The sequence below is a fragment of the Zootoca vivipara genome, chromosome 13 (assembly GCF_963506605.1).
Source record: "Zootoca vivipara chromosome 13, rZooViv1.1, whole genome shotgun sequence".
NCBI classification, from domain to species: Eukaryota; Metazoa; Chordata; class Lepidosauria; order Squamata; family Lacertidae; genus Zootoca; species Zootoca vivipara.
This window is the reverse complement of record NC_083288.1, coordinates 499,976-617,255: the sequence shown is the minus strand read 5'-3', so window position 1 is coordinate 617,255 and position 117,280 is coordinate 499,976. Positions and strand designations below refer to the sequence as shown.

Sequence of the window (117,280 nt, the reverse complement as noted above, 5' to 3'; positions counted from 1 at the left end):
GGATGCTGAGCGACCCCTGCTAGTGCTCCCACCCCTGTTCATTGTTATATGAAAAAAACAGAAAATAGATGGTGAATTCTTCAATGATAGATGTCTCTCTACCACAGTTTTACCACACCAAGGAAAATTTTACAATGGCGGAATCATTACAAAACAGCTTTCTCCCCCCCCCTTGTGGTGTTATTTCCCTGTAGAAAATGATCCCCCAAACCCCTTTTTTCTGGTGACTTTGGGATATAGGGGGGGGGGCTTTTATTTATCTTCTGAAAGGATTAAGAGTCCAGGGCATTTCCTTGGCAACCGCAAAGGTCAGTAGATAATTTATATGATGCATAAGAAGTGGAGCTTTTTGCCAAACAGCAGGGCTCTCTATGCCGGCTCTTGAAGTGGGTTTTCAGATCCAGCTGGTGGTCTGGATATGCCCCCCCCCAAGACACACAGCCATGCCGTCCTCTTAAAAAACCCTTGTGCTCCTTTTCTTAAGACAAAGACCACAAGCTTCCTCCCCACACTTTCTCTCTGAGGTGAATTTATCTCCTGTCAGGAAAAGCTGTGATGGAGGAATGTTATTTTTTTGGTCTTTTTGGGGAGGGGGGGATTGGCCAGCCAGCAGGCTCCTTCCTTCATGCATCCCTGCAGGGCCTGTCCTCTGGGGTTCCCAGGCAGCTGAAGCAGCGCCTTCTCTTCTCCCTGCCATGACCCCATCCGCTGTGCGCGAGGGGGCAGATTACTGCCCCAAACAATGAGCTCCTTGCATTGGGGATAATAGTATTAAATGCCAAAGAGGTTTCGGTGCAGGGCTGCTATCACTCACGCCCTTGTCTTCCCCCTGATGCGGCAGATGGTGCGTCATTATGTGGGCCTCTGGCCTCGCAGGAAGAGGCTGGCAGGACTTTCCCATACTGCCTCTCGCTTTTTCACCCAGAGAGGAAGAAAACGGCACCTCTTCCAAATAAAGACCTCAGATGGAAATGTGGCAGCACCTAAAAAAAAGAGGGGGGCTTCATGGGCTTTTAAACTGAAAAAATGGGCCCCTGGCTGAAATGATGCACAAAAGCCCCAGAGGTAATTTTGTTGAATCAGGGCTTCTGTGGCTGACCCTTGAGGAGGAGGTCTGGTGCACTCTATTCATTTCTGTTTACTTGTTTTTATGCCATGGCCTTGAAGGGGAGAGACCAGGCAGGGATGAAAATATGTGCTTGTTCCCATGAGAGGTGGGTTGGTGTGATGTCTTCTCCTCTCCCCACATGAGCCTCCCAATTCCCAAGCGCTTCCCTTTCTTGGAAGAGGCGTGGCGCTGCTGGCAGTTTGACGGCTCACACGAAGGTTATTCTATATCTGGGCAACGGCTGCGCCTGTGGGATGCTCCTCAAAATTGCCTCCATTTGTCTCTTCTTGCACACACAACGACCTGTCTTCACATTTCATGCTCTGCATGGAGAGGGGAAGGCAGATGAGCCAGGAATCCTGAGAAAGGTAGCGTCTGGGTGTCCCTCTGCTGGCAGAAAACAGCTTCAGACTTCTTGGAAAGAGGGCCAGAACACGGCCCAGGAAAACAGTGCATGCATATGGGCGCCACTTGGCTGCAGTCGGAGTTGCCAGGGCAGCTTTTCACAGGCATCTAGTTAGATGCTGTAAGAGCATCATGTGTACTTACCATAGAATCATAGAGTTGGAAGAGACCACAAAGGCCATCCAGTCCAACCCCCTGCCAAGCAGGAAACACCATCAAAGCATTCTTGACATATGGCTGTCAAGCCTCTGCTTAAAGACCTCCAAAGAAGGAGACTCCACCACACTCCTTGGGAGCAAATTCCACTGCCGAACAGCTCTTACTGTCAGGGGTCTGGTCAGTGCCTGGGTGGGAACTGCTTCGGGTTCCATGACAGAAGGAAGGTGGGCTATAAATGTAAAAGATGATTGATGGATAAGAGAGAGAGGGGAAAGCAGCAGAGAGATGTCCATTTCAACAGTCACACAGGACGGCATGTCTCTCCTACCAGGATAATCTGCCCTGGCTATTGCCAACTTCCCCACTGGAGATGGCAGAGGTAATTGCAGGAGGAGCACAGGAAAGTGCCTTGCGCCAAGTCAGACCCTGGCTCTGTGGAACCTGGTTTTAGAAAGCCCTGCCTGGAGATGCTGCAGGGGGTGGAGGCAGGGACCTTTTGCATGCAGAGCAGATGTGTGGCCCTTCCCAACTATACAAAGGATGGGTGCTGAAAGTACCAGTTAGCAGTGGTTCAGGCCAAAGGTCTATCTAGTTCAGCCTTTCTCAACCTTTGCCAGATGCGGTTGGACTACAGCTCCCATCATTCTTAGCCAGCATGGCCATTGGCCAGGGATGATGGGAGCTGTAGTTGAAGAACATCAGGCAACCCAAGGTTGAGACAGGCTGATCTAGTCCCATATGATCTTTTTCACAGTGGCCAACCAGATTTTTCAACTCTATTTTGATAAATCTGTATATTTTATGTAGGTTTTGTTCGGGCAATAGTCTTATCATGATGCCCAATGACAGGCATTCAGAGGCTGATGCTAGAGGCATAGAGCCATCACGGCTCATTGACATTGGTAGCCTTGCCCTTTGCGAATCTGTCTTACCCTCTATGCACCGTGCACTGTGCAGTTTGGGCATGTAGAATACAGACCATGCATGCCAGAAGCCTGATGTGACACTTGCTCTTGGGTGCATGCTGAGTACAGTCCACATGCACACCATCCCAGCAGTGGCAGACCTTACCCCCCCCCCCCCGGCTCTTTGCCCAGTGGACTGAACTCTGCTAAATCCACCTCTGATCCCAGGGTTAAGGGAAGGTTTTCCATTGCCGTGATTAACCCTTGCCTCCACTATGGGAAATGCCCCTGGATCCCAGGGCTGCAATTTGGCCAGACTTCCTATCCTCTAGAAGAGGGTCCCCTCCAAGGACAATCTCTCAGCAGGGAAATCTGATTCTCTTCCTGCCCTTGTTCCTCCCGGATGCATCAAGCAGCCCAGTTCCTCCTCCCCCTTACTAAGTAACAACATTTCAAGGCCAGCTTGGGGGAAATGGCTAAGCCTTGTTGGAGGGCCTGCGGATCTCACTAGCAGGGGTGCAATGGGGAAGTCTCTCATTTCAGCAGCTGCTTTTCATGCGGCCCATAGGGGGGCCAAAGGCTTCCTCCCTCACACCGGGAGGACACAGGACCCCTTCCATTCCCCCTCTTGCAGCCTAAACATGGAAGAAAGGTCAGCCCTTTCCTTTAACTGCTGCACTTGGATGCCAGGCCAAGAGTTGTGGCAGGGAAAGGTTTGTTCCTGCTGTGGTGGCTGAGTTGAGAAGCAGCATGGACATCCAGCAAAGGACACCCAATGAAGCAAGCGCACCACCTTGCCCCTGCAATTGTGGGGTCGCTGCCAGGCGACATGGGCATGCCATGTGCGCACATCATGCAACATGCTGATGTCACACGTGCTCTGACTTTGCTTGTAGAGTGGAGAATTTGCCCATGACTTTCCCACATCTCTGCATTCAGTTCCCCAGCTTCTTTTACTTTCTTATTCGCTGTGATTCCTGCCTTGCAGGGGGTTGGACCAGATGACCTTAAGGTTCCTTCCAACTCCATGCAAGACGTGGCGTGTTCAGGTGGCCCAGCAGAAGGCGGGTGGGAATGCTCCCCAGGTGAGGAGGAGGAGGAGGTGTGGGACCCGGGCTAGCCCTTCTGTTGGGGACAAGGGAGGACGCAGGAGACAGATGGATTATTGCCTCTCTTCCCCCCCCACCCGCCTCCTGTAACTCCGGCTCCCAGTGTTTCTCTGGATATTTATGGCAAGCTGGGAAGGAAGCGCTCGCTCAATGGCACTGTAACCACCATGACAGCCAATCAAGGGAACAAAGAAGGATTGGCACAAAGGAGGGAATTTCACTGAGGCTCCTGCGTACCGGGGAGGAGGGGGCTGGGGAAGAGAAATGAGCGCAAGAGATCTGACTGCCTCGTGGCACGTTCAAATTAAATTGTCTTCAGGAAAAATATTTGCTTAGATCTTTTAAAAAAAATGTCAGTGGGAGAAAGGCGAATAAAAGACACGTGGAGGTGCTGAATTCTACGGAGGAAATGGAGGCTGGAGGAGTTTCTCACGGCAAGAGACAACCACTCGGTTCAGCGTTGCCACATCAAGCGCTGCAAGCCAAAGCCGCGCTCGCTTGGCCCAAGCTGGAAAGACGGCACAATTGGGCAGTAAGAACAGCTGGCCGGGGGGGGGGCTGCTGCTGGGCATGCAAAGAGCCCTCCACCCCCTTCAGTCCCAGGTGTCTCCAAGTAGAGCTGGGAAAGGCTCTTTGTCTGCAGTCCTGGAGAGCCGCTGCCAGTCCGTGAAGACACTGCGGAGCTGCATAAGGCAACTCCTTTGGGGGAACAGCTGCTTCGCATGCAGAAGGTCCCCCGGTCGACGAAGTCGATCCTCAGCATTTCCAGGTAGCGCTGCGAGAGACCCCTGTCTGCAATCCTGGAAAGCCACTGCCAATCAGTGAAGACAATACTGAGCTACACGGACCAATGGTGCATTGCAGGAGGTTGGACTAGATGACCCTTAGGACCCCTTCCAGCTCTACAATTCCGTTATTCTATGAACTTCCCAATTTCATTTTTTAAATGGAAATATTTATATACCTCTGTATCATAAGAATATAGCAGAGCTATTTGCAACAGTATAAAAGCATAAAATCAAACAATAAAATCACAAAAAGTTAAAAAGAAGTTAAAAGCAAACTTCAGTAGACCATTGTGGGGAATGTACTCTTAATAGCCTGCATCGGAGAAATAAGAAAGTTTTACAGCCTCTCCTGATTCAGATGTTATGGACAAGCAAAGCTGCCTCAACATCGGCATCCTGGTGTCACATTGCTCCCAAACGCCTGGTGCCCTATATAGCATCATAGAACATTCCAGCAGCAAGTCCCTATGTCTCTGCGTCCAGTATTCCCTGTGTCCCTGGGTTTGCGCTAATGCACATGTGCCCCATGGACACAGGGACTGGAAGAAGAGGCGGGACGTAGACGCGCGCACTCTCCCCCCCCCAACCCTCTGCCTCCCGTTCCCCTGCGGCGGCGGACCAAGATGGCAACATCGGGCTTTGGGACGGCGGCGGCAGCGGGAGCCCGGTCCGGCTCCCCCCACCGCCGCGGCCCCGGCGCCCGATGCCGCCCTCTTGGTCCGCCGCCGTCTCCCCCTGACAACCCTACCTGGCCCGTGGGAGGAGCGGCAGGGCCGCGGCCTTCCCTCCCTCTCTGCGCTCGGCCGCGGGACACGACGGGAGAGCGCTTTGTTTAATTGCGTTCCCGGCGTGCCCCGTGGCCGAGCGCAGAAAGGGAGGGAAGGCCGCATCCCCGTCGCACCTCTAGCGCCTGTTTTCTTAACGGGCTGGATGAGACTAGTAATAATAATAATAAGGCACAAATACAGGATGGGAGACACCTGGCTTGAGAGCAGTACATGTGAAAAGGATCTATAAGTCTTGGTAGACCACAAACTTGACATGAGTCAACAGCGTGATGCAGCAGCTAAAAAAGCCAATGCAATTCTGGGCTGCATCAATAGGAGTATAGCATCTAGATCAAGGGAAGTAATAGTACCACTGTATTCTGCTCTGGTCAGACCTCACCTGGAGTACTGTGTCCAGTTCTGGGCACCACAGTTCAAGAAGGATACAGACAAGCTGGAACGTGTCCAGAGGAGGGCAACCAAAATGGTCAAAGGCCTGGAAACGATGCCTTATGCGAAATATATATGGCAGGGGAAACCGCCTAGAATAAGACATAAACTCCTAATTGACAAAAAAGAACGAGGCGGTTTCGCATTACCAGATCTCCAAATGTATTATGAGGCATCCTGTATTACATGGTTGAAAGAATGGGTGACACTTAAAGATACCGACCTCCTGGACCTCGAGGGGTTTAACAACGTGTTTGGTTGGCACAGTTACCTCTGGTATGAGAAAAAAATGGGACATAAAGGGTTTATAACCCATGTAATTAGGAAACCACTATATGAGGTTTGGGTTAGAAACAAACATCTCCTAGAAAGGAAAACTACAAGGTGGCTGTCGCCAACAGAGGTCCTAAGTATAAAAAAGACAAACATGGAGGCAAATTGGTTACGGTATGATGATATCCTCATAGACTCAAAAGAAGGCTGGAAAATTAAGCCATACGAACAACTAAAAGAAATAGGAATAGGATGGCTGCAGTATCATCAAATTAATGCCCTGTTCATGAAAGATAGGAAGAACCACGGATTTGAAAACAAAAAATCTAAATTCCAATCAGAATTAGTGGAAGGTAACGAGAAACTACTGTCCAAAATGTACGATCTTTTACTTGAATGGCACACGAAAGACGAGGCGACAAAAGAATGTATGATTAAGTGGGCAGTGGACCTAGGCCATAATATAAATATAGATCAATGGCAAAAGTTGTGGAACCACCAGATCAAGTTCACTGCCTGTATAATATTGAAGGAAAACATCATGAAAATGATGTACAGGTGGCATCTCACGCCCGTCAAACTGGCTAAAATATATAAAACAAATAATAAGAAATGTTGGAAATGTGATATAAAAGATGGGGATTTCTACCATCTTTGGTGGACGTGCAACAAGGTAAAGATCTATTGGGAATTAATCTACAATGAATTAAAAAGATTATTGTGTTACACTTTCCCAAAGAAACCTGAAGAAATGCTGTTGGGTATACTGGGGAGGGAGATTAAGAAGGAAGACCAAAACCTCTTCATGTACGCTACTACGGCAGCGAGAATCGTCTTAGCCCAAAAGTGGAAGACACCAGAGGTCCCAAGTGTAGACGAGTGGAGAGAGAAAATGACAGAATATTTAGAGTTGGCAAAAATGACAGGAAGTCTAAGAGACCAAAAAGAACAAAGGTACCGAAAAGAGTGGAATAAGTTTAGGAAATATTTGAAGGATTATGTCAAATGATCAAAAACACTAGTAGAATTACATTTAAAATACAACAAATAATTATAAAGCCATTGTCCACAAAAAATATAAGTAAAACTATGTGTTAAACACAGATGAGAATAAATGGAAAGAATATATATATATATATATATATATATATATATATATATATATATATAAGGGAAATGGACAGGCAAGAAAGAGTATGGCACCGAAAACGGTGAAATTATAAATAAAACCAAGAAAGAAAACAGGAGGAAGTCCAGTTCGAAAGAACAAGTGGAGAAGATGAACGCTATAAGAGAAGTAAAGATAAATATGACACAACCAAAGTTTGATTGTACAAATGTAAGTTTATTGGAGAGGTACACAGATTTGTATGTTTGTTTTTATTTCTGTATATATATTAATTTTATTGCTGTATGTACCTAACTTAGAAACGTTTAAATAAAATAAAAAATGATGGGAAAAAAAAAAGAAACGATGCCTTATGAGGAACGGCTTAGGGAGCTGGGTATGTTTAGCCTGGAGAAGAGAAGGTTGAGGGGTGATATGATAGCCATGTTCAAATATATAAAAGGATGTCATATGGAAGAGGGTGAAAGGTTGTTTTCTGCTGCTCCAGAGAAGCGGACACGGAGCAATGGATTCAAACGACAAGAAAGAAGATTCCACCTAAACTTTAGGAAGAACTTCATGACAGTAAGAGCTGTTCGGCAGTGGAATTTGCTACCAAGGAGTGTGGTGGAGTCTCCTTTGGAGGTCTTTAAGCAGAGGCTTGACAGGCATATGTCAAGAATGCTTTGATGGTGTTTCCTGCTTGGCAGGGGGTTGGACTGGATGGCCCTTGTGGTCTCTTCCAACTCTATGATTCTATTATTATTATTATTATTGTTATTATTATTATTATTATTATTTGTACCCCACCTATCTAACTGGGTTGCCCCAGCCACTCTGGGCGGCTGTTTCGTTATTTACGTTGTTGAAAAATAAACTGTATCCTTATGCATTTCTGAACAATATCTGGTGCTAGCAATGCCCCCCCCCCCCCGCCCCCGGTCTTGCTAAATGCTTCTTCCCACAGCTTCCCAACAGATGGCCAAGTGCAGAGAATGGGGCTTCCAATTTTGCCTCATACAGGCAGCAGAATTACACTGTTCCTCCAGTCAGCAGGCTGCAAGCAAAGCACTATCCCCGATTGACTCCACGGGGTGCAAATAAATGCTCTCTTCCGGTGAACCTGCATGGTGCAAACCAAGAAAGGAACAGGCTCGGTACACCCACCTGTCACACTAAGAGAAAAAGGATTTTGCAAGGGGCCCTTCCTTCAAGTGGTGTTTATCTGGTTCTGAGACAGAAGGAAGCAGCAGCCATTCTCTAAGGCGACTCTGGGCTCTTAAGGGTTTGGCCAGCCCACGAGCCCAGCTCTGTGAATGAAAGGCCTTTTCTCTTTCTCATACAGGAAAGCAGGTCTGCCCCTGCAATGGGAAGACTGGGCTTTTCTGATCCTACAGAAAATAAAACAGAAAACACTTTTCTGCAGTTACATTTGCAGAATGACATCTGATTTACTGTGGGATCAGCCTCTGAGCTGGGTCCATTCCTTTGGTGCCTTGGTCTGGAGGGGGCCCTGGGGACATACGGCTGTGATGAATCTCCTTAGAAGAGGCAACGGAGGTCAGGTATGATGGACTGTCCTCTGACCCTATACTGTAAATTCTGCCAGGCACTGCGTTTCATCCTTCTGGCAAGAAAAACTAAAGAGGGAGGGAGGGGGGGAGGGAGGGAGGGAGGAAGGAAGGAAGGAAGGAAGGAAGGAAGGAAGGAAGGAAGGAAGGAAGGAAGGAAGGAGGGCATGCCTGTCTGGATCCAGGTTAATGCTGCGTGCACAAGGTCTTAGCCTTGGGCTTTTAGGTTAATTAATCTACAAGAGCAGAGTCACCTGCACAGATTAGCCTCTCTTTCCTGCTCCCCTGTCTCTCCTCACCACAGTCTGTAAGCACATGAGCCAGTGCTTGTAGTGGTTAGTAGTGTCAGACTAGAACCTGGCAGGGACCAGGGTTCAAATCCTCCCTCGGCCATGAAGCTCCCTGGGTGACCTCGGGTGCCAGTCACTGCCTATCACCCTGAGTTACTTGCACAGGGTTGTTGTGGGGATTAAATGGGGGGGGGGAGCCACACATGCCACCTTGAGCTCCTTGAAGGAAAAGGTAGGATGTAAATGCAATAAAATAAAATAAAAATAATCAAACAAAAACCCAACCTTTGGGTACCTTTTCGAATTGCACTGGTCATGCACAGGGCTAGCAATCAAAGGAACAGGCTGAGCAACTTGTTTGCATGCTAACAACTTCCAGAAGGGGGACAGCATTGGTCTGTTGCAGCAAAAGCAGCAGAGTCCTGCTGTGGCACCTTAACCAACTTTATTGCATACCCTCCAAGTGTCCCTATTTCTCAGGGACAGTCCAGCAATTACAAAATCCATCCCAGATTCTGAATTGATCCTGGAATGTCCCTATTTCCCCTGCCAGTGCCGCTGCCAAGCTTGGGGAGGAGGATGAGCTGGTGCTTGTCCTCAGCATCCTGGTGCCTCTCCCTGGTCGCCACTGCCAGCCTCCTTCCTGGGCAGCTGATAGCAGCCAATGGAGAGCAAGCGAGGAGGAGGAGGAGAGGCTGCCCTGCCAAGACCCAGCCTTGCATGATGTGGCAGCTCTGAGGGGCAGGCAGAGGGCAGGGCTGCCCTGGATGGGAAGAAATGGAGAAGGCTTGGTTCTGAAGAAAGAAAAAAGCATTGTGCATCTACCGGTACATCTAATCTTATCCCTTTATAAAGTGCATTTATTGGAGTGTGTTTTTATTTTTGCAAATCTACCAAAGAATAAAATAAAATCAGAATTAAGATGTTTTCTCAGGATGGCGGAGAGCAGGTTGGTGCCGTGGTGCTGACACTCGCCCTTCTTTTTGATAGGAAATGCCAGGGGGGCAAAAATGAGGGGGTCAAGGAGGGTCAGTTGCGGGGGAGTGAGCAATGTCCCTATTTTGGAAGGTATGTCATTGTGGGCTGGGCTCCACTTTGCCACTCATCCTCAGTGCACCCAAACATTAACTCCCCCTTGCCTTGTCCAACCCCACAGTGACTGCAGGGGACGCGCCTCTTTTTTGGGAAGGCCACCAGAGGGCAGCCCTGTCTTTGAAGGGCTGTCCAGCCCAATGAGGAACCCTGAAGAAAAGGAGGCATGTAAATTGCCATATGCCCTTTTTACGCCACCCCAATGTTTTGATGATGCAAACCACGCCTCCCTCCTCTGAATCCCTTTGTGCCCCGTTGTGCTTGGGTCCTGCTTGCGGGCTTCCCAGAAGAAGCCTCTGGTTGGCCACTGGGGACTAGATGGGCTCCTTTGGTCTGATCCTACCTGGAATCCTAGACGGGTAGTAGAGCTGGAAGGATCCAACTCCCTGCAATGCTCTGCGCGCTTCTTTGGTTCTTAGAAATAACAGTGACAATGACGGACCAGGCAAATCCTTCCCTCCGGAAAGAAGAGGAGGAGTCGTTGTTTTGTATTTTACAAACTTTAAAGACAATTGCCGGAAGAATATCAACAACCTCAGATATGCAGATGACACAACCTTGATGGCAGAAAGTGAGGAGGAATTAAAGAACCTTTTAATGAGGGTGAAAGAGGAGAGTGCAAAATATGGTCTGAAGCTCAACATCAAAAAAACCAAGATCATGGCCACTGGTCCCATCACCTCCTGGCAAATAGAAGGGGAAGAAATGGAGGCAGTGAGAGGTTTTACTTTCTTGGGCTCCTTGATCACTGCAGATGGTGACAGCAGTCACGAAATTAAAAGACGCCTGCTTCTTGGGAGAAAAGCAATGACAAACCTAAACAGCATCTTAAAAAGCAGAGACATCACCTTGCCGACAAAGGTCCTTATAGTTAAAGCTATGGTTTTCCCAGTAGTGATGTATGGAAGTGAGAGCTGGACCATAAAGAAGGCTGATCGCCGAAGAATTGATGCTTTTGAATTATGGTGCTGGAGGAGACTCTTGAGAGTCCCATGGACTGCAAGAAGATCAAACCTATCCATTCTGAAGGAAATCAGCCCTGAGTGCTCCCTGGAAGGACAGATCGTGAAGCTGAGGCTCCAATACTTTGGCCACCTCATGAGAAGAGAAGAATCCTTGGAAAAGACCCTGATGTTGGGAAAGATGGAGGGCACAAGGAAAAGGGGACGACAGAGGACGAGATGGTTGGACAGTGTTCTCGAAGCTATGAACATGAGTCTGACCAAACTGCGGGAGGCAGTGGAAGACAGGAGTGCCTGGCATGCTCTTGTCCATGGGGTCATGAAGAGTCGGACACGACTAAACGACTAAACAACAAAGACAATTATGTTTTGTCTACCAAGACAAGCAGAACCAGTGCCGGAAGTGGGTGGGCCAGCTCCGTCAAGTGCTCTGTGCGGGAGAAGCACTTGACTCCTGCCTTGACTTGCCTTGGGTTGCCCCCCCCCCCCCAGAGTACAAGATGGTTTGCAGATTTTGCTTCATAACTGGAGACTTACTTTTCTTTTTAAAAACTAATGGTTCAAATCTGAGGGTCTTCCTTGCATATAAACCCACCTCTGTTGGGATCCCAGGATTTCCTATTATTGCCTGGTCAATTCTTTACCTACAGCAGGCAGGCAGAATGTTTGGCCCTCCAGGTATCTGCTGAACTGCAGCTCCCTTCAGCCCCAGCAGGCATGGCCAGTGGCCAGGAATTGTGGGAACTGTAGTTCAGCAGCATCTGGAATCCCACAGGCCAGCTTGCTCTTCAGATGTCAGGGCTTCTGGTGTGGCTTACATATGAACACACACAAGGCAGTCCCTGCCCACAGACCTGCAACCTCAGAGACACAAAAGGAAAAGCGGAGAAGGAGGGAAGATGAAGCAAGCAAACTCAGGCACCAGTTCTAACAAGTGAACTAGTCGCTCTGCTGATGGTCAGCTGTTATGGAGGCTGTTCTGGGCCTGGATGAAGCTGGTCTTCCGGCAGAGCGGGTGAGATGCCCCCTGCTTTCTGCCTCTCCCACTACTGCTACCATGGCCTCCTTCCCCACCTTTCCAGGCAGCTTCTGATGACATTCGACATATCCCCCCCCCCCCGAGCTGCGCAAACATGCCCTCCTTCCTAAGCACATTATGCTGCAAATCCTGTTAAACTAACGTCACCCCGCTTAGATGCCTGCTGCTCACGGGGCATTTCAGCCCAAGCCCTGAAACTCGCCCTACCTCTCCTGCTTGCCAGCCAGCCAGTGGAGAAGTGTGTCTGGGTGTGTCTTTACTGGCATTACGTTCCCTGGCATTCACGAGATGCTGGTGCTCTCCTCTTGCACACCCAGGGCAGGGGCAAAGGCAGCGGGTGGGGGGCTGCCCTCCCTCCTTGCCCTTGGCCCCACAGATGGGACTCTACTCCTCTGCCAGAGTTGAGGCCTTTAGGCTGCATTGCATACGCAGAAATCTCATTACCTGCATTAGGAGAGTTACTGGCAGGAAAGCTATAAGCAAGCTGGCTTTGCAGACTCCTTTGAACTTTGCAGAGCTGCTGGCCTATATCTCAGAGCCACTCTGGTGGGGGGGGGGGCAGAGCAAGGATTGTGCCCCCACTGGCTGCAGCTGAGGCGCTGCATCAGGAACACAGCTGCTCTCCTTTGGTTTGCAGGGTTATAACTTTATTGGGGAGGGCCGTAGCTCAACAGCAGAGCACCTGCTTGGCATGCAGAAGGTCCCACTTTCAACCCCTGCTGGGAGTGACTGGAAGCCCTGGAGAGCTGTTCCACTCAGTGTTGACAATACTGAGCCAGATGGGACAATGGGTCTGACTCGGCATGAGGCAGCTCCTGAGACTCCTATTATGTATATTTATTTTGACCAAAAATCAAAATTGTTTGGCCTTATCTTTGCGGTGACAGGTGGAAATTCAGCAGGTGACTTCCTAGGGCTCTACCATATGCACCATTCCAGCCTGGTTGGCAGTGGGAAGGGCAGCCTGGTTCCTGCCAGGCCAGGCCAGGCCAGGGCTACAAGCTCTTTCTACACAGCTGAATCCCTGGCCTGAAAGGTATGACCGGATATTGGAAGGAGTCGGATGCCGGAGGAGCCCCCGAGCTTGGGCTAGCTTGACTTCTCCCTGCCTGTGTGTCTAATGCCAATTCTCTTTGATCTCTCCCCAGTCCCAGCCCCAGCTGACGGTTTCATCTCAGAGTCTCTTCCTCCATTAATCTGCCCCTTTGAAGTGGGGAGCAACCAATGGGAATTCTCAGAGCATCTCCCGGCATATGGCACAGCTCTGGAAAAGACATGTGAGTTTGCTGGCTGTGTTTAAAAAGTTCCCTCCTTTGGAAAATGGATGGGACATCTCACTTTCCCCACATGGGCCATTGAGCTCTGCTCCCCCCTGCCCGCCTTTGGTGGCACCAACCCCAAGCAGGCCAGGCTGCCTCCTGTGCTGACGAGGAGCAGCCCAAAGAGTCCTGGAACTGCAGTTTCTCCATCAGGGAGGCTGGGAGGAGAGCCAAGGGGGGGGCAAGCTGCAAGGGCCAGGGGAAGGACAAAACACCCACATTCCCTCCCAGAGAGGATTAATAGAACTGTAGAGTTGGAAGGGACTATCAAGGGTCATCTACTCCAGCCCCCTGCGATGCAGGAATCACAGCTAAAGAATCCCTGGCATCCAGCCTCTGTTTAGAAACCTCAAGAGGTTTAGAAACTTACGCAGCAGAATAGGCAGAAATGTTGATGGTGTCAATGCCTGCGAAAACTGTGTCTAGGCTCCTTGCCTGACTCCAAAATACACTCGGCAGGAAGTAGCACAGAAGGCTTTATCTCCCAAGCATCCAAGAGTTATGAGGCTTTATAACAGGGGTCAGCAACCTTTTTCAGCTGTGAGCCAGTCCACCGTCCCTTAGACCATGTGGGGGGCCAGACTATATTTTTGGGGGGTGAACAAATTCCTATGCCCCACAAATAACCCAGAAATGCATTTTAAATAAAAGGACACATTCTACTCATGTAAAAACACACTGATTCCCAGACCATCCGTGGGCCGGATTGAGAAGGCGATTGGGCCGCATCCAGCCCACGGGCCTTAGGTTGCCTACCCTCATGGGCATACCCAGCGCAGGGCAGGGGGCAGCTGCCCCCCCCTAGAAGCAAGGCCAGTGCAGCCGTGGGTGAGAGCGGCGCTGCCAGCAGGGCTGGTGGGCAGAGCCGGAGGCAGAGCACAGCCTGGCAGAGCGCAAGTTCAGTGTTCCCGCCCACCGCACCGCGCCCTCCCTCCAGCTCCCCGTCGCTCCCTCCGGCAAGGCCAAGCACGGCAGGGAACCAGAGAGAGCGACGGGAAGCTGGAGGGTGCGGCACGGCGGGCAGGAACGCCGAACTCGCGCTCCGCTGGGCTGTGCTCCTCCTCTGCCCATCAGCCCCGCCGGCAGCGCCGCTCTCGCCCACAGCTGCGCGCTCCGCCGGGGTCCTGGCCATAGTGCACCGGGGGCAGCCCGGCAGGCCAGAGTGAGCGCCCTGGCTGTGTGCTGTCAGCGGAGCCCCGGTGCCTCCGACTGCAAAAAGCTTCGCGGCGCCTAGGTGAGACCGGAGTCAGTTTCACCTGGGCTCTGTAGCCCCGCCCATGTTCCCACTTTGTGGCCCCTCCCCTCCCGTGCCTTGGCCCCGCCCCTTGCCCCCCCTAGTTTTGATCCTGGGTACGCCCCTGCCTACCCTGCTTTATAACATGTCAGGGGATAGCAGCATTTCCCCCCTGCAGACCTGGCCTGATCAAAATACAGTCAGGAGGATAAAAATAATTTCAAGGGAAGCAGGTCTCAGGAGGCAGCTACTGTAAAACTGCACAGCTCAGAAAAGAATTTAAACGGGGAGGGGGGAGCCTCCGTTCATCTCTCACTTTGATTGAATGTTCCTTTCCAAAATTAACCTTCAAATTTATCTAATTTGCTCAACTGCCTGCTGCCTCCGACTCCTCCTTTGTTTGTCGTGAGCAGGTCTGTCAGAGCTGGCTGGGGGCTGCAGGTCTTTTGAATTGGGGGTTTCAGGGGGGGGGAGTTGTAATCCAAAACATTGGTAGTGTGCCAGGTGGGTGAAGATGGGTTGACTCAGTTTAAGGCAACATCATGTGATCTTGTGCATCAGGCCATGTAGCTGAAGCGCTAGGATACTATTTTAAACAGGCATGACTTTTCCCAAAGAAACTTGGGAGCTTGGTTTGTTAAGAGTGCTGAGAGTCGCTCAGAGCCGCCTGTTCCCTTCAAAGAGCTACAATTCCCAGAGTTCCCTTGGAAGAGGAATTGATTGTTAGACCACCCTGGGAATTGTAACTCTGGGAGGATAACAGGAGCCCCCTAATAATTCTCAGCTCCCAGAATTCCTTGACGGAAGCCGTGGCAGTTAAAGTGTTATTGCAGTGCTTTTAATCCATGGGGCGATGCCGTCATTCAGTATTCAAGTACTTTCTCATAACAAGCAGAACCTGCATTTTTTTTAATAAAAAAAACCACTCTTCTATATTCCTGTTAAAGTTTCCAGTCCCCTTGCTCTCTCCTCCTGCTGGTGTGTGTGTGTGTGTGTGTGTGTGTGTGTGTTTGTGCTGGCTTTTGCTGTGTGTCAGTTTAGCATGGGCTGCAAAGGTCAGTTCACTCCTGCATTGACTATAGAAGATGTCAATACTTGTTTATCACCCAGAACTGTTAATGCAGCGCCATGTTTGTGGCTTTGGGGCAATATATCGGCACGTCATATTGACTGTGGCCTGGAATGTGCTTTGTGACCTCCTCCCAGGCCAGGGGGGGGGGAGCAATGCTTGAGGCCCCGGGGGGACATCACATCACCAGGGCAACACTTTTCACCTGTCAGGTGTGGTGCTGCCCACAAATCCCAGGAACTTGCAAGAACTGGCCAAAATAAACCCCCATTGCAGTCCCAGAGGCTTTGTGGTGTTTCATGGGCTTCAGGGTTCACTACATTGAGTCCCCAGACCTGTTTTCACAGGCTCAGACTTGTGTCGCATGAAGGCTTTATCTCACAACCTGACACAGCGGGTGCTCTTCACACACACACCCCTGTGGGCTCCCCAGTGCAAAAGCATTGCAAGAGTTAGGGCTGCTGCTCTATTAAATAAATCTTGCCCCTCCCCCAAGTCAACTGATACTCCTAATGAAGGGACTTGGGCCCCATCTGGCCCACACCTTTAAAGCAGTCACAGTAGCTTATTCCCCTTGCAGAGTTGCAATTTTCCATCTTCCCATAGAGAACTCTGGGAATTGTAGCTGTGGGAGGGGGAGATGGGGAGAGGGGGCCGCCTCACAACTCTCAGCCTCTTGAAGAAACTACAGTTCCTGGGATTCCTTGTTTCTCATTAAAGTGGTATGATACTGCTTTAAACAGGTTGCAGGTGGGGCTCAAGCCCCTTAATTAAGAGTTTCAGTTGACTAGCTGACTAATCTACATCTGCGTAAATCTACGTATGAGTAAGCCAACAGTTCTGAAGCAAAAAAAGTACTTTTTGGATTTTACTCTAATGCTACGTACACACTCCTGTTTACTCTGCATCTGTCTTGTAATAAAACACTTAAACAAACAAATCTGACCATTTTATTGGAAGGGGAGCTTTTTGTCCAAAAGTTGTGTGCATCAGTGGAGCCAATGAATCAATTAAACACGGCAGCCCTAATTTAAGTTGGGGGAGCAAAATCAGGGGAAGACCCCCCCTCCCTTTCCTTTCAGAGTTTTGCAGAAGTGAGAATGTGGGTGGCAGCAACTTCTCTGGGCCCCATCCCTCCTCCTTTCTCTCCTCCTGTCTTTGGCTTCTTCTTCCCTCTGATGTTCCTGCCTCCCCCTCCCCCACCAGTCTGTCTCGCTTTGTTATGCCAGGGGAGGGGAAATGGGAGGGATCTGATGATAATAAAAATGATTGTGTGTTGCCTTGACAGGAGGGGCTTTAAAATCCCTTCTTGACGTTCCTAAATTACAATAGGAGAATAAAGAGCTGGAGAGGGGGAGTGAATATAGGACTTTGGTAATGTGTTAATCTTAATTGAACAATTACCTACACTCCTGAAGCGTTCATTACTTACTGCAGCGCTTATTGTCAGCTGTTTTTATTGTCTTGCAATGAATGCTGGAGAATCCATTTCTTGAAAAATGGAAAGCAGCTTCAAAAACCAAGCTGCTCTCTGCTCTCTTCACTGCTGTCCCCACCCCCATTTCTCTCAACTTTTACAAGAAGAGGCTGCTGAATGAGGCGGGGGGGGGGGGGCATGTCGTCCAGCATCTGGTTCTTGCAGTGGCCGCCCAGGTGCCTCAAGGAGAAGCCTGCAAGCAGGACAGGAGCGCAAGAGCCTCCTCCCCTCCCAGCAGCAGAGGCCGGGGGGGGGGGGGGGAGGCAGAGCCCAGTCTCCTTCCTGGCTAGCTATCATCCATAGCCCTCTCCTCTAGGAATTGGTCCCGTCCTCTTCCACAGCCACTCAAGCTGTGGCAGCAAGTGCCGCGCTTTATGTGGCACATGAAGAAATCCTGTCTTTCATCTGTCCTGTCTTCCCACATTCCCTTTCATTGGACGTCCTCCAGTTCTAGCATGACAAGGGAGGAAAGCTTCTCTCGGCAAAACGATCCAGTCCTTGGCCTTCATTAGCAGGAGGGACCTGTTGCATCTGCACTCTGTGTGCTTGTGACTGAGCGTGCAATAAATCTCCCTGCCATCTTTCTCTCTATCCTAGAAATTAAATACATTGTTTTCCCATGTCTTGCTCTTTCCCCCAAGGGATTGTTGGGCTGAGGCCTCCTTGGAACAGATGCTCAAGTCCTGCCTGGGTTGATGGACAACCCAAAGTGGGCAAAGAAAGACGTGCTTCGCATCCTCTGGAAGCCCCCTGTGTTCTCAATTACGGGGCAATTAGGCCACGCATAACCAAACTGGAGACAACTTGTTTGGGCAGCAGAAGCAGTAGCTACAGAGGCCATCAAATTCCAGGAGAGGCGATCAGGCTTGTTAATGAATCCCCTGCAATCTGTTCCTGTGCTGCAGCAGAATGGGCTGGATGGCCCCTGAGGTCCCTTCCAATTCTAGGATTCTAATCTCAGGTGCCCCCTGAAGCAGTTTTATTTTACATTTTCAGGTTTCTGAGTGCAGGGGGGTAAAAGTGGCTGCTCAGCTTGTTGTGTATTGAGTCAAAGGATTTTATATCTGTATTACTATTGTCTGTATCTGCATTAGGGTAAAGTAACTGCCTTTTGGTTCCAGAAGGTACAGCTACTATTGGTTCATTTAAGCTGCTGTATTTGGATCCTCTGTCTTATTGGTTTCCTCCAAAAGGCAGCACTGTGATTGGCTGATGTTGTTCCCTCCAAAATGTGTCCCTTCTAGCTAGTCCCCCGTCCCTATAAATGTAGCTTTCCTCTCCTCAGAGCTCAGTCTTGTTTGCTTTAATAAAGAAGTGTTCCTAGAAAACCGTCTCCAGCATATTATGTCAAGAGAGCTGAAATCACAAACCCCACGTCACAACACAGCTGCTGGGGTGGAGCATGTTGCTCTGACCAGAGTCAAATGTGTCCAATACTGTACTAATGCATCACCTATGTATTTATTTTTATTGCAGCAGTTTGGCTGGTGGAATAATGTGCAACCTTTTGCGTCTCACTGCTTTGTTCAGCAGGCCAGGCTGTTAAGCCCCAGATAGAGCTCTGTTTTAGAACTCTTCCAACAGCCAGCGCTCCCTTCAAAAACCAACCCCGAGCCTTGTTAGAAACAGGCTGTCAGTCTCTTCCCAGGTCTCCTTTAAGAGAGCAGCTGAGAAAATCCTCATCAGTGTCAAAAATGAGATTAACGTTGGAGCTGTAAAGATGCAACTTGGAGTTTTCCTCTACTGCGCTTTGGGCTAGTCAAGTGCTTACTGAGAAGAGGGAGGGAGGGAGGGAGCCTTCCTTGGAATATTTACTCTGCAATTTCACATCACTTGCTTAGTCCATTGCCGGCAGACTCCCCTGACGTGGGCGATTTATGCTGCGCTCCATCATCGCCCAGGCGCCTGTCATGCCTCAACGTGACAAAGCGCCATGGTGACCCCCAGCAGTAATTGACTTTCGCTGGCAGAAGATGCTCCCTCCGCAGACCTTGGATCTCCCCGCCCGTCTCACTCCTCTTCCTCTCCCATTGCCAAACCACCAGGACACAAACCCAGCGGTGGGGGGGGGGGAGTGGGGGCTTATGGGGGAGCTGACAGGCAAAGCACCGTGGTGGGGATTCCTTTCTGCAGAAGGTGGTGGAAATGCACCCAGGGCTGCCCTACAGCAACTCTCAAAGAAAGCTGCTTGCTGGTTGGGAAAGTTCCCTGGCAGGGGTGGGGAACCCGTGGTCCCTCCAAATGTTCTTGGCGCTGAAGTGTGGAGGGGGCAATGGGAGAGGCAGCCCAAAGCCCACTGCTTGGCTCCCTAGCCCTGCTTTAACAGGTGTTAGCTCCAAGCAGTCATGGGGACACCATACCTGTTGGATGCCTGCCTGCCACAACCTGAGGAAGCACCAGTGGAACTGCTCTCTCTTTAAACGGATCCCAGCAGAGACTGTACCCGGGGCTGCACTGCCCCCTTGTGGCTCAAAGGTGCAGTTGCAGGCTGGCACTGTGTGCTTCTGCCCAAGGCTGTGAGCCATTACTCAAGTATTTTTTTCAGTGGTTAATATATTATTAAGCAACATTTATTAACCATTCTTATAGGCAGCAAACCCCACCTGCTCCATAGCAATGCAGAGGCTTTGTTGTGAGCTGCTAAGGGTACTGTCTTCTTCTACCCTAGATGTGCTTTAAAGACTTCACTGTACTGTACCCCACGGATGCCACACTGTCCTTGCTTGGATGTGGAGTTATTTTTTCCTGCCCATTTGTTGTCCTTTAGCTAAAGCTAGGAGAGGCTCCCTCCACCTGCAAATCCTGTGACAAAACTAAAACTACAATTTTGCCAACCATTGAGGGAGTTGGGTATGTTCAGCCTGGAGAAGGGGGCCATCTTCAAGCACCTGCATGGCTCCCACATGGAAGGGGGAGCAAGCTTGTTTCCCCCTGCTCTGGAGGGGAGGACCCAAACCAATGGAATCCACTTACAAGAAAGGAGATTCTGACTAAGCATTAAGGAAAACTTTCTGAGGGTAAGAAGGTGGAGGACTCTCCTTCCTTGGAGGTTTTTAAGCAGATGTTTGATGGCCATCTGTCAGGGATTCATTAGCTGTGATGTCTTGTATTGCAGGGAGTTGGACTAGATGACCCCTGGGGACCCTTCCAATTCCACAATTATCTGATTCTAGTATTCTAATTCTGGGAATGGCAGCATGCAGCTGAGAGCCCCTCTACCCCATCAGCAGGACCCTGGGGGTGCAGGTCTTGCTAGAATGACCCACCTCAGAACTGCATTGCTTTAGCAGAAGCTTTTTGCCAGGCAGTGGCCCGAAGTGGTGCAGTCCAGAAGGGGGATGAGGAAGCCTGCAGGCCTCCTGATGTTGATGGACTGCAATGTTCACCATCCCTGACCACTGGAGTTGGGAGTCCAACAACATCTGGGGGGCCACAGGCTCCCCACCCCTGGCACACACAACTGTTTCTAAGCACAATGATTGTCCACATAATTGTGCGGGTCACGCAAGTCGGCAGCCGTTGGGATGGGGGTGGGGTGACAGACTAAACAGATCTATTTGGAAGAACAGTGTTGCTGGATAAAAAATGGCACAAAAAACTTTGGGTTTTCTGTGCAAACTGAGCAGCTGAGAGGGAGAAAGAGGCCTCCTTGGGCACCCACATGCCTGTTGAAGGGGCTGAGGGTGCCCAACATGGGATGAGATGCAGCAGTGTGACTTGTTCACAGTGACCCGGCAGACTCCCTGCCTGTTGCACCCTTGCACCCCACTCTCTCCACCACTCTCTCCACTCCAAGACAAAGAGGGGCAGCTGACATACTTTGCTTTTATTACTAAATAAATAATCAGATAAAACCTTGTGCAAAATAAAACTATGTGGAGTAAGAAATGCAGCAGCCCTTGGGCCATTTGCCCCAGCTCATCATCACAGAAGTTAACCCTGAATTGAGAGCCTGCTTGGATGCAAAGAGCCACTCCAGGAGTCACTGGCCACTTCAAACAGCCCCCGCAAGAGTCCCCGTTGCCACCCTGCCTCCTGTAACGTCAGCGTCATGGAGCTCGAAGCCTGACCGCACAGGACGATGTTCCCAGTCACCAGCCTCTGCAGCTTCCACCCACCGGCGCATAATTTGGTATTGTGACAACCCTGTTTTTTGTGTTCAAAAGCAAACCCATAAAGATGTGCCTCTGCGTTGATAACCTGGGGAAGGCTCACCCCCCCTGCACGCTGCTCTGGAGGAGGCAGGTGGGCCACATTCTGCAGACTAGAAGCAGGACCCTCACGGGAAGGTGCAGGAGCAAGAGGAAGCTCCCTCCGCACAGGGTCCAAGCTGGTGCTGTGCCGGCCAAGCACTTGCAGCTTCTTGATCCTAGTCCAGAGTCCAGCTCCCTCTGCTCCTGCTCCTCGCGCATCCATTAGATGTGGGAGTCCTCCTTCCTCCAACTTTGGGGGTAGCTGGGCTTGTGCTCATTTGCTGCAGGGGAGCGCATGCTGTCCAGGGGAACCACCACCTCATCCGGCTGCGAGTTCTTGTTCAGCTCCACCACCCGTGGCACCACGGTGGACCACCGATCTACAGGGAGAGAAAAAGAATCATGGAATCATAACACTGTAGGGTTAGTCCAGCCCCCTGCAATGCAGGAATCGCAGCTGGATCATACCTGACAGGTGGCCATCCAATCTCTGCTTAAAAACCTCCAGGGAAGGAGAGTCCTCTCCCTTCCAGGTTGTCTGTTCCACTGTCCAACAGTTCTCACTGTCAGAAAGTTCTCTCTAATGTTTAGTTGGGATCTCCCACCTTGCCATTTGAGTGCATTGGTTTGGATCCCACCCTCCGGAGCAGGAGAAGACAAGTGGGCTCCATCTTCTAGGTGACGGCTCTTCAGATGATTGAAGGCAGATCTCCTATCCTTCTTTCAGTCTCCTCTTCTCCAGGCTTGGCCTCCACAGTTCCACTTGGGCACTGACGTCGGAGAGAAGCCTGCCCAGCCTCTGCACTCCCTCCAGCACCAAGTGCCTCTGATTTGGGGCAGGACAGCTGCACCTCTGGACTTCATTCCCCCAGCAACACTTTTGCTGTTTCTACCAACCTGGTGCCTTCCAGGTGTTTAGAACTACAACTCCCACCTGCCCAGATCTGCTGCAGGGCTCCAGGATGGCAAAGCAATGGACCCAGCTGCCAGAGATGCTTTTTAAATAAAAGGACACATTCTACTCATGTAAAAACACGCTGATTCCCGAACCATCCGTGGGCCAGATTTAGAAGGCGATTGGGCCGCATCCAGCCCCTGGGCCTTAGTTTGGGGACCCCTGATGTAGACTCTAGAAGCACCCCACTCTCCTGTGAGCAAACTGACAAGTGCCTGCTTCCAGGATGCCCCCCAACCCCTTGACCCATTCCAGCCCCCCATCCCACCCCTCCAGCAATCAACAGCACTTACCTCTGCGGAGGCGGCCCACTGTGTGGGAAAAGCCATAGTACTGGTAAGTGTCGTTCTTGCCAGGGTCCTCATTGATGATGCCCAAGTTCTGGTTCCAGTGAGACCAGTTCACCTCGTCCACTCTAGGAAGGAAGCATTGTGGCATTTGAGGTATTGGCAGGGGGAGGGGGGAGAGAGAGAGCCGTCAGCTGAGGTCATTCTGGGCGGTCCGAAATGTAACTGGTTTAGCAGACCTGGGCAGTGCTATAGAGTGGTTACAGTGCTGGACTAGGACTCCCTGCTCAACTGTGAAACTCACAGTGTGACCTTGGGACTGTCACAGTCTCTTGGCCTCACCTACCTCACAGGGTTGCTGTGAGGATCAAATGGGGAGGAAGAGAGCCACACCTGCCACCTTGAGCATCTTGGAGAACAAGGTGGGGCATCAATGTGATAAGGGCAGGTAGGCAAGGCATGTTCCTTCTTCCTTGAAGGCAGGAGCTCCGAGTTCAATCTCCATCAGCATCTCCAGGGAGGGCTGGGAAAAGCTCCCTCTCTGAAGCCAGTCAGTGTAGACACTACTGAGTTAGATCTGACTCTGCAGAAGGCAATGCCGTGCACTCCTGTGCCAAGAAAGGGCCTGGGACCATCTTCCCTCAAAGCTTCTGACCTGGTTCAGGGTCTAAATCCTCACCCCACCACTCAAATGCCATCCCAAATACCCCCCCCCAACTTCTGGCTCTCCTATATCCCTACATTGCTCTCTCCGCACCATGAAGGGTACTGACAAAAAAAAACCAGCTGGTTTGGGAGTGCTGTCTGATTTAAAACAGGCATTGCCTGCCCTGGTCTTAAAATTATAGGGCAGAATACAAAAAGGAAAAAAGAAAGAAAAAGATTCCTGTTTGGAAAGCACCTTCTAAATGTTGGAAAGATCTCTCTCTGCTGATGTAAGGCTTTCTGCAAAGCGTCAAGAACCTAGCACCATTTGCAGAGGCAAAGAGGAAGGCTGTGTGTGCATGTCAGAATGGGTGCACCCAAGGCTTTTTTCAGCCAGAACTCACCACAACTCAGTTCTGGCACCTCTCTGGTGGGCACCATTGCCATTCTAAGAGAACAAGGGAGACGTTCATGGCAAGTTCTGGCACCTCTTTTTCTAGAAAAATAGCACTGGGTGCAGCTGTGTGCCTGCAGGAGTGCAGAAAATGTAACCCTAATCCAGGATGCAGTTCCCTGAGTATCTCAAGTGCCTAGTCCTCATGGATGTGAAGAGATGGTTGGAAGGGCATGGGCAATGCCTGCTGACACCCCAGGTGTGTGTGTGGGGGGGGCAGGTTTTCCTTGGGGCAAAATTTAGGTTGTCACCCAGACTGGCGCAGAATTTCCAATAGACAACTCTGGCTCAAGGGTCTAATCCAGAAATGGAAAGCATTTAGTCAACGTCTCCCTCTCCCGTGGGAACTCCAGGCCCTTACCTGAAACACCACCTCCGGTCCGGCGTCCCATCCAAGGACTTCCCAACGGTGACCATCTCTCCGGAGCGGAAGGCTTTCCTGACAAACACGGGGAAGAACCTCTCAATATCCAGAATGGTGGTAGCCCACTGCAAGCAGAGGAGTCAGGAGAAGTATAAGAGTCTATTCCTGACAGGGTTTCAGTAGTTCTACGGATCCAGATGTCAGGCTCAGGATGACACCCTCAGGCAAATCCAAGGGCAAATTCAGGCAACCCACTTGATGCAAAGAACTTTTTTTTAAAAAAATGAGTGTTTGAATTATAGCAAGTCAAAACTATGTTTTCGGAAGCGATCTATTGCACAATTGCATGGAGTCAAATCACATGCCAGGGCATGAGAAAGTCCATTTGTTGGAATCAACCTTATAATCATCCGAACTCAATTTCATGCCATTCATGAAAACAGCAAAAAATAAATATCAGCAACAAACCCCCACCAAAATGTTTTCTACAACTTTTGCCTATACTATAAAGCTCCAAATTTCTCAAATCATACTAATTTTTTCCAAGAAATGATAAAGGAATTCCACATTGCAAACCTGTGATTTCTTGTATTGTTTTGCCAGTGCACTGCATTTTACTAAGCCACACCCTTAGAACTGGGTTTTGTCCAGGCTTTAATTTAGATCTGAATGGGGAACCGGCAGCTCTTGTGTGGGAGTTCAAGTCTAGAAGCAACAGAAGAGATGCAAGAGATCCCATCTCTGTGCTATGAAACTTCAATAAAACCTATTACTATCATTATTATCATTTATTAAATTTGTTACCTGCCCTTCACTAGCAGGTTCCCGGGTGGGTTACAGCAGCTTAGAATTCAGAACTGAAGACAGTTAAATTGCATTGCATTCACGAGCACAGGGGCGGTTCCAGAGCATCAAGGTGTGTTCTGGGCCCTTTGCAAGCCCACCGGTTGACTCCACCGCTGCGACTCCCCTACCTGCAACTTCCAGATCTGCTTGCTCTCCTTGGACACCTGCCCCACAGTCTCCCCCATGAGGGCGATCAGCATGTTCAACAAAAGGACGAAGGTGAGGATGATGTAGGTGACAAGGAGGATGACAAAGACCCCAGGGTACTTGGCATTCTCGATCATCTCCAGGTCCCCCATTCCGATGGTCAGCTTGAAGAGGTCCAGGAGGAAATTGCTGAAGGTCTTGCTGTCCCGGCAGGAAGGGTAGGCAGGGGCTGTGCAGTTGGAGTGCTCCTCGTTGCAGGCCTCGCTGCTGGGGCAGGGGTTCAGCAGGGAGACCAGCGCTGCAGAAAAGCCAAGGAGCCGCTGAGCAGTTGCACTAGCCAAGGCAGTCTCCCTGGGAGAGTTGCTAGGCCAGGAGGGGCTCTCTAGGTGCTGCACACTGAGCATTGGCCATTTGGCTGACTGGGGCTGATGGGAGCTGGAGTCTAAATGATCTGGAGGGCACCACGTCGCCTTCCTCTGGATGAGAACGTGGTGTCAAGGCTAAACAGTCCCGAATCCAGTCACACTTCAAAAGCTGGATTCATAGGACAGTTTAGTCCATGTTATTCTTATTGTCATTTCATCCCTGAATTTATATTCCACCTTTTTTCTCCAAGGAGCTCAAGGTACATGGAGCTCCTTCTCCTCTTTTAACTCCCACCACAATCCTGTGAGGTAGGTGAGGATGAGTCACCCAGTGAGCTTCATGACCAAGTGGGGATTCGAACCCTGGTCTCCCAAGTCCAATCCCAACACTCTAACCACTGCGCCACACCTCCTCCCATTTTCCTGAAGTTGTCCTAACTGCTGAATTTCTGCCTCATATTTGGGCTTTCACATGATGTAAAAGCCACTTCCAGAAAACTAATGTGTTATTTGATTCCAGCAAAAAAAAAAACTGCTTGCAGGACTTTAACATGAAAAACCACAGTACAGTGACAAAATCGGGGGGGGGGGGAGGTCTACCAGCTTACAGTTCCTTCCTTCAGTTTTCATGGAGGAATTATTGGGGAGCACAAGCAGGCATGTTCAGAAAGGCTGGCAGAGTAGCAACACTGCCCAATGGTGCCGAATGTCAGGGGACCACCAGAGGTCAGCAGAGAGCCCAGTCAGGAAATGTCATCCATGAGCGACAGGCAGGGACAGAGCCCTGGGAAGGAAGGGGACTCTGATGCTAGAGATCCCGGGCAACATCTGAGCAGCCCGGGGGGGGGGGGAGGTGGTGGCTCCGTCACCCCAACAGCGCAGAGGGCTAAAACGTAAGGAAGAAAGGAGGAGACTAGCAGTTCCCAGACTGATGTGCTGGAGGCCTTCCCGCCGGACGCCACTTCCCGGATCTGAAAGTCACTTAATGGACATGAGAACTTTAGCGCTGTGTTGTACATAGTTGTATAATAAAACGCTGTAAATATGCAGACATGGAGTCGTGAGTCGTTACTTGTGGGAAGCTAGACCTGCTCCATCACACCACCCCACACCACCACCCCAGTGTGAATAAAATTTAGCACACCTTGCTGCTATAATGGTCACAAAGCCATAGTTCACGGCAACAGGCATGCCGTGCAGAAGGCTAATCAGAAAACAGGGCAGGAGTTCTAACCTCAGGAAAATTCACACAATATTCACAATGTCTGAAGGCACCCAAAGTGATGTTGTCCTTGCTTTGAATATTTTTTTACAGCAGTTTTAAATATTGTTGGATTTAGAAGGGTTTTTTTGGGAGGGGGGAGAAACAAGGTTTAAAAATACTAAGTCTGTCATTTTGCTGCTTAATGTCATCAAACTCCAAATGTTTATCTATAGGAATTAAATCTGCCTGCCGACTGAGCGTCAGAAAAATTCCAACCAATTTGAGTGTGAAAATTCACTCTATTGAGCATGCAAAATTCAAATCTCAGCTTTAGGTGGGCAGGAAAGAGCCATCCCACTTCTATTGAACAGAACCATTTAAAAAATGCTCCTCCAAAATGGTTTTAAATATCAACCAAAGTGTGGCAATGTAACACAATCCTGAGGGTGACCAGAGTGCAGAAGAAAAGGGACTCATTTGGGAAAATATGGAAAGTGTTTGTTTACTATACAATTGTAAAGGATAAGTCTGCCCCCCCACCCCTGATATACTCTATCCCAGTGGCTCTCCTCTTGATTCCATAAACCCGCCCCTAGTCCCTATAGAAAGCATTATTCAGTACAGCGGGTTGCATGGCTCACCAAGGAAGATATTAACAAAATAAAACCCCAAACCACCACAATTAGTTGCACCTTTATTCAAAATCCATTTAAAACTATTTTGTTTAATTACATCAATAAATGGATGGACTTGATGCAGTGATAGCCGCTTATGCTTCCAGCTGCCTGTTTGCCTCTTATGTCAGGGACTGGACTGAACAGGAGGAATGGGAATTGAGCCCTCGGTCTGATTGGCTCCTCTCAGAAGAGGAGGAGGAGTGGGAAGTTTCGCCTTCCCTGTCTCCAGCAGTTTCAGGAGGAGAGGAAGACAGGGTTGATATACAGCTGAATGAGAAAATCCCTAGTTACAAGATAGTGGGGGGGGGGAGAGTTAGGGAGCAGACAGCAGAGACCTCCCTGGAGCCTGGGAGACCCTCCTGGTCCAAGTGCTTGCTGGTCCCTCTGCATTCAAGAACAGAGAATGCGGAGGGGATGTGACTCCTGTAGGTTTCCAGGATGTTGTGGGAGATGCAAGAGGAGGGACTCAGAGTAGCCAACGTCTCCTCTGCGTGGAGACATGGATCCTTGGCCTTGCAACTAGATGACTGAATAAAAAAACATAAAATACTGTGTGTTCTTCTTGCCTCTGAGGCTGCCGGGGGAGGAGAGGAATACTCCACACCTAACATCTTAGCACCCCTAGGAAATCCCATGGCCCCCCAGTGGGCAGGAGACCCTTCTTTGGGACCCACTGGACGTGACAATGAACAGTATCTCTCCATCTCAAAACTCCATAAAGAAAATATAGATGAAGGAAGTTATAAGGTTGTCTAGTTATTGAGCTGTCTCAAACTTCTAACATCAATAACTCACCCTTTGCATCTGTCTCATTTCATTTCATTTTTAATTTGTATTTCATAACTATTCAATAAATAAATATTTTTAAAACCAACCAGCATCTGCCTGGGTGAGTAAATTCATTCAGGAAAAGCAGTCAAAACATGGCTGTTCAGGAATGTGGTTGGATGATTGAAATGTTCTTTCTGTTTTGCTGCTCACCAGACTTGTTAGATTTGCTGTTTTGAGTTTTGTGGTTTCCAAATTGCAATTGATTTGTTTTAATTTATGTGCTACTTGATTGCTTGATGTCTAAGTCTCACTAATAAACATTTGGAAGTGCCATACAGCAGCTTATCAGAGTCAGCATCTGTTACACCTTGGAGGCTGATTTTAAAAACCTCAAAATCCAACAGTGTTTGTGTCAAGGAATGTTGCTGCCCAAGAAGAGTCTTGGCAATGCCCGTTTCAAGCTTTGCAGGTATGTGAGGAGCTTGCTCAGCTGAGCAGCAGGACACAGATTTTCAACCAAGGAGCCCAGAAACCAGCACTCCGGAAAGGGCAGCCAACTTACCAGACGCGTAGCCAATCATGAAAAGCACATAGACGAGCAGGAAGCGGAAAAGGTCCTTGAACAGGATCTGCAACCAGAGAGGGAAGGCAGCCACTCAACACACCAGGCAAAGGCTCAAGGCAGCTGCTTCTGGGGTGAGACCCACATTAGTCGTCTAACAGTCTGAAGCCAGAGTGAGGAAATTCAGGGACAAGGGTATCCCTCAGTGCTGCTCCCTTCGGCCCTGATTCACACCCTCCTTCCGTGTTCCTGCCAGGCTGGGATGTGCTCACCTGTTGCAGAGGCAGTAAAGCACACCTGGAAACTGCCTCTTGGCTATGGCCAGAGATGCTGGCAGGCCCTGGGAGCCAAAATCTGGCCCTCTGTGCTTCTCTGTCTGACCCTCAAAACCCTCCCCAGGGCACACCTTTCACTGGCCCCAAATGCCTGCCTGGAATGTGTCTCTGACCTCTGGTCAAGCCTCTTGCTTGCCTCTAGGGAGAGGGGCATGGGAGCATGTGTAGAAACGGAGGATAAAAATTGCATTTGTGTTGCTCTACCCACTTCCGCCTCCAGCCCCACCCATCACTGCCATGCAGCCCTTGGGAGGCTGTCCAGAAGGAAATGTGGCCCCTGGGCTAAAAAGGGTTCCCACTTCTGATCTGAAGGAATGTGTGCAGCAAGGAACCAGAGCGAACCTTGCATGATTGGAGGGGGGGTGGCAACACCCCACATTCCACAAGTGTTCCACAACTTGGGGACCAAAACAGCTTCTTGACACCATCAGCCAAACCAGGGAGTGACCCTCAAGTCCTTAACCTCCAGGAATCAGCAGCTGTATATTTGAACACAGGGCATGTGCAGAGGTTTCTTTGGTCCCTCCTGCCAGGCAAGCACAGGGTGGGGGTGGGGGGCTCCACTGTTGTTCTCCAGCTGGGGGAGCTTCAGGCTCTGAGGATCATGTCAGCCCCTGTGCAGCAGAGTTTAGCACTGCCCAGAGTGAGGAGGGAAAAACCAAGGCTTCACAGTGCCCTTAGAATGAAGTTCTGTTTGAGACTTTGTTTATTAAGGCAAGGCGGTTGCCCCGGAGAAAGACCCCACCAGCCACACACTCTTCTGAGTGGATTGACAGGGTGCTCTGCTGAAGCTTTTAGACGGAGGACAAAGTCAGCACAACCTGGTTCCTAAGAAACCATGAGAAATTGGTTTTGCAAGGACAAGCACACAGGAATGCAGCCTTGCTGGTCAAAACCCTCCAGCCTCCCGTAGTCCCTTCAGCTTTTTGCCCACCTTCAAATGAGCCAGCCCAGACCTCCTCCAGCCCTAGGTCCTCACAGGCCCCGAACACTGCGCTCTGCTTTGCCCACCTTCTGGATCATGATGCTGTAGGTCCCAGTCAGCTTGAGGCCGCGGGTGAAGTAGAGGGCATTCATCCAGCCCAAGACCAGGGCAAAGACCATGACAGCCAGGTAGGCTTCGATGCCCGTCAGGTACAGGGCAGCTGCCACTAACACCAGGACCGAGTAGATGAAGCTGGGGGCAAGAAGCACCAAAGCCCAGTCAGGGGCAGGTGGGGTGGGGTCCAGCGGGTCAGGGGGTGGAGTGGGGGGTGCACTTCAACACTGCAGCCACCAGATAACCTACCTTTGAAGGGGCTACCTTTGAAGGTGACCCGGAAACTGCAATTAATCCAGAATGCGGCATAACACCAGTCCTGAGAGATCTACACTGGCTCCCAGTTCGTTTCTGAGCACAATTCAAAGTGTTGGTACTGACCTTTAAAGCCCTAAACGGCCTCGGTCCTGTATACCTGAAGGAGCGTCTCCACCCCCATCATTCTGCCCAGACACTGAGATCCAGCACCGAGGGCCTTCTGGCGGTTCCCTCATTGCGAGAAGTGAGGTTACAGGGAACCAGACAGAGGGTCTTCTCAGTAGTGGCACCCGTCCTGTGGAACGCCCTCCCAGCAGATGTCAAGGCAATAAGTAACTATTTTACTTTTAGAAGACAACTGAAGGTGGCCCTGTTTAGGAACGTTTTTAATGTTTAATGCTGTACTGTTTTAATATTTGGTTGGAAGCCGCCCAGAGTGGCTGGGGAAACCCAGCCAGATGGGCGGGGTATAAATAATAAATTATTATTATTATTATAACCTCACCTAGGAGGGCTTCCAAAATCTATGGGCCGATTTACACCATAGTTGTAAAGCACATCTAATATGCATTTAAAGCCCATGTTACCCCAAGAATTGTAGGAACAGTAGTTTAACTCCTCGCAGAGCTACAATCTGCCAGTCCCCTTAGCAAACAACCATTCCCAGGATTCTTTGGGAGAAGTCATGTGCTTTAAATGTGCATTGGGTGTCCTTTCTGGCTCCCTCCCCCAAATGAATTGAGGGGGGAGCCAAGAAGCACCCCAGCAGATGCCCTGGAATGTGTGGCAAAGGGGCCCCTACATTCTTAAATGCAGGGGTGGCTAGCCTTTTGGCCTGAGGGCCACATTTGCCCCTGGCTGACCTGTGGGGGGGCCACACATAGGGCGCAAATGTGATCATGTTGCACTCTGGTTTCTCCCCCCCCCACTTACTAGAGCAACTGAAAGGAGCCATCAATGAAGAAGGAATTCACCCCGGGGCACTTCTTCATGAAGAGGTCTTTTATCTGGGGAGGAAGAGAAGACAGAATGTCCACAATGGAGAGGATGCAGAAGCTACTCAAATCCTATGCACACCATGAAGCTAAAGCACTCTGGCAGCCCTGCAAACAGTCATGGCTGAGGAGGGACCCAGGGACCCCTACTCCCCCCTCCCAGAGCTGCTACCATTTCCACAGAGGCTTAACTGTCAATCCTTCTTCCCTGGGATCTCTGGGAATCGTAGGCCTTTGAGGGGGAATAGGGACTTGCTTACCACTCAGCAACCACAGTTCCCAGAATTCTCTGGGAGAAGCCATGACTGTTAAAAGCAGTATCAAAGCACTTTAAAAGTATGATGAGAATGTGGCCTGCAAGCTCTGTAATCAGGCAATGAGGATCTAGAGACACAGAATGGCAGGATGAGCCCACAAAAGGGGAAAAGGAAAACACATCTGCTAAACTGGCGAGGAAGAAGGGGGCAACGGGGGGGAGGAGGAGGAGACCCCTTTGCCAAGTAATGCACGGCTCACACTTACGTTGGTGAAGAAGAAGAGGACACCCGTGAAGAGTGTGACAATCTCCCCGGCAAGACGCAGATAGTCAGTGGTGGTGGTGTACGGGTATGGGGGCTGCAGAGGGGAAGAGACGGTGTTGAGAGGCTGTGCCGAAAGACACCTGCTAAGCACGCAGCAATGGCCACGCTCCAACGGGGTGGCCAGATTCAGCATGTTGCCTTCCCAACAGCAGCTGGGTAAAGAGCACCTCTGGGAAGGTCACAAGGTGATGGAAGGGACTCACAGGGGTCATCTAGTCCAACCCCCTGCAACACAGGAATCTCAGCTAAAGAATCTCTGGCCACCCAACCTCTGCTTAGAAACCTCCAAGGAAGGAGAGTCCACCACCTCCCAAGGAAGTCTGTTCCGCAGCTGAACAGCTCTTACTGTCAGAAAGTTCTTCCTGATGTTTAGTCTCAATCTCCTTTCTTGTAACTTGGAGCTATTGGTTTGAGCCCCCCCCCCCCCAGAGCAGGAGAAAGTGATCTCCCTCCCTCTTCCCTGGGGCAACCCTAGAGATATCGGAAGATGGCTATCATGAAGCTCATGTGATGGAAACAGCTCCCCCTGCCTCACTCTCAATCCCGCATCTAATCAATGGAGGTAGATTGTCTTTGAACCCAGAGATGCCCTTCTTTCCCTATCAATAGATACAATGTCTAATACAGACTTGTTCTAGTTACAGGTAGGTAGTTGTGTTGGTCTGCCATAGTCAAAACAAAATAAACAATTCCTTCCAGTAGCACCTTAGAGACCAACTAAGTTTGTCATTGGTATGAGCTTTTGTGTGCATGCACACTTCTTTCAGATACAGATACAGACTTGTTTTATAAGTCAGAGTTTATTCATGGGTGATTTATTTATCTATGCTGAGCTTGCCCCTCCCCAGGGAACTTACAAACTTACACATACACACCCTCCCCGTCTGTGAGCTTCTTGGCAAAGAGTCCCTTTGAGCCCACGTCTCTCTGTGCTGGAGCTGCTGCAATAAACTAGGGTGTTTAATTAGCAAGGCCAATTAGGAGCCCATTGCTTGCTTACCTTAAGCCTGACTGGCTTCCCCCATTTCACTCAACTCCAATACTTCCCCCGCTCCAAGTTAAAGAAGCATTTCGAGATTATAGACCAGGGGTCCCCAAACTAAGGCCCGGGGGCAGGATGCGGCCTGCACGAGTCAATTGTGCGGCCCCTGCCGATCCCCACCGCCTGCTCTTACAGGCGTGCTGCGGTGCAGTTGCCCATCTCCGGGTCAGCACGGCGCCAGAAATAGCTTGTGCGCATGTGCAGAAGCTATTTCCAGTGCCGTGCCGACCCGGAAGTGCACCGGAAATGATGTCTGCGCATGCGCAAAGCCATTTATGGTGCCACCCCACGCCAGAAAAAGTGAGTGTGTGTGCGCATGGGAGCGCATTTCCCCACCCTCTGGCCCACTGCACGACCAGCCCAAAGTGGGGTAAGTTTGGGGACCCCTGTTATAGACTCATAAAAAGGTAAAGGGACCCCTGACCATTAGGTCCAGTCGTGACCGACTCTGGAGTTGTGGCACTCATCTTGCTTTATTGGCCGAGGGAGCTTCCGGGTCATGTGGCCAGCATGACAAAGCCACTTCTGGAGAACCAGAGCAGCACACGGAAACGCCGTTTACCTTCCCGCTTGGGAACTGCTAGGTTGGCAGGAGCTGGGACCAAGCAATGGGAGCTCACCCCATCACGGGAACTCATAGCATGATGGAATTGTAGACTTGGAAGGAAACCCAAAGGTCCTCTAGTCCATCCTCCTGAAATGCACGGCTGAACAGCTTTTTCACTCCCCACCACTACTTTTCTTGCGGAATTGCCAGACTGAAGTTCTGGGTATAAATAAAGCAAGCTGATAAGTCACGGGTTCCTCATTATTTACCATGTTCAAATGCCTGAGAGGATTAAAGCAAATCACTGCATGTTTACCAATCTCTTACCAGCCCCAGCACAGCACAGCAACATTTTGCTGGGGCATCATGGGAACTGAAAATGGGAGGCTGCACCCCAAACCTCAGAGCCCCAATTTAAATTGCAGCCACTCTGCTCCGCTTGGCAGCCGTTGTGAGCTCCATGGCGGAGTCGGTGCGGTACTCACAGTGCCCTCCAGGGGGCGGTAGTAGGCCACCATGGTGAATATGATCATGGCACAGAGGTAGGAGACCACACTGATGTAGAATGAAACGGCCCCAAACTTCCGCCACTTGTCCCGAAGCAGCTCGTTGATGGGCTCCACGGCCAACATCTCATGGCGGTTCTGCGGGGAGAGGGGCCCAGTGAACAAAGATGGCGGCAGCCCCCGCTTGGCCACATCAAAGGTCCAGCACCGTCAACCCAAGCGGCCTTGATCTGCAGCTTCCTTCTCTGCCTCCCCCCCCCCCGTCCCAGAGCCTCACCTCCATCTTGCTATTGTACACCAGGATCTCCAGCACCGATACCTCCTCCCCACAGGTGTCCAGAGAGGAGAGGTCGTAGAGGGAGGAGTAGACAGGGCCATAGGCCCAGTCCTTGAACTTGCGGGAGAGGTGCCGAGCGTCTTCGTCCTTGATCTCCCGCCGGATGATGTGCTGGAAGGTCTGCAAGACAAGTGGGGAGCAGGGTCAGGCCCTCCCCTCGCAGCGCAGAGCTGAACTGTGGAATTCCCTCCTGCAGGAGGCAGCAATGTCCACCAACATGGAAAGGCACTCTGGACATGCTCAGAAAGGCACCCCAATTGCAGGACATCCTCTGGGACCATGACATCCTGAAACGGAAGATTCAGGACAGTGAAAGAAAGGGCTCCTTGACCTATGCAGTGCATAGTTAAGCTATGGAACTCACTTCTGCAGGAGACCGCAATGGCCACCAACTTGGATGGCTTTGGAAGGGGAGTGGACAAATCCATGGGAGAGAAAGCTATGGATGACAACAGGGCAGTCTCGAGCAGGTCGACCGCCCTGGCGCTGAGGGGCGGAGATCGCTCCGGCACCCCCGCCCTTGCAGGGCGCAGCATGGTTTCCCTGCCTACCGGCCCGGCGCCCTGGCACACCGCGCCACCGGGGGTCTACCTAGAGCCGGCCCTGGATGACAACTAGCTGGGAAAGCCAGTTGGAACAAAAATGTCTTCAGCTGTTTCCAGAAAGGGGAGCATGTTATGCCTTGACAGGAATGCTCTTCCAGAGAACAAGAGCAGCCACACTACAAGTCCTGCCCCAAGTCACATGATGGCTAGGGCTGATGGGAATTGTGTTTGAAGGGCGCCTGGGGGTGGAAGGCGGAGCCTCCCCAGGGTCTCTGGCTCAGAAACTCCTCTTCCCTGGAGATGCTGCTGCCTGGGCAGCCCCCCTGCTCTCTTGTGGAGCCTGACTCCTCCCTACACCCTCCGAGTCGCTCAGGACTTTGGGCATGGCTCCCCCCTGGTTATTTTATTTTATTTATTTCATAAAAGTTATATACCCCATGACTGTCAAAGCAAACCCTCAAAGTGGTTTACAAAAAGAATGAAACCAAAAAATTAGCAGGAAAAGCATTTAAATACAGCAGATTTAAATATTCAAAAAGTAATTAAAATCAGTGATAAGCTAAAAAAAACAAAAACAATCCAGATGTCAACATTCCCCGTATCCAGTGAGACTTGTCTAAACAAAAATATTTTTGTCAGGAGCTGAAAAGAGTGCTGTGAAGATGCCTGCCTGGTATCCAGTGTCAGGCAGTTCCAAAGCTGCCACTTCTTATATTCACAACAACCCTGTGTTGTTGTTCGCCCTGGGGCACCCGGTATGCTGCCTGGCCTTGGGCCAACAGGGCTGGCTTTTTTCCAAGCAGCTCCCTCCCCTTTGGATGCCCATCTCACCCCAATCTTGCCCGCCTTGGCAGCCATCATCAGCGGCGACAGGCCGTCATTGTTCAGCAGGGCCTCCAGGTTGGTCTCCGGGAAGAGCTTGGCGCATTTGATGAGGAGGAGGTCATACATCTTGGTGACAAACTTGGTGTTCTCGCGAGTGTTGTCTGCGATGGCCACCAGGGCGTGGAGCACTGTGTTGCCACGAGAGTCCTGGCGCCGCAGGTCGGCCTGCTTGTGGGTGTTCTCGGTCAGGTAGTGGACAATGTGCGGCTGGTTGGTGCAAGCCGCCAAGGAGAGGGGCAGCTCACCTGGGCAGGAGGGCAGAAGGAAAGAAAGAGGGAAGATGGAAGGCGGAAGATGGAGCAAGCTGGTTTCCTGCTGCTCCAGAGCAGGGGTCCTGAGCCAACAGAATCAAATGACAAGGAAGGAGATTTCGACAAGCCAGTAGGAATAACTTTCTGGTGGTCAGAGCTGTTGCCACAGCGAAACAGACTCCCTCAGAAAGTGGTGGGCCCTCCTTCATTAAAAGCTTTTTAACAGAGGTTGGGTGACTGTTGGTCAGCAATTCTTTAGCTGTGACTCCTGCACTGCAGGGGTTGGGCTAGCTAGACGACCCTCGGGTTCAGCCTTCCAACTCTATAATTTTATGATTCTATGAAAAAGAGAAAGACAACCAAATCAGTCACAGAGCACTCTGCTTCCTCAAATAGGCCTGCTGGGTGGATGCGTCTCCACAAAGCCTGGGTGGAAAGGGGACTCCTGGCCTTTGGGTGTTGCAAGGCACAGAGGCTCTGCCACTCTTGCAAGAGCCAACTGACTTTTTTTGGGGGGGTCTGTTTCTTAAAATTCTCACTCACTGAATGCACCCCCTCCTTGAATGCTTACAAGGGTGCACTGGAGGTCTTTCCCTGACACCCCAGGGGGTGATTTTCCCACTCCTAAACACAAGAGCATCAGCAGAGTCTGCTGGACCAGGCCAACATCCTGTCTCTTCTGAAACGTCCCCAAGCAGGACCCAAGGACAAGATCCCCTTGCCCACTGGTATGGAGAAGCATGGCTGGATCCAGCTGCGGAGGCGGAGCAGAGCCACTATGTCTAGCAGCCATCAAGAGCCATCTCCTCCTCCAAGGATGTGTCTAATCCCCTTTCGCAGCCATCCAAGTCAGTGGCCATCACAGACTCCGATGGCAGGGAGTTCCCTAGTTTATGGATCCAATGGCACTCGCTTAAAATCCAAATGTGCCCATGGCAAAACTTGTCCTACTTGGTGCCCCAGTCTACCTCCAGATCCCATATCTCCATGCACCTAAATCCACCTCCATCTCCAGTTAACCAAACCTACAACATCTGTAGGTGTGGTTTGTTCTCCTCATTCTGCCATGCCTTTCTCTCCTCCTCTGTTGTGTTCTCTGCTAGAAAAAGAATCCTTTTATACGATTTTGCAAAAAGAACAACATTCATGAGGCAGCAGAAGCAGCCACTGACAGAGAATCAGGACAAACCCCACGGGGGGATCTCGAGGCTTCCCTGTCCCGCTCACCGAAATAGAAGTAGCCGCCCTCATCCTTGGGTTGGAAGAAGCGCCCCCGGGCTTGTGCATGGACGTCTGCCCCCTTCTCCACCAGCAGCTCCACGTAGTGCTTGCAGCGCCGCTCAATCGCAATGTGCAGTGCGGTCTGGCCTGCAGGGGGCACACAACCCAAACCACCATTCACCTGCCAGCCAATCTCCCATCTCATCACTGCCAAGCCTGTGGCCCCTCTAATATGTTTCCTTGCGATTCCGCCACAAATCAGACCCGAGTGCCAGCTCACTTGGAATCTCGCCTGCCAGCGGTAGGTGTGGCCAGAGGGGAAAGTGGGTGGAGCATGAGGTGTGACCCCCTGCCTTTGTACTGCATTATATGGCTCAGTACCCCAGAACCTCAAGGACCAGCTCAGCTCATGCAAACCAGCCCAGCCCTGCTCTGTGTGGCAAGACAAGAACGGGGTCTTTTCAGTGGTTGCTCCCTGCTTGCGGAATGCTCTCCCTGGGGAGGCTTGCCTGGCGCCATCATTACAAATCTTAAAAGCAAACGAACAAGTTTCTGACCTTCAGGACTGAGAAACCCAGAAAGAAGTGCCTGGTGGAATCTCAGGGCTGGGCGTTCATCTCTTTGCCACTCTCCTTGGATAACAGAACCAAAGTAAAAAGATGGGGAAATAGGAGCCTGTAGATAACTGGCTTGATCAGGACCCAAGCATGGGATTGAGGCCCCTTGGACAATAATTTCAAGGAGGGATTGAGACCAAGCTCACCACAGTCGCTAGGCACGGTCACTAGTACCCCACCTTGGAGCAGCTGCCCCCCCCCAAACTGCTCCTGCCAGAGTCCCCCTCCCACCTCGGTAGTAGACATCCCGGAAGGGCGAGTTGATGAACTCCCGCATGCTGCCTGTCTTCTCCGCGACGTCCAGCAGGAATGGGATGGTGTCATTCTTGCCATTGTTCAGGTTCAGCAGGGCCTTTGGGAGGCAGGTCTTGCCAGTGGAGGGCTCTGGGGTGGGAGCAGGGAGGGATGGACAGAACAGGATGTTGCACCACAAACAAGGAGCTCAGTATCTTGCTCACTCCCCAAGAAGGCACTTCTCTGGAGTATACTCAGCAATTACTCCTTTACAATGTTCACCTCTCAACTTTTCACCAAGGAGCTCAGGGAAGTGTACATTGTTACCCCCCCCCCACCTTCTATTTTTAACTTCACAACAGACCTGTGAGGTAGTCTGAAAGAGAGTGGCTGGCCCAAGTTCACCTAGCAACCTTTGAGTCTGAGTGGGGGTTTTGAACCCAGGTCTCTCCAACCCTCATCAGGAACTGTAGACACTCTCCAGTCACTTTCTAGAAGTAAGAGCCATTCAACAGTGGAATGGTCTCCCTAGGAGGTTTTCAAACAGAGGTGGGATGCTATCCATCAGGAATTCTTTAGCTGTGATTTCTGCATTGCAGGGGGTCGGACTAGATGACCCTTGGGGCACCTTCCAGCTTTACAATTCTATGGTTCTATATGTGCATTTGCATAACCCTATGCTGACAAACTGAGGTGCATTCCCCACTCTCTTCTGCATGCTCGCCTACACACTGAGCATGTGATGTTCCAGGGCCTTGGCTGCACGTCATCAATATTGCTGTGCAATATTATTTCAAAATTTACCCATATTAGGAAATGCAAAATGCTTCAAATAATGGAGGAAGGATCTGGCAAAATTCGTTTGGAATGGGAAAAAACCCAGAATCAAATATAAAATCCTTACAGATAGAAGGGAGAGAGGAGGTTTTAATTTGCCGAATCTGGAATTATATCATGACGCAGCTGGTTTAGTGTGGTTGAAAGAATGGATGGAATTAAAGAATGCAGATGTATTAGATTTGGAAGGGGTGGGCCTGGCCTTCGGATGGCACAAATATTTAATGGAGGAAAAATTGAAAGAACGCAGCAGTTTCAATAATAACATCGTAAGAAAATCACTATACAAGATTTGGAAGAATGGAGATAATAGTAGTAAAGAGAAAAAATTTAGAGGGGAAACTGGCCAACGTATAAAGTCAAAGGAAATATCAGATTAAAAGAATATAAAGTGGTTAAAAAGTATTTAAGTGTTTGGCTACAATATTTCCAAATTAATCAAAGATTTCAGAAAGATAAAATAATAGGATTCGAAAATAGTTTTTCAAAACTTGATAGAATATTATTAGGAGGGGATAATAAATATATTAAAAATTTATATGATCTATTATTAGAATGGGATACAAAAGATGAATTGACAAAGGAGGTCATGATAAAATGGGGACAAGATTTGGGGAAAGCAATAATGGTAGAGAAATGGGAAAAATTATGGAAGAGAGATATAAAATTCACACCAAATTATGATCTAAGAGAAAACATATTAAAAATGCAATACAGGTGGCATCCGATCCTGGCGAAATTGGCAAAAATATACAAAGGGAGTGATAATTCTTGTTGGAGGTGCTATGAGGAGGTGGGTTCGTACATACATATTTGGTGGCATTGCAAAATAATTAAGAAATTTTGGGAGAAGATCTATGTAGAAATGAAGAAAATATTGAAATACTCTTTTAAGAAAACCCCCGAAACTTTTCTGTTAGGAATACTAAGTGAAGATATTAAGGAAAAAGACAGATGTTTAATATTGTATGCAATCACATCCACCAGATTTCTTATCACCAAAAAATGGATAAGGGGATATTGGAACAGAAAATTGATAAAGACTGGAAAAAATTTAATGATTATCATAGAATCAAAGAATCATAGAATCGTAGAGTTGGAAGAGACCACAAGGGCCATTCAGTCCAACCCCCTGCCAAGCAGGAAACACCATCAAAGCATTCCTGAACACCATCAAAGCATTATAAGGCAGAATTTGTGGAAAATGCTAACCTCTTAGCAGGCAGGTCAAGGGCTCAAGCAAAGCAATCAAAAAGGGAAGGAAATATGTAAAAAGGTATACAGAGGAATTTGGATATAGAAACCGACATAGAGAAAAGGCTGGAAGTCATCACAGGGGGGAGGGGGGAGGGGTTTCTTTTTGTTTCTTTTTTTCTTCTTCTTTCTTTTTTTCTTTTTATATTTTTTTGTTATTTGTATGCTTTTTCATTTTTTTTCATGATGTTGTATATATTTGATCTGTATTTATTTGATTTGGCATTTAATTTTTTTGTAAAACCATTCTTTCTCAAATAAAGAGTATTTTGGGGGGGATCAATATTGCTGTGCACGAGCAATTAAGTGCTTTCTGAGCCATATTTCTGTGTTTTAAACTGCTTTCTACAGCTTATATTTAAAGAGAGAAACCTAAAGCTGGACAGAATCTTGGGCTCAAGACAGACTGTGGCTTTGAAGTGAGCTGATGAGAGCAAGGGATTGAACAGCACGACAAGGTATTTGTCAATCGTTTTGCTTTTTAAGAATTCTGATCCACCTGAGGAAATCTCATTGAAATGCTCTAAGAACATGGAAGCCCTTGCTGGTGCCGCCAATCTCGTCCTGTTCTCACAGTGGCCGCCAGGATGCCCCCAATGGGAAGCCCGCAAGCAGCAGCAGCGGAGCGCAAGAGCATCTCTGCCCTCCTGCGCCTTCCAGCAAGTGGAGGGAGAGCACAGCCAGGGGGCTAGGAGCCATGATCTAGTAGTGTGGAGAGAGAACTCCTAATTGTATTATTGAGCTGGATCTGATCTGATCCTATAGTTTGCATTGCTTGCATTGTATGAATTCTGATTGTATGGCTGTATCCCTAGGATGTCTTGCTTAAAATGCTTTTTTCTTAGAATCATAGAATCATAGAGTTGGAAGAGACCACAAGGGCCATCCAGTCCAACCCCCTGCCAAGCAGGAAACACCATCAAAGCATTCCTGACAGATGGCTGTCAAGCCTCTGCTTAAAGACCTCCAAAGAAGGAGACTCCACCACACTCCTTGGCAGCAAATTCCACTGCCGAACAGCTCTTACTGTCAGGAAGTTCTTCCTAATGTTTAGGTGGAATTTTCTTTCTTGTAGTTTGAATCCGTTGCTCCGTGTCCGCTTCTCTGGAGCAGCAGAAAACAACCTTTCTCCCTCCTCTATATGACATCCTTTTATATATTTGAACATGGTTATCATATCACCCCTTAACCTTCTCTTCTCCAGGCTAAACATACCCAACTCCCTAAGCCGTTCCTCATAAGGCATCGTTTCCAGGCCTTTGACCATTTTGGTTGCCCTCTTCTGGACACGTTCCAGCTTATCAGTATCCTTCTTGAACTGTGGTGCCCAGAACTGGACACAGTACTCCAGGTGAGGTCTGACCAGAGCAGAATACAGTGGTACTATTACTTCCCTTGATCTAGATGCTATACTCCTATTGATGCAGCCCAGAATTGCATTGGCTTTTTTAGCTGCTGCATCACACTGCTGACTCATGTCAAGTTTGTGGTCTACCAAGACTCCTAGATCCTTTTCACATGTACTGCTCTCAAGCCAGGTGTCTCCCATCCTGTATTTGTGCCTTTCATTTTTTTTGCCCAAGTGTAGTACTTTACATTTCTCCTTGTTAAAATTCATCTTGTTTGCTTTGGCCCAGTTGTCTAATCTGTTAAGGTCATTCTGAAGTGTGATCCTGTCCTCTGGGGTGTTAGCCACCCCTCCCAATTTGGTGTCATCTGCAAACTTGCTCAGGATGCCCTCAAGCCCATCATCCAAGTCATTGATAAAGATGTTGAACAAGACTGGGCCCAAGACAGAACCCTGTGGCACCCCACTAGTCACTACTCTCCAGGATGAGGAGGAGCCATTGATGAGCACCCTTTGGGTTCGGTCAGTCAGCCAGTTACAAATCCACTGAATGGTAGCATTGTCTAGCCCACATTTTACCAGCTTCTTTACAAGAATATCATGGGGCACCTTGTCAAAGGCCTTGCTGAAATCAAGATAGGCTACATCCACAGCGTTCCCTTCATCTACCAGGCTTGTAATTCTGTCAAAAAATGAGATCAGATTAGTCTGACATGACTTATTTTTCAGAAACCCATGCTGAATTTTAGTGATCACAGCGTTCCTTTCTAGGTGCTCACAGACCGTTTGCTTAATGATCTGCTCTAGAATCTTTCCTGGTATTGATGTCAGGCTGACTGGGCGGTAATTGTTTGGGTCCTCTCTTTTCCCCTTTTTGAAAATAGGGACAACATTTGCCCTCCTCCAGTCTGCTGGAACTTCGCCTGTTCTCCAGGAATTTTCAAAGATTATTGCCAGTGGTTCTGAAATCACCTCTGCCAGTTCTTTTAATACTCTTGGATGTAGTTCATCTGGCCCTGGAGACTTGAATACATCTAAACTAGCCAAGTATTCTTGTACTACCTCCTTACTTATTCTGGGCTGTGTTTCCCCTGCTGAATCATCTGCTCCATATTCTTCAGGTCGGGCGTTGTTTTCTTTCTTGGAGAAGACTGAGGCAAAGAAGGCATTGAGGAGTTCTGCCCTTTCTCTGTCCCCTGTTTGCATTTCACCATCTTCTCCTCTGAGTGACCCCACTGTTTCCTTGTTTTTCCTTTTGCTACGGACATACCCATAAAAGCCCTTTTTGTTGCTTTTAACCTCTCTAGCGAGCCTGAGTTCATTCTGTGCTTTAGCTTTTCTGACTTTGCCTCTCTCTGTGTGCCAAAGGGGAATATAAGCCAGGACAGAATGCCCTGCTAAGCTATCAAGGAGAGATGACTGTCTTGTCTGATGCTATCAGTCTGACGCACAGAACAGGCAAGCCCCCACTCAAGGCTGCTGGAAGATGCTACTGGGGTAGCATGACTCAGCATGTGTTTATGCACAGGACCGGACACAGGAAGATCCTTATATGTACTTGTGACCCCCTTGCATGCGCACATTTACAGAGGAGGGGGAAATGAGCCCATGAAGTGTATAAGAAGATCTGCAATTTGTGGTTCTTTACTCTTGTCATGGAGCTGACCACCGAGAGTCTCTTATTAATAAGAAATTAAATTATTTCTCTGAATTCAACCCTTGGAGTCTTGTTGACTGTCTCTGTCCTTGCCTGGGCGCAACTTAAAGGACCCTTAGTAGCTGATAAGGCTACAGTAGCACTCTTGGTAGGTGGTGAGGTTTGGTCTCTTTCTTCCCCCCCTGCTGCTGGAGGAAGGTTTTTTAAAAACAAAACAAAAAACCTGCATAAACAGGGAAAGTGTCTTCGCTTCTAAAGGCAGGCACAGTCATCACACAGACACAGACGTCTTCTGCCCCACTGTAGTCTGTGGCCAATCAGATTTTGAAACAATTAGAAAAAAATTAAAAAACCTGCCCACAGGTTTGACTACAGGGACAGAAGCACGAGAAGCCTCCACAACACAATCCACAATTGATATTTGAAACGCCGGCCGTACTCTGGAAAAGCTCCTGTACATCTCGAGCGGAGGAGGAGAACTGAGCAAGACTCCCGGGATCCAGCAGGCGGGAAAGAGCCAGTGAGGTGCCGTGTCAGTCGAGGACCCGGGAGACCCAGGTTCAAAACCTCTGCTCGGTTATGAAGCTCCCTGGGTGACCTTGGGTGCCAGTCACTGCCTCTTGCCTAGACACACCGCAGCACAGGGTTGTTGTGGGGATTAAACGAGGTGGCGGGAGAGCCACACATGCCACCATGAACTCCTTGGTGAAAACAGGGGGATATAAGTCCCTGCCTTGCAGGCAGTTGGAGAAGGGACCCTGGGTGCCTTCCAGCGCTACAATCCTGGGATTCTATGAAATGCAGTGAAATAAACAATCCTGCCATGTGCATCTCAAGGACAAGGACACCCTACTGCCCCCCTTCCCCTTCCCTTGCCTGGGACTGATCAACACTCATGGTTTATAACGTTAAGGAAGGGTTAAGGATTGGTTTTCATAACACAGATGGACACATTACATTCTGCTTTTAACATTCATAATTCGTTATTAAAATGTGACACCAGAGGGCGCTGCAGAGGAACCAAGAAATGACTGTAGGAAAACAGTTTGTGGAGAAAACAAGGTATGAAATGCTTTTAAATTACCAGTATGCCCTGTGACGTCACGTTTTAGAACGATATATCTAATTTCGTCCTAATAACGTTAAATGGGTCAATGTAGATTCAGCCCTTGTCAGGCAAAAGAAGTAAGTCTGCACCCCCTCCTTCACCCATGGGTGCCCCTGTCTCTCGTCCCCCTCACCTCGAAACTCCTCATCTGTCAGGCGTTTCTTGTGGGTCAGCAGGAAGGGCAAGAGCCCGTCCAGGTCGGCGGTGGAGCCCCGGGAGACGATGTCGAAGAGGATGGGCCGGTTGAACACCTTGAGGATGGGCGGCGGGTGGGGGGCAGGCCCCTTGGTGCTGGGGGGTTTCTTCCTGGGGGCGAAGCAAGCAGGTGAGAAAACCTCCATGTGCTCTGGGACCAAACAAGCCTCAGAGGTGGCAGGCGGCAGAGCAGCCAGGAGGAATTGAAGCCCATTATAAAGTTGCCAGGATTTACCACACCTTCCAGTCCTAGATGTGGGAGGGGCGGCTTTGGTAGTTTGAGGCTGCAAAAGGGCACTGTAACCTATATTCCAGGCCTTGCAAATAGGTTTATTGGGCTGATCTCTGGCCTCTGTGTTTGTTTGTATATATATATATACACACACACACACACACACACACACACACACACACCCTGTAGTTATAGTTTGGGAGGCTCAGTCTGGATGATATCTGGGGGTTCCTTCCAAATCCATGGTTCTGTATCCGGTAAGGTTTACAGTCTAGCAGAATAAGCCTCTAAACCAGCCACACAATTTTTGTTGCAAGGTAATGGCCTTGGCTCAACATCAAAAAAACCAGGATCATGGCCACTGGTCCCATCACCTCCTGGCAAATAGAAGGGGAAGAAATGGAGGCAGTGAGAGATTTTACCTTCTTGGGCTCCTTGATCACTGCAGATGGTGACAGCAGTCACGAAATTAAAAGACGCCTGCTTCTTGGGAGAAAAGCAATGACAAACCTAGACAGCATCTTAAAAAGCAGAGACATCACCTTGCCTACAAAGGTCCGTATAGTTAAAGCTATGGTTTTCCCAGTAGTGATGTATGGAAGTGAGAGCTGGACCATCAAGAAGGCTGATCGCCGAAGAATTGATGCTTTTGAATTATGGTGCTGGAGGAGACTCTTGAGAGTCCCATGGACTGCAAGAAGATCAAACCTATCCATTCTTCAGGAAATCAGCCCTGAGTGCTCCCTGGAAGGACAGATCGTGAAGCTGAGGCTCCAATACTTTGGCCACCTCATGAGAAGAGAAGAATCCTTGGAAAAGACCCTGATGTTGGGAAAGATATATATATACACAAGGAGAAGGGGACGACAGAGGACGAGATGGTTGGACAGTGTTCTCGAAGCTACGGACATGAGTTTGACCAAACTGCGGGAGGCAGTGGAAGACAGGAGTGCCTGGCGTGCTCTGGTCCATGGGGTCATGAAGAGTCGGACACGACTAAACGACTAAACAACAACAATAGTAACAATGGCCTTGGCTGGTCAGGATAGTATGCTCATTTACATATTTGAAGGGGTTGCCATAGAGACAAATGGGCAGGCCTTTTTCCCACCTCACTGAGCTGGATGCCTGTAGGATGGGGAATAACAGGCCAAGGAGTTTGTGTGAGAGAGTTTTTGGCTGATGTTTGAAGCTGGAGACTCAGAGGCTGGACTTACTCTGTGCTAGACCCCAAAGCTGTGCCTTGGGGCTTCCCTGAAACCCTAAAGTAGAGGCAAGATCTGCTGGGGTGTTGATGCTCTTGAGTCCCTCCTTTCTCTGTTAAAACACCCCCATCTCTCCATCGGCCTTCATTCCCAGGAAACCAAACCTGGGAAAGGCCAGGAACCCTTGGAGTTTCTTGGCGCTCAGAGATTGTGGGGCACACAATGTTATATAAACACAGAGGAGCAAAAGGTGTATCTCTTGCCTCCCACAATGAATGCCCCCTTTCTCCACCTTATCCATCTTCTGTCTCCAAAGCAGCCTGGAGGAGGGAGAGGGGGGGGTGCAGTGTGCTGCCCACCTCAGGCCTCCTGCCACCTTGTGGCGTTCTTGGCACCCGCGTGCTCCTGTTCCTCAAGCAGCCCGTTCATCAAACTGGTCTAACCCCCCCTCTCCCCCCCTCCAGGCCCATCCAGCCAAGGCAGGAGAGCTCCACAGAGGACTCTTTGACCAGGCGCCACTCCTGCCACACCTGGCCCCAAAGAGCCACGGGAACCAGATGCTCTAGCTGGGGGGACCAAGTCTTGTGGGCTCCAGTAACGCTTCCTAACACCAATTCTCCCTCCCGCTCTTTTTCCTCTGTTACCAAAATGACTTCACGGCAGGGTACATTTTTAGTGTCAGAATTTGAAGGAGGAGGGGGGAATGAAACACCTTTTTTCATCCTGAATTTGATGCCCTGCCAAGTCAATGCTCACACTTCCTTTTGCAATACGTCCCACTAGAGCCTACGCTCTGCTAATCATTTGCTTAGGCGAAAAATGGCCCCTCATGGGAATGTATCCCACCCCCCAAGACATTCATTTGGGGAAACAGTCTTGCAATTTAAATGCCCTTTTGTGGTGAATCCTGCAAAATTCTTGTTTTCTAGTGGTCGTTCCTCACTCCCTTCCCCCCCCCCCCAATTTTCAACTTATTCAGGAAATAAATCACAAAAAGTGGGAAGGTCCAGACACAAATACAGAACTCCAGGGATCTTCCTTAGAAATTATGCACCTCAGACCCAGGATAGACTTTTCAGACATTACAGGTATTCTATTTGTATTTTTATGTTAAGAACCCCCCTGTGATCTTCAGATGGAGGGGTAATAATAATAATAATAATAATAATAATAATAATAATAATAATAATTTAAGAGCCATTCTTCAGCGTAAGCTCCCAAGGGCAGCATATAGTTGCAGCTCAGCAGCCAGATTACTGGCTGGGGTTCCCTTTAGATTTTGTACAACCCCAGTTTGTTTCTGGGCCCAAATCAAGGTGTTTAAAGCTGTAAATGACTCAGGTCAGCCCAGCTCCTTCCCTACAGACCCTCTTTTTAACTCGCCCTGAGACCTGCTGGTGAGGGGTGAATCATCATTACGCTTTTTTCTGACTGCTCCCCTTTTCTGGGTTTTAAAAAATGTTCTTTGGGATATATTCTGCAGATGAAAGGAGATTCTGACTGAACATTAGGAAGAACTAAAGCTAAACATGATGCAGAACATTTTGACTGTAAGAGCTGTTTGACAGTGGAATGGGCTCCCTCAGGAGGTGGTGGGACTCCTTCCTTGGAGGTTTCTAAGCAGAGCTTGGCTGTCCACCGGTCACGGATTCTTTAGCTGTGCCTCCTGTATTGCAGGAATCCTGGACTAGATGACCCTCTGGTTCCCTTCCAACCCTGCAGTTCTACATCCTACATCCTATATTCTGAGGCTGAATGGTTTGCCCTGACCCCAGCACCAGCCCAATGGAGTTCAGCTCCCAGCCCCTTTCCAGCCCAAGAAGATGCCGCCATCCAGCAGGACCAGCCGCCATACTCACTCCAGGGCCTTCTTGCGCCTCCGCTTGTTGTCACTCGGGTGATGGCGGTAAGTGCCGTAGTCAAAGAGGGAGTCCATGGGGGCTTTCTTGGGTCCTGGCACGACCGAAGACTCATAAATGGTGGACTCCAGCAGGTCCATGGGGTTCGGAACACCCTTGCGGAAAGCCCCGTGGAATTTCATCCGGAGGTTCTGCTTTCCATCCCCGGCTCCTGGGGGGCTTCGCACAGCCTCGGCTGAGGGGGCGCCATCCTCACTCTCAAACAGGTTGGCCAGGGAGGAGAGTGGGAAGGAGTCGTTCTGTGGGGAAACCTCCTCACCCGGACTCTCAGCGGACTCACTGGGGCTGGCGTGGGCCGCGTCTTCCACATTTGCCATGAGGGCTGTGGCGAGGGGCAGAGAGGGTCACACCTGGTCTGGAAGAGGGAAAAGGAATGGAATAGAATGCAGAACAGAAGGGAGCATGCCCCAATTTTTACAAATCTTTCTTAACATTGTTAACAACCCAAAAGGGCAGTAGCAGGAGATTATATCATGCGGTATATACAAAGCAAGCAAGCAATAAATAAATAATAAGAGAAAGAAAAGCTGGCATGCCAATATAAATCGAGACATCCATATGTAGAGTATGGAGCATCTAAGTCCAAAGTCTCGTGGGTCCTCCATCCCCCTGGAAATGTGCAGCTTGTGTGCATTTTTTCACAAATTAGCCAGAGCCCATAAGTTATATATATATTTCAAAGCCAAATGCAGATTTCTCAAGCTTTTCGAGGTTCAGAAAAGGGCCCCCAAAAGGATCCTATGAAGAAAGGTTGCAGCATTTGGGACTTTAGAGACAAAGCGAGAAGCTTCACACACACACACACACACACACACCCCGGACATCCAACGAAGCTGAGTGTTGGAAGATTCAGCCAGGACAGATAAAGGAAAGTTAACACCTTCTTCATGCAGTGCATAGTTGAACTGGGGAACTCCCTCCCACAGGAGGCTGGGCTACAAAGGCCTCTGTCTCCTCTTATGTCCCATTGCTAAGCTGTTGAAATCCTAGCTGCATCCTAACATCCATGTCCAAAGCTCTTTCATGTTGTGTGTTCACATATTTAGTAATGACAGTTGGGGTCGGGGGTGGTGGTCTTAATTTATCACCAAAAAATGCTGGACCAGAAGCACCCTTAATCCCCATCCCCTGACAAGCAAAGTCTTGAGAGCCAGTGTGGTGTAGTGGTTAAGAGCGGTAGACTGGTAGACTCGTAATCTGGGGAACCGGGTTCGCGTCTCCGCTCCTCCACCTGCAGCTGCTGGGTGACCTTGGGCTAGACACACTTCTCTGAAGTCTCTCAGCCTCACTCACCTCACAGGGTGTTTGTTGTGGGGGAGGAGGGGAAAGGAGAAAGTTGGCTGCTTTGAGACGCCTTCGGGTAGTGATAAAGCGGGATATCAAATCCAAACTCTTCTTCTTCCTCTTCAGATGTGTTGGGGGTGCTCAAGAGACTACCTTTTGCTTAGGAAGGACTCTGTAAGCTCAGGGAATCCCTCATCTTCATTTTTTGAAGACCTATTCCAGACAAACATACAGTGGTACCTCGGGTTACAGACGTTTCAGGTTACAGACTCCTCTAACCCAGAAATAGTACCTCGGATTAAGAACTTTGCTTCAGGATGAGAACAGAAATCGTGTGGTGGCAGCAGGAGGCCCCATTAGCTAAATTGGTACCTCAGGTTTAGAACAGTTTCAGGTTAAGAACAGACCTCCAGAACGAATTAAGTTCTTAATCCGAGGTACCACTATATTCCTGCCTGTGCCCCAAATGGCAAAATTTGGATACATCAAAAGAGAAACAAAGGGTCAGTTCCTGTGGTCCCTATGGAATCCCTATGGAATTTCTGCCAGTGTCACAAAAATGTCTTGAAATCATTTCTACTAAAAGTTGTACATAGGGTGGTGGGTGAGAGCCTGTAAATCTGCATGGAACTGCAGTGCTAACTGCAGGTAGCCTAATCTGCTTAAATTAAATTTTCATTTTTAAAACTTTCAGCAAATTCCCCCCCCCAGCACCAAGGGCTTGTCAATCAACTTGGAACTCTGCCGGGGGGGGGGAGCAGTTTTAACTCTTACCAAGCCATTAGGGCAAAACAACACCTGTTTGTGCCTCCAGAACATAGAGGACTAGTAACTTGCTGTGTGTTGGGTTCCTTTGGTTGTTTTAAATGAAAGCCAAACATGCAGAGGGCCATAGCTCAGTGGCGCAGCAACTGCCTTGCATGCAGAAGAGTCTGGGTTCAATCCCAGGCATCACCACTGAAAGGGATCAGGAAGTGATGGCAAAGACCACTGGCTGCCTGAAACCCCCGAGAGCTGCTACCACTCAGTGTAGATGTAGACACTACTGAGCTAAGATGGACCAGGGGTTTGACCCAGGAAAAGTCAGCTCCTGTGTTCCTGTGCCAAGAAAGGGTCTGGAATATGCCTGCAAAGGCAAGGACCCCACTCCCCCAGCCTAACTTCAGACCTGGCTCTGGGTGCAAATCCCCACCCCACCTGAAACTCCAATTGCGTTCCAAATACCACCCACCTCGGGCTCTTGAGTGCAAAGAAGCTGGATTTGCCTGGCGCTCGTTCTCCTGGGCTGAAACGGCAACAGTTTCCATGTGCCAGATGTGCTCCCCAGGCACACAGGAGAGTGATGTGGGGAGGAACTGGGGGGGAAGGAGGGAGGCTGGAGGAGCTCCACGCTGCTGCTGCTGCTGCTGCTCTGTCCCATCTGCGCCAGCCACCCCACCAGGGCCTGCTTCAAAGAGCGCTGTGGGGAGGACGGTGGGGCTGGCCACCAGCCCACCCACGCCCAGATGTGGTTGCTCTACGGCACAGACGCCAGCAGGGCAAGGAAACAAGGGCAGCTTTCACCAGCCCAGCCCCACCCAAAGTCCAGCTTCCTCGGGATGTAGACAGGCAGGAGGATTTGAAGTTTCAGGGGGCCCTGAGCTGCTCCGTCACCAAGGCAAAGATTCCCGGAACAGCAAATTGTGTGCTAAGGAAGAAAAGGCTGCTTCTGAGCACATTCTGACAGAGGCAGATTTAGGGGAGCATGACCAGCTCAGTTGCACTGGGCACAGAGTATTGGGGGCACCACAACCACTACGGTATTTAGAATGAAGCATGAGAAGCAGTGTGCAACACATTTGAGGCCCAAGCTCCGGCTCTGGTTCCGAGTCCAGGGATTTGTTTTCAGGACCAGAATGGAACTGATCCTACCATCCTTTCCCATCAGAGTCAACTTCTGGCTTAGCTCTCTTCATTTCACCAGCCTAATCCGGAGCAGGGGAAGTCATTTTGATGCTGATGCCGCTAAATCCTCCCTGCAAGTTGCCCAGAGATCTACCAGGAGTTCCCAATCTACCTGCTGCTCTGAGACTGATAGAGCACCTCTACGCATCTCTGCTCGGGGCTCACTCCCACAGAGCTGAAAGAGGCCAACTCCCAGGCATTGCAGCCGCCGTCACAAACCAGCAAGGCACAAACACCCCGGGCAGCCTCCCCAGCTCAGCAACATGTGACCGATTATACTACTACGGTACTACTACTACTACTAATAGAAATAGTTGTGATTCCTGCATTGCAGGGGGTTGGACTAGATGATGCTTTGGCTCCAGACTTCTGCAAGGGAAGCAGACTAAATAATTCGAACCACAGAATAGCAGGAAGGGATCCCAAGGGGTCATCTAGTCCAACCCCCTGCAGTGCAGGATTCACATCTGAAGAATCCCTGACAGATGGCCATCCAACCTCTGCTTAAAAACCTCCAATGAATTAATAAAGCACTTTCAGAGCATTCAAAACACTTCACTCTAGAGGAAATCCAAGGTAGCGCTTTTCATTTTTACCATTGCTATGATAATGAGGTCTGAATCCTTGCTAAGAAGTTGAAACCTGTTGCAGTGATGTAGTGGTGATGGGAAGGCCCTCTGCACATGCTTCTGATCTAGTAACTAAGCAGCAGGATTGTAAACAAACTTCAGGGCTCAAACCATAAATCCCCACCCCCCGGAGAGTGGTAGGAGAGAGGAGTTTTGCCCTCCAACAGTTGGAGTCACAATAAAAGGTGAAGGAGTTTGCCAAAGGGCCAAGCCTTCTGCCTCTCCTCTTCCTCATGCAATCAAAGCAGATGCAGTTCTGTGCTGCTTTTCCTCCAAGTTCTGGCAGGACAGGGAAGTGAGGCTGGGGGGGCGGGGCGGGGGAGACCTGCAAAAGCCACCATCCCCCTGTGATTTTCTACTTGGCGGCAGCCTTGTCTGACAAGCCCTCCCATGCGAGAGGCATGGCGCTGGCTTTGCATACCTCTCATTACACAGCCTGTCATTACACTTGGTGGCTGCCAAGTCCCATCCTGTCCACTTGCCCAAGGGCTCTGCTCATCTGGGGTGGGGGGGAGCCTGGGATCCCCAAGCCCCTCTGCAGCAAGATCCCCACTCCTCTTCACAGGGTGTTGTTTAAGGGTGCTGCAGCCCCCCACAATGCCCTTTTTGCAACTCCCATCACCCCAATCAGCTGGGGAGCACCAGTTTGGCGAAAAGGCTTCTCTCGCACAGCCCTCCAGTTTTTCTAGGGAAAAATGCACATTTGAGTGTGCCATGAAGCAGTTCTGCAAAAGCAAAGCACCTTTTCCTTTGGGCAGGTGTGATCTTATTCAATACATCTTCTTCACAAGCTTTCCAACAATGAGGGTGCAGGGGGCAAATTCCAGAGGAAAGAAGCAACCTGCCATGCAAGGTTGTTGTAGGAGTGAACCACCTGAGAATAAGCCCTGCATCAGACCCAAGGGGCATCTCCTGCTATGGACAGCCAAGGACCTCTTGGGAAGCCCTCAAGCTTGGTGGGGGGCCGGGGGTGGGGACCTAGAGAGGGGAAAGAGGGACTTGGAATCACAGAATTGTAGAGTTGGAAGGTACTACCAAGGGTCATTTAGTCCAACCCTACTGCAAAGCAGGAATCACAGCTGAAGAATCCCTGAGAGGTGGTCATGCGACCTCTGCTTAAAATCCTCCAATGATTTTAAATGAGAGTGAGAAGCAGGTTCTCTGCAGTGTTTTGGAAATGCAATCTCTTATTGGGGGGGGGTAACCTGGAAATACTCCAGGGCAGCAATGGGGAACCTGTACTCCCCCCCCCCGATGCTGTGGGGGCCACACAGCTCCATCACCAGCAACGTCTAGCCATGCTGACTTGGGTGGAAGGAAATAGTCAAGACAAGACAAGTTTATTTCATGCAGCTAAGATCCTTTACAATATATAAAATAGATTCTCAAAGCAATATGTGAATTGGTCTGGTTGGCCCCTGTGAGAACCGGATGCTGGACTAGATGGGCCATTGGCCTGATCCAGCAGCCTCTTCTGATGCTCTAAACTACAAGATAAATGTGTTGTGGAAAGACACAGGACTTCCTGCTATGTCTGCTGCCCTCCAGGGATAACAAAACACTGACTTAAAACATTATTATAATTCTTGATATGGCAAGAATGCAAAATTATTTACCAAGTGCACATTTGAACCCTGATCTCCCAGGTCCCGGTCCGACTCTCTAACCAATACACCACGCTGGCTCTCCAAATTTAGCAACCTAATGCACAATGGTTTATCAGTTAGAAAGGTTGGGAAACGGAGGCAGCCCCTGGCTTTAGGGAGATGCCAGGCCATGAGCTCAGCCTGAAGGCACACAGAGAACCGTTTATTCCTGTTCCGTTGGCTTGCTGGCCACCGAAGTTTGGGGCCACCCACTGGCCACGCTCCCATTTGCTTTTCAGACACCTGAAGCACCAATGATTCATTTCCCTTCCTGTTGCTCTTTGGCCCTGCCTGACTGGAAGAGGCCTCAAGGATGACGGAGGGTTTGTGATTTCGAGGACAGCGGCAAACATCAAGGCCTCTCCAGCTGCCCAGTCTTATCTATCTATCTATCTATCTATCTATCTATCTATCTATCTATCTATCTATATCTAAATGTAGAAACGGCGGAATTGTGGGCTCCACATTTCTCTGAAACCGCTTGACTGATTGTCTAGAAATACCCGAGTGTTTGCATAACCTCAGATTCTACACACCTCATACCTAACACAGGTAAAAATGTGTTTTTACCCAAACAAAAATTGCGCCCTCCAGTGGCATAATCCCACCTCCTCCTCCTCCACCACCTCCTCCCTCCCCATGGAGACTAGGCTACACCCCACAGACCCCGCCTCCGACACGAGCCATGCTGCCCAGAGAGACCCCTCTGCGGACGGAGTACACGCTCAGAGTGCCATCTCACCCCAGAGACCAGGCCGTCTCAGACCTCCGGGAGACACTACCGTGGACAACCAGCCTGGCAGGCTCCTCCACAAACACACCTGCCTCCTCGGGAACCACCCCGCTCTGGGAACCGCTGCCTCACTGCCCAACAGGCCCCACCACAACTCAGCCGCCTCCACGGGAACCAGCCCACTCCGGGAAACACTACCGCACCACCCACCAGCCCCCGCCAAACACTCAAACACCTCCTTGGGAGCCAGACCAGTCCGGGAACCGCTACCGCGCCAACCAACAGGCCCCGTCAAACATGCAACCGCCTCCTGGAGACCCAGACCGCTCCGGGAGACCCTACCATCGACAGACCCAGACCAACCCTCACCTATCCTAACCTCCATCAACCCTTCCATTCCAAAAAGGCCTTCCCACCTAAGAAAAAACATCTTAGACCCACCATTCTTCCCATGGCAACGCGTGCCCGGGTACAGGTAGTTAAGAATAAAAATGTCACTTCTTTGTCGAGGGCTGAGAAAACGAGGTGCTGTTCAGAAGGCATCAGAGGCCTGGTCCAAACAGGCCAAATTACGATGGAATCTAAGCAACATGGAGTAATTCAAAGGTGGTGGAGGCCACAGCTGTCTGCAAAAGACTGCCTGGAGACGAAACAAAGTTTCCCATAGACCTTCCATGGCCCAGAAATGGAAGACACTAAAGGGATTAAACCTCTCATTGTGGTACCAGAATATGTGGACACTGGCTATGGCAGAGAAATGAACTCACAAATTACACGTCTCTGAGGGTAAGGAAGACATTTCTATGCTGTTTGTTGGAATTTCATTTCTTATGCATCAAATTGTTTTAGCTGAAATTCCTACATTGCAGGGGGTTGCACTGGATGACTTTGGGGGGGGGCTCTCCCAGCTCTGCAAGTCCCTGTGTTTTGAGCTCAGTCCCCGGGGGATCCCCCTTTCTTCTCTGACACAAAGACCGGAGTGGGTGGGGTTCAACACATGCTGCCTTCCTGCACTGCGTCACGGCTTCCCCCACCTCTGTCCCTAAAGCTGGAATGCCCTTTCTACCCTGTGCCCAGGGGGACGGGCGGAGTCCCCCACAGACGCCGGGCAAAAAGCACCCGCCTATTGTGACTTTCAAGATTAATGTCCTGCCAGAAACTTCCAGGCTCACGGTTGTGTTTCCATTCATAAGAGCTTTGTGAACAGTTGTGGACCTGGCTAGATGCCACATGCTCCTAGGACGGAGAATCTGAGGCCGAGTGGGGCTGTGCACGGGAAAGGCCTGCACATTTGGGCTGAGGAAACACAGGCATGACTTCCTCTGCGCTTGACCTCAAAGCTGTCCTTTGGGGCTTCCCTGGAGCCCCACTGAGGAAGCAAGATGTGGGCTGCGGGTGCTGTGAGCCCCTCATGAAGGACAGCTGAGCCAGAGCAGAGTCTGGGGGTGCAGTTCCTCAGAACTCCACCAGAGGGCTGGAGCCTCTCTCTGATTGGCTACCAAGACAGCTAGTCAGAGGGGGTGGACCCAGCACTTTGGGAGGGAGTATAAAAGGAGCCGGTTCTGAGAAAGAGCTCAGAAGGAGAGATGGCATTTTCCAGGACTGCTTCCCAACCTGCCTGACGGAGGCACCTCCTCATACTGTATTTGTCTGGTGAAAAGAGGTACGGAGCCCTCCCCATGCCACCTCTGGGGCCAGGGGTTTGTGACCATTGTTCCAGTGTCAGTTCTGATCTGGTGACAAAGAGTCACATATGTTTGGTGCTGGGTTCTTCTGCTTTCAGTTGGAGCGTTTCTGGGAATCTGTTATATATTCTTGCTCAAAATTTGAGAAGAGGCTTTCTCCTCTTTGTCCAAGAACACACTTTGTCCCTACGACTGCGTAGTTCCTCTCCTGGGTTCCCAGACTAAGTTGCCTTCCTCCCAGTTTTGATCTAATTCCTGCTCTGTTCTTCCACATTTTACTGTTGCCAAGTGTGCATGCACACGAAAGCTCATACCAAAATAAAAACTTAGTTGGTCTTTAAGGTGCTACTGAAGGAATGTTTTTATTTTGCTTCGACTCAGACCAACACAGCTACCTACCTGTTACTGTAATGATATTGAGTTTACATTAAATGGATTTGGGGGACCTCTACCTACCCCAATTTTGTGACTTTTGTTGCAAAAAAATCCACTGAAGAGGTCATACCAGGTGGACCACTTTAGCCTTGGATAGACACATAGTATTTTGGAGAGTGGGCTTCCGTATAACTCAAGAGACGGCCACGTACAGCTAATGTGTTGCCATGAAGGAGTGACAGACACTAATTGGCCGGAGATCCTTCCAGAAGCAGGCATGTCTGGAGAAGAATGGGCTGGCAATCTTGAAAAAACAGGCCAAAATAAGGCAGTGGCCTGACTTGCCCTCTGAAACTTGCTCTCTGCAACAAGTCGTGGTGTTGTGTGTAGAGCAGGATCTATTAGCAGTGTAGATGCTATTGAATCTTCCATCTCAAGCACAGCCTGGAGAGATATGCAAATACTGCCTAATATCACACAAACAACATCAGCCTCCAGTCACCTTCCTTCCAAGGACCCCAAAGTCAAGGCACTTGCTAGCACTGCTCAGAAACCTCACCACTTAGAAACAGGGGTGCATGGTGACCCAATTTTGGTTTGGGCATAGAAACTGTGTAAGAAAGTAAGAAGAGCCTTCTGGATCAGGCCAGTTTGGCACTCTGTTCTCACAGGGCCAGCCAGATGCCCCAATGGAAAGCCCATAAGCAGGATTCGAGCACAAGAGCACACTACCCCCAGAAGCATTGCTGGAGGCAGATCACAGCCATTGTGGCCAGAAGCTACTGAGGGCCCCCAACTCCATGAATCTGTCCAATCTGGTAGCTCATCACTGCTGTGAGTTCCATGGTTAAACTGCCCTATACTGTACACTTTATTTTATCTGCCCTGAATCCTCCAACATTCGACTTCATGGGATGCCCACAAGTTCTAGAGTTAGGAGGGGGGGGACTTCTCTCTCTCAAATCTCTCCAGGGCATGCATCATTTTATAAACTTCTATCAAGGTGGAATGCATAGTTCTCTTCTCCACTTTGTCTAAAAAAAGTGTTTCATTGATTTTTAAGAAGGTATAGTAATTCCAATAAATGCCCCCCTCCCCTCCCCCTTCAGGACAGGAAATTTAGGAAATGGGCCACCCCATATTGCTAGATGTGACTCTGGTGGACGCCCCCCTCCTCCCCAGTTTATACTCACAACAGCCCTGTGAGGTATGTATGCTAGGCTGAGAGGCAATGACTAGCCCAAGGACACTCAGTGAGCTTTGTGGCTGAGTGGGGATTCGAACCCTGGCTCCCAGGTTTTGGTCTGCCACTCCAACCACTGCACCACACAGGCTTTATTGTGGGACAGAGATTTCTGTGCTATTTTTCCTGCTGGTGATATCCTAGAAGCAGGGGGGGGCATGTAATGGCAGCCTGCAGCTGGGCCTCCACCCCGTGTAACTATAGAAAGCAATCAAGAAAATAGACGGGGTTGCCAATGGTCAGATGGGAGGCAGCTCCCTCTGTTTGCCCACAGAACCTCAAGGGGTGGGAGACACATCAGAGGGAGCCCTGCGGTATCAGGAGACAGGCCAGGAGGAGCATTGCTGCTTATTTCCAGCCTGGCTCGCCTCCAGCCTGGCTCTGGGGCTGGGCTGTGGCGTAGCCTAATAACGTAGTACTGCTCACAACATTCTGGACTGGCTGCCCCTCGGTTAGGAGAAGTCGGTGTCCCCATGGTGGGAGGGGACAGTTTTTGTAGGAGGCAATGCCACATATCGGAAGAGAGCGGGTGTCACCCTGCCTCGGGGCTGGTGCTCAGCAGCTCTTTCCGATACTTTGAATTACCGTGACTTTATTGAATTGCATTAACTGTTCCAATGAATGTGCTGTTGTTGCCTGCCTTGTTTTTATGCTACCCTGCTTGCAATGTTTGCTGCTTTTTGCTGCTGCTATTGTGATACCCTGATGATGATGATGATGATGATGATGATACTGTACTTTTATTATTTGTATGGCACCTGTGAGGGACAGGGGATATCGCGAAGTCCCTCCCCTCCTGAGTTCAAGCCCGTCCCCGAGCAAAGGGGAAAGCAGGGAGAGTTCCGATTCCAGTGGGGAAGCAGGAAGTCGTGTCCGAGGCTCAGGCAAGGTAGAGGAGCCAGGGTCCCAGGTGGGACAGGAAGGGGCAAGCAAGGGGGGAAGACCCATCCCTCCAACTCCAGAATTACGCAGGAAGAGGAGGGGCAAGAGGATGGGTCTGCCAAAGCTTTTGTGTTGGAGAAAGACGCGCCAAAAGCCATTAGGAGGTTCTGAAACCGACTGACAACATCGCTCCGTGTAAATAGCAATGACTTGAGCACTGTAAATACGCAGCACCAATAAAAGAATAAAATGCAGAGCTGCGTAGCGTCGTTACTCTGAAGTAGTCCACTCCGGCCACTGTGACAGCAACCTCCTAATCATTTTTGGGCTACTTCGGAGTTGCCGGGATGAGCGTGTCCGAGGCGGAGAAGTGGCGGCAGATCGCTGAGCAAGCCCAGCTAGAACTGCAACAGCTGTCGCTGCAGGCGCAGGGAGAATTGAAGGCAGCTAAAGAGGAGACTAAGAAGGTCCAGGACGACCGGCTACAACTTGCGGAACAGGTGAGAGAGCTCCAGGAAAAAGAGCAGCATTTAAGGGCGGTGGCGGTAGACCTCCAAAACAAGCTGGATGCAGAGAAAAACAAGGCGGGAGGGGCTCCCCAAGTCCAAGTGCTGCCAGGAAGGAGAGCAGGGACCCTTGTAAGCAAGTTCAATGGAGACCCGAAGGAGTTTCAGGGCTTTGAGACTGAGATCGTGTATGCTCTTGAGCTGCACCAGAATGAGTTCCCCGATGATGAGCACAGAGTAGCGTTTATTGTGGAACATCTCACCGGAGCAGCCAGGGAGTGGCTAAGACCATTAATCGCAACCAAGAATCCTTGCATGAAAAATGTCCAACAATTTCTAGAAGGTTTGAGGACGATGTATTCGTCCGATAGTCATTTGGACCAGACTAAGGAGGAACTGCATAATTTACGCCAAGGAAATATGACAGTTCGCGCATATTGGGCGAAATTCACCATGCTGGTGCACAGACTGGGGTGGGTTTTGGATTCGCCTCCCATGCAAGCTGCGTTTTACTTGGGTTTGAGCGAGGAGGTGAAGGATGAACTCTCGAGAGGTCCAAAGCCCAGTACTATGGATCAGCTGAGCAAAGCAGCTCTGGCGGTGGGGGTGAGGCAGGAATCCCGGTGGAACGACAAGCAAGCGACGCGCGCAAAGCGGGCTTGGTTCCCACGGTCGCAGGAGAAGCCACTCCCTCAACAACCCTTTCAGGCCACGCCTGGAGCCAGCCAGGACCAGGAGCCCATGCAGATTGATAGCGCGCGCGCGCGGGCTTTTCAAACCCCAGCGGCGCCAAGACGCAAGGAGGGAAGGGGCGGGAATTGCTTTCTCTGCAACTCACCCCAGCATCTCGTCAGAGACTGCCCACATCGCAGGGAGTGGCAAGGAAAGGCGGGAACGGTGGTGCCCTCCCCCACTGACGCAGCACCACAGCAGGGAAACGGGAAAGCCTGGCTGCAGGAGACAAGGGGCAGCAGCCAGGCACAGTCAGCAGACAACAGCCCCAGCCCGCCCACCCGCACAGAGAGGTGCAGAGCCAGCCCACCCCTCCCAGAGCAGGAGTGGTTCTAGAAGTGACGCTAACGCTCCCAAATGGCTATCCCCTGACGGTCCTCGCCTTGATTGACAGTGGGGCGTCCGCCAACTTCTTCTCGAGAAGCTTTGCAGAAGAGCACCAAATCCAGCTTTTGCAGTTGGATTTTCCTCTGCACGTAGCAACCATTGACGGCAGGGAGCTGCTGGGAGGGGCCATCACACATCAAACCCCCCCCATGAGAATGACGGTGGGAAGGCACTCAGAGACACTGGCGTTCAACGTCACCACCATCTCAGACCCCCCCATCGTCTTGGGCATGAGCTGGCTGGCGCGCCACGACCCCTCCATCAGTTGGCACCAGAGGTGCATCACGTTTGGGTCAGACTTTTGTCTGGAACATTGCATGCAGCACCAACCAGGGGAGGGGCCTCCGATAGCCACGGTGGCCACCATGCATATCAAAGGGGGTGAGGCAATACCCAAGCCGTACTGGGACCTGCAGGAGGTCTTCAGCGAAGCGGAGTCCGACCACCTACCCCCGCACAGGCCTTTTGACTGCCAGATCAACCTGGTGCCAGGGGCGACGATACCCCCAGCCAAGCTGTACGCCATGTCAGACCAGGAGCTGGAGGATCTGCGCGCTTTCATCGACAAGAACCTCAAGCGGGGGTTCATAAGGGAAAGCAAGGCAGCAGGGGGCAGCCCGGTCTTCTGGGTGGACAAGAAAGACACGCAACAGCGCCGTCTTGTGGTGGACTTTAGACGGCTGAATTCGGTGACAGAGCCCGTGGCTTTCCCCATGCCCAGAGTGGATGATCTCCTGACAGCGGCACGCAGGGGCAAGATTTTCACCAAGCTGGACCTAAGGGGGGCGTACAACTTGATCAGGATCCGGGAAGGAGATGAATGGAAAACCACGATGTTCACGCCTCTGGGCTCTTTTGAATATCTGGTGATGCCCTTCGGTTTGCAAGGGGGCTCAGCATGCTTCCAGGCCTTCATGCACCACGTCCTGGGGTCCCTCCTCTTCAGGAAATGCTTGGTCTTCCTAGATGACATCCTTATCTACTCGAATGACCCAGTGCAGCATGTGAAAGATGTCAGAGAGGTGTTGCAACGCCTGAAGGAGCACCACCTGTATGTGAAGCTGGAGAAGTGCAAGTTTCACACCAAAGAGGTGGACTTCCTGGGCTACAAGCTGTCAGACAAGGGGCTGGCGATGGACAAGGACAAGGTGCAGGCCATCCTGGACTGGCACAGCCCCAGGACGCGCAAAGATGCCCAACGCCTACTAGGCTTCGCTAACTTCTACAGGAAGTTCATCAAGAACTTCTCTCGCGTTACGGCTCCCATCACGGACTGCCTGAGAGGCAAGCAGAAGTTCAAGTGGACACCAGAGGCGCAAGCAGCGTTCGAAAGCCTCAAGAGAGTGTTCGCCTCAGACCAAAACCTGTTCCATGTGGTGCAGGACGCGCCCCTACGCATTGAGACAGATGCTTCTGAAAAAGCTGTGGGCGCAATTTTGTTGCAACTGGACGCCAACAGGGAGTGGAGACCCTGTGCCTTCTTCTCCAGGAAGCTGACACAGCCTGAACGCAACTACACAGTGTTTGATAGGGAACTTCTTGCGATCTACGCTGCGTTCCAGCACTGGCGACACTTCCTGGTGGGCGCGAAGCACCCCATCCAGGTGTGCACAGACCACAAGAACCTGGAGTTCTGGAGAACTGCCAGGGTGCTCAACCAGCGGCAGATACGGTGGGCAGAGTTCTTCTCGAACTTCAACTTCTCCATCCACTACATCCCGGGGGAGCAGAATGTCAGGGCGGATGCCCTCTCCCGCAAGCCAGAGTACATGGAGGAGGAGGCGCCACCAGCCCCAAGGCACATTTTCCCCCCGTCGGCATGGTCCTGCGGAGCAGCTGTGGTGAGCGAGGCAGAACTCACAGCACTGACGGCAGCGGATGAATTTGCCAACCGCATCTTCAGAGAACTGAGAGGGGGGAGGGAGCAGGCAAAAGACTTTGCAGAACGCAGAGGGCTGCTTTTCTACAAGGGTGCGCTGTACCTACCCACCACCCAGCTTCGACGTACGGTCCTCAAGCAGATGCACGACAACCCTACAGCGGGGCATTTTGGAAGGGACAAAACCGCTCACCTAGTCATGAGACACTTCTGGTGGCCAGGGGTGCGGGAAGATGTTCGAGACTATGTAAGGGGCTGTACCACCTGCCAGCGGGCGAAGGTGGTCAGAGCAGCGCCACCAGGGTTGCTGGAGCCCTTAGCCACACCACACAGGCCGTGGGAAGTGGTGTCCATGGACTTCATCACAGATCTGCCTTCGTCCAGGGGTAAGACTGCAGTGTTGGTGGTGGTGGACCTTATGTCCAAAATGTGTCACTTTATACCGTGTGCCAGGGCAGTCTCGGCAGAAGAGACAGCCAAACTGTTTGTTGATCACATTTTCAGACTGCATGGATTACCTTTAAGGGTTATTTCGGATCGTGGCCGCCAATTTGTTTCCAGGTTCTGGCGGCGGCTCATGAACCTCCTGCAGGTGGAGGTCAGCTTGTCGACGGCTAGACACCCGCAGACCAACGGACAAGCGGAGAGGGTCAACGCCATTCTGCAGCAGTACCTGAGATGCTACGTCAGCCAGCGGCAAACGGACTGGGTGGATCGCTTGCCACTAGCAGAATTTGCCTACAACAATGCAGTGCACGTCTCCACAGGGGTGTCGCCCTTTAAGGCCAATTACGGGCGCGACCTCAGATCTTTCCCAGAGAGGGAGAGGGAGGAGGAGGAGGAGGAGGGCCCACAGGCTGAGGATTGGGCAGAGGAACTGGAGACGGTGCACCAGCAGCTCAGAGAACACTTGGAGAGGGCCAAGGAAGCGTACAAAAAGGGGGCAGATCGCCACAGGCGACAAGGGGAGGTCATCAGGGTGGGGGACAAGGTGTGGTTGTCCTCGGAGGGCCTTCCCACCAGAGGGAGGTGCAAAAAGCTGGCACCCAAAAGGCTGGGCCCCTTCACGGTCACGCAACAGGTAAACCCGGTGGCATACAGGCTGGCACTGCCAGAGGACATGAGGGTGCATCCAGTGTTTCATAGATCGCTGCTGTCGCCGTACAGGGAAAGCAGCAGGCTCCGAGACAGCGAACAAACCCCCGAGGGAGGGGGGGAGAGGGAAGGCAGGGAGCAACTCAATGAGGCCACGGCCATCCTGGATTCAAGGTGGGGGGTGGGGGGACTGGAGTACCTCATGGCATGGGAGGATGCTCCACCGTCCCAGAATGAATGGGTCCCAGCCACTCAGATACAGGAGGAATTCTTGGTGGAAGAATTTCACGCCCTCTGTCCCCACAGACCCAAGCCCTGGCACATGGAAAGGGAGGGGGAGGAGGAGGAGGCACGGGAGAGCAGCTCACCATGGCGCTGGGAAGCGGAGTTTGAGGAACCAGAGGATGAGGTATGGGTGTCACCGAGATCCACCCAGTCAGAGGAAGGAGCAGATTGGCAGAACGTTTTTACCCCCACCAGCTCTGACGCCACGGACTTTTTGGGATTCCCGTCCGCCCAGGCGGAAGGGGGGGGCTCGCAGGACTGGGGGGAGGTATTCACACCAACGGGCTCGGAGAGCACTGAGTTCTTAGGCTTCCAGTCGTCACCGACACATGGGGGGGGCCTGGGGAGGGGTGAAGGAGAGCTTGGGAGGGGGGTGGATGTGAGGGACAGGGGATATCGCGAAGTCCCTCCCCTCCTGAGTTCAAGCCCGTCCCCGAGCAAAGGGGAAAGCAGGGAGAGTTCCGATTCCAGTGGGGAAGCAGGAAGTCGTGTCCGAGGCTCAGGCAAGGTAGAGGAGCCAGGGTCCCAGGTGGGACAGGAAGGGGCAAGCAAGGGGGGAAGACCCATCCCTCCAACTCCAGAATTACGCAGGAAGAGGAGGGGCAAGAGGATGGGTCTGCCAAAGCTTTTGTGTTGGAGAAAGACGCGCCAAAAGCCATTAGGAGGTTCTGAAACCGACTGACAACATCGCTCCGTGTAAATAGCAATGACTTGAGCACTGTAAATACGCAGCACCAATAAAAGAATAAAATGCAGAGCTGCGTAGCGTCGTTACTCTGAAGTAGTCCACTCCGGCCACTGTGACAGCACCCATCTGACTGGGTTGCCCCAGCCACTCTGGGCGGCTCCCAACAGAATATTAAAAACACGATAAAACATCCAACATTAAAAACATTAAAAAGCTTTGAGCTCAACAGAAAAGCAGAACCCAAATCTTTAATCAAATCAAAGGAAATAGTAAAGGCTTATGACGGATCTTTCACCAGAGCCCTGAAAACAGCCTGCAACTCCCAGCCCTTCAGTCTCTGCCTGGAGATCATTCATGTTCCCTAGAGAGGTTCTGTTTGAGAATGGAGGCCATTGAAAGATGGATGGTGGGGCTGTTGGACCAATGTTTCAAAAAATATAGCCAGAGTGGCATAGCAGTAAGCATGTCAGACTAGGGCCTGGGAGAGACCAGGGTTCGAAAGCCCCTTGGACATGAAGCTCAGGCCAGCCACCTCCCCCACAGGATCAGGGAGAACCATTGCAATACCTTGTGCTCCTTGGAGAAAATAGGCAGGATACAAATACAGTCATTAAAGCGGAATCACAGAACTGTAGTTGAAAGAGGGACCTCAAGGGTCATCTAATCCAGGGGTTCCCAACAAAATTTTCTGGATGACCCCTCATCGAGCCGCTATTGTGACAAGGACCCCCATTAATTCCTAATCCTAAATCTAATTCCTAATTCCTAATTCCTAATCTAATTTTTCCAGTAAGCTTAACACTGATCTTGGAAGGGTTAGGTTCAATGGACACTGACAAGATCGGTTCGAGAGTCACTGACTTACTTGCTTGAACATCAAATGCATTATCTTCCTCTTCATCTGTAGGCCTTTGTCGTTTTAACCAACCACTTTTTAACCAACGGTCCATTTTTAACTACGCGAACTGTAGCTTCCGCGAAAAACAACGCTTTGTTTACAAACACTACTGTTTTGCAAAGAGGCAGCGCGTGCCAGGGAGGAGGGAGGGGAATGGAGAAGACAGGGTACCTGCGCAGTAGCGCACAAATGAAGCCGACGCGCACAAAGCATCTTGGGGAGGTGAGCGTTAGTAGAATGCGTGCGCTGCCTCTTTGCAAAACAGTAGTGTTTGTAAAGCGCCACCTAACGGCATACAGCAGAACTACTGCCTCTATCTAATTCTAGTTTTGCGCTAGACTCTGATAATGCAGGAAGCGGCCAAAACAAAAAATCTGTTATCATACGAAATATATTTACTATATTTTTTATTCTAATAGCATCTTGCGGACCCCTCTGGCATAGCTCGCGGACCCCTGGGGGTCCGCAGACCACCTGTTGGGAACCACTGATCTAATCCAACCCCCAGCAATGCAGGAATCACAGCTAAATAAACCAATTTCAGATGCCCTGAAAATGGAATCCTACCCCAATGTCAATTCAGACATGATCTTCTGCCCTCATCTTTTCTCTTCTTTCTTTCTTTCTTTTTGTAAACGTGGAAACAGACTACAAAACTCCAAACCAAGCACCCTGGGCACTTAAAGGCAGGCACCTGTCTATATCAGCCATCCCCAACCTGGCACCCTCTAGACGTTTTGAGCAGCAATCAACTGTGATCCCTGCATAGCAAGGGGTGGACTGAATGACCTTGGGGTCCCATCCAACTCCTTGACTCTATGTTGCAATCAGCCTCAGCCTTGACTGAGTCCTGGGGTGCTACTGCTAGGAGCCGCCTCCCCAAACAGCTTGAGGGCACCAGGTGTGGGGAAGGCAGGTGGGGCAGGCAGCATCCCAGTGGAGTGATCAAAGTCCCAGAGACGTGGCCTGCTCCGGAGGGAGGCAGTGATTGGAGCGCTGCCCCAGGCGGAGTTTGCCTGCTCAGCCCCATAGGCAGGAGGGCCAGCCTGCTGAGGTGACGGCAGCACAAGGGACTGATTCAGTTTTGGCCTCCCTGTCCCCCTCTCCCCTCCTCCTGACCACCCTGTTTGCTTAAGCCATTTGTAGAATTTCACAGGTTTGGGGATTCAAGCCTCACGTCCAGCTGCACAGAGCCAGGCTCTGTTCTCCAGCTCCAGGACAGCAGTGCGGAGGGAGGGAGGGAGGGAGGGAGGCAACGGCCCAGAGCAAACAGGGAGGTTCTGAGCTTCACCAGGGAGTCACCATAGGCAGTGACTTCATCGGGGCTGAACGTCTGGCAGCACAGGATGGGAGAAGCAGCAGAAATCTATTCATCAGAGAATGAGGGGCCCTAATGCACCCCTGCAGGGGTCCCTGGCCGGCCAGCCTTCCAGGCTGCTTCCACTGGGCCTGGCCTGGATGGCGAATCCAAAGAAGAGAAGACCGAGAGGTGACAGGATGGATAGCCACCTTCATATACCTGAAGCGTTGTCTCATGGAGCAAGCTTGTTTTCTCCTGCTCTGGAAGATGGGACCTGAACCAGTGGATTCGAGTTACAAGAAAGGAGATTCTGACTAAACCTTAACGAGAACTTTCTGAGACTAAGAGCTGTTCTACAGTGGAATTGACACCCCTGGAAAGTGGCAGACTCTCCTTCTTGGAGGTTTTTGAACAGAACTTAGATGGTCATGTCAGGGATGGTTTGGCTCCAATGCCTGCATTTCAGGGGGTTCTATGGACTCTACAGTTCTATGATTCTCTGATCTCTTCACCTGACTCATTCCATCATGCCCTGTGTGGAGAATCTTCTCAGAAAAGGCTGCCCAACTCATGAGCTGGTGGCCAAGCAGAAAATGCTACTACTTAATTTCGCAAGCAAATAGTGGACATGCATGAACAGAGCCGGCTGGGTCAGGCCAATGGGGGCCCCACTAGCTCACAGAGCTCATCCAGGTGCCTATGATAAACCTGCAAGCAGGAGCCGAGAACAAGAACCTTCTCCTCTCCTGTGGTTTCCAGCAATTGACATTCAGAAGCATTTCCAGTACATAGCCAGCTGAGCTAGTAGCCACTGACAGCCATGAATTTCTCTAAGCCTCTTTAAAAGCCATTCAAGTTGGTGGCCATCCTGCCTCCAGTGGCAGGGAGTTCTGTAGTTTCATTATGCGCTGCATAAAAAGGGCTTTCTTTTATCTCTCCAGAATCTTTCGAAATTCAGCTCCACTGGATGCCTGTGATTTCTAGCGTTATGAGAGAAGAACAAAACTATCTATCCACTTCCTTCCTGCCATCTCTTTCATTTGCCACCCCAAGCTGGTGCTCAGCCCTCACTCATCTTCGCCAACTTGGGCCCCTCCAGGCGTTTTGGGCTGCAACTCTGGGTGTGGCTTGAAACGTCTGGAGGGCACCAAGTTGGGCACAGATGCTCCACAATGTTTCCTACAGAGAGATCATTTCTGCAGAGGAAAAACGTAACTTTTGTGCAGCTGCCTAAATCAAGTGTCAGAAGTGGAGTTAGATGGAAAAGAGGCGACTTAACGTGGGAAACATTGAGAGGAATACAAAACAACCTCGTATTGAACTTACTGCAATAGTGAATGCCCAGCCCAATGAACTAGAGTTTACTTATTATGGCGCCAGCCACCCTTAATCCTTCTTCAAACCCTGAGGAATGCAATAAAATTTGTGTGCAACTTCCAGGTGCTCTGTGACCCTTGTGTGAGTGCTCTTTCAAACTCCTCACTGGAAGTGCTGCCTGCCTGCTTGTATACACCGAACTTAGAACTGAGGGACCTGAGTTCATAGCTGTAACCTGCCTGCAGGGCTGTGGGGGTGGGGGTGACATTAAATCTAGTTTTAAGCACTTGAGGTCATGATTCGACATATGGGAAGGGGTGTCAAAAGTACGGATGAGCAGATCTGTCCACTTCCTCTGTTCCTCATTTTGCCCATCCAAAGTTCAGTTGCATATTATTGTTCTTTTTTAAGTCCTCATGAAAATTCAACAGCATTTTATTGCAAATTTATCCTAATAAACTCATTTTTGTATGCACCTCTTTCTAATATACACATTTTTGAAGCAATTTCCCCTAAAATAATGCAATTTCTGCATGCTATTTTCACCAATATACATACATGCATATTTTACCGATATATGCATTTTGGTACACACTGCTTTGCTGTAGAACTGCCCTGCAAAACTCAGCAATGCATGAATTTCAAAGGACTGTGTTTTGATTTGTGATCATTTCAGAAATTGTGAATTAGGTAGGTTTGCCGCTAAATGTGAACTGATTCGATCTCCCTCCCCTTGGAGAGAATGGAATGTCCCATCCCCCACAGCCCCTAGGATGGTGTGCTGTTTTTTAAATGAGTGCATTCTGTATAACTCATTCACAACTATCAATGGCAAAAGGCAAACGCCACCATTTTACAAGTTCAGACACTCAAACTTCTGTGGAAAAGCTTCAAATATTCACCAGTATAGGACAGGGGTGCTCTATCACCCAAATATGGAACAGGCAGGTTATTCTCTCATGGATATAAACAAACATTAATCAGCAGTAGTATTAACAACCACTTATCAGTTTGTGTGTGTTTGAAGCATTCCCCCAAATTTTTTATGATTTAAATAAGCTATTGGGGTGGGGGGCTGAGGCAGGTGCAAAGCTTCTGCAGGGTCACCTCATGAGTTGGGGAAGGGCTTTGCTCCTTGTTAGAGCCTTTGTTTGCCTGCAGGAAGCCCTAGGTTCAGTCCCCTACATCTCCAGATAAGCCTCAGAGAGAGCCCTGCTTGAAACCCTGGAGAGTTGCTGCCAGCCAGTGCAGACAATACTGCTCTAGATAGACCAGGGGCCTCACTCAGTGCAAGGCAGGTTCCTAGGACTTTTGGCAGAGGTGAGATGAACTGGTCTCCCAATTCACAGCTTGTGATCTTTGCTACACCAGCTGTAGTGATGGGGGAACAGGAGGCCAAGCAGAGCTGGCAGCAAAGCTCAAGCCCGGCTCTCCTAGAATCATAGAATTGTGGATCTGGAAGGGACACCGAGGGTCATCTAGTCCAACCCCCTGCAAAGCACGAGTCTCAACTAAAACATTAAGCAACCTCATGGAGCACGTAGGACCAAGAGACAAGGATGGCGAGGAAACAACCACAGCAATCACCCGCGCCGTTTCTCTTCCTGCCGGAGAATGTGCAAAACTACACCTTCAGCAAACACAAGCTGACTGCCTTGCTGGAAGAGAAGGTGCAGCTTCCAGAAACTTGAGGCCTGGTTACCCACATTTTGACCTACTGGGTTAGATGAGGAATTTCTCAATAGAGCAGAGAGGGCTGTCCTGGAACAGCGGCGCAGGAGGGGCTACCGCTAGGGAGAAGAGAAGGAAGATTGTGCAGTGCAGGAGATGAACCCCTAGCACAGAAGCAGGACTGCCAGGAGCCATGCTGTGTCACTGGAGCTCACCTCAGACACCTATTCTGGGCCAGATGAGCAAGGGCAGTGGTTGCAGATCTCAGAACACACTGGTGTACAATTGTGAATACTTCTATGACCTGGAGCATGGAAGGCAGACTGAGAGTATATGGGTAAAAATTGTAGGAGAGAGGAACAACACTGACCTTACTGTGGGTGTCTGTTATAGACCTCCAAGCTAGACTGCATTGATGCCTGGATGATGCCTTCCTACAGCAGATTACCAAACATTCATAGAATCGTAGAGTTGGAAGGGACCCCAAGGGTCATCTAGTCCAACCCTCTGCAAGGCAGGAATCTCAGCTATGACAGTTGGCCATCCAACCTCTGTTTAAAAACCTCCAAGGAAGGAGAGCCCACAACCTCTTATGAGAGTCTGTTCCACTGCCAAACACCTCTTACTGCCCAAAAGTTTTTCCTGATGTTTAGTCAGAATCTCCTTTCTTGTCATTTGAAGCCCAATTGGTTTGAGTCCTATCCTCCAGAGCAGGGGAAAACATGCTTGCTCCCTCTTCCATATGACAGCCCTTAAGATACTTGAAGAGAGCCATCATATCTCCTCTCAGTCTCCTCTTCTCCTGGCTAAATATCCCCAGATCCTTCAACCGTTTCTCATAAGGCTTGGTTTCCAGGGCCTTGATCATCTTGGTCTCCCTCTTCTGCACACATTTCAGCTTGTCAACATCCTTCTTAAATTGTGGCACCCAGAATGGGACACAGTACTCCAGGTGTGGTCTAACCAAGGCAGACAAGAGTGGGACTATGACTTCCCTTGATCTGGACTCTTTACTTCTGTTCTTGAGATTCCTTACATGGGGAGGCTGGATAGCATCCAAGACCCTTGGAATGCAAGATGACTTTGCCACTTGAGATTCCACTGTTCCATAACAATCATAGCTGACCCACCCCCATCCCATCCCGGATTCAACAGAGTCCCTCTCCCCTTCCCAAATCTGCCCCGCTTGTGCTTACCTAATTGTCAGGAGGTTGCCCCACAAACCAAACAGAAATGTCTCCAGGAGCTCCACAGAGGGGTTTCTTTGCCTCAGTTTCCCTGCGTCCGAAATCTCATTCCCGAGTGCCACACAGGACCACCAAAGCCAGCTTCTTGCTAGTTGCTCTGCTGTCGCTGAATAAATGTGACTCCTGCAAGCGTCAATCCAAAGAACCAGGAATGCATCCAAAGTGGGGAATGGATAGGGGGGGGGGAGAAGATTTGCCAAAGTCTCTCAGAGGAGATCAGCATTCAGCTCCAGTCCTAAGGAATGTTGACTCCACCTGCAAACGGAATCATCTGTGGCAACTCAGGGAGCTCCAGACCACTCCTTGCTTCTATGGGGGCACGTAGGAACACACCGAGTGCGGCACCACCCACTTCCTGGTATGTCCCTGCAGGAAAGGAGCTGCTTTTCCCACAAAGCCTACCCTGTAGCAGAAGCCCCACACCTGACCCTGGCTCCTGCCGGCTCCCCCAGCAAGCCTCACTTCCTGCATACTGCCTGAACTGAAATGAAACAACCTCATGGAGCATGTAGGACCAAGAGACAAGGATGGCGAGGAAACAACCACAGAAACTTCCAGAAACTTGAGGCCTGTCTACCCACACTTTGACCTACTGGGTTAGATGAGGAATTTCTCAATAGAGCAGAGAGAGCAGAGATTACCAAACATTCATAGAATCATAGTTGGAAGGGTTCCAAGGGTCATCTAGTCCAACCCCCTGCAAGGCAGGAATCTCAGCTAAAGCATCCATGACAGATGGCCACCCAACCTCTGTTTAAAAACCTCCAAGGAAGGAGAGTCCACAACCTATAAGAGTCAGTTCCACTGCCGAACAGCTCTTACTGCTCAAATACAGCTGCAATACATGGCTAATAATTATGGTAAATGTATTATTAGTAGTAGTTAGAATATAATCCAAAATTTACAAATCATAAACATCATTATATAATGTACCGGTATGTATAAATCCATGAACAAGAAATACTCAACGTAATGAATTGCTGTCAGGGAACACCAGGACGCAGGCGGAATGCCTTTCAGTAGATAATAATAGATAATAGAACAGCTCTTACTGTGTCAGAAAGTTTTTCTGAATGTTTAGTCGGAATCTCCTTTCTTGTCATTTGAAGCCATTGGTTTGAGTCCTATCCTCCAGAGCAGGAGAAAGCAAGCTTGCTCCATTCTCCATATGACAGCCCTTAAGATATTTGAAGATAGCCATCATATCTCCTCTCAGTCTCCTCTTTCCCAGGCTAAACATACCCAGCTCCTTCAACCATTCCTCATAAGACTTGGTTTCCAGACCCTTGATCATCTTAGTTGCCCTCGTCTGCACACATTTCAGCTTGTCAACATCCTTCTTTAATTATGGTACCCAGAACTAGACACAGAACTCTAGGTGGGGGTCTAGCCAAGGCAGAATAGAGTGGGATGATGACTTCTCTCGGTTTGTACACTAGACTTCCGTTGATGCAGCCTAGAATAGCGTTAGCTTTTTTTCAAAAAGGAGTAGTAACCATGGGAGACTTCAACTAACCCGATATCTATTGGAACACATATTCTGCCAAGATTCCAACAAATTCCTCCATTGCCTCGCTGACAATTTCATTTCCCAGAAGGTCAAAGAAGCAACAAGGGGATCCTCTATCTCGGACCTGGTCCTCACCAACAAGGAAAGACTGATAGATAAAGTGGAAGTACTTGGAAACTTGAGAGGAAGTGACCATGTCCTCTTGGGTTTCATTATAAACTGGCATAGAATGGACTCACTCAGGAGGGGGTGGATTCTCCTTCTTTATAGGTTTTTAAGCAGAGGTTGGGTGGCCATCTGTCATGGATGCTTTAGTTGATATGTCTGCATTGCAGGGGGCTGGACTAAATGACCCTCAAGGTACCTTCCAACTCCACAAATCTATAATTCTATGTTTCATGGCAAAAATAAAAATTGGAGAAAACCCCTCACATATTCTGAAATAATTTTTTATGATCTTAACCGAAAGCAAAACTGAAATATCCAAGCTTTTGGATCAAAAGCACACAGGATTGTTGTTGTTTTAAAATATATGTATTTTAAAAAAACCCAGAAAAAACACCACCCCACCACAATACTATGGAAACTTATTTGGAAGTAAATTCCCATTTGAGTTTATTCCTGAACAAACATTAATAAGGGAGGTCTGTAGCTCAGTGGCAGAACATCTGCTCTGTGTGCAGAAGGTCTCAGGTTCCTGCCTGAAATGATGGACAGCCACTGAATAAGATAGGCTAAGATTGCAAGGTAGGGTGTGAAATGTCACAGGCGCTTTCTCCCCTCCTGTGCTTTCCCGCAACTGGGATTCAGAAGCATGGCTGCCTCCAGCTGTGGAGGCAGAGCAGAGCCATCCTCCATGAATTTGTCTGAGCCTCTTTTAAAGCCATCCGAGTTGGTGGCCATCACTGCCTCCTGTGGAAGGGAGTTCCATAGTTTCACGATGCACTGCATGAAGAAGTAAAAGCCACGCTTGGCTTGCAAAGGCTTCATCACCTCCCAGGCACATGTGGGGCTGAGGGGGGTGGGATCTTCAAAAGACAGAGCCACAATCTGGATACCCAGATACCAGAAAGTGTTTCTCTAGTCCAGGGGTGGCCAACTCCCAAGAGACTGAGATCTACTCACAGAGATAAAAAAATAAAATGGCAGTGATCTACCCCCCCCCCCTTTTGGGGGTTCGGGTCAAAGCTGTTGAGTTTTTTTCAGGGAGGAGGTAAAATGTTGAGCTTTTTTAAGGGGAGCCACAGTTGTTCAGCTTCTTTGGGGGGGAGCCAATGATCTACCAGTGATCTACCGGTCTGCCAGTGATCTACCATGATCTGATGAAGTGTGCATGCACACGAAAGCTCATACCAAAATAAAAACTTAGTTGGTCTTTAAGGTGCTACTGAAGGAACTTTTTTTTATTTTGCATGATCTACCTGTTGGACATGCCTGCTCTAGTCTACACGAACCACCTGCTAGCCTTCCATAGCTGTGTATTGTGTCACAGTTAGAGGGATGGACCTGGGAGAGACCCGGATTCAAATCCTCACTCAACCGTGAAGCTCCCTGAGTGACCCTGGGGTCCAGCCACTGGCTCTGCCTGGCCTACCTCGCAGGGTTGTGGTGCGGGTTAAATGAACCAGCAGGGCCTTCTGAGGTTTCAGGTGCCAATATCGCATTAGCTTGGTCAGAAGAGAAGCGCGTGTGAAGAGCAGGGTTGGGGTCTGGATCAGAGCAAGGGTCCTTCCCAACCACGGGGCTCCATGGATCGGCTCTCCTCCCCTTTCAACAGCGGGTAGAGGGCTTCCCAATGGAGACGTTGCCTCTGAGCGCGCGCAGAGGGCATTTCGCTTGCCATCAGCTCAGGTCCCCAGGCAGGCACGTGGCCAAGGCTCGAACGTAAAGTTTTGCGTCCGGGGATCAGGCCCTCTCTCCTTCTCCAGGGCTACCATTCACGCGCCTTCAAGGCTTGGAATGCGCGGTGGGGGAGGGGCGGGGAGGGGCTTGACCCCACCCCCACGCGCCTTTGGCTAAAGCAAGAGGTACTACCGGTAGCTCCCAACCCCCCACCCACCCGCCGCGCCGGGGGAAGGGCGGTGGCCCCGATCCCCTACCTGGAGCCACGCAGGAGGAGCCGTCGCCAGGTCTGCCCACCCCGCAGGCAGCCGGCCGGTCTCGCTGACCTTCCGCCCCCTGGACGGGCCAGCCCACCGGACGGGCCATCCTCCTCCGGGCAGCGCCTCCTCCTTTCTGCATCCCACGTGAGCTGGGCGCGTAGGGGGGCGCAGGACGCCTGGGTCCCGTCCTCCGCCGTCGCGCCCTTGCAATGAGCGTTTGCTCGGAAGCAAGATCCGAGCCGCCACGGGGCGAAGGGGTTGCTCCTGAGTAAAGCCCGGTCGGTGCTTGAGATGAGGCAGGAAAGGGCCACCAAATGGATCCATGGGCTTCCCTAGGAGGCGAGGTGGCAGCGTTGGGGACTTCGTTCGCAGTTTAGGGAGAAGGCGAGGGGGAGGCGGCACGAGAGAAGTGTCTAAAATTATGCCTGGCATGGAGAACAGGAAAGTTTTTCTCCCTCTCTCATTACACTAGAACTTGCGGACAACCAGTGAAACTGGAAGTTGGACGATTCAGGGCGACAGATAAAATAAAATACTACCGGTAGGTAATCTATGGAACTCGCTCCCGCAGAAGGCAGCGATGGCCAGCAATTTGGATGGACTGAATTGAAAAGAGGACTTGACACATTGCTGGAGGACGGCTGCTAGCCAGGATGAGTCTCCTCTGCCTCCGCAGCTGGAGGCAGCAAGGCTTCTGAATCCCAGTTGCTGGAACCTGCAGGAGGGGAGAGGGGGACTCTGGAGCTCAGGTCCTCCTGGTGGGGTTCCTTTGAGCGCATCTGGCTGGCCACTGTGAGAACAGAATGCTGAATCAGAAGGGCTCCTTCTCTTCTTATGCTGGGAGTGTCAGCCCAATTCTCTGCACTTCTTCCTTGGAAGTAAGACCCAGTCAGTTCTGGGAGCTTACTCTCAGGTAAGCATGTGTGGGATCACAGCCTCACCCACAGCACCCTATTGCCTCTTGCCAATGTTAAAATTGTTGTTGTTTTAAAAGAGGCTTGATTCTGCTTGAATTTGCAAGCTTGTCAGTTTCATAAGCTTCTTTGTCAGGAGGAGTGGAAAAGAAACATGGGAAGCTGCCTTAGTGCTCCATCCGGCTCAGCAGCGGCTTTTCAAGATTTCAGGCATGGAATCTTTTCCAACCCCTAACTGGAGATAGATTCTGGAGCCTTCTGCAGCCCAAGCAGCTGCTCTAGCCCTAGGCGCAGGAACATATGAAGCTGCCTTATGCCGAGTCAGACCTCTGCTCCATCTAGCTCACTACCACCTGCACAGACTGGTAGCAACTCTCTAGGGCTTCAGGCATGAGTCTTTCCCAGCCCTGTTGGGGACTGAACACAGGGACTTATGCAGCCCAAGCTGCTCTGGTGGGTGAATCCGGGCACCTTAAGTGGACAGCAACTGCGTTTCTGCTTCCAGCTCCACCCACCACCACCCCGCCCTTTGCACTCTTCTGGATGATGGCAGGTGCTGTGAAGCTCAGTCCCTGCCTTGCGCAGTCCTATCAGCTAGTCTGATTAAAGTTATCCTTTTCCTTCTGCGGTCAGTGTGGTGCAAAGCTTAGAGTCTCGGACCAGGACCTGGGAGAGACCAGGGCGCAAATCCACACTCAGTCATGAGGCTCACAGGGTGACCTTGGGCCAGTCACTACCTCTCAGCCTGACCTACTTCACAGGGTTGTTGTGGAGATTAAATGAGCAGTTGGGGACAACCCTGTCCACCACCTGGAGTTCCTTGGAGACGTGAATTAAACAAACAAACAAAATGGCCTTTGCTCAGGATGCGGGCCTGGGTGTCCCCAGTGGCGGAGCAAGCCAATTGGGCACCTGGGGTGGCATGAGTGCCCTGCACCCAGGGGTGGAGCCAGCCACCTGCAGGGGTGGGCCCAGGGGCGTAGGAAGGTAGGGGCGGGCCCCCCTGAGGGGTGGGCTCCAAAGGGCGCCATCGCGGGCACCCGCCCCGCCCCCAGAATGCGTGTCACACCCCTCCGGGAGGCGCACCCCACCCCGGAAGGCGTGCCCCTCCCCTCTGGGAGGCGCACCCCACCCCCAGAATGAAGCTCCGCCTCCGGGTCGGGGCAGGATGCTCCACGGGGCCTCCAAGGAGTCTACTTGCCTCCTCCCACTCAGCCGCCCTACAGGTGAGGAGGAGGCAGCAAGCAGACCATTTGGGGCAGCACGGAGCCTGTGGGCGCCCAAGCCACTGCGTCACTCCCAGGTCCCACGGTGAGTGCCGCCTGGCATTTTGTCTCCCCCCTCAGTGGTGACCCCCGGGGCACACCACCCCCACCACCCCCTTCCTCCACCCCTGGGTGTCCCCCAGCTCTAGTTGGGGTCCAAGTGTGTTTTCCCTCACCTCTCAGTAATCAGCACAACTGGTAGCTGCCTAACTGGCATTATTAGGTCGCTCTGGGCCTGAGACCCTGGATAGCTGCTGCCAGTCAGTGCTGGCACTGCTGAGCTGTCAATGGACCCAGGGCCTGTGTTGCTTAGCAGAAGGCACCTGCCTGGCTTTCCATCTCTCTGCCTCCTTCCGTCCACCAGGCTGCTCCCAAAGTCCCCTCTGCGGCCACCCCAACCCTGTTTCCAGGGAGCAAAAGGCAGGGAGTTAATCCCCGCTGGAATGCAGAGAGAGCACAAGGATTAAGGCAGACAGGCTGGGAGCCTTGGCAGGAGAGAGGCCCCAGAGCCTGCTGCCCCCCTGGCTGAGTCTGCCTTCCCCCATCCGTCCTTGAGCTTCTTTCCAGCCCTGCAGCTGGAGAGAAGGATCCGAACCCCTTTGGAAGGACGACAGCTGGTCTGCTTGCTGGGAGGGGGGCTGCTGGCTTCTCTCCCTAAAGTCAGTGCCTTGAAGGCTGCGGGGGAGACAAGAGGAGACTGGAGAGGAGCAGGCAGTGGGGGGAAGCGAGGGAGGCAGCAGGCAGCACCCTCTTCAGGCCCCCAACCTGCTGCCCCTCTCAGCTGCCCCGAGGTCTTAGGGTTGTGGGGGATACCTTAGTGAAAGCATGGACCCAGTCTGAGGTAGCATTGTAAAAGGCAGATTTAATGGTCAATATTGTTAGGAAAGTGATTGGAAATAGGGCAGCCACTATTGTAATATATTTATATGCATCTGTGGTCAGTGTTTGAAATTCCCCGCATTTTGCTATTGTCACAGGTCCAATTGCAACTACGTGGAGATTTCTGGGCACCAGGTTGGCAACCGATATCTCCATCGAGCCATGAAAAGGCTTGGCTCCAATTAAATGCTCTTGTGGGCACACACCCAGAGTATCCCTTGATGCTACTTTCTGAGCCAGGATGGGGTTGGGGACGGCAATGGGCTAGAACTCTGCAAGGGAAGAATTTCTTAGCCCATGGAAGACATTGGTCATGCCACCCACTGAAGTAGGGCAAAGCTACATAGATGATGAGATTAAGGTGGCTCACAGCCCCATTACATTGGTTTCTAATCTCTGGCAAAGAATGCAAAACAAAATGATGCAGTGTTTAAAAATAAACACAGCTTGAAAAGGTACCTGAGCGATGGACAAGTGTCGCCTGCAACAAAATGTTGCAGCGCAGTGGGCTGCTCCAGTTCAGGATTCCAGGAGGGAATTCCATTTCCTCCTCCAGATTTCCTCTCCACTCCCATAGCCATCCAGCATTCTGAGCAGGCTCACTGGGTTGTTCCCTCCCCCAAGTGTTATGGAGTGTGGCATTCCTGCCCCCCACTAGCAACTAGCTACCCAAAGGGGCAGCTTCCCAGTCTGGGGTGCTTCTGGATCCAGCTCAGTCATGGAAGGCTCAGGTGGCCTCTGTGGGTAGAAGTGCTGTTTTCAAACTGCAACTGGTTTGACAACTACAACCAAGTTCTGGACTGGGAGAGCCTGGCCATAAGAGTTCATGCACTGGTTCCTTCAAGGCTGGATTACTCAATGTGGGGCTTCCCTTGCGCTTGATCCAGAAGCTAGTGTTTAGTGCAGGATGCTGCAGCATGAATGCTGACAGGTGTGACGCCTTGCCAGCACCTAACCCCTGTGTTCAAGAGATCTACACTGGCATTGCTGTCATATATAAAGGCCTAAATGCCTTGGGACCAGTTTGCCTGCAGGATGGCATCCCCCCCCCCATATACACCGACCTGACAGATTTGATCAGCAGAACTGGCACTGTGACAGATGCCACAGTCAGGGCCGTCTTACCCATAGGCACTAGGGGTGTGGGGCACCCGGGCACCGGGCTCTCAGGGGCGCCAGGCCGAGAGTCTGGGACCCAAGAGTTGAGTCCAGGGAAGAGCCTGCCCATTGGTCAGAGCACCGCAGTGGGTCAATAAATGGAATTATTTCCATGGAGACTCCAACTGTGGATCTAGAAGCACCAAGATGCTACAGTGGGCGGCAACAGGCATGGCTTCAACAAATGCTTGGAGAACTGCAAAGAACTGTCAACAGTCACAGCGCCACCCTCCACATTCAGGGACAGCAGACTTCTATCATGGCTGGGGCTCTCAGAGGACAGATGGAAATCTCCACAAAACATAAGGCTGTTTGTTGCCAGCAGACTGAATACTGTATTGAGCTAAGCAACCATTTCGCCTGACCCAGCAATGGCAAAATTGTACATCACAAATTAACACAATACTCTCCCTCGGCTGTCACCTGGGGCAGCCATTCCATCAGATGGAGATACAGGAAGCGAGATTCCTGCCACCAGCTTTGCTGAAAGCCCAACTCCATCAGGTGCCTCCTCATTATAGCAATAAAAGGCTCTTTAGAAACTGGTGCCTGAGCTTGGTTTTTCTTTTCCTCTTCCCTCCCAATCCCTTTCCCCTTGTGTGCCATGGTTTTTTTTACATTGTAAGCCTGGGGGCAGGGAGCGTCCTGTTGTAAATGTACCGGTACGTACCAGTAACTCACTTCAGGAGCCTTTTTGGCCAAAAAACAAATACTCTCAATAACCATAGTGGCTGGATTCTGCACCAAGGAAAGCCCAATTGTGCAGCAGGTGAGAATTATGTAAAATTTGTTTAATTTTGCATTTCTCCCTCTCTATATATTGATTCATTTCCTGCTATTTAACATCATGCACCCTGCTTTTGCCGTCACCAAAAGTGTTAAAGCCCAACCCCTAACCACTGGCAGTGTGATTCTCCCCACCCTTTTTCCTTCTAAGAATTGACCCAAACCTTCTCAAGCATATCTTCCACACTTCCACTTGCCCTCTGCCTAGAAAGCACAGATCCAAGTGGTTTTCTGCTTGCCCCAGGCTTTCTAGGCACAGCTCAGAGCATAGAGTCATAGAATCATAGAGTTGGAAGAGACCACAAGGGCCATCCAGTCCAACCCCCTGCCAAGCAGGAAACACCATAAAATCATTCTTGACATATGGCTGTCAAGCCTCTGCTTAAAGAACTCCAAAGAAGGAGACTCCACCACACTCCTTGGGAGCAAATTCCACTGTCGAACAGCTCCTACTGTCAGGAAGTTTCTCCTTGTTAAAATTCATCTTGTCATATAGAGGACGGAGAAAGGTTGTTTTCTGCTGCTCCAGAGAAGCGGTCACGGAGCAATGGATTCAAACTACAAGAAAGAAGATTCCACCTAAACATTAGGAAGAACTTCCTGATAGTAAGAGCTGTTCGGCAGTGGAATTTGCTACCAAGGAGTGTGGTGGAGTCTCCTTCTTTGGAGGTCTTTAAGCAGAGGCTTGACAGGCATATGTCAAGAATGCTTTGATGGTGTTTCCTGCTCGGCAGGGGGTTGGACTGGATGGCCCTTGTGGTCTCTTCCAACTCTATGATTCTCTTGGATGTAATTCATCTGACCCTGGAGACTTGAATACATCTAAAGTAGCCAATTATTCTTGTACTACCTCCTTACTTATTCTGGGCTGTGTTTCCCCTGGCTGAATCATCTGCTCCATATTCTTCAGGTCGGGCATTGTTTTCTTTTTTGGAGAAGACTGAGGCAAAGAAGGCATTGAGGAGTTCTGCCCTTTCTCTGTCCCCTGTTCGCATTTCACCATCTTCTCCTCTAAGTGACCCCACTGTTTCCTTGTTCTTCCTTTTGCTACGGACATACCCATAAAAGCCCTTTTTGGTGCTTTATACCTCTCTAGCAAGCCTGAGTTCATTCTGTGCTTTAGCTTTTCTGACTTTGTCTCTACACATGCTGGCTATATGTTTGAATTCCTCTCTGGTGATTTCCCCCTTTTTCCATTTTTTGTACATATCCCTTTTAAATCTTAACTCAGTTAAAAGTTATTTCGATAGCAGTTTTGCCCTTGCTCCGAAAATCCACTCTTTAGTGCTAAATCAGAGCGAATGTCAATCCAGAGAAAACTAGACGAAGTTTGCTCTGATTCAGCAGTAAACAGGTTTTCCCAGGGGAACACAGAAGTGTGGGTGAGCCCTAACCATTTAAAAAGAAAGAAAAAGACTGAGGTTCTGTCCCTCAATACCTCCATCTGCAGGCATGATCTGCTCCTGTGGAACTGCAGCCTACGGACAGCCTTTAAACCTTCCAAGATGGAGGGGGGGGCACCTCTATAGCAGGGGTTTGCAAAGCCATCCCCTCAGTTGTCTGCAAAAGACACACAGGCCACAATCACACCATACACTGAAAGTGCTAGGATACTACTTTAAACAGTCATGGCTTCTCCCTAGTCAGTCCCTCTTCACAGAGAAGTCTGGGAACTGAAGCTCCGGGAGGAGAACAGGGGCCTCCTCCCAACTCTCAGCCCCCTTAACAGACTACAGCTCCCATAGTCCTTTGGGGGCATCCTAACCCTTTAAATGTGTGGCGTGTACATGGCTCAACTCTACAAATAAATTCACAGACACACATCTCCCCACATCAGACTTTATTTTTTATTTTGTCTTCTCTGTTGCTACTCAAAGAAAATATAAGGCTTGGATGTGCAGTGATCCACTTAAGGCCTAAAATGGTTCTTGTGCCTCAGAAACCAATATATCTGAAAAGGCAACAATGGGGAAAGTGGGGAAAAGAGGCAGGTTGCAACTAGTTCAAAGAGTGAGAAGTTATCCCTGAAGTAAACAGTTGCAAAAAGGAGAGAGAAAAGATTCTGACTCTGGTGAGATTAAAAATGCCACTCAGGAAAGGTAATTGAAGGCTGGATTTCATTATTACTTCTTTGTGCAAATCACACACACACACACACACACACACACACACACACTTTGCTGGCATCTGTTGTGGAGAAATACCTACCTAATTCAGTCAGCACACCAAAAAACCAGGTACAAACAGCCATACTTGCTGCACCATCAAGGCATCTAACTATACAGGAATCCCAAAATATACAGAGATTATAAAGTACAAATAGTAGGGGTGTGTGTGTGTGTGTGTGTGTGTGTGTGTGTGTGTGTAATACAGTACCAGTTAGCTAAGCTTTATTGCCAGGTGCCCCTCATTTCCCAAGACTGGTTATAAATAAATCTGTTAGATAAAGATTATAAAATACTTTTTAAGCTCTTGAACGACCAGGACAAAAGGTTCAGGAAGATCCTGGAGATGATCTCAAGGTTGTATTGCTTCAGTTTCGGTAGAAATGCATTTCTACGTTGAGCTTCTCCGGAGATTGAGACCCAGCCGGAGGGGCTGCTCACAGTGACCAGGAGAACATCTGGCCTTCTTGGCCAAGGTGGGGCAGAGAGAGGCGGCTTGGTCAAGCCTTGTAGCTCAGTTCAGCATTCATCTTTGTATACATTTCGTAGATTGCATCCAGGACGGGTGTCGCCTTGGAGAGGAACTGGTGGATCTTCTCTAAAGTCTCCTCTTCCTTCACCTCTTTGCCTTTCTCCAGGGCTTTCAGCAAATCCGATTTGTAAGGGAGAGCATACACAGAGCCCTGGGTGAGGACAAAAGAGAGGCAGAATAAACCCAAGTCGCACGAAGCAAGAAACTCCAGCTAGCTCAGTTGGTAGAGCGGGTGCTGATAACGCCAAGGTTGAAGGTTTGATCCCCGTATGGGACAGCTGCACATTCCCGCATCACAGCAGGTTGAACTAGATCAGGCATGTCCAACTTCAAAGGCTGCAATCTACTACCCAGTATGAAAAACTGACAGTGATCTACCCATTGTCATTGGAGGGACAAGGAGCGTGGGGGGGGTGTGGAAGGAGGTGGCTAGCTGGACGCAGGAGGGGGGAGTTTAAGGGGGGGGAGGAAAGGGAGGCAAAAGTTCTCTCTCTGAGGAGCCAGTCGGCCAAAGCTGCCAAGTCTCCCGTTTTCCCCAGGAAATCCCCATTTTTCCAGCTGTTCCTAGCTGAAAAAACGGGGTTTTTTTTGTTTTCCCCCGGTTTATTCTGGTGCGGCGGCCATTTTGGAACTGGGCGGAGCATGCTCAGAAGCGTCTTTTGATGCTGCTCTGCCCAGTTCCAAAATGGCTGCAGTGCGACTTCTGGCGCAGTGGCCATTTTGGAACTGGGCAAAGCAGCATCAAAAGTCACTTCTGAGCATGCTCCGCCCAGTTCCAAAATGGCGGCAGCGCTACTTCCGTTCTGCTATTTCCGGCCCTTATTTCTCTGACAGCAACTTGGCAGGTATGCAGTCGGCTTCTCTCCCCCACCCCCACCCCCAAGCCTAAAGCAGCTGCTGAAGCATGGCCAGTAAAGAATTTAACATGGATTGGTGACCTTTTCCTTCAAAATTATAGGCAGGGCTTCGTATGCCAGCTTCACCATTTCCTTCGTTGGGTGCAGGAATTTTATTGTCTGCTTTTGCACCTACCCACAAACACACACCACTTTTAATTATTAGATGTGGAGGGGAGGAAAAAGAAAAAGCAGGACATTCCAGGACCAAATCAGAAACTGGGATGGCTTCAGTAATTTTGGGATGTTCCCTGGAAAATCAGGACACTTGGAGAGGATGTGAATCCCTCTCTTTAGCTTTGCACTCATTTGTCATGTTCAGAGTGAGGCTTCATTCACATCCTACATTTAAAGCAGTCTCAGACCACTTCAAGAGTCATGGCTCCCCACCCCCCCAAAAAAGGATTCTGGTCTGGGAGCTGTAGTCTGTACTGTTAGGAGATTCCTATCCCCCTCAGAGGCCTATAATTTGAAGAGCTCCATGTGAAGCCAGGTTGGTGGTTGAACAGGGGACTCCCAACAGCCCTCAGCATCCTTCATGAACTACAGTTCCCAGAATTCTTTGAAGGGAGCCATGACTGTGCTTTCAATGTCTGGTGTGAATGAAGCCTGAGTTATCTCTGCCCTCCTCACCCAGAAGACCAATGCCCAGGGCTGCCCTCCCTCATCCCCCCCCAGGAAAAATGGCCAACATGCCAACCCAGTCAGACGACGGAAGGTGTGGCAAAACCACCTGGAGTTAAACACCCACCCCACCTGAACTGCAGTGGAAAATAAATGTTGTACAACATGGAGAGTAGACCAGCATACTCTTAGGGATGATCCACTGTTTTGTCTTGTTTAAGAAAAAAAGATATAAAAAAAGAGGTATTAAATAGTGGGTAGACAACACAGCGATTCTTTAAGAAGCTCTTTATTCGGAAGCCAGAACAGAACTAACTGCATTGCCGAGCTGGCCTGCTTTTATAGAGGGTGGCTCAAATAATGTATCAAACATAATTCAAAGTTCCCTCCTAAAGTTCCCTCCTAAAACAATTGTTTATAGTTTTTAAAGTTCCCTCCTAAAACAACTGTTTCCTGAGGGAAAACTATATACAGGGGTACCCCTACTTCCCCTTCATGGATCAATGCTTTGTCGTGGCGAAGGGGCTTGAATAACTCAGAGAAGCTATGAGCTATGCCATGCAGGGCCACCCAAGATGGTGGCTAAACGTGATCCACCTGGAGAAGGAACTGGCAAGCCACTCCAGTATCCCTGCCAAGAAAACTCCATGGACAAAGACAACAGGCATATAAAAGTTATGACGCTGGAAGATGAGCCCCTCAGGTCGGAAGGTGTCCAACATGCTACTGAGGAAGAGTGGAAGACAAGTACAAGTAGATTCAGAGCTGATGAAGCGGCTGGGCCAAAGCCGAAAGGACGCTCAGTTGCAGATATGCCTGGAAGCGAAAGGAAAGTCCGATGCTGTAAAGAAAAATATTGCATAGGAACCTGGAATGTAAGAACCATGGATGGAGGTAAGCTGGATGTGGTCAAAAATGAGATGGCAAGAATAAATATTGACATCCTGGGCATCAGTGAACTAAAATGGAAGGGAATGGGCGAATTCAGTTTGGATGACTATCATATCTACTACTGTGGGCAAGAATCCCGTAGAAGAAATGGAGTGGCCCTCATAGTCAACAAAAGAGTGGCAAAAGCTGTAATGGGATGCAATCTCAAAAATGACAGAATGATCTCGATACGAATCCAAGGCAGACCTTTTAACATCACAGTAATCCAAGTTTATGCACCAACTACCGGTGCTGAAGAAAGTGAAATTGACCAATTCTATGAAGACCTACAACACCTTCTAGAAATGACACCAAAGAAGGATGTTCTTCTCATTACAGGGGACTGGAATGCTAAAGTAGGGAATCAAGAGATAAAAGGAACAACTGGCAAGTTTTGGCCTGGGAGTTCAAAATGAAGCAGGGCAAAGGCTAATAGAGTTCTGTCAAGAGAACAAGCTGGTCATCACAAACACTCTCTTCCAACAACACAAGAGACGACTCTACACATGGATATCACCAAATGGACAGCATCGAAATCAGATTGATTATATTCTCTGCAGCCAAAGATGGAGAAGCTCTATACAGTCAGCAAAAACAAGACCTGGAGCTGACTGTAACTCAGATCATCAGCTTATTATAGCAAAATTCCAGCTTAAACTGAAGAAAGTAGGAAAAACCACTGGGCCAGTAAGATACAATCTGAATCAAATCCCTTGTGAATACACAGTGGAAGTGAGGAACAGGTTTAAGGATTTAGATTTGGTGGACAGAGTGCCTGAAGAACTATGGATGGAGGCTCGTAACATTATACAGGAGGCAGCAACGAAAACCATCCCAAGGAAAAGGAAATGCAAGAAAGCAAAATGGCTGTCCAACGAGGCCTTACAAATAGCGGAGGAGAGGAGGCAAGCAAAATGCAAGGGAGATAGGGAAAGATACAGGAAACTGAATGCAGATTTCCAAAAAACAGCAAGGAGAGACAAGAGGGTCTTCTTAAATGAGCAATGCAAAGAAATAGAGGAAAACAATAGAATGGGGGAAACCAGAGATCTGTTCAAGAAAATTGGAGATATGAAAGGAACATTTCGTACAAAGATTACCATAATCAAGGACAAAAGTGGTAAGGACCTAACAGAAGCAGAAGACATCAAGAAGAGGTGGCAAGAATACACAGAGGAAGTATACCAGAAAGATATGGAGGTCTCGTACACCCCAGGTAGTGTGGTTGCTGACCTTGAGCCAGACATCTTGGAGAGTGAAGTCAAATGGGCCTTAGAAAGCACTGCTAATAACAAGGCCAGTGGAAGTGATGATATTCCAGCTGAACTGTTTAAAATTTTAAAAGATGATGCTGTTAAGGTGCTACACCCAATATGCCAGCAAGTTTGGAAAACTCAGCAATGGCCAGAGGATTGGAGAAGATCAGTCTACATCCCAATTCCAAAGAAGGGCAGTGCCAAAGAATGCTCCAACTACCGCACAATTGCGCTCATTTCACACACTAGCAAGGTTATGCTTAAAATTCTACAAGGCAGGCTTAGGCAGTATGTGGACCGAGAACTCCCAGAAGTGCAAGCTGGATTTCGAAAGGGCAGAGGAACCAGAGACCAAATAGCAAACATGCGCTGGATTATGGAGAAAGCTAGAGAGTTCCAGAAAAACGTCTACTTCTGCTTCATTGACTATGCAAAAGCCTTTGACTGTGTCGACCACAGCAAACTATGGCAAGTTCTTAAAGAAATGGGAGTGCCTGATCACCTCATCTGTCTCCTCAGAAATCTCTATGTGGGACAAGAAGCTACAGTTGGAACTGGATATGGAACAACTGATTGGTTCAAAATTGGGAAAGGAGTACAACAAGGTTGTATATTGTCTCCTTGCTTATTTAACTTATATGCAGAATTCATCATGCGAAAGGCTGGACTAGATGAATCCCAAGCCGGAATTAAGATTGCTGGAAGAAATATCAACAACCTCAGATATGCAGATGACACAACCTTGATGGCAGAAAGCGAGGAGGAATTAAAGAACCTTTTAATGAGGGTGAAAGAGGAGAGCGCAAAATATGGTCTGAAGCTCAACATCAAAAAAACCAAGATCATGGCCACCGGTCCCATCACCTCCTGGCAAATAGAAGGGGAAGAAATGGAGGCAGTGAGAGATTTTACTTTCTTGGGCTCCTTGATCACTGCAGATGGTGACAGCAGTCACGAAATTAAAAGACGCCTGCTTCTTGGGAGAAAAGCAATGACAAACCTAGACAGCATCTTAAAAAGCAGAGACATCACCTTGCCGACAAAGGTCCGTATAGTTAAAGCTATGGTTTTCCCAGTAGTGATGTATGGAAGTGAGAGCTGGACCATAAAGAAGGCTGATCGCCGAAGAATTGATGCTTTTGAATTATGGTGCTGGAGGAGACTCTTGAGAGTCCCATGGACTGCAAGAAGATCAAACCTATCCATTCTGAAGGAAATCAGCCCTGAGTGCTCACTGGAAGGACAGATCGTGAAGCTGAGGCTCCAATACTTTGGCCACCTCATGAGAAGAGAAGAATCCTTGGAAAAGACCTTGATGTTGGGAAAGATGGAGGGCACTAGGAGAAGGGGACGACAGAGGACGAGATGGTTGGACAGTGTTCTCAAAGCTACGAACATGAGTCTGACCAAACTGCGGGAGGCAGTGCAAGACAGGAGTGCCTGGCGTGCTATGGTCCATGGGGTCACGAAGAGTCGGACACGACTAAACGACTAAACAACAACAACAACAACACCCCTACTTACGAATTTAATGCGTTCCGAACACACATTCGTAAGTCAAAAAAAATTGTAAGTCGAATCCCATAGGAATGCATTGGGAGAAAAAATTCGTAAGTCAAAGCAACCCTATCTAAAAATTCGTAAATAGAAAAAATCCTATCTAAACCGCATCCAAGATGGCGCACAGAGCTCCATTCGTAAGTAGAAACATTCATAAGTAGAGTTATTCGTAAGTAGAGGTACCACTGTACACTAATACATAACAAGAGGGGAGTACTTTTTTTTTAAAGTATTTTTATTAAAGGTTTCTTGATTTACAAAAGTATGTGCAATGTCTCTCTCTCATATTTTTCCCATTTATCGTTTTTACAAATCAGTTTCATTTGTTGAGACATTGGGAAGAAGAGGGGAAGAGAAGTAGATGGGGGGGAGGCTGGGGGGGGTTGGGTGATGATGCTTCTATTTTACTTAATATATGTAGAGTTTGACGTCAGTGTTGAATGCAAATCTAGGTAACTCTCTGCTCCTGGATGTTTGGGCATGTCTGCGTTCTGCAACTGGTGAGCACACAAATGGATACACAGTGTTGTGAGAATTTCAGTCCTCATGACCAGCAAGACAGACTTGAAAGCATGTGCAGAACAACAGCTAAAATCTCAGAAGCCAGAGAAGTGGGGAAGGAGAGGAGGGGAGCTGGATTTCCATGAGTTGTGCCCTCAGCGCCTTGTGCTGCTTCGCCCCTCCTAGTGACTAGCAGAATTATACACACACAGGTGGGAAAAAATGGTGCACATGACAGAATTCACCTTGTTTTCCTGGTGCAAGACTCAGGTTACTTTAGTGCAGAATTCTTTCAAAACGCAAAACAGGTATAACGCTGGGTTAGATTTCTACACTGAGAACAGGTTAGTAAGTAGCTATTAGCCTTCCTAGCCTGAAGCACAGTCAGCAAAGGGACGTCCATCAGGATTCTCCTTAAGACCCATCTATGTCAGCATCCAACAGGGGCCAAACAGACCATTCTGGGCCAAATCCACAACGAAGGCATCTCCTGTAGCTCTCCCTACCTCCATAGCTGGCATACAAAGATAGACTGCTTCAGAATAAGGTGGTTCTATTCAGCTATCATTTCTGGTTACCTCACAGCTCTGGCCACCTCACCACAAAAAAAAAGGATACTGCAGAACTGGGAAAGGTTCAGGAAAGGGCCACTAAAACAATCAAGAGGCTGGAGTGACTCCCCCATGAAACAAGGCTGCAGTGTTTGGGGCTTTGTAGTCGAAACAAAATTAAAAAATTCCTTCCAGTAGCAGCTTAGAGACCAAGTAAGTTTGTCATTAGTATGAGCTTCCGTGTGCATGCACACTTCTTCAGATACACTGAAACAGAAGTCACCACATATAGTGAGAGGGTGGGGAGGGGCACCACTCAGAAGGGTGGTGGGAACCAGACTGTTTATGACTGCATTTGGTCTTACAGGAAGAATTCACGACTGTTTATGACTGCAATTGGTCCCACAGAAAAAGCAAGGGGTGAGATGGCTAAAGATAGCTTTATTGTGTATAATGAGATAAGAAACCAGTGTCTTTATTTAGACCAGGTTTCTCCGTGGTTTTAAGTTTGGTGATAAATTGCAGTTCAGCAACTTCTCTTTCCAGTCTATTTCTGAAATTCTTTTGTAATAAGACAGCTACTTTGATATCTTGTATAGAATGTCCTGGGAGACTGAAGTGTTCTCCTATTGGTTTCTCTGTCTTGTGATTCCTGATGTCCATTTATCCTTTGGCATAGGGTTTGGCCTGTTTGTCCAATATAGAGAGCTGAAGGGCACTGTTGGCATTTGATGGCATACACAATGTTAGAAGATGCGCAATTAAATAGACCTGAGATCGTATGTTTGTTGTTGTTGTTGGGGCCAGTAATGGTGTTGTCCGGGTGTATGTGGCAGCAAAGTTGGCATCTGGGTTTATTGCAGGCTCTGGTACCAGTGCCCATGTTAAGTCTGGTGGTTGTATTATTGTGGGTGAGGAGTTGTTTAAGATTGGGTGGCTGTCTGTAGGCAATGAAAGGTCTTCCTCCCAGAGCTTGAGAAAGAGAGCTGTCATTGTCTAGGAGAGATCGACTACACCAGACCAACACGGCTACCTACCTGTAACTGGGGCTTTGTAGTTTAGAGAAAAGGTGAGTGAGAGGTGACACGACAGGAAGTTTATAAAATTAGGCATGATGTACAGAGCCCCTTGGGATCAGGCTGGCTCAGCTGGGTGGCTCTTGTGAGCTGCACTCACCAAGAACAGCTTCTGTAGCATCCAGCCGTGGTACTTCCTCAGTGCCAACTCATAGGCTTTGGTGGCATTGACCCGGATGAGGTTTGGGTTCTCCTCGTCCCTCTCGCCATCACACAGGCTCTGCAGCAGAACTTGGATGAACTTCAGGCCCCTGCGAGGAGAAACGGGGCAGGTGAGGCGGGGGGGGGGAGAGACACCTGCCCTGTGAGGGGGCTGAATGGACTCTCAGTCACTGCGAGGCACCTGCCAGGCACAGCCATGAAACGCAGCACCCTAACCTTTCGTCACTTAAAACAGGGGTGACCAATGTGGCGCCTGTTGTGAACTAGAACTCCTACTGCCCCTGACCACTAGCTCCACTAGCTCCACTAGCTGAGGCTGATGGGAGTGGCTGTTATTTGTATGCTGCCCTCCGCCAGGGTGGTTCACAACAGAAAAACACAAAATGAAAATGCAAAATACATCTTAAGACAAAAACAGAAACAAGCCAATGACCACCCCCCCTCCCAAAAAATGATAGCAGCACAGCTTCCTTCATAGCAGAGAAAACTGAGCAGCTGGAATCCTCTTGAGACCCCGGCTGGATTGAAGCCCAGCCCCATTCTGGTCCCTCTCGCAAAAGAGGTGAAATTGGACTAAGGCCTGAAGACTAGATTGTTTTCATTCAAAGTAGGAGTGTTCTGGGATACAAAGATGAAACTGACTGCATGCTGGGGGTGGGCAGAGAAACACAGTGAACAGGTGAGCTAAGCCTCCTAATCCTTGAAGAAGCGCACAGTGTTGAGCAGTGTTCAACAGCAGATTGAAATGGATTAAAATAATCATTTGTTTTATTTTACTTAGAAAATACAAGAACTGCATAAATGTAACATATACCTCTATGCATATACAGTGGTACCTCGCAAGACGGAAATAATTCGTTCTGCGGGTCATGCCGTCTTATGAAATTTTCGTCTTGTGGAAACAAACGGCAGGCGGCAAAAAAAAATCGCCTTGCGAGACGCGGCCATAGAAAACTTTGTCTTGCGAGGCAACAAAGAATCGCTAGACGCTTTCATCTAGCGAGTTTTTCGTTGCGCAAGACATTCGTCTTGCGAGGTACCACTGTAGTATCATTTGTATCTATCTATCTAACCCTTCCTAGCTGATGCACCACAGCTACCTTCCAGATTCTTGGAAACCATCCTTTTACTATTGGTATTTTCTCCATTCTTGTGTCACTATTAGTGTTTCTTTCCACTCCAGCTGTTCACCAACCTATACTAATAACATTGTCAAAACGGGGGGGGGGGGGGAGAGGCTATCAGTGAAATTGTTTTAATCACTGGTTAATGATTTAATCATTTCCCACCACAGGCAGTATATATTATATTCAGACCATTTTTCTTTTATATTTCTGCAGAGACTTCACACCAACAATTCTGTTCCTATGTTTTCATGCCAATTCTCATCCTCCTCTTCTCCCCTAAAGCTTGGATCATATTGTGGCAGGGAACACTTTTTGGAACTCCCTGCCTATTGATATAAAACAGGTGCTTTTGCCGTGCTCTTTTCAGGACTGACTAAAAATGTTTTTGTTTAGGCAAGACTTTCTAGCGATGCAGAATGTTGACATGTGTTTCAAGCTGTTTCTAGCTTTATCATCAGTCTAAATTAATTTTTGAAAGTTTGAAATAGCTGGTTTTTAATTGCTTTTTGACAATTGTATTGTTTTATTCTTCTTGTAAGCTGCTTTCATGTGTTTCTTCTTACAATCAAGCAGTCTATAAATTTCATGAAATAAATTAAATTATTTTTCAGAGTAAATAAAGAAGCTGGAAGGTGATGGACTCTCTTCCACTGGATGTTTTTAAGCAGAACTCGGATGGCCACCTGCCAGGGATGCTTGAGCTGCGATTCCTGCATTGCAGGGGGTGGACTGGATGACCCTTGGGGGTACCTTCCAACTCTACAACTCTATGATGCCATGTGTTGTCTTTCTCTTTGGCACTCCACACCCAGGTGGGGAGTGAACAAAAGCCTCAGCCATTCCCACCTCATTCCTTGTTCGGGTGTTTTGGACTAGAACTGCCATCTGCCCCAGCCAGCATGGCTCTCCTGGCTGGGATGGAGAGCAGTTGGGAGATGAAATCTTCTGGAGGATTATTTGTTTGGCAGAGGCTGTTGGGTGACCACATGGCATCATCCCGTCAGCCCCCCAGGCACCAGGGATGCCTCCAAGCCACCACCCTCTAACCCGGATCGGCCCCGCTGCCCGCAGGCACCTTTTCAGCCACATGAGTGCCAAGGTTGCTCCAACTTTTGGCCAAGCCGCTCCATGCATCTCCTTCTCTGCCTCCAGGATGTTCTGCAGCGTTTTGAACTTGGTTGGATTTGATTCATAAACAGCTCGTATTTTCTGAAATGGAACCAAACGGAAAGAACACAGAAAGGCCAATTCAACAACACAGAGAACATGGCACAGGTGACAAATAGTAAGAAATCAAGAGTCATTTTTGCTCTCTTCATTTCTACCATCTCCCTTGTACATCTCACTTTTGTTTTGAGGAGCGAGGGGAAGGCAGTGGCTGCTACCAATTTTGAATTCTCACCATGTAATTAAAAATCTTTTTAAGTAGGGGCTGCTTCCTCGATGGCTAACACCCACCTGCCCACTGGCTCCCCTTTCCCCACACCTGGCCGCCTCATCCTCCCTCTACACCTGACCAACGCTCCCTCCCTTTTGCCAAACTGCTCTCTGAAGTATCTTGCTCCTTTAAACAAGCTAATCTGGGCCACCAGCCTGTGAACTGCAGCATGACAACAGACTTGTGGTTTTATTATACAAGCAAGAAATGCCACTTTCAACAAGAGAATTATATAATTGTAGAGTCGGAAGGGACCCAGAGGGTCTTTTATTCCAAGCCCCTGTAATGCAGGAATCTCAACTAAGATTGCAAGATAGGAAACTTCTGTATATCTGGTGAGGCTATTTGTCCCTCTAGCCCAGTATTTACTATTCTAATTGGTGGCAGCTCTCCAGGGGGTCTTTGGTGGCAAGGGGTCTTTCCCATCAGCCGCCCTCTTAACTGAAGATGCCCTGGGGGACTGAACCTGGAAACCAGGGCCATAGTTAATGGGGGGAGGGGTAGCCAGAGTCTCATCCCTGGGTGAAGCCAGAGGGACACCACTGAGGCTCCCAGCTTGCAGGGGCTTCCTCTGACCATGCCCCCTCCTTGCGGCATCAAGTCTTTCATAGAGTGGACCTGAGCTGCTGAGAACCAGAGGGATGCTAATTTGCTAGGGGATGCAAGAAAACCTGGAAAAAGAGCCTCCTTTCCCCCTGTCTGTTTTTGGAACTGTTTGCAGAAGAGAAATCTTGGAGAAGGTTGCTCTCCAAGCAAAGTTGAAAAGGGGAAGCTTTCTTTCTTTCTTTTGTTTCCCTCAACATCTCAGAGATCAATTAAAAGCGGTGAAGAGATCAGAACATCACCTCCTGCCCTTTTTGGGAACAGAAGCACTTTGGAGTATTGCTTGCTTTTCTGTTTTCCCTCTCTCTCTCTCTCTCTCTCTCTCTCTCTCTCTCTCTCTGTGTGTGTGTGTGTGTGTATGTGTGTGTGTGTTTGGATTTAGAGGACAACATACATGTTTACACTATGAGAATACATAAAGAGGGCACTGGTGTATACAATCAGCTACAAAAACTGAGTCCTCTTTATACTGAAAATAAAATACCTGTAATGAAAGAAATGTGATGCTGATATACGAAGCACTTTGTATTTATCCCTTCCTGTAATTTGGAAGGAAAATGTAGTCAATCCACTTTAAATTCTTCAGCAATTTTTTAAAGGAAACTTGTGGGGTATTTAATCTTTTATTTTATTATTTAGAGCCTTAAACTACAAGCCTTTACTACTCAGAAGTCCCAATGAATTCAATGGAGCTTACTCCCAGGTAACTGTGTAAAGATTCTGCAGTCTTATACTTATATGCCTGATTATTACTACAGTTTCTATCATCATTATTAGTAGTGGTGGTAGAAGTGGTATATCATACAGTCATAATACTTCTTAGAAGTCCTCAAATGATCTATTACTCTGTGAGGAGATCTACTTAAGGTTGAATGAAAGACACATACAAAGGCAACTTTAGTATTTGGAAAGACTTCTCCAGCTTCTTTTAAACTACTTTTTATGCCCTTTATAAACAAATGTGTTGAGGGTTGTGTGTGTGTGTGTGTGTGTGTGTGTGAGAGAGAGAGAGAGAGAGAGAGAGAGGGAGAGAGAGAGAGAGAGAGAGACTGGGTCTTTGCCCTGGGTGACAGAAAGCCTAGTTTTGGCCCTGCTGGAACCTCCTCCTGCCAGCAAAGCAGCTGCTTCCCCCTGGGTTCTGGTCCTGCTCTGCCCACCATTGTAGTGCAATTCCCACTTGACTGGCCATCCTCTCCCAAAGACTCACAAATGCCCTTACCTTAATGTTCCCAGAGAGGTCAGCTTTGACTGGCGCATACACAATGGGCGTCCCCAAGCAATCTGAAAGGAAAAGGAGCAGCCTGGCATTAATACAAACCACAGCTGCCACGGAATGGAGCCCAGAATCGGGCACTGGAATATAGCTATAATGAAGAAAATCACATATCATTTGAGTTTTTGACAAGGACTAGAACCTCCAGACACTTTTTATATGATTTGGCATTCATTTATTACATAGGCAGCAGAACCATCTTTTTGAAGACAGCCCTTGTCAGACACCTGGCAAATCTGAACCACATTGACAATTGAATAACATGCATATTCTTGACTTTTCAATGGTGGCTCAGGATATGCAAACCCTTTTATATTAACAGAGTTTTCTGTTTGGCTGTCAGTCACATTGAATCCTGGAATTGTAGAGCTGGAAGGTACCACGAGGGTCATCCTGTCCAGCCTCCTGCAATGCAGGTGACTCCTGGGATAGCTCAGGCAGTTAAGCACGAGACTCTTAATCTTCAGGTCAGGGGTTTGAGCCCCACGTTGGACGAAAGAAACCTGCATTGCAGGAGGCTGGACATGCTGAACCAGGTATCAGGAGGGGTGAAAGTCTCCAAGGAGAGGTACCTAGGACTGTTATTATTATTATTTAATAGATTTATATACCACCCTTCATCAAAAGATCTCAGGGCAGCTCAGAAGATAAAAATACAAGGTCAAAGCACAAAAACAACAAAAGAACAATCCCCTCCCACAATCACATTTTAAAGGCAGTAGAGTATTAATCGGCCCAAGGCCTGGTTGAAGAGGAAAGATTTGCCTGGCACCTAAAGATATGCAAAGAAGGCACCAGGCGGACCTCTCTGGGGAGAGCACCCCCACACACAAATGGGGAGCCAGGATGGAAAAGGCTCTGTTCCGGCATTGCCACCCTCCGGACCTCATGTGGAGGAGGCACACTGAGAAGGGCCTCAGAGGATGAACACAGAGTCCAGGATGGTTTATACGGGGAGAGGCAGTGCTTGAGGACTTGCGGTCCTGAGCTGTTTAATTTGGGAGGAACTGCAAAGGTCTTCTAATCCAACCAGAGATGATGCAGCATGGGAGGTGGGCAGAGGGGCCAAATCAATTTCTCTCAACCTAACTGACACTGAAGGGGTGTTGTGGGGATAATAAGGAAAACCAGACGCATGGCAGTGTGATCTCTTTGGAGAGACAGTCCAAACATTATAAAGTTGGATGCGCCCACACCCTGTACCTGCTTAACACATGCATTCAGCGTCAGCACCAACAGCCTTTTAGTACTTCCAGAAAATCTTTTGTTGGGCAGTTTCTAGTTGCAAGGAGTTCCACAGTTTCCCCCAACCCTGTGATATCTTCACAGCTCACATTAGTTTATGAAGCCGTCAGGTATTCATACTGTTTTGGAGGGAGAAACACTTTGCTAGATCTCAAGTGAACCAGTTTACCCACATACAGTACCCATAAGAAGCAGTTTGGCTCTCAAAGCAGCCTTTGTACAGCTGATCAGACTAAGGGGGTTTGCGGGGAGGGGCTGCAAAGAGAATATAATAGCTCCTACTGTGAAGCCTAGGAGAGAACAAGCCTGCCTATTGTCTGTCAAAAGCATTCTCTGGAGTGATGAAATCGGTCAGAGGGAGATGTCTCTCAACACAGCGCAAGGGTGGAGAATCTCAGCAGGATCCACTGGCTGCATTGCCATTGATGTTGCCAGACTACAAGTCCCACTGGCCATGATGGCTCTGGTGAAGAGGAATTGATAGACGAGTTGGAAGGGGTCCCAATGGTCATCTAGTCAAACCCCACACTAAGCTGGTGCCCGGCACACCTGGGGGGCCACAGATTCCTCAGCCCTTATTTTTCTGTCTAGCATCCATGTGTTCGCCATCTTTCACCAAATCAATTAAAATGGGTGGGGAAATGGGCATCCAGCCTAGTTCTGATGCCCTGCCCAATGCCCACAGGTGGTGGTCAGGATCCCTGAGCCGCCCTGCTCTCCTCCAGATGTTTCAGGCTCCAACTCCCATCAGCCACAGCCAGAATGGCCAGTAGTCAGGGATGGTGGATGAGAGTTGGAGTCCACCTGGCGAGCCGTGCCCCCCCCCCCCCGCAATCTATCATGTCTGAAAGGGGCTTTCTACAGTTTCAGGCAGGGGTCCCAGTCAGCCCCACCTGGATACAAAGCCCATGTGAACCAGCGTGGCTCAATGGTTACAGTGTCAGGCTGGGACCTGGGAGACCAGTTTTCAGATCCGCACTCAGCCATGAAGCTCCCTGCATGGCCTTGGGCTGCTCACGGCCTCCCAGGCAAACCTACCCCACAGGGTTGTGGTGGGTATTAAATGGGGAGGGAGAGAGCCCTGGGCCCTGCCTTGAGCTTCTTGGGAGAAAAAGGTGGGATAGAAATGCAATTAACAAATGACTCTTTCAAATCAGAACCAGTGAAGGCAGTGAAGGTCCTGTGTGAGTGTCTGGAGGCAGTTGGAGGATGGATGGCAGCTAACAGATTGAGGTTGAATCATGACAAGACAGAAGTACTGTTTTTGGGGGGACAGGGGGTGGGCAGGTGTGGAGGAATCCCTGCTCCTGAATGGGGTAACTGTGCCCCTGAAGGACCAGGTGCGCAGCCTGGGAGTCATTTTGTCCATGGAGGTGCAGGTTAATTCTGTTTCCAGGGCAGCTGTTTATCAGCTCCATCTGGTATGCAGGCTGAAGAAGAAGAAGAAGAGTTTGGATTTGATATCCCGCTATCACTACCCAAAGACGTCTCAAAGCGGCTAACAATCTCCTTTCCCTTCCTCCCCCACAACAGACACCCTGTGAGGTGGGTGGGGATGAGAGGCGTCAAAGAAGTGTGACTAGCCCAAGGTCACCCAGCAGCTGCATGTGGAGGAGCGGAGACGCGAACCCGGTTCCCCAGATTACGAGTCTACCACTCTTAACCACTGCACCACACTGGCTGAGACCCTACCTGCCCGTGGACTGTCTCGCCAGAGTGGTGCATGCTCTGGCTATCTCTTGCTTGTACTACTGCAATGCGCTCTATGTGGGGCTACCTTTGAAGGTGAGCCGGAAACTACAATTAATCCAGAATGCGGCAGCTAGACTGGTGACTGGGAGCAGCCGCCGAGACCATATAACACCAGTCTTGAAAGACCTACATTGGCTCCCAGTACGTTTCCGAGCACAATTCAAAGTGTTGGTGCTGACCTTGAAAACCCTAAATGGCCTCGGTCCAGTATACCTGAAGGAGTGTCTCCACCTCCATCGTTCTGCCCGGACACTGAGGTCCAGTGCCGAGGGCCTTCTGGCGGTTCCCTCGCTGTGAGAAGCCAAGTTACAGGGAACCAGGCAGAGGGCCTTTTTGGTAGTGGCACCCGCCCTGTGGAACGCCCTCCCATCAGATGTCAAAGAGAAAAACAACTACCAGACTTTTAGAGGACATCTGAAGGCAGCCCTGTTTAGGGAAGCTTTTAATGTTTAATAAATTATTGTATTTTAATACCAGGGGAAACCCAGCCAGATGGGTGGGGTATAAATTATTTATTTATTTATTTATTTATTTATTTATTTATTTATTACTACTACTACTACTACTACTACTACTACTACTACTAAGCAGGTGACTCCATGTGCCACTTCAGCCACAGCCTTCCCCTTCAAGGTGAAGCGAGAGCCCAGTGGGTCTTCATGGTTCTGAATGGAAGGGCTGCTTTAAATAGAAACATGAGATGTTTGCCTTAGATGGGCTTCAGGATGGCAGGAGCTGTCTGCAGTTTTCAGACAGGAGTCTTTCGCAGCCCAAACAGGGAAAAGCAGGGGATTGAACCTGGGACATTCTGCATGAAGGCAGCTGCTCTGCCACTCAACTTTGGCCTCATCCAGGCCACCTATGGGCGAGTCCAAAGCAGCCCAGGCAGCCGGGTGGGGAGACAACCCCCGCCCAACTTTCTAACAGTTCCCAAGAGCTTTTGCTCTTCAGTGCCACCTTCCCACCGGTCAGATGCAACAACAGACCCAACATTCTTGCCTTTCTGGTTCCAGCCCCACAATACCTGCCTGTAGGCATGTTTACCAGCTACCTGAGCAAGAGCCATGGCTGAGTGGCAGAGCAGCTGCCTTGCAAGAGTCACCTGCCGATTTGGCCCAAGGGGAGACGCGCTTCCACCCTCCCCCACCCCCAGGTGCCCCCAGGTGCCTGCACCTAGAGCCAACTGGGTCAGAGGAAGGGCCTGAACCTGAGTAGCAGGATTTTCAGCAGCTGTTGCTGCATCAAGCCGGTCAGGCAGCATCCCATGCAGATGCAGAGTGCAAAAGGTTGCAGGAGGGAGGAGGACGAGAGGAAGATGACAGACCTTCTTCTGTGGCCCTGCCTGATTAGCCAACTTTCCCCCCTGTTGGGAAAGAGAAGCCAGGAAAGGCCTTGTTGCCAACTGAGCGCAGGAGAGCAGTCAGCTCAAATTGGGGTTCACAACAATGGCTAGACTCTCAAGCAGACATGCCACCTGGAGGAGACACTCCAAGTGAAGTCTCAACCTTTTACAGGATATTTTTTAGTTCCACACCAAATTTCCAGAAATATATGGTCCCTTGGTCCACTCCAGGATGTATGGGGTGTTAGGGGAGGGATAGTACCTCTGGTGGGGTAGTTTGCTCATCTTTGGCATGCAACAGCAGCTGCATCCCAAAAATGGCCTCGACCAGGTGAGGATGGTCGCTGGCTCTCAAACCCTTGGGGAGTTAGGGACTTCCCCTGCATGCCAAGACAGGCTCTGGCAGATTGAGCAGATGTGACCCGTGGTGGATCCAATGGTCAAGAGGGCAGTTTCTGCCCCTGTTGTAGAGGGAAGAGAGGGGCAAATGCATAGCTGCCAAGTTTTCCCTTTTCTCGTGAGGAAGCCTATTCAGCATAAGGGAAAATCCCTTTAAAAAATGGATAACTTGGCAGCTTTGGGCAGATGGGGCTCATCAACCTGAGAAAGGAGCCCATCTAAGAGAAGGAAACTCTTATCGTAAACCTCCACTGCCTTGTGGGACATCTTTGGGAGAAGAAAAGGCTAAGGAATAAACCCTGCACAAATCCAGAGTGGAGCCCCTAAGATGATCTCTAAAACACAGTCGTTGGATTTCACACTCCATTGTCTCCCAAGACAGATGGCTGTCAACACTGGTCCACTCCTTTGTACTATCCCCCTGCTTTGCATTAATTATGGTTACAAACTGGGATTCTAACATTTATATACACATTCATACTCCTACATTTCAGAGATCTGGTCCGCCTTTGCCAATCTGGAGTGTTGGCTGGGAGTGATGGGAGTTGTAGTCCAAAATATCTCGAGGACATCAGGTGGGCAAGGGCTAGATTAGCTGATCCACTTTGAGCCTCTACAAAACAGCTGGAGGAAGCTCAGTGTTGGGAGATTCAGGGCAGATAAATGAAAGCACTTATACATGCAGCACAATGTTAAACTATGGGACTCCCTCCCACAAGAAGCTATCTGAGCGATGCTTCTGAATCCCAGATGTTGAAAGCCACAGGAGGGGAGAGTTCCCCTTGCGCCTGGGTCCTGCTTGCGGGCTTCTCATTGTGGCATCTGGTTGGAATCTGACACTAAATAAAAGCGAAACTAAAGAAGTGCCATGGTCAGATCACTTCCTGGTGCAACTGGACTTCTCCGTGACCCTTCCCCTCTGCAGGGAGGTGGGACCGATTTGGATGGTCCGCCCCCACCACTTAATGGATCCAAATGGTTTCCAGAGAGTGGTAGGGGATGCTTTATCCCATGTTGATGGCCTTTCAGCTGATTCCCTGATGGCCTACTGGAATGTGGAGTTAACCAGGGCTATTGACTGGTTAACAGAAAAATAACAGTGATCTCATTGTGGGAGTTTACTATAGATCACCAAACTGAGGACACAGATGTTGCCTTCCTGGAACAGATGACCAGGCATTCAAAAGGAAGTGAGATAGTAGTAATGGGGGATTTCAACTATCCTGATATTTGTTGGATGTCAAACTCAGCCAAGAGCATAAGGTCAAACAGATTCCTCACTGGCCTTGCAGACAATTTCATTGTCCAGAAAGTGGGAGAAGCAACAAGAGGATCAGCCATTTTAGATCTGATCCTAACCAATAGTGATGACCTGGTTAGTGGGGTAGAAGTGGCAGGATCATTAGGTGGGAGTGATCATGCTCTTCTGGAGTTTAACCGAGTTAAGATTTAAAAGGGATATGTTCAAAAAAATGGAAAAAGGGTGAAATCACCAGAGAGGAATTCAAACATATAGCCAGCACATGTAGAGACAAAGTCAGAAAAGCTAAAGCACAGAATGAACTCAGGCTCGCCAGAGAGGTTAAAAGCAACAAAAAGGGCTTTTATGCGTATGTCTGTAGCAAAAGGAAGAACAAGGAAACAGTGGGGTCACTTAGAGGAGAAGATGGTGAAATGCAAACAGGGGACAGAGAAAGGGCAGAACTCCTCAATGCCTTCTTTGCCTCAGTCTTCTCCAAAAAAGAAAACAATGCCCGACCTGAAGAATATGGAGCAGATGATTCAGCAGGGGAAACACAGCCCAGAATAAGTAAGGAGGTAGTACAAGAATACTTGGCTAGTTTAGATGTATTCAAGTCTCCAGGGCCAGATGAACTACATCCAAGAGTATTAAAAGAACTGGCAGAGGTGATTTCAGAACCACTGGCACTTATTTTTGAGAATTCCTGGAGAACAGGTGAAGTCCCAGCAGACTGGAGGAGGGCAAATGTTATCCCTATTTTCAAAAAAGGGAAAAGAGAGGACCCAAACAATTTCCGCCCAGTCAGCCTGACATCAATACCAGGAAAGATTCTAAAGCAGATCGTTAAGCAAACAGTCTGTGAGCACCTAGAAAGAAACGCTGTGATCACTAAAGGTCAGCATGGGTTCCTGAAAAATAAGTCATGTCAGACTAATCTGATCTCATTTTTTGACAGAATTACAAGCTTGGTAGATGAAGGGAACGCTGTGGATGTAACCTATATTGATTTCAGCAAGGCCTTTGACAAGGTGCCCCATGATATTCTTATAAAGAAGCTGGAAAAATGTGGGCTAGACAATGCTACCATTCAGTGGATTTGTAACTGGCTGACTAACCGAACCCAAAGGGTGCTCATCAGTGGCTCCTTCTCATCCTGGAGAGTAGTGACTAGTGGGGTGCCACAGGGTTCTGTCTTGGGCCCAGTCTTATTCAAGATCTTTATCAATGACTTGGATGATGGGCTTGAGGGCATCCTGAGCAAGTTTGCAGATGACACCAAATTGGGAGGGGGGGCTAATACCCCAGAGGACAGGATCACACTTCAAAATGACCTTAACAGATTAGATAACTGGGCCAAAGCAAACAAGATGAATTTTAACAAGGAGAAATGTAAGGTACTACACTTGGGCAAAAATAATAATGAAAGTCACAAATACAGGATGGGAGACACCTGGCTTGAGAGCAGTACATGTGAAAAGGATCTAGGAGTCTTGGTAGACCACAAACTTGACATGAGTCAACAGCGTGATGCAGCAGCTAAAAAAGCCAATGCAATTCTGGGCTGCATCAATAGGAGTATAGCATCTAGATCAAGGGAAGTAATAGTACCACTGTATTCTGCTCTGGTCAGACCTCACCTGGAGTACTGTGTCCAGTTCTGGGCACCACAGTTCAAGAAGGATACTGACAAGCTGGAACGTGTCCAGAAGAGGGCAACCAAAATGGTCAAAGGCCTGGAAACGATGCCTTATGAGGAACGGCTTAGGGAGCTGGGTATGTTTAGCCTGGAGAAGAGAAGGTTAAGGGGTGATATGATAGCCATGTTCAAATATATAAAAGGATGTCATATAGAGGAGGGAGAAAGATTGTTTTCTGCTGCTCCAGAGAAGCGGACACGGAACAATGGATTCAAACTACAAGAAAGAAGATTTCACCTAAACATTAGGAAGAACTTCCTGACAGTAAGAGCTGTTCGGCAGTGGAATTTGCTACCAATGAGTGTGGTGGAGTCTCCTTCTTTGGAGGTCTTTAAGCGGAGGCTTGACAGGCATATGTCAGGAATGCTTTGATGGTGTTTCCTGCTTGGCAGGGGGTTGGACTGGATGGCCCTTGTGGTCTCTTCCAACTCTATGATTCTATGATTCTAAGACTGTCTTTTTAAAAGGGAAGCTTTTAATCTTTAAGTAATTGGTATATTCTAATATTTCTGTTGGAAGCCGCCCAGAGTGGCTGGGGAAACCCAGCCAGATGAGCAGGGTATTATTATTATTATTATTATTATTATTATTATTATTATTATTATTACAGGATGCTGGACTAGATGGGGCACTGGCCTGATCCAGCAGGCTCTCCTTATGCCCTCATACAGAACACAATGAAGTTCATAGAACAGGTTGCACTTTTCAGGAAGTGCTTTATGAAATAGCAACAGATCACCCTAAATGGAAAGCTATCCTCTCCCCACCCCCCAAAAAACACCCTGGGGAGAATCCTTCAAGTTTTGACAAAGCTCCCAGAGGAAGAAGCTGCATAGCTGCTGGGCAGATGGAAAGCAAAGATAAGTGTGGGATTTGCCCCAGTGGATTTCTCTTCTAGGGTGCAGCACTTGGAAGGAGCTCTTGCTCAAGAAGACGTCTGGGCATGAAGAAAGAACAGCCAGTCACTGCTCCACACTCAAGGGAGAGCCAGGGCAGGGCAGGGTGCTGCTCCAACAAGCCAGCTCCTTGCCTCTGCCACTCCCTTGCCGCTAGATTGGATCAAATCCCCTGATCGCCACACATACAGGCTCCATTTGGCATCAAGGCCATTGCACAGGGATGGGGGTGGGGTTGGGGTTGCTGAATTCTGCTAGTTCAACATGACTCCTTCCCCAAAGTAAGGCAATTTCCACAGGTTGCTCTGATTCAGTTTTACATTCTTGCACTCAACCAGCCTCTCAAACTGTGTGCTTAACAACTGGCCATTATAAGAACTACGAAACTCCTTTTGGGAGCTGTGTTGCTTTCCCAACTCCCTGCTTTTCCTTTTTGTGTCCTGTCTCTTAGATCGTAAGCCTGCAGACCACAGACTGCCTTGTTTCCACTGTTTAAAAATGCTCTAGACTAGAGAGACAGAGAATCCCCCAGGTGAGCAGGGCTGAGCTGTACTTACTCAGTGGGCCTGGATATACATACGGTATCAGAACCCTGCTTCATTGTTCCTGAGTCCCAGCCTTCTGAACTGGTCCCCAGCCTGATCCCGTCCCAGATTAAGACCTTTTATGAGCTCTGGCTCTCATGAATTTAAGGTTTTTTTTTTTTTAACAATTGACAGCTCCGCTCAACAGATACCCTGAGGCTGGTACAGTGAGAAGGCAGTGCATAAAACATAATCGGCCCAAGGTGCCCAGGGAGCAAAGAGTTCCAGTTACATCCATTATGAAAGTGCGCTCCTTATTTGACAAGCCAGCGATCACTTTCCTTATGTGGCGCATTTTGATCACTGCCGGCAAGAAATGCAGCCAGGCAGGACAAAGCGCTCAGCGGCTCCTTGGCAAACATTTGCTCAACTTCTCCGTTTACCCCGTGGCCTCAACACAGAGGTTTTCCTTAGACAAACCCTGCTCAGAGGAGCCTGCTCCAGCATCTCCTGAAGGCAGAAAAACAGACAACTGCCCCCACCCACAAATAATCCTTCATGGAAAATAAAGATATCTAGGTGCACACACTGTGCCATGTAATACTCAGGATAAAGCCCAGAAGCCACACCCCACAATTCTAGGCCGTGGCTACTCCAGCGGAAAGATACTCTGTGCATGCTCAGAAAGACACCATTTATCTCAAAAACAGTGTTGAAGATGGGGTCTGGATACTGACCCCATGAACCAGGGAAGCCATTCAAGGACAGGGCTGGGTGCCAAGGATCTCAGAGAGGAGCAGAGAGAGGAGCCAGACGCTGCCTCAGCTTCACAGCAGTTGGCCAGTCCCTCTACAGCAGGCACCCCCAAACTGCGGCCCTCCAGATTTTTGGCCCACAACTCCCATGATTCCTAGCTAACAGGACCAGTGGTCGGGGAAGATGGGAATTGTAGTCCAAAACATCTGGAGGGCCGAAGTTTGGGGATGCCTGCTCTACAGCAAGCTCTCCTCCTCCACTGACACCCAGATCATGAAGAGCCGTGTGTTGCTGAGCAACAGGCCTAGAGGGGAATCCCTCCTTCTTGCTATAGTTGACAACTGCTTGGGAGGAGTCCGGAGGAAGAGGGCTGGAGAGCAAAGGAGGGGCAGACGCCAGTCCCAGCAACGTCTTCAACTAGGGTTTTCCTTTTCTGAATAAAGAAGCTGACTTCACATTGAGTCTTCCTTCTGACCTGTAGATTAACCTGCCTCTCCTGACAGCCCCCTGACATCCTGTGGTTTCCAACAATTGGTATTCGAAAGCATTGCTGCCTTCCAGTGTGGAGGCAGAGCCACCAACAGCCCTCTCCTCCTCCATGAATTTGTCCGGTCCTTTTTTAAATCCAAGCTGGTGGCCATTGCAGCCTCCTGTGGGAGGGAATTCCAAAGCTGAACTACCGGTACGTACTGAGTGCAGAAGCCCTTTCACTGTCCTGAATCTTCCTTCCTTCATCCTGAATCTTGGAGGAGTTAATGGCTGCTCCCAGAGGACATGCTGCAATTGAGGTGCCTTTCTGAGCATGTCCAGAGCACCTTTCCATGATCTGGAGGGATGCAGCCAGTCCCTGGGAAAACCAGAAGCACAAAGGCTTTGCAAAGAGAAGGTAATGCCCACTTTTGTGGAGACTGTGGACAGGCAGAGAGAAGGTTTCCTCCCTGTCTCGCCATACAAAAATCAATTGGGGTTACCCAGTAAATCTCAGTGTTGGAAGAATCAGGACAGCCTTCTTTAAATAGCAGAAGCTTAAAACAATGGAACCTGCTCCAACAAGATGCAGTTATGGCCACCAACCTGGATGGCTTTAAGACAGGATTGGGCAAATCCATGAAGGATCATGGCTACTATAATATTCTTGTGCAAATCTCAGGGGGCCCCTCTGATATTTGGCCTCTTATTCTCCATCCTTGAATGACATAGCTTTCACATGCACACGAAAGCTCATACCAATGGCAAACTTAGTTGGTCTCTAAGGTGCTACTGGAAGGAATTTTTTATTTTGTTTTGAACACGGCTACCTACCTGTAAATAGGATCAGCCAGGTGAGGTGAGAAAAGGCCCACCCATTTGTCTCTATGGCAACAGAGCAACTTCTCTGGGCATGTAAACAGCAGTATTTAACTAGCAAGCTGAGGCCATTAGCTTAGCCAAGAGACTAGTCAAACTGGATCAATAGGTTTCCTCTCACTGATTCTAATTCTGCATGCCCAGGATTGGAAGGGACATGTTGGTATCATCCAGCCTGATGCCCCCCCCCAAAAAACCGTAACAATGCTATAGCCGGGAATCACAGGTGGGGAGAGCGCTGTTGCGCTTCTGTGCTTTCCGGGGGGGGGGGGCTGGTTGCCCATTGTGAGAAAAGGATGTTGGACTTCAGGGTGCCCTGGTCGGATCCAGCAGCATCCTTCTGATGGTCATTTCTTCAGCTGCGTTAAAAAAAACCCATTTCTCTTGTAGGGCTGGAGGCAAGAAAAAGAGGTTGTTGGGTGCTGCCAAGATCAAGCCTCTGGATTTAGAAGGAAAACGGAGTCCCTGCTTCTCAGAGTGGGAAAATGCCAGACACACACCTGCAGGATAAGGTTAGGCTGGCAATTAGGTAACCCAAGTGGCACCTCCCCACAGGTTCCTCTCCCCAGCCACACCTTTGCAGGCCCAAGGGAACAGCAAAGCCCTGGCCAAAACTTGTCGGAAGAGACAGATGGAAACCTTAGGAAAGAGTTGCAGTTTCCAGCAACCAGCATTCGGAAATATTGCTGCCTCCCATTGTGGGGGAAGAGCAGAGCCATCCTGGCTACCAGCCACTGATTGCCCCCCAATGCCTCCTGTGGGAGGGAGTTCCAGAGTTTAACTATGTCAGTGATGGGCAACCTTTTGAGCTTGGTGTGTCAAAATTCGCCAAAAAACCGAGCATAACTCAGGTGGTTGTCACTTCAAGAGAAAAACCATAATTTTGCGATATTTATAGTTTAAATAACAAAAATGTATAATTGTAATATATAACTGTATTTAATAAACCAAAAATTAATTATTTAACCAAACCAAACCAAACTAAAAACCCCTTCTTTATCACAAAGTGCCCAGAGTTGTTAAGCTTTTTGGGGGGAGCTGCTGACCAAAGTTTTGGAGTTTTTTTTGGGGGGGTGCAAAAGTTGCTTTGTTTTTTGGGGGGGATGCCCCAAAGCTGCTGCGCTTCTTTAGGGGGAAAGAGAACAGAAATAAATGACGAATAATACCTTCGCTGGAACTAACACGCAGCACCGACATAGTCTGCCAAAGCGCCAAAAAACCCAGCACAGAACAGGTTAAAAAACGAACGCTGTTACACCCCATCACAGTTTGCCAAACTGCCAAAAAACAGCACAGAAAGGGTTAAAAAACCAATCTCTGGCTACCAGCAACAACAACAACAACAAAGGATCTGGGTTTTAACAGCAGAGACAAGCTGTAGGAGGAGCGGGAGAACAAAGGGGGGGGGACAACAACAACAGCACGAATGGGCCAATGGGGCGCGTGCCAGCAGTGAGGGCTCTGCGTGTCACGTCTGACATGCGTGTCATAGGTTCGCCATCACTGAAGTATGTGCTGCATGAGGAAGTCACTTCTTTACTCGGTCCTGAATCTTCCAACGCTCTGCTTCATCAGATGTCCCCAAGTTCTAGCATTATGAGAGAGGGAGAAAAACTTTCCTCTAGCTACCCAGTTTCTGCAGGCCATGCATAATTTTATAAATTTCTATCCTGCCACCTCTCACTTGCCTTTTCTCTAAATTACAAAGTCCCAAACGTTGCAACCTTTCCTCTTAGGAGAGTCCCTCCATCCCTTTCATCATTTTGGATGCCCTTTCCTGAACCTTTTCCAACCCTGAAATATATTTTCTGAGGTGAGGTGAGCAGAAATTATAGCTGAATGGCACCTCTTTATTCTGAAGCAGTCTTCCTTTGAATGCCAGCTACTGGTGGACCTGAAAGATCTTTCAAGCTCCAGCAGCATTTCAGGGAGAGCAGCCTTGGCCAACTTGGTGCCCTCAAGATGTTCTGAGCCAAGTAACAGGATAGACAGTCCTGTTTTTTAACTGCACCACCCCCTTTCGTACATAAAATGCTCTTCTTTTGCATAACAGCTGTCTTTGTCCTCACAACAACTCTACTGAAATTAAGTCATTTCTTTTCTTGAAGTGGAGAAGCTGAGGCAGAGCACAAAACAGCGGATGACTCCATGCCAAGGGCTCCAAAGCTGCTGCGGGACAAAGATTCAAACCCTGGTCTCCCAGCACTCTACCTCACCACCAGAGGAAGCCACCTTAACACCGAGTCTGGCCTGAGGTCCCTCTTGCTCATGCGGTCCACATCAGATCTCTGCAGCCTGGAGTCCCCAGAGGTTGTTGGACTACAACTCCCAATACCCCCGGCCAACTTGGTCAATGGTCAGGGGTGATGAGAGTTGTACTCTTAACAACCTTGAGGGGCCCAGGTTAGCAAAAGCTGATCTATATTGACTGACAGCGGGTCTCCAAGGGTTCAGACCTGGGTGTCTCCCAGCCCTACCTGGAGACAGCAGTGACTGAGATGGGAGTTGGGTGTCCAGAAGCACAGAGACTCCATCCCTGAACTGGCACCGTTTATTCCAAGCACCTCAGAACAGTACTGCTAAATCAGGCTAGACCTGCCTTTGGCAATCCTGCAATCAAGCTTTTGACAATGGCCCACTAGATGTTTTGAGCAGGGTGCAAGCATGATGCCCTCCTGCTTTGCCCCTAGTATGTGGCACAGATATACAGTACTGCCTCCTAACATGCAGGTTCCACACAATGTCACTCAGGTCTGCAATTCACCCATAAAGACAGCTGAAAAGAAAAGAAAACCACTACTGCTGCCAGACTGTGCAGTGAAGAGATGTTAAGAGACATAATAGGCCTGGCCCAGCCTGGTCCCCTCCAGATGGAGAAGGGCAAAACTCTAATGCCCAATGCAAGAGGAAGCACTCAAAATAATCAATAGCAATATTCAATACAAGAGGTTTATTTATTGAATTTATATCCCACCTTCCCTCCAAGAAGCTCACGGTCGCCCATACACTTCTGTCCGCCACCATTTTATCCTAACAACAACCCTGTGAGGTAGGTTAGGCTGAGAGGCAGTGACTGGCCTCAGGTCATCCAGTGGCTGAGTGGGAATTTGAACCCTGGTCTTTCCCACTCTAACACCACTCTGGGTCGAGAACTATTTATAGTCCTTTTTATCATTACAAGTTATCTTCATTGGATCAGACTGTACAGGTTGTGGGATCTTGGTGGTTTCTTTCACCTGTTATAAACTGCCATTTGTGTACAGCATTGCAGAAAAGCAACATACAAATTGAGAACGGAATGAAAATTATTCTACTCTTTGGATAGTGGCAGACCAGCCTCTCTCTCTTAGCCTCACCCCCTCCCTCCGCAAAATGGGCGGGGGGAGAAGCAGGCCCCCTACCTGGCAGGGCTGTTGTCCGAATTATGACAAGAAAACGCGATGAAGCCTTGGGACACGTCTAGACGCCTCCCATGTGCCCTGGCTACCAGCTGCTCTCCTTAAGTGTCCCTGAGCGCGCGCACATCTCCTCTTTGTACCAAACGGTTTGCGCCTCAAAGAGATCCGCGCCCGAAAGTGCCGCCCGTCGCGCGCTCCCCCCGCACTTTCTGCCGAAGGCGCCTCACGAGTCTCCTGCTGGAAGGAAGGAGGCGGCCGAGGCGCGGGACGCTCGCAGCATAGCTGCCAAGTTATCCCTTTTTTAACGGGATTTCCCCTTATGCTGAATAGGCTTCCTCGCGAGAAAAGGGGAAACTTGGCAGCTATGGCTCGCAGCGCCGGCCGGAGCGCGGCCCCGCTCCGCCTTCGCCCGGCCGCGCAGCAGCGGCTTCAGCCCCGCATTGCAAGCGCGCTCCGGTCCCCGCCCGCGGCAGCTGCTCCGGAGTAAGCGCGAGGGCTCCGCCGCCGCCGCGGGTGACTGGCGAGGGAGGGCTCGGTCCGGGATCCGCGCTGGCTCACCGAAGAAGGGCGGCAGGTGCGCCACGGCCTCCAGGAAGGGCTCTGTGTCGATCTGCTTGTCGGCCGGCAGCGCCTTGAACTCGTACTCCAGCAGCAGCGCCATGGCGCCCCGACGCCACACCGCCAGCACCCCGAGCCAGCCGAGCCCAGCCAGGCAGCGAGCAGCCCGCCAGGCAGCCGGCGAGGCGCCGCTTCCTGGGGCGGAGCTCGGTCCGTCGCCGCCCCGAGGGAAGGCGGAACTGCCCGCCCTGCGCAGCCGGCGCCCGGGGACGCCCCGACGCCGGACAGGGAGCGTGGCCAGAGGACGGGGGAACGGTCTCCCGGGGGAGGTGGCGGACTCTCCTTCCCAGGAGAATAAAAAAATTCCTTCAGTAGCACCTTAAAGACCAACTAAGTTTTTATTTTGGTATGAGCTTTCGTGTGCATGCACACTTCGTCGGATACACTGAGACAGAATCCACCAGACCTTTATGTATATTCAGGGGGGGGATGGGTGATGGGAGTGGTAAACCTGTAGATGGCTGTTAACTACTGCTGATGACTGCACTTTTTCAAGACTGAAGGATTTTTTTAATTTTGCTTCGACTCAGCCCAACACAGCTACCTACCTGTAACTTCCCAAGAGAGCTTGAATAAGGCCCTCGACCTTTGCTGCTGCTGCTGCTGCTGCTGTTCCAGGTGTTAACAGCTCCCATCCCATGGTCGCCAACCTGGAAGTCAACTTGCCCAGGGCTGGATGTAAAGCACAACCTCCTTGGTCAAACTCCAACTCTCCATAAGCCTCGATGCGTTTTTTTGCCCTTTCTGGGCTCTTTTAGGGCTGCTTTGTCCTTTTAAAAGTCCCTTCTAGGTTCACACATCAATTGGATGCATGTAAATTGGTTGGTCAAAAATATCTTCTGCTGTATTTTATTGAAGACTAGCTGGCCCAGCCACGCATTGCTGTGGGTCATCCCTGTGATTCCCCCTGTTATAAGAATTTTGAGGTCATATCTATATATATATAATAATTGTTCATAAAACATGTACATGAATGTACAGGCACATGTCTGAAGCAGCACAGGAAGACAGGCCTTTCTGACACCATTTTGACTCTCTCTCTGACCAGGTGTTCCTCTGCAAGGAAGAAGTGGGGTGGGGGGAACCTTCTCATTGTCTCAGGAATTAAAGTGATAATCCCTGGCATCCTGATACCTGACTGCCAGACAAAAGGGTGTGATTAACTTGGCTGGGAAACAGGGAAATGTAAATATCTCTCAATTTTGTTGATTAGGTTTTGGGGGGCAGGGGGCAGGGTCCAGACTGCTCAGATTACTGCCACCAGACCTCCCCTTTCATGATGTACCTATGATGAATCTAGGGAGGGGGGTCTTGGGCTACACCCCTTCTGTGACATATGGATGATGCTTCTGGGGGGGTGGGCTGAAACCAATTTCAAATTTCTTTTTAAGGGCAAGACATCTTTGTTTGGGGTTCCTTCCTTGTTCTCCTGTGTGAGAGGAAGGACCCTGTTGCAACAGTTAAAATAAAAGTGCCTTGCTTCGTACGTCCTGGTTTGGTCTCTGTTATTTGGTGGGCAGGAGACGCTTAAATTCGTCTGCTTGCCTGGATCCTTGAGCTCTCCCTGGGTCAAGATCCATTTCTCTGGGTTCATAGGAACCAGCTTAAATTTTACAACAATTTGGCGACCACTTCGGGGACCCAGTTTTGCCTTGAGCTCCGGGTTCACTGAGGAAGGGGAGCCCAGCGCGCCCTTGCCTCTTTTGCAGGGGGGTAAACCAACCTCAGGACCCGAGGCACTTGGTAGTAATTGAGAGTCCAAGCGGGACCCCCAGGACGAAGCAACGTTTAAAGGGACAAGGCTGTTTTTTTTTCAGGAACCAGTTGGAAGCTGGAGACAACGGGATTCGACTGAAAGGATCGGTCGTGAGTATTAAAAGGGGACACCTTGGGTGAGCTAAGAACCACAGCAACTAAAAATCTATTTCTCCACTTGGACTATCCTTTTCTACTCTCCTCTTTGGACCTTAGTTGCAGCAAGGCTGCCAGGCACAGTTACAAGGTAGAACTGAGGTCCAGGGCAACAGTCTTTACGTTAAACGCAGAGCTCAGAAAGACTGTCCCAGCTCCCTTCTGCCAAACTGAGCAGAAGTCTGAGCAAACTGTCGCTTTTCTACCAATCTGGGAATCTGGCTATCCCAGCTCTGTTTCCTATTCCTCTGCTCTTAATCTTCGGGTGAAGACGCCCCCCTGCCATGGCGACCTTTGTTAGGTATGACCCATGACCAGAGATTGCAAGTGCGCCCGTTCCTTTCCTACTACTCTGTATCTCTGTATTCCTCAGTTCCGACCTGACATTGCGTAGGCAAGCGTTCAGTAGGATATGAGTCTAGTGTGTAAGAGGCAGGGAAGTTGCTGTGGAACCCTCAGGCAATTGATGACCAGTGGGAGGGTTCCAATAGGGTTTTAGCTGCACCAGGCCGCCTAGTAGTTAGTGCACGCGAACGGCAGGCAGGAACACCACTAGGACGTGGGGGTGAGTCATAGACTCGGGAAGTTAAGAGTGTCCAGGAACAGGGTCGGGGACCCGAACTGCAGTATAAAAAGGCTTAAGTAAAATGGGTGCAACCCACTCTAAGGAATTCCTTTCCCAGACTCCCAACCGAGGCAAAGCACAACTGAGGCTTGGCTCCGGTAAGGACTTTGAGGATGAAAGTCCACTCCAATTCGTTCTCTTAAATTGGCACGAAATCCCCGGGGCGGACAAGCTTGAAGGGAACCAATTGCAAAAACTTTGTAAGAAAAAAACACTGGGTCCGCTTTACTATGGACCACCCAGATGAGGGGAAATGGCTACCAGGAGGTTCCTTTAACATACAGTGAATCTCCGCTTTAAAATTAACCCTGGTGAACTCTGAATGGGAAAAGTTTTGTGAGGAATCCTACAAAGTATGTTATGGTATAAAATTATATATGTTTGCATGTTACATGTTGTCTGTGTTGTCTGTGAAGTGTATGTGCGTCTGATCCTTGTGTCTGCTATAGTTCATTGTTCCCCTTAAAGTAAATGAGAGATATAATCCAGGTTTAGGAAATTAGGGGTTTGTGTAAAATTTGGCCATGACACCCACAGACTGCCTTTTTTAAAGCATGCATAGTTTAAAATAATATAATAATAAGGCAAGCTTGCTTAAATAATCTTATGTAAGGGCTTGATCAACCCAAAAACAATGGCAAATATTTAAAAGAGTGGAGGTAGTGTGTAAAGGTTTGTTTTAAAGAGGCTGTAGAAGGCCATTTTTTCCTCTCCAAAAGTAAAAAGAGGGGGCAGGATGAAGGAAAATAAGAGTAGTAAGTTTGAAAATGCTTGCTCAATGCTTTGAAAATATTTTGAAACTTGAAAATGTTCACTTCATGAGGTGTGCAAATGTTGTTATTGAGAGAGGCTACAAAGGGGAGTCTTTCTCCAAGTGACTAGAGGAATATTGACTAAAGGAAAATTGAACAGCTATTCCTATAAAGGTGGTTTGTTTGTCAAAAGTAGAGCTTCCATAGCCAGGAATTGTCTATCTGAGTCTAGTTTTAACTTTGATTGTGTTGGACAGAAGGGTTATTGTCGGGCTCCTGATATCAGTCTCTTAAGGAAAAAAACTCATCTGCTAAAGGGTTCTGTATAAAGTTGGTATTTTCATTCAAATCTTGTGAATCCTGTATCTTAGAGGGTTAGACTAAATGACCTCAGGGTCCCTTCTAACCCCCATTTTAGAGCTATGTGAAAGGCAATGTGTCTGATGTGGTGATGGGTTGAAATTCAGCCCAGCTCTGCTTTCTGGCAAGGAAAGATTATTGGTTTTCAGAGTTGGAACAAGAGTGTAATTGTTGTTTTTGTGGAGTGATTATATAAGTTTTTATCACTTTCTCTATTAAGGGTTAAAGTTTAAGCACATATGAAAGTCTTGAACATTTCCCAATCTTTCTCTAGAGAGTAAAAGTGGGGTGTATGTGCATACCTACCCCTTTCTGTACAGAAAGGGGGAGCGGGAAGGGAAAAGGGAGATTGTAACCTTGAAAATGTTTGTTTGTGAACTCATAATATTTAAGGTCTGTGTCACAAGGGAGCCATGTGCTCTGTATGTAATGTTTCACCATGTGACTATGGAATATGGTGTTCCTTCTAGGGAAATGTTATTAAAAGTAGAGGATCCATAGCCAGCAAATGTCTATCTGAGTCACTTTAACCTTGATTCAAATGGACAGAATGGTTTTAGTAAGGAAGTAAATTCCCTCTTAAACTGTTTATCCAATCTTAAGGTTTGCTAAAGGCTTCTATATAACGTTGGTACTTTTAATCTTCCCCTTCCTTATTTTTCCCTTAGTACACACATGTGCTTCCGTGATAGGGCATAGCCTGTGTTTCCTTCCCAGTCAGGCGTCTGTACTCAAATGTATGTGTATCCTAAGGGCAGTGATAGTGTTGAGATCCCCATATTTCAGAAGGGGTGGACTAGATTACTCAAGATCCCTTCCAACCCTTTCCAAACTTGCAAAAAGGAGGGAGAGAAAATGTGTTTGTAAGCACTGAAAAGTGAGTTTCTGTGTAAAATCTAACCCTATTTTAAAATCTACTCTTTCCCCTTCCCTTCCTTTATTCAGATGGTAATTTTGTCAAGAGGTGCAGCACTTTAAAAAATGGTACAATAGACTGCCGAATCATGAACTCTGTACATGCACAGAGGCTATGTCAGCTTGAAGAGGAAAATAGAGGAGAAAAATGAGGTTTTAACTAAGGGGCGAAAAGGTTATAATCTGCTCATGAAATATTATTCAAATTTCTTAATGTAAAGCTTTGAACCACTGAGGGAAAACAACCTCATGTGTGTTACTGGTCCATCAAGGTTAAGTGGTTGCCAAGTTCCAAAAATCTTAACATGCCAGATTCTTTCCACAGGTATAAATAGCAGAGTACTACTATAAGTCTGTCTCTTGAGTAGTTTATAAATTAATTAAGAGGTTCAAGGTTATGCTTTGCACATGAAACTTAAATTTAAATTTCCTTATGTAAAAATAAATAGATAAAGAACCATTGAGAACCATCAACTGTTTAGAAGCTGCCAATTCCAGTTCAACATGCAAAACTCTGTACATTTTAGGAACATTTCCTGACTGATTTTCACATGAAATAATTTTCCCTTTCCAGCAGAATACTGAGATTCAGGGTGTGGAGAAATTCTTTCAGAACCTTAATGCAAAATTATCTCCCAATGGGGGGGGGGGGGACGCCACCTAAACAAGCCCCTCCACACTTGGAAATTCATAGAAAATTGCTGTCTACCAGTTGACAGACTATGCAAACAAAAGGCTCCATTTCTTTCCTAGCAGGTACTCAGGATGGATACTTATCTCCCATTTGCATTTCACCCCGAAGCATTACCCTATGTTAATATAACCCTCCCTTTTCTAATGTAGCAATGATTGAGTGTTTTGCCAATTCTTTTCTTCCACAGCAAAAAAAAAAAAAAAAAAAAGTGAGGAGTGAGGAGATACAAACAGTAATTTCATTTCTCTTTGGCGCTTCTCTTTAGCTTATAAATAATCTGCTTCCATTTATTATATCAGTTTTTCCATTATGTCTATGAAATTATTCTAACAATAACCAGGTAAAAATTGTTGTGTGAGTGGTAATCTAAATTTTATTTTGTTTTATTTTTGTATCTTTTTTTTTTTGGTATTTCTACTTTTTCTTTCTGTACATACAAATGTAGCATCTAAGTCATTCTTTCCTGTAAATAATAATAATAATAATCCCTTTCAAACAAGATACATGAACCTCAAAGAGAATTCAGAACCACATAAGGAAAATGTTAATAACTTATCGATTGTGTCCTAATTAACAAAATTTTTGTCCTTTGTTTCCTCCACAGCCAAACTAGGTGAAGTAAATTAAACTGACTGAGTAGACAATAACAGCAGTAATTAAATAACTATGATCTTATATTATTTGCAGCTCCCCAAGAAGAAATTTCTAGAATATTCTCCCCTTTCTTGACTATTTATCACTATTATTTTTTAACTAATTATATCTTCAGGCCCCAACCCCCTGCAGGCCTATTTTCAAAAGGATGTTTTACAGGAAACCAAATTGACATTTTATCTCTTTGATCACAACCTAAGAAGGAGGACCTAGAAAGCTATAACGTTTCAGCAAGGTTTAGAAGTGCTGTTATAGAAGTACTGTTAACTTCCTCCCAGTGACTCGAAGGCAGACAAGAAAACCCCCTTGTTGGAGATACATGCAAAAGCAGCAAGAATTATCTCAAGTTCACCTGATTGCCTCAAGATATACAAATGGCGTATAATTAATAATTTGAAGGTTTTGTGCATTATGTGTTATATAGGAATACTGAAATGTGTCAAATGACTTTGGGACAAAGGGGGAAAGTGAATTGCAAGGACATTCTCTCTCCTTGACCTCAAGACTCTGTGCCCTAGGATTTAAAAGCAGCCGGAATTGTCTCAAGATCATGATGGCCTCAAGACATACAACTGATATATAATTATTAGGTCTTATGTTGCGTGATATTCGACAGAAACATTGAACTATGTCTGACAGTATGTTATTTCCACAAGGAGGGGGAGGTGAACCAATTTTGTGTTTAATTGTTGGGTTTTTTTTTAAAAAAAAAATGTATAGTGTCCCAATGTTTTTTTTTTTTGTATTATTGCCATGCATTGTATGCCTTTTAAAGGATCAGGATATTGCATAGTTCAGTATTTAGATTAGATCAACTTATGACCACATTTTCTTGTCCCACCTGGCACTCTGCAGTGTGCCAACCTTCTCTACACATTTTTTAAATTTGTTTTTACTCATTTTACCAAGAATAAGCTCCAAGATCCATGAAACACCAGATAAATGAAGGTATTTATGTCTTGATTTAACAGGAATGATCCCTTTTAGAGTTAAATTTGACTAATTTGGACATGTTTTATGGGGCTGTATAAATTTTAATTTGGCTTCAGTTCTAATTGGGCAAGTGTATCCAAGGTGCAAGTAGCTTTCTTCCTTTAAGAGCAACTGGGCAACTCCCTACAGTGCAAGGCCAGAGCCTATAATAAAGGCCCATAGAAAGCCCAAGGCAAAGGCATCTCTCTCATGACATGTCCAAACCTGTGGCAGCTATGGTGAGTGCCAGGCGACATGGTCAATATGAAAGCCCTAAGGGGATTCACCAGGGATTGTTGCTGTTGTGCCACGTTGGAGGTGTGCAACCAGAGGAGAGCTAGCTTTTGACACCTGAGAACACACAAAAGGGTAAACAAGCAAACTGCACTTTCCAGTCAATATTGGTGGACCATCCTGTTAAGTGTAATACATAGACCATTTTTGAGAAATGCTTCTCCCAAAGTACTAAAACAACACATCTGGTTATTCTTTTGTGGGGCAACAATTTTTAAGAAAAATTATAGCCCCAAATGGGGAATTGTTATAAGAATTTTGAGGTCATATCTATATATATATAATAATTGTTCATAAAACATGTACATGAATGTACAGGCACATGTCTGAAGCAGCACAGGAAGACAGGCCTTTCTGACACCATTTTGACTCTCTCTCTGACCAGGTGTTCCTCTGCAAGGAAGAAGTGGGGTGGGGGGAACCTTCTCATTGTCTCAGGAATTAAAGTGATAATCCCTGGCATCCTGATACCTGACTGCCAGACAAAAGGGTGTGATTAACTTGGCTGGGAAACAGGGAAATGTAAATATCTCTCAATTTTGTTGATTAGGTTTTGGGGGGCAGGGGGCAGGGTCCAGACTGCTCAGATTACTGCCACCAGACCTCCCCTTTCATGATGTACCTATGATGAATCTAGGGAGGGGGGTCTTGGGCTACACCCCTTCTGTGACATATGGATGATGCTTCTGGGGGGGTGGGCTGAAACCAATTTCAAATTTCTTTTTAAGGGCAAGACATCTTTGTTTGGGGTTCCTTCCTTGTTCTCCTGTGTGAGAGGAAGGACCCTGTTGCAACAGTTAAAATAAAAGTGCCTTGCTTCGTACGTCCTGGTTTGGTCTCTGTTATTTGGTGGGCAGGAGACGCTTAAATTCGTCTGCTTGCCTGGATCCTTGAGCTCTCCCTGGGTCAAGATCCATTTCTCTGGGTTCATAGGAACCAGCTTAAATTTTACAACACCCCCATCCTGTCCCAATCCATGACGTACCCCCCCTCCCTCCAACCCCCTGGCTCATCCCTGTGTTTCAGTAGGATACCCTTCCCTCTGTTTTCCCCAGGGAGTGTTGTTCCCTCCCCCCTGTATCTCCATACATTGGCCCCTGCACATGCATCGTGAACATTTTTATATATTTAGATTAAAAAAATTTGAAATCAGAACATGAGAAGCAGAAGTTATTATTGTTTAATTTTCTTTTTGGGGTTGTCATGTATTTTGGTGGGTATTGTATGATTTGGGCATTGTGTGTTTTGGGGGTTTTTTTTGTGTGTGTGTTGTTGTTATTTGGATCTTCCATTTTGGAGTAGGTGACCCATAGAACACAGAGAACTACTTTCTTTAATAATCCCGACCGGAGGGGGGATCAAATAGCGAAGACCCACAGCCCCATAGCAACAGAAGGCAAGTTCTGAAG

At 49.0% G+C, this 117,280-nt stretch overlaps 2 protein-coding genes across 4 annotated transcripts; both read right to left on the bottom strand.

The window, feature by feature from the left end:
• Positions 1-20,942: 20,942 nt before the first annotated feature.
• On the bottom strand, positions 20,943-73,845 carry TRPV4 (transient receptor potential cation channel subfamily V member 4). 3 transcript variants are annotated; one of them, XM_035134848.2, is made up of 18 exons: positions 73,779-73,845; positions 70,119-70,292; positions 49,037-49,240; positions 47,684-48,098; positions 44,326-44,498; positions 37,986-38,138; positions 37,144-37,284; positions 35,612-35,910; positions 34,176-34,355; positions 33,878-34,036; positions 31,745-31,837; positions 31,161-31,234; positions 29,942-30,107; positions 28,596-28,662; positions 24,998-25,314; positions 24,021-24,148; positions 22,567-22,688; positions 20,943-21,698 (listed from the first exon to the last, which is right to left on the bottom strand). In XM_035134848.2, the coding sequence occupies exons 4-18, from the start codon at positions 48,058-48,060 to the stop codon at positions 21,541-21,543; spliced, it is 2,607 nt and encodes an 868-aa protein (XP_034990739.1). In that variant the 5' UTR covers positions 48,061-48,098; positions 49,037-49,240; positions 70,119-70,292; positions 73,779-73,845; the 3' UTR covers positions 20,943-21,540. The 3 variants fall into 3 exon arrangements, with proteins under 3 accessions (XP_034990739.1, XP_034990740.1, XP_034990738.1); XM_035134849.2 differs by lacking the exons at positions 70,119-70,292; positions 73,779-73,845 and adding an exon at positions 50,259-51,207; XM_035134847.2 differs by lacking the exons at positions 49,037-49,240; positions 73,779-73,845 and having other exon boundaries at positions 70,119-70,958.
• A 7,289-nt stretch (positions 73,846-81,134) lies between these two features.
• GLTP (glycolipid transfer protein) lies at positions 81,135-108,829 on the bottom strand. The gene is made up of 5 exons (XM_035134853.2): positions 108,635-108,829; positions 93,424-93,485; positions 91,239-91,372; positions 88,975-89,125; positions 81,135-81,631 (listed from the first exon to the last, which is right to left on the bottom strand). Exons 1-5 carry the CDS (start codon positions 108,735-108,737, stop codon positions 81,449-81,451), a joined length of 633 nt encoding a protein of 210 aa, XP_034990744.1. The 5' UTR covers positions 108,738-108,829; the 3' UTR covers positions 81,135-81,448.
• Positions 108,830-117,280: the final 8,451 nt, after the last annotated feature.

Coding starts and splice junctions, on each gene's coding strand:
- GLTP (XM_035134853.2), bottom strand. CDS start 108,737: ATGGCGCTGCTGCTGGAGTACGAGTTCAAGGCGCTGCCGGCCGACAAG. Junction 89,126..91,238: donor GCACTCATGTGGCTGAAAAG/GTGCCTGCGGGC, acceptor TTCTCCTCGCAG/GGGCCTGAAGTTCATCCAAG. Junction 81,632..88,974: donor TGCTACAGAAGCTGTTCTTG/GTGAGTGCAGCT, acceptor GTCCTCACCCAG/GGCTCTGTGTATGCTCTCCC.
- TRPV4 (XM_035134848.2), bottom strand. CDS start 48,060: ATGGCAAATGTGGAAGACGCGGCCCACGCCAGCCCCAGTGAGTCCGCT. Junction 25,315..28,595: donor CATGATTGGCTACGCGTCTG/GTAAGTTGGCTG, acceptor GCTTTTCTGCAG/CGCTGGTCTCCCTGCTGAAC. Junction 21,699..22,566: donor AGTGGGCCGCCTCCGCAGAG/GTAAGTGCTGTT, acceptor CTCTCCCTGTAG/ATCGGTGGTCCACCGTGGTG.